We start from the raw sequence: 144,179 nt of genomic DNA, 5'->3' as shown, positions 1-144,179 counted from the left end.
AAGCACTCTTTTCTGCCCTCAAGCTGTGATGAGAATCTCTGTTCCCTTGTCGTGTGCTAGTACTTCTCCTTACCCTGGGACTGCCATCCAGAATTGTGGCCCAGATCAACATATGTGCAAAGCAACAGAACTATGCTTCAGCAGGAAAGAGACCCCTGTAATTTCCTTCTGACCAACTGTTTGACCCCCGTCTGGGGGCTGAGACCTCCAGAAGCAGCAACTGCCCTGCTTATTCAATGACTCTGAGAAACCAGTGCTCCTAGTTTACTGGTCTAGGTATACACTGGAGCCAGATCTACACTGTTGAGAACTGCACTGGACTTCTCTCCACTCGGATATATTTTTTTGCCCATCTTCTAAGTTTGCTTGGAAGATTTTTTTTTTTGCAAGGCAATGGGGTTAAGTGATTTGCCCAAGGCCCCACAGTTAGGCAATTATTAAGTGTCTGAGGTCGAATTTGAACTCAGGTACTCCTGACTCCAGGGCCGGTGCTCTGCACTGCGCCACCTAGCCGCCCCCTGGTTGAAAGATTATTTCATCCTGTCCTTTTTTGGGTTCTGTTGCTCCTGAATTTACTTTAGGGCATTATTTAAAGGTGTCCAGAAGAGTTCTGGGGAGAGCTCAGGGGAGTCCTTGCCTTTTCTTGTTCATCTTGGTTCTGTCTCTCAGATATTCACTTTTACTAACTGACCCTGGGCAAATCCCTTAACCTTTTGGCCTCACTTTCCTAATCTGCAAACTGATCTTCAAAAATATCATCTATTTCATGGTTTTTTTGTGAAGATCAAATGAGATCATATATTTAAGAGCGCTTTGCAAACCTTAAATATATTAACCTTGAAATTTTTTTTCTAGAAAGACTATAAATGTATGCTGTGGTGTTATTAATATGCTTAATTTGTTTTTCATATAGTCTTTTAACTATTACTTTATGACTATTAGGATAAAGTTTGGAAACTGAAAAAAAAAACCCTGAAAACAAATGACTGAGACATAAATAGTAAAATAGACAGCTATGAATATAATTTTAATTCTAAAGAAATGCAAAAATTAACTCTGATTTGAGTTTTCTAAAGAAAAGGACCCTGATGTATAGTATGCATTTCCCCAAATCTCAATAGTTCTAGTTTCAACATAATTTCAAAGTTAGGGAGAGAAAACAAGCTTTTAAGTACATAGTATGTGCCATGCATTTTTTATTTTAGGTTTTTGCAAGGCAAATGGGGTTAAGTGGGTTGCCCAAGGCCACACAGCTAGGCAATTATTAAGTGTCTGAGACCAGATTTGAACTCCTGACTCCAAGGCCGGTGCTTTATCCACTATGCCATCTAGCCGCCACTGTGCCATGCATTTTTTTTTTTTAGTTTCTTTTGCAGGGCAATGGGGTTAAGTGGCTTGCCCAAGGCCACACAGCTAGGTAATTATTAAGTGTCTGAGACCAGATTTGAACTCAGGTACTCCTGCCTCCAGGGCCGGTGCTCTATCCACTGTGCCACCTAGCTGCCCCTGTGCCATGCATTTTTATAAAAGTATTATTTCCTTTGATCCTTACAATAATCTTGGGAGGTTGGTATTCTTATTGTCTCTAGTTTTCAGATGAGGAAATTAAGGCAAGCTAAGGTTAAGTGACTGTTGATCTAGGAAATATCTAAGACTGAATTTGAATTCATCTTTCTGACTAATGTACTTCCTAGCTGCTAAAAGGCATTGGCAAACAAAATGTACTGAATTTCAATATTTATCCCCAAAGCCTCTATAGTATTCAACCATGTCTCTCAATTGCTGTGGTTTCTTAGATTCCATAGTTTTCTGGTTTTTTTCTACTTACCATAAAAGTCCCCCCTGCCCCGTCTATTTTTGAGTTTATTATTTTCTTCCTGACTCCTTAAGGTGGATGATACCCAAGGCCATCTCATTTACTTATAGCTTCAGCTATCAATTCTAGGTTAATGACTCCTGAATTCTAGCCCCTAATCACTCTTCTGAGTTTCAGAATTATATCTTTGAATAAATTTAATTCAATTCAAGAAATACTTACTAAATATATACTATATGTAAAACTATGCTAGTTACTAGAGATAGAAAACCAAGATTATTTTCTTTTCCTTCTAAACCTTTTCTCCCTTTCTGTCATGACTTTTTCTATTAGCAGCATGAACAATCATCTAAACTACTACTGTGCTTAAAACCCTCTATAATTGTTGCTCCTTATAACTCTGTTGATTTTACATGAGCTCTGGACAGTAGGTTTTCCTCATAGAGTATGAATTCCTTTTGGGCATAACATTAGACTTGACTGGAAGTTTAATTTGGACAAAATGAGGTAAATTAGGTAAAAAGAAGTAGTTTATTCATTGAGTGTAGAGAAGTAGAAAAGATGAAAAAAGTAGGATTGTGATTAGATGCTTAATTCTTAATTGTATTATAAATTTTCTAAAGGACATTTTTACCTTGCCGTCACATTAGCACTTAAAGTTGAACTTGTTCACAACCAATTTTATTCTCCTTTCCTCCCCTAAACTATTCCTTCTCCAATAGTTCTATCAGTCACAAGGCAGTTAGATAGTGAAGTGGACAAAACATAAGCCCTGTAGTTGGGAGGACTTTAGTTCAAATCTGTTTACAAACACTTGTCACTTACTAGCTATGTGACTGGACAAGTTACTTAACCTTGACTACCTTATATTCAGGGCCATTTCTAGTCATTCTGATTCATATCTGCTTCACTGGACCCAGATGGCTCTGGAGGAAAAAGTGAGGTTGATGACTTAGCATGACACACCCTCACTCAAATCCAATTCATGTGCTTGTCATGGCATCATTGCCCTGATGTCATGGTTTTCTTTGAGAATAAAGGACAAACATCATCATCATCATCATCATCATCATCATCATCATCATCATCATCATCAGTGACAATGTCATTTATTAACTTTGTTATGATCACAAATTTGAGATTGCTTGCCATAATGGTGAGGGAAATATAAAGAGACAGAATTAAGATAATAGAAAAATAAAAAAAAATTATAAAGTTGATTAACAAGTGAATTCTATTAATCATTTAAAGAACTATAATTGGGAATTTTTAATTTTTGATTTCCTTTGATTCTTCTCACAACTTTTGATAACTGAAAGCCTGTTTTCTGTTACTATAAACCTCATCTGACTAAAATCTGTACCATAAGATGTGTAAATTTACTTAAACCTGTAAACATTTTAGATAAGAAGTCAGAGGAAAAATTTCAACTGTTCCTGACTCCTCAGTGACATGTAAATCTTTCCCCTCAATCAGCCTATTTGTGAACTCTAAATGTAGTTTACTCTGTAACCTAACTTAGTTTACCTATAGAGTATAACTAGATTTGCTAATGTAAGTAAATTAGAAGAGCAAGGAAAAGTTATCATTCAGACCTACTGATAAGAAAAGAGTTCCTAACTAACCAAGTGATAGAAAGGATTAGAAAAGCTAAAAAGGATAATTTTGCTAATAAAAAATTCTAAGTTTATGCACAAATCTAAGCATTTAAAATTAGAAAGGAAATTGATGATGGGGAATTTTTATTTTAGGTTTTTGCAAGGCAAATGGGTTTAAATGGCTTGCCCAAGGCCACACAGCTAGGTAATTATTAAGTGTCCAAAACCGGATTTGAACCCAGGTACTTCTGACTCCAAGGCCAGTGCTTTATCCACTATGCCACCTAGCCACCCCATGATGGGGAATTTCTTTTGCAGCAAATTTCTATTCATAAATATGTCCAAGCTAGGATATTTAAGGAACAGATTCAAATTTATAAAAATGCCATTTCCCAATAATCAGGCAAAGGACATGATGGTTTTCAAGGGAATAAATCTAAACTATTAAAAACCACATGGGAAAAAGACTCTAAATCACAAAATTAGAGAAACATTTTAATGTAACATTGAGAGTCTTCCTTATATCCATCAGACAGACAAATATGGTAAATGAAGATAATGATAAATGTTGAAGATGTTATAGGAAAACAGATGCCTAAGTGTATTCCAGAAACTGACTTTCTGGAAAATAACTTGCAACTATGGTCCCAAAGTTACTAAATACTTTATACCCTTTGACCCACTGATATGTCAACAAGGTTTAAAACCCAAAGAGATAAAACAAGGGAAAAAAAGGAGCTATGAATACAAAATTATTTATAACATGTTTTTGTAATAGCCAAACCTGGAAACTAAGAATGAGCCTTCTTTTGAGAAATGACTAAAGAAATTTTGGTATACAAATGTAATGAAAAGTTATTGTGCCACGAGAAATGATGAAATGGTCAGTTTCAAAGGAAAATGGAAAGAATTCTATGATGCACAGAGGAATAACTAGAAACACGAGATCATGTCTCTGTTTTGAGGATCAGACTAGTTAAATATAAAGATCACTATGCTGGCCAGAAGTAAGAGAATAATTTATATAATGACAGCATCATTGTAGAGAAAAGCATCTTTAAAAGATTTTAGAACTTTGATCCATGTAGAAATCCAGAAAAGTGAAGATGCAAAGCACTCATTCCCAGGGAAAGACATATCATTTTGGGAATGTAAGAATTTTTTATTCTGGATGATGCATATTTATGATGAGGGTTTTATTTTTTCTTGTTAATTTTATTTTTTTTTTCATTTAAAATTTCAGGATAGGGAAGTCCTAAAAGAAACAGAATAGACTTACAAACATAAATGAAGCATTTAAAATATTTTAATGATTAGATCTAATTGGATAAATGAATTTTTGTTTGTGGTTTGAATTTTTTTGCTTCAGTGTTCTTGTATAAATCTTGAATTTGTGTTTACTGTTTGCTAAAGAAATTTAACTTCACCATGCTTTACAGACCTCCAGAGGAGCCTTGTGACTAGGGAAGCAGAAGGAGATTAATGCATTAATGAAGTTCAATGGCTAAAAAAAACCCTTAGAATGTTTAGAACTTAATTGATAATTGAATTTCTGTCTATAGATTGGTTTCTGTTTCCTTCTATTTGCATTAGACCATAAGTAGAATGTGTTGACTGTCAAATGCTTTTAACTCACACCTGGCAAATAGGCAAAGATGACAAAAGGATGGAGAAAAAAATCAATGCTGATCAGATCTTGGAAAGATAATGCATTGTTGGTAGATCTATGAACTGACCAAAGTACTTTGGAAAGAAATTTGGAATTATGAGAAGAGAATAATTAAAATGTCAATGCTCTTTGATATGTAGATACCAATACTTGGCATATGCCCCAGGAACAAAAAAGAAAGGCTCTATTTACACCAAAATATTTATAGTTGCAATGAATTAAAAATAAAAAGTAGAAGCTTACTGTTGGGATTGGCTAAACAAAATGAAGTACTTGAATATAATGCAATATTACTGTGTTTTAAGAAATAAATATGATGAATACAGTGAAGCATGGTAATTCCTAGAGGAACTGATATAAAAGCAGAACTAGGAAAACAATATGCCCAATGACAATAATAAGAGAAATGTAAAAAAATAACAAAGCAATAGAAACTGAATAAATTACCAAGCATGGCTCCAAAGAAAAAATAGGAGAGACATCTCTCTCTGCTTCTTTGGAGAGATGAAGGTCCATGTGTTAGAACATTGTATGTGACAATGGACTTTTTTGAAATGTTGGTTAGTTTTCTGAACTCTTTCTTTTTTTAAGCATTATTTATTTGTTTTTATAAGTGATGATTCCTTGGGACAAGGTGGAGGAAAGGATACAATGGAAAATTTAAGTGATATAAAAAGCAAATTTTATCCATAAAATTTTGTTTTAAAAACAGGCAATGTTTTTTTCTCCTCCGGGTCAGGTCATACAGCCAGACAATTTAATTTCACTTTTGACAGGTCTACATGACTGACAATTCAAGAAAATATCATAGACATTGCATACCTACCTTTCAGCAAAATTTTAAAATGCATATCTTCTGTTATCTTTTCCATATAGAATAGAGAAATATAAAATAAACAAGACCACAACTAGGTAACTCAGAAATGATTGAATAATGAAACACAAAGAGTATGTTAATGTCAACCCAGAAATAGGCCTTTAAAAACCCTTTGTTGTTCATCGTTTTTTATCAATTGTATAAAAACTTTAAAAGTGCACCTGTCATATTTACAAGATGATATGAAGCTTGGAGGATTGGCTAATATACTGGATGACAGTGTCCAAAATATATATTGACAGTCTAGAATGATGGGTTGAAGTAAGATATTATTTACATAGGGATTTGTATAAAACTTCCTTCAAAGTTCTAATTCTGAGTCAAAAATCATGGTTTGGAGATGATTCTGGGTTCTTAAAGGTTATTCCAGTGGAGAGTAAATTTTGCCATTCTATGAAGTCACAAGGAAGGCTTTAAGCACAGAATTGCATATCTTTTTCTTGGGACCAGTCCAGATGGTGAGCTGACTTATGCTATATTAAGAAAAACTTGAAGCTCTAAACAAAGAGGATTGTTCCACTGAATTGAACTCAACAGACCATGTTAAGAATATTATCTTATGGTCTGGGAATCACATTTTAGGTAATTTATGAAGAGACTGGAGACCATCTAAAAGAGAGGATGATTAGGAAAGAGACAATCTTAAAGAATAAGTCATGCCCTTCCATTTCAAAGAAATTGTGAATATTTACCTTGCATTAGAGATGATTTTATGAGTGATGGGAGAAAGAATTGAATTCCCTCTGTTGTGTCCTTAGATCACAGTCAACAGCAAGGGGGTAAACATTGCAGAGAGGCTTGATATAGAAAAATAGTCTTTATAATTGGAAATGTTTGAAAGACAAATGAGTCACCTTAGAATATAGCTTGTTTCTTTCAGAAATAGTATTTGCCCAACAGTAGGGGTCATTTCAGTCAGGTATGGTTTTTGCTGTAGGTCCTTTGTAGTTCCTTTCAATAATTACATTCTATTCTTCGATTATATAATATGTTATGTTTTATTGTTTCTCTTTCATTTTCAAAGAGAACTGATGACATCACAGTGTGATGTCTTGAATGGAGAGTGAATTGGATTTAAGAAAGACAGAATTGGGAAGACTCATCTCTCTTCCAAGTCTTCAAAGTTCAATGGCAAGACAAAAATCATGGAGACTGGGGATGGCCTGGGATGATGCAGTGGCTGATCTTGGTGTCTTCAATAGCTGACCAAGCTTTAGCTGCTCCACAGTATTTGCTTTTAGTTGTGTTCGTGGCCATTAAAACAAATTATTCTCATCCACCAATTCTTCTAGAAGTTAACAAATGGTGTGATAATCATTCTTTCCGCTTGAGCAGCTGCAGCTTTAGTCCTTCCCTTTTCTGGGAAGTCAGGGAAACCTACTGACCCTTTAAAAAGCTATCCCTTCTCTCCTTGGTGAAGGGTGAATGGTTGGGTATCTAGTGACATCAGCAACAGTTGGCCAACAGCTGTGCCAATGGGTCAGTGGCTTGGGATGGGCCAAGTTTCCTGAATGCAGGGAGGGGAGGTTCTCTGGCATTGGGCTGTGTTCCAGTGATTCTCACAGATATTCTTTCTGTCTAGCTGCATCCCCGGGCTCATTTAATTCCTCTGCCACTGGTCAAGGTGTGCGCTAGTGGGTGGGATAGTCACTGAGGAAATACAGTACTTTATGCTTATCCTGTCACTCAAAGCTACACACAATTTGATATATACCACTCAATATTCCAATCTTTTGGTATCTTGGAGATAGAGTTATGGTCTTAGAGTCAAGAAGATCAGAGACTAAATCTAACTTCAGACACTTACTAGTTGTCTGAGTCAGTCACTTAACTTCTTTCTGTCTCAGTGTTCTTCTCCAAAAAATAAGGATAGGAATAGTACCCATTTCCCAGGGTTTTTGTGAGGATCAAATGAGATAGCATTTACAAAGTACTTTGCAAACCTTAAAGTTCTAAATAATATATAATAATAATAAATATTAAATTAATATAAATGCTAACTGTTGCTGCTGCTGCTTCTACTACTACTAACATGACTACTAGTTCTCATACCACCACCAATACCACTGCCAGAACTCCCATCACCACTGCCACAATCACTACTACTATACCACTAACACCACTACAACTACTATTAGTACTTCTATTACTATTACCATCACCACCACTGCAACTATATATTTATTTGCAAGGCAATGGGGGTTAAGTAGCTTGCCAAGGCCACACAGCTAGGTAATTATTAAGTGTCTGAGACCAGATTTGAATTCAGATACAGCCAGTGCTCTATCCACTGTGCCACCTAGCTACCCCTACAATTACTACTACTATTTCTCCTACTGCCACCCCCCCCACTATTATTACCAATACTACTACTAATACCACCACCACTATAGCTATAATTACTACTACAATACTTCTACTACTTTACTAATACTTCTACCACCATCACTTTTCTACCACACTAACTAGTACTATCACTTCTTTACCACCACCACCACTACTTCCACTTCTACTATTACTATTACTAGTTGTAGTCTTTTTTTTTTAAGGTTTTGGCAAGGCAAACAGGGTTAAGTGGCTTGCCCAAGGCCACACAGCTAGGTAATTATCAAGTGTCTGAGACCAGATGTGAACCCAGGTACTCCTGACTCCAGGGCCAGTGCTTTATCCATTACGCCAACTAGATGCCCCTAGTTGTGGTCTTATTACTACTACATGCCACATAATTTATAGTTGAGCTAAAGCAGACTATTTGCAATACACCAAATTCACCCCTATTTTCCCTATATTCTTTTGTCTTGTTTCCTAAGTCTAGGATGCCTTCCCTTTCTCCATTCTTCTGTTCCACCCCATAATGTATTTCAGAAATCTAATTGTGACATTAGAATGGGAAGAAATTGTATGGTTCTTTGATGCCATCTTTCAGGTCACTTCTGCTGAGTTGTCTCTCATTTGTAATTTGGTGACTTGCTTTTGTCCACCATAGCTTCTCCATTTCTTTTTAAATGATGCTCAACTTGAATTATTTTAAGAATTTAGTTTCCAGTGCTCATAACTACACATCTCACCCAAAGAATATTGGTGTTTTTTTAAAATGGAACTTTGCTTCAGAGAGAGGTTTGGGGTCATTTAAAAAATGCTGCAATTTCCTGAAGGCAATCCATCTTGTCATCTTCCTCCTCTTCAATTCTGGGCCCAGCTTATTATTTATTTTCAGCATCAGTCCAGGATATAGTTTCTGATGGACAAACTGTATTGGTTGTCCATCCTCCTGCACAGCTGAGTTTAGACAATAGGAATTCTTCTTCCTCTTAATTATTGTCTAAATTTTGTATCCCCCCTCCACCTCTAGCACAGATACCAAAAAAAAAGAATTTGTCGTACTGAATTTCCCCCCCAAAATGTCCTGGACTCAAAAATGTGCCCCCAAATATTGGCTTAAGTGAGTAAAGAGGAAAATGAAAATTGTTGTGAAACATCTAGTAAGATTAACCATCATTTCTCATTTTGTCCTTAATTTAAAACAACATATTGATAGCAAGTAATCATACCCATCTCAGTAAATAATCTGTTCATAATATTGTTAGTTTCAGAATAAAATTGATCTGAACATATGACAAAAAAGAGGCAGTATTGTTCTTTGATGCCATTATTCCCAAGTCCTCAAAAATAATTTTTAAAGAATTTGCTGAAAGGGTATTTTTGTTTTTGTTTTTAATGGAAGCTGTGAATAGAAAGGGCACTGATAGTGAAGGTGTTGTTTAGTTAATTAGTTGAGGGGTTTTCTTGGCAAAAATAGGGGAGTGGTTTAGCTGTTTCCTTCTCCAGCTCATTCTATAAATGAAGAACTGAGGCAAACAGGGTTAAATGACTTGCCTAGCATAGTAAGTATTTGAGATCAGATTTAAACGCAGGTCCTTCTGACTCCAGGGCTAGTGGCTGAACTAGGAGCATTAAGATATAATGGAAAGAAAAGTGAATCTGGAGGTAGAGAATCTGGGTTCAAATGATATCTCTCATACTTACTATGTGATCTTGAGCAAACTACCTATGTTCTCTGTGTTCAGATTCTTTGTGTGAAAAATGAATGGGTTGGAGGCCCTCTGAGGCCCTTTCCAGCTCTGAATCTTTGATCCTATTTAAATTCCTGCAGTTACCTCTTAACAGATTATAAATTTAAGGAAATCACTTAATTTTTCTTCTAGTCTCAGTTTCAACATAACCACATGGTTGACATTTAATAAATGCTTGTTGGTTGACTGATAGATTTTTCCCTCGCAAGTGGAAATATTTACATTTCCTATCATCTCACAGGCTTTTTATGAGGAAGCTGCTTTGTCAGCTCTAAAAGTGCTTTAGATAGAGGCTGTCACATGCAGCCCATAATCCTCCCTACTGAGATTCAAAATAGATTATAATCTAATTGGGAAAAATTTAAAAAAATAAATAAAAATACAATGAAACCCAGATCAGTGGACAGAAAGCTAGATCTGGAGTCAGGAAGACCTGAGTTCAAATTGGAGGCACTCAATAACTGTGTGATCCTGGACAAGTCACTTAATCTCTATGCCTCAATTCACTGGAAAAGGGAAGGGCAAACTACTCTAGTATCTGTGACAAAAAAAGTCTGATGAACAGTATGGTCCTTTGGGTCATGAAGAGTTGGACAGAACTGATCAACAATCAGTAAACAGCTATTTTTGTAGGCAGTGATGAGGCTCTGGAAGCTTTTGACCCCTTGACTGATATGGTTAGACTTTAATTTTTTGTTTTTTAGTATTTTTGCAAGGCAAATGGGGTTAAGTAGATTTCCCACCTAGTCACCCCCAGCTAGACTTTAATTTAATGAGATAGGAAGCTAAAGGTAAGAAACCTAGATGGAAGACTTTTGCAAAAAGTTCTGTCAAGAAAGAACAAGGTGGGGGGGCAGCTAGGTTGCACAGTGGATAGAGCACCGGCCCTGGAGTCAGGAGTACCTGAGTTCAAATCCGACCTCAGACACTTAATAATTACCTAGCTGTGTGGCCTTGGGCAAGCCACTTAACCCCATTGTCTTGAAAAAAAAAACCTAAAAAAAAAAGAAAGAACAAGGGTCAGATTTGTAGAAGTGATAAAGAAATGGTTAAGTTCTTTGCTTCCTTTCTTGGAGAGATTGGATTATGAAATATCATGGTTGGATGGATAGGGTGGCAGTGTCATTTAGCTTTGCTTGGGAGTTTTTTGTTGTTGTTGTTGTTTTGTTTTGATACAGGGAAAGTTCACTGGGTGGGGGGTAGAATATAGATAAAAATTACTGTGATGTATAAACAAAAGGTGACAATAAAACTTTCAAAACAAAATTAGGAGAAGAGAAAAGGATAGCAACAGATATCAGAGGAAAGAACTGTGAGGCATTGAGACTCCTCACTGAGTCTGCTTTATAATTTTTTAAATTTTTATTTGAGGCAATGGGTTAAGTAACTTGCCCAAAGGTCATACAACTAGGTAATTAAGTGCCTGAGGTCAAATTTGAACTCAGTTCCTCCTGACTCCAGGGCCAGTGCTCTCTTCACTAGGCCACCTAGCTATCCCAAGTCTTCTTTATATGAAGCAGAAATGCAACTTCCACCTCAGTCCACTCTGCATCTGCTGCTCTGCCTTGTTACAGCTCCAGGGAACAAAGTGTCCCTCCTGGGATTATCTCATCCCTTCTAATCTCACCAGTTATTCAGTGAAAAGTCTTCTTGGTGACCCCTTGAAGGGTTTTCTTGGCAGAGATACTATAGTATCCCCTATCCAGCTCATTTTACAGAAGAGGAAACTGAGGCAAACAGGTTTAAGTGACTTGCCCAGGGTCATAAAACTAGTAAGTGGTCTAAAGACAAGTTTGAACTCAAGAAGATTCTAGAACTCTATCCACTGCACCATCCACTTGCCTAATCTCACCACCATGCTGCTATTACAAGTCTTGATGATTTCACCTCCCTTAGCCTCTTCTTTCCTCTATTTGAAGGGATAGAAGGGAGAGCACCAAACACCTCCTAAAGCCTTCCTTTATAGAGGATAAAAACTGAACTTTCAGCTCACCATATTTTGCATCTTGGCATCAAGGACCCTGTCATGTTTCATCTCTTCCCCCTTTCTTGCCTCCTTTTGTGTGTCTCCACCCATTAGATTGTAAACTCCTTGAGAGCAGAGACTATCTTATTTTTTTCCTTTTTTTATATCTCCTCATACTAGGCACTTAATGAATGTTTATCAAATTGAATTGTAAAAATATCATCTATAACACATCTCTATCCATATGCAAAGAGACCCGTTAAGCAAACATTGAGATAATGTTTGCAAGCCACTTTTCCATCTCTCTAAACAGTGAGTCAAAGCTCTTGAAGCCTAATAGTTTTAGATCACGAGAAAAAGTGTAAACATGGTATTTAGACTTGAGGAGAGTCCCAGAGGAGACAAAGGCAATTCTAGTCACCAAATCAGTTACTTAACTCCTCAGCAACCTAAGCATTTTGAGCTCCTAAAGCAGGGAAACAATGGAAACTAAAGGAGAATGTTGCTGCCACTTCCAGGTAACCCATGGAGGGGCTGGAGGTCACTAGCATTGTTTTTGCCAAGAGTTTCTCTTTTCTTTATATGGGAACAGAAATCATGTAATCCTAAATATCACTCTTGAAGGGACTTTAGAGGTGATCATGTCCAACATCTCCATGTTACATATGAAGAAATAGGCCTAGAGTGATGAGGTGACCTTTCCAAAATCTCATAGGCAGTAAAAACCAGAGTTAGACTTTGAATCCCCTAGTACACTGACTCTTATTTCACGTGCTTTATACTATACTCCTCTGAAGAGATGGACCAAAATCTAGCTTCCTGAGTCTTCATCCTCTTTACATTATACCATGGTGGTTTCTTTCCTTTTTAAATAAATAATTTATTTTATTTTAATTCCAATTACATGTAAAGTTAATTATCAGCATTCAGTTTTTGCAAGATTTTGAGTTCCATATTTTTTTACCTCTCTCCCTTCCCTCTCCCATTTCCCAGGATAGCTAAGTAATCTGATATGTGCAAACATGTCAAACATATTTCATATTAGTCATCTTAAGAAGGAAGAATCAGAACAAAAGGGGGAAAAAAACCTTCAAAATAAAAAAGCCACATTTAAAAAAGTGAAAATAGTATGCTCCAAGTTTTCCCTCTGGATGCAGATGTCCATCACAAGTCTTTAAGAATTGTCTTTGATCATTGAACTCCTGAGAGCAAATCTATTATAGTTACCCTGTGGCCTTTAGTGCTGTAACTAGGGTAGAGAAATGTGGCCTTGACTGAAGGTACCTGACATGTATGGGGAAGAACTTTTTCCTTTCACAGTGGTCCTTGAGTTGACCACAAATCCATATGGTGGATCCCCACTGAATCTGTGGCATGATTGCTTGACTTTCTCTCACCTCTGGGTTACCACTTCACAAAGTCAAAATTATACCATTCTTCCAAAGTCCAGTAATTGGCTGCAATGCAGCAACACAAAGTTGAGGAAGAAGATTCTTGATGAATCCCTTCATTTCCCCTTCCTCCACATGTAATATGCTGCCTTTCCCCCTTCCCTTTTGTTCCTTCTAGGGTTTGGAAGATCTGAGACTCCACAAGATTCATTGTTAGGGCATGAGACTGTTTAAATGCCAATGCAACCATCTGGGAGCATATTGAATTTTTAACCTCCACCATAATGGATAGGGAGGCTGCTATATCCAATGCCATTCCTTCCTTCTCCAAAGGGGAGCTCCTCCTAGTCCTGTTGCCATCCTGCCACCCTCTCCTATTGCTTTCTCAGTTCTGACTTGGAGGGTTATGGAATATTTGACTCCTTAAAGTTAGAGGTGTCTTAGATTCTCTTAATCATTAGGACCTTGTGTCTCCAGAGACAGGGTTCCTCTCCAAGGTCTCCTCATTCGCTTTGCTCCAGGCACTAGAATTTCTGATTATAGCTCTGCCATCATGATAGTGTTACAATGGCTGGTGGTGGACTTATATTTAAAGCCTTTCTCAAAGCTAAAAGAACTAAGCAAATACAACCATGACTATCGGGCATTACAGGAGAGAGGCTATCCTAAAAGAATTATGAACGATCTGGAGAGGTTTGCTTGCCAATACTAATTGTAGTTTACTAAGCTGAAAACCTAGCTTTATATCCCTTAGCTATGGAAGAAAATTACAGTAAATAGATTATCTCTTGCAAGACTCTAGGGAAGGTTCTGTTTGTAGATCTATCAACCTTTTTTTAGGTTTTTATAAGGCAAATGGGGTTAAGTGGCTTGCCCAAGGCCACACAGCTAGGTAATTATTAAATATCTGAGACTGGATTTGAACCCAGGTACTCCTGACTTCAAGGCTGGTGCTTTATCCACTACGTCACCTAGCTGCCCCTAGATCTATCAAATCTTAATTGGGAAATGATTCAATATCAAATAGAATTAGATACCAATAAGGTTGGTGGGTTCAAATTTTGCCTCTGATATGTATCAGCTGTGTAACCATCATTGAGACATAACTCTTAGTATCTTAGGAATCTTTTTTAAAATGATGAATTATAGAGCTGTTGAAGAATGGATAGAAGAACTTTACCAATTCTTAACAATAATGTAAAGTGTTTGGAGACTTGATAGGAGAGGGAATGAAGGCAATAAATATAAGGAGTATATCTGATAAAAGGAGAAGAAATTTAGGATGGTGCTTAGTGGGGATGGTAGGATCTATTTAGTGTTATTTAAGGAGGAGAGAAAATGAGGTGCATTTGTAGACAGCAGTGGAGAAACCAATAGAGAGAGAAAGAATGGGTTAAGATTAGAGAGAGACAGGGCAGGTAGGTTGTGCATTGGAGAAAGCACTGGGTTTTAAATCAGGAAGAATTATCTTCCTGAGTTCATATCTGGCCTCAAACACTTATAAGCTATGTGACCCTGGGCAAGTCACTTAATTATGGCTATATCAGTTTTCTCATCTTAATACCAATTGGAAAAGACAATGACAAACCACTTCAGTATTCTTTCCATGAAGAGTCAGACTTGACTGAAGTGACTGAACAGCAAAAGATAATAATTGGAATGGATCAAAGGTACATGTAGTAGGGTTGATCTTGAAGAGAAGATCCACCTCTCTCTCAGTCTCCAGAGACATCTGATGAAGGATGGTGATGCTATCAATGGGATTGTGAGAGAGGAGAATAGGAGAACTCATAGTGTGAATAATCTCTTTTTTCTTTTGAAAATGTAAGTGTCAAGGTCCTTGATTGAGAGGGAGGGGAGAGAGTGGTTTAGGAGGCTTGCAAACAAAGGAGAAGAGAAGGTTTGGAACAGTTAGTACAAGACTATGCTACTGCAACATAGGACCAGTTGAGATAAAGCAATCCATTTAGAGTGGACTCAGCACAGATACATCTCCTCCCAAAGTTCTGTTGAGTGGCACAGGAATGTAAGAGGTAGATTGCACAAGTAATTCAAGGTTTTATTAAGATGTGACCAATGATAGATCAAAGAACAAGGGTGATCATTCCCTATGTCAAGATTTCCTAGTCTACAGTTTCTCCACAGCTTCTGTACCAGCATCTGAAGACTGCCTCTGCTGTCCAGTATTAAGTTTTCAATTGTGTTATGTTACACTCCTTTGCCTGCTCCACAGAAGACTGAACTATGCATATCTTTGAACACTTAGATTCAAGGCAGTTCCTATATTTGAGACCTCTATACTCTAGGAGAGTGGCAGGCACATAGTCACTTGGGATATAACTTTATAATATATTATATTCTAGCTATTTTCACTATTTAGTGGTTGATTCCATGTGAAAATTGAAACCAACTCTATATATGTATCTAAGCATGTTTTCTTCTCTGAGGAGCTGAGTTCATTACCCTAGGATTATGTGATTAAAGCTCGCTGAAATATGGCAAATATTAAGGAATAGTGAGGGTCTGGCTTGTGATAGATGGAGGATCAGAACTTATTTCTGAGTAAATTCACAAAACCTTAATAATGAGCTAAATGCTGTTCTGTAGGGAGAGGCCAAGATGAAGGACAGGGCATTGCCGATATTCTGAGAACTTAAAGGCTCCAGTTAACTTCTTATTACAGGAGATCCAGACGAAGGGCAAAGTTGAGCGGAGATGCCTCAGTACCCTGTCCTTTTTGATGAACAGGATTGGTGCATGATTATCAGTGCCACTTTATAGTTGAATTAGTACTAAAGACTATAGTGCAAATGTTGGAAAAGTTTGCTCTGTTGTTACAACACAAAGACATGACCCCCCTTTCTTGAACAAAGAATTGAATGCAGAGAGGATTTTCACATACCTCCTTTATTTCTTAGTGCTACTTAAATCAGTATGATAAAAATATATAACCATCTCTTTTATCATGGTTTAAAATCAGAAGAGATCTTTATTTTTTTTCTAAACAAAACAACCAAATTTAAAATTGAACAAGGAACACAAAAACACTTATGAAGGAAAATACATTCTTTTGTTTCATTGTGTATGAAAGGACCCAGTCTTTAAGGATGACTGCAGGTCTATGTTATTTCCCATGCTTGTGCCTGAGGGTTTGCTAATTGTAAACAAAAGAACATGGGACCCAGAGGTGTTAGTTGGCATTAGCCAGCTGGTAGGTAAGGGTTTTTCAATCTGTTTTCAGAGTGTGTAAATTCAAATCCTATTGAAGTCAATTCCCATCCTTGTAGCAGAGCAAGCTGCCCTCATTTACCCTGATCAGCTGTTGGGCTAGAGGTTAGATAAATTGTCTGCAGGACTGAAGTTTCATTCATCTGTTTGTTCATTCAGTAAACATTTTGACAGGCAGATTTTGAAACATAAAATGTTTAAAGGTCTGTCCCCTGTACATCTTTCCCCAATGATCCCTTTTTATGAGAGAGGTCATAAGAGCAGGCAACTGATATAAAATATTTGAGATAAGTATCCTAGCCAAGAGGTCTTTTGGTAAGAAAGTATTATTCTAGTGCTGACTGTAGAGATGGTGGATGTGAGAGTGAGGAAAAGGAAGATGATACCAAGTAAACATGGGAGAGTCTAATTGCATTTCATGAATGTATGCTATGTGCATGTATGTGCCTGTGTGTAATTGCACACAAAAAAAGGTGAGTTGACTCTGGTTTGGTAGATATCTGTGAGTGGCTGTGGGATAAGGAAAGAACAATTAAATGAAAAAAATTATTTTTTAAAATTAAAGATTTTATTTATTTTGTTTTTCAATTTCCCCCAATCTTACTCCCCCCCCAGAAAGCATTTTGTCAGTCTTTGCATTATTTCCATGTTGTACATTGATCCAAATTGATTGTAATGAGAGAGAAATCATATTGTTAAGGAAGAAACATAAAGTATAAGAGATAACAAGATCAGACAATAAGATATCAGTTTTTTCCTAAATTAAAGGTAATAGTCCTTGGTCTTTATTCAAACTCCACAGTTCTTTTTCTGGATACGGATGGTATTCTCCATTGCAGACAGCCCCAAATTGTCCCTGATTGTTGCACTGATGGAACGAGCAAGTCCATCAAGGTTGATCATCGATCGCCCCATGTTGCTGTTAGGGTGTTCAGTGCTTTTCTGGTTCTGCTCATCTCACTCAGCATCAGTTCATGCAAATCCCTCCAGGCTTCCCTGAATTCCCATCCCTCCTGGTTTCTAATAGAACAATAATGTTCCATGACATACATATACCAGAATTTGCTAAGCCATTCCCCAATTGAAGGACATTTACTTGATTTTCAATTCTTTGCCACCACAAACAGGGCTGCTATGAATATTTTTTGTACAAGTGATGTTTTTACCCTTTTTCATCATCTCTTCGGGGTATATACCCAGTAGTGGCATTGCTGGATCAAATGGTATGTACATTTTTGTTGCCTTTTGGGCGTAATTCCAAATTTTTCTCCAGAAAGGTTGGTTGAGTTCACAACTCCACTCAACAATGTATTAGTGTTCCAGATTTCCCACAACCCTTCTAACAATGATCATTATCCTCTCTGATCATATTGGTCAGTCTGAGAGGTGTGAGGTGGTACCTCAGAGAAGGTTTAATTTGCATTTCTCTAATAAGTAATGATTCAGAGCAATTTTTCATATGACTATGGATTGCTTTGATCATCTCATCTGTAAATTGTCTTTGCATATCCTTTGACCATTTGTCAACTGAGGAATGGCTTTTTTTTAATATGACTCAGTTCTTTGTTATATTTTAGAAATGAGTCCTTTGTCAGAAACATTAGTTGTAAAGATTGTTTCCCAGTTTACTACATTTCTTTTGATCTTGGTTGCAGTGGTTTTGTCTGTGCAAAAGCTTTTTAATTTAATGTAATCGAAATCATCTAGTTTGTTTTTGGTGATGTTCTCCATCCCTTCCTTAGTCATAAACTGCTCCCCTTTCCATAGATCTGACAGGTAAACTAGTCCTTGATTTGCTTATAGTATTGTTTTTTATGTCTCAATCCTGTATCCATTTGGATCTTATCTTGGAATAGGGTGTGAGGTGTTGGTATAATCTAAGTTTCTTCCATGCTAACTTCCAATTTTCCCAGCAGTTTTTTATCAAAGAGAGAGTTTTTATCCAAATAGCTGAACTCTTTGGGTTTATCAAACAGCAAATTACTATGATCACTTCCTGTTATTGCACCTAGGCTATTCTCCTGATCCACCACTCTATTTCTTAGCCAATTCCAGACAGTTTTGATGACTGATGCTTTATAATATTTAGATTGGGTAGGGCTTAGCCTCTTTCTTTTGCACTTTGAAAAAAATTATCTTGGTGAAGAGATAATGTAGTGAAAGAGGATTGAACTTGGATTCAAGGAGATCTGGGTTTAAATTCTGCTTCTCTTGCTTTCTTTGAAATTCACCTGGAGCAAGTTACTTTTATATTTCTCATGTGATCACCTAGGACTTACAGGAGTAAGTAAGAAGTAAGAAAGTTATCAGTTGACATCAGGAGTACTGGATACCTTGGGAATTACCAGTATTGGCAAAATCAAAGAGTATTCACTTATGTTGGAATGTATATTATTTAAACTATCTCCTCTATATATATTTAATTTTCATGACTTTTTAGACTCTAAAAATTAGAGTATGGCTTTCCAAGTACACAGGGTAAATTCTCCATAAAAGATTCCTGGAGGCCCTGAATCAACATTTTGTAGGATGCTAAATGAAAAAAATGAATGAAAAATTATTAAATTAAATTAAAGATTTAATTATTAAATTAAAGATTTTTAAATTAATTTTTAATTTAATTTAATTTTTATTTTTAAATATTTATTTTTAAATATTTATTTATTTAAATTAAATTTAAATTAATTTAAATTAATTAATTAATTAATTAATTAAATTTTGAATTAAAGTTATGGATAGATTTTTTTCTACCTAACTGGGCAGGGTGCTGCTAGAGATAAAATCGCAGATATGTTGATGTATCAGAATATATGTCTAGGTGTATGTATATATAACTTTATGCACATATATACATATATGTGCATAAACTTTATATGTATGCACATATAACTTTAAAAAGGGCTCTATATGAATGTGATACAACTGAAAAGATCTAAATTATATATCACAACAACTTTTTAAAAATCCACTGTAATTAGTAACTGCATTATTAGGCCTTCAGCAAAAATGATTAAAAAAAAAACACATTTATTCTTTTTGGCCCTGTTCTGCTCTTTGACTTTTTCTGCAGCAGCTCTGGGATCATTGAAGAGCTAGAGCAGTTTGAAGGGCAAAGGCTGATGTTTAGGTCACTTCGATAATTAACAAAATCCTAGTTCACATGGGCTCACATTTATCTGCCTCTCTCCTGAGTCAGAAACCAGCAAGGATGTCCCTTTGAAAGGGTGGAACTTACCCAGAGACAAATTAACCAGTCAAATTTAAGGGGCGGGGTGGGTGAGGAGTAGAGAAAGACTGCTTGTGCTATTTGTTGGTTCTAGTAAAAATAAAAAGAATAAAAAAATTAAACACCTCAAACTGCTGTGTAAAGTCTATCACAGTCTGGATCTAGCATTATATCATATTTCTCCCCTTCATATTCTATATTACAGCACAAAGGTCTATTCTCTGATCTCTTGTAATTTGTATGAGCCATAACCTGGGTGGCATAGCTAGATGCCTGGCCTGGAGTCAGGTTGACTCAATCTTCCTCAGTTCAAATCCAGCCTCAGATACTTACATGTTGTGTGACCTGGATAAGTCATATAACCATTTTGCCTCAGTTTCCTCATACGTAAAATGAGTTAGAGAAAGAAATGGCACTCCACTCTAGTATCTTTGCCAAGAAAACCCTAAATGGGGTCATGAAAATTCATACATGTCTGAAAAATGACTAAACAACAATAAGTAAATATATGTGTTGTTGTCAGGGTAAAGAAAACTCACAGCTCTAAAATCAAAGACTATAGGTTCGGTTCAAATCCTCTCTGACCCTTACTACTTATACGACTTTGGACAAATCACTGGGCCTTTACAAATGGGTTGCATCATCTGTAAACTTGGGGGGGTTGGTCTAGATGCACATTAATGTAGTACTGATATAGTTTCTTCACATTCTATTCTAAATAATCCTTATCTTCCCTCAAGACTCACCTCAGATGTCCCTCATGTATGAACCTTTCTTTGACATCCTAATACACACCCTCCCCCCCACCCCAGATTTCCTTGCTCTCTCCCTCCTCAAATTACTTATCTGGATGCATGTTGCAGTACCTCATATAGTACAAGGTCCTGGAAGAAAGGAATTATTCATTTTATCTTGTGCTTAGCACAGAATTTTGCACCAGTATGTCATTAATAAGTGATTGTTGAATTGAATTCCACATGACCTAGCATTAACTTCCTATCTGTCTGCTATTTTTGATTGTCTCCATTCTAATTTCTAGGTATGTCCCAATGTGCTATTTTGCCTAAGAGATTTCCTGTTCTATTTCTTTGATTCTGGAAAGAATTCTGAATTAGAAGATTTGTTTTCTTGTTCTTGCTGGGGCTCTTTGGTAAGTCATTTCATCTGTTTTGATCTCAATTCCTTCTATTAAATAAGGGGCCTAGATTAGAGGTGGCACAGTGAATGGAGTGACCCAGGAGTCAAGAAGACATGAGTTCAAATTTGACTTAGCTGGTGACACTGGGCAAGTTGTTTAACTTCTGTCTCAGTTTCCTAAAATGGGAATAATAATAGTATCTATTTCCATAGGTTCTTGTAAGGAACAAATAAGGTATTTGTAAAATATCTTTGATAAAATAGCTATATATATATATATATATATATATATATATATATATATGTATATATACACTTGTTTCCCTTTCATTTCCCTTTTCCCCTCCCCTATAATAGTTTGACAAATAAAGTAAGTCTGTGTGTGTGTGTGTGTGTGTGTGTGCGCGCTCCTTTGGGCATAGAGTTGTGGAGGGATGGAAGAATCTACTGTTTAAGGATGGCACAGTGGATAGAGGTCTGGACCTGGAGTCAAGAAGACCTGAATTCAAATCAGGTCCCAGAACCTGACTATCTGTGTCACTCTTGGAAAGTCACTGCACCCTGTTTGCCTTAGTCTTCTCAGCTGGAGAAGAAAATGGCAAACACTCCAGTATCTTTGTCAAGAAAATCCCAAATGGGATCAAGAAGAGTCAGAGAACATGGAACAATCAAAATTTTCAACTCTTCCTTATGAGATAGTTGGTTCCTTGGTAGAATTTGACCGTTGTTTCCAGAGACATTGAAAACATCTTACTTTTTTAAAAGAAGACTTCAGCCTTGTCTTGTAGCAATGTTTAAATGAATGCAATTCCTTCTTATACCGTTTTTTCTCTGACCAAAAGGCTTCTTAAAATGCTGTTTAGAAAGAAGAACTGGCTCTAGTTCTAATCCTTGATTACAACTAGATTCAATTATTTCTTTTTTAGAGAGTGTTTTAATTCCTCTAGGATTTTCTACAAATGTCAGAGGCAGCCTTCTTAGAACAAATTTAAAATGACATCATATCTATCTATCTATCTATCTATCTATCTATCTATCTATCTATCTATCTATATGTGCTACAATAGTATCTTGTCCCAGTGTATTGAATAATAGAAATTTCAATTCAGTTGTGACTGAGAAAAACAGATAACCTTCCATTTAAGTTACAATGATTCTGTCTCTTTGTGTTGCTATAATACATATCATCTATTTCCTTTTCACCATTTCTTCTGATTTTTAGAGTTGTTCAGATACCTATATAAATGTAGTCTTCAGAAAGACACAAATAACTTGACTCCCTTGTGGCCATGACTCCTCAGATAGAGGTTCCAGGAAAATGGCTATTTAGTTAATTTTTATTCTTTTTATTGACAAGATATTACTTTATGTGTCTCATATGGCAGGATATATGTTCCAAATATTATTTGGAACAGTCTATTTGTTTCCTGATTTTGTTTCAATTTAATTCTAATCTGCTCTCAATTTTATCCATTGTATGTTAATTAGAAGAGATAGAGGAGAAAGACAATACTGCAAACAGATTTAACCAAAGGAAAATGAAACAAAATTAGCATTAACTAAAGCAATAATCAGGATCAAGAAAGAGTCTGGCAGGAAAACCAAATAATTCAAAACAAGGAACTTTAAATGAGGATCATTTTCCTTAAATGTAGAATATATATGGCATCTAAGATCCTTTCTAGTTCTAAGTCTATGTTTCTTCAGTATTTTTTTAACAGTAATATTGTGCGAACTTTAGCAGTATATATAATGATATTATATAAATAATAGGTCTAAGATTCAAAGAGCTACTTGAGGAAAATATTGACAGGAAATAAGAAAAAAAGTTATTTAAACCAGGAATAATGCATTGTCCTAAGATTCATTTTTTGGTAAGATTTTGAGTTCCATATTTTTCTACCTCCCTCCCTTCTTCCTGACAGCAAGTAATCTGATATAGGTTCACAACATGAGCAATCATGTTTAACATATTTCCATATTAGTCATGTTGTGAAAGAAGAATCAAAACAAAAGAAAAAACATGATAAAGAAAAAAGCATAAAACAAATTTTAATAAGTGAAAACAGTATGCTTCAGTCTGCATTCAGACTCCATAGTTCTCTTTCTGGAAGTGAATGGCATTTTCCATCACAAATCCCTTAGAATTGTTTTTGCTCATTGAACTGCTGAGAAGAGCTAAGTCTATCATAATTGATCATCACACAATGCTCCTATTCATGTGTACAAGGTTCTCCTGGTTCCATTCAATTCACTAAGCATTAGTTCATGTATATCCTTTTAGTTTTTCTGAAATCCACCTGCTCTTGATTTCTTACAGAACAATAGTATTCCATCACATCTGTATGCCACAATTTATTCAGTTGTTAACCCATCCCCTCAATTTCCAGTTCTTTGCCACTACAAAAAGATCTGCTAGAAATATTTTTGTACATGTGGGTTCTCCCTTTTTTATGATCTCTTTGGAATACAGACCTAGTAGCGGTATTGTTGGATCAAAGGGTATGTACTATTTTATTTTTCTTTGAGCATAGTTCCAAATTGTTCTCCAGAATGGTTAAATCAGTTCTCAATTCCTCAAATGATATCTTAGTCACACTGTCTGCAACATTTATCATTTTTTTCTATCATGTTAAGTCAATCTGATAGGTATGACGTGGTACCTAGATTATGCCATGCTCCCTTCTTCCTCCTAGTTTGATGAGGAAAATTCTGATTCATACCACAGAACAAGGTTGTTCCACAATACAGAAGAGGGCCAGGTGTTGTACTGGCACTATGTCTCTCAAAATAAAAAAATTCAGGAAACAAACATTTCAACATAGAAAACAACAAAAGAATCAAAGGAAGTTTATATAAATCTGTGAGCTTCCATTTTGTACAATTTATTTTTTCTTCTTAGTACATATATAGCTATTTGTTTTTTATATAGCAAATTTTACTCAGGAATTTTAGTACTGTCCTACCTATCTGTATCCTCTTCTAAACTCCCTTCTATTCTCTTGTTTAATTTTTGTTATGATTTATTGACATTCTTATCTTCACGGTTTTTTTTGACCATCATTATTGCTCCCAAATTCTCCCATATAGAAAAAGAGAGAAATAAAAGTGTTCCATTGGAACAAATAAATATAGTCACACAAAACAAATCCATAGATTAGTTGATTCTGAAAAAAATATATCTTCTTCCGTAATTCTAGTTCATTACCTCTTTGCTAGGAGATGGAATGCATGAATCATTGTTAATACTTTGGAGTCATAATTAAACATTATGTTGATTGTGGTTCTTCCTTATGAGTACTACCATCAATATTTTTGTACATATTAGTCCTTGACTTCTTTTTCTGATCTTTTTGGAGAACAAGTTTACTAGTAGTATTGCAGAATCAAGGGATATCCTCAGCGTTAGTGATATTTTGGGTTTAGTTCCAAATTATTTTCCAGAATGGTTGGATTACTTCAAACTCTTCCCATAGCAGTCTAATGTGCGTATTCTCTCAATAATCATCATTTCCCCTTTTTTACCATCTTTGCCAATATGGAATACCATGTCAAAGTTCTTTTAATTAATATTTGTATTATTATAACAAGTGATTTGGATAATTTTTACGTTGTTGAAAACAACTTTCTTATTTTGAAAACTGTTAGTTTTCAAACTAGCTTTCATTAGTTCACATTTTTGGCTATTTATTAAGGAAGGGCTCTTATTTTTATATTTTTGTATTAATTATCTATGTGTATTAGATATCAGATCTTTTCAAAGAAATCTGCAAAGATATTCCCTTCCACTTAATTTTCTAATTTTATTTTTGAGTTCTTTCTAATTCTATCTGCATTAGTTTTATTTTTTGCAAGATCATTTCAGAGTTATGTTGATATAGTCTGGCTTCTACATAAGCCTGATGCATTTTTCATGTCAGTATGTATATGCCAATGGAGTGATTCCTGTTTGAAGAATAGAAATTTGAGTAGGACACTATCCTGAAATAGAGGCAAACAGTTAAGCAACTTGCCTAGGGTCACAAAGCTAGCATGTCTGAGATTAGATTTGAATTCAGGTTTTCCTGATTCCAGGGCCAACACTTTATCCACTGTGGTACTTAGCTGACATTAGACTGTAAATATCTTAATGTGTTTTTTTATCCAATTGCTTAAATCAGTTCTCCTCTTTTAGTTTTCTTTTGATCCCGGTATTGTATTTCAATCTGAGTTCCTACTCTGTTCTCTTCTTTCCAACAGCAATGCTTTTAAAATTCTAGTCTATGAAAAGTTATTTTTCCTTCATATATTAGACTCAATTTTCCAAGGTAAGTTATTTATTGTGGTAAGCTTTTAACTTTTGCTTTTTGGAGTATTGTATTTTAAGATTTTCTCTCCTTTTAAATATTTGTACTATAGACTTGTATGTCCTGGTCTTTTTTTCTTTTGGGCTAGAACTTATTTTTCAGGATCATTGTGGTATTTTTCTTTGACTTTGAATCTCTGGAGTCATAGTATTTCTGGGTGTTTTCAGCTTGGGGTTTCTTTCAAGAGATGACCGATAGATATTTTTTTCTATTTTCATTTCCCCATCATTCTAATAGCTATGGGAAGTTTTCTTTGTATGATGTCTTAAAATAGAGTCCAAGTTTTTTGATTGATTGTGATTTCCAGGGAATCTTATGATTCTTAAAATATCTTTCCTATTTCCTTGACCTATTTTCCATGTCAGTTGTTTTTGATATTCAACACCCTATACTTTCTTCTTTTTTTAAAAAAATAATTTTTTATTAATGGAGTTTGATTACAAATTAATGAATACTTTATTTTTCTTGAATTTTCTTTTAAAACCCGACATATGGAAATATGTTTCTCATGACTACACATATATAACCTATATAAAAGTCCTTGCCCTTTCAATGAGGAGGGTGGGGAAGAAAGGAGAAAAATTGGAAATCAAAATTTTAAAAATGATTTAACATGTTAATTGGGAAACATAGAATACTAAATAAATATTATTCAAAAGAAATTTTTTATTTCATTTTTCTTTTTTTTTGTTTGATAGAAACACTGACTTCTGTTTTGTCGGTTCTCATTTTCAGGCAGTTGACTTCAGGAAAGATTGTTTCCCATTGTTTAGCCTAAGCTATTTATCTTCCTTCCAATTCTTTCCTCAAATGCTTTAATTTAATTTATAATTTAATTTTAAAAATCTGTTCCATCATTTTCCCAACCATTCTTGGAGTCCTTATGGCTAAATCATTTTTTTGAGACCCTGCTTATGTTTGTTGTAAGTCTTTTATCTTATCTTTACCTCTGGGGTATACCTTCTGGGGTAACAGTATTCCTTTATGTTCAGTATTTTCTTGTTTTCTTTTTTTATATACCTTCTTGTTTAGTTTCTAATTTGGGACTTTGTGTCAGGTTTTCATTCCATTCTTTTCCTTCACTCTTAGGTGGAGGTGTTTAAGCTTAGGTTCAGTCCTATCACTGATGTCTCTAGGTTATCCTCCAGACTTCTCTCTCCTTTGACCTATTTCTACTCACAGTGCTTGTGCATTGATCAGAGCACTGCCATCTTCTGATTTCCTTGGATACTACCCAGTCTGTGTATTATATTTTCAGCCTTCATTGGTCAATGTGCTGTTGTGGGCTTCAAGTCTTTTACTTAAGGTAATGTTGTCTTCTCTGAGGATATCCAGAATAATGACTTCTGATTCTTGTATTTGGGTGAGTGTGTGGGGTGGGGGGAGGGGTGTGCAGACCTGGGTTGGATGAAAGAGCTATTGTTGTCTCCAGATTTTTTTGATCACTAATCAATCTAGTGCCCCTTTCTGTTCTTTGCTGGACTGTATGGCGGAAAGCTGGAATCTTTTGGCAATATTCCATTGCCATCTTAACCACACCTCTCCAATATCTGGCATTTCTGATTGCTTTCTCACCTCTGATGTCAAAGCCAGGGAGACTCTAATTAGCTCCAATATATGTGGTGTAAAGGTTTCTAAGGGTGTAAGATTGCAGGTATAAAATATTCCAGAAAAGTGAAAGGAGGCAGGTGTTGTCAGGCTGGGGGAAGGGTGTTCAGTCTGGAGCAGACACAGTCTGTGACAAGAAAAACTAATTCTAAAACATTTAGTTCTTTGGACTTTCACACTTTCCAATCAGAGAAAGAGCCTATGAACTTAAGTAGACTTAATTTACCAAGAATAGAAAGAACAATAATTATAATTCATCAAGGCAGTTAAGTTGGGGATTCATAAATTTGTCTTAAAATATTTTGATAATTGCTTTTTAATATCATTTTATTTTGTAATCCTGTTTATTTTATGTATTTAAAAACAAAGGGGTCTAGAAACTTTACCCCACTGCCAAAGAAATTCAGACATTAAAAAGGTGAAGATATCATGTGTTAAGGTTTTATTGTGCCAAGTTAGGGGCAGAATTAGGAGTAAAACAGCTCATGTTCTCTATTGGTATCTTGGTATCAAAAGAAAGTAAGAAAATTCCTTCTACCTCTCCCAAGTTATTGGGTAGAACCTTAATAAAACTATGGAAGAATAGGAGTAAATTTTTCTCAGGTTTCCCTGTAAACATCCCTTTCATAATTTCTAATGATTCAATAGTATTGTACTGTAGGATGGGCAAGTATGAATGGGTTGCAATTTGCCTCTTTTGAGGCAAATATTATATCAATGAGGTCATAAATTCATTCTGATTATTTGAGTTGAGGACTTAACTTAGTCTCCATCCTGCCTTGTTCTGTGCATGAGAAGCAGGAACAATTTTTTTGTTATCTTGACAAAGAGAAACTGATTATAGATGATAGGCTTACTGGGCAGCCAGGGTGCCCAGAGGATAAAGTGCAGGCCTTCAAGTCAAGAAAACTCTTCTTCCTGAGTTCAAATCGGGTCTGTTTTTCGCAGTTTCCTCATCTGTAAAATGAGATGGAGAAGGAACAGGCAAACCATTTCCAAACGAGGTAACAAAGAGCCAGACAAGATTGAAAAAACAACTAAACAACTATACTATCAGAACAAATTATTTTTGAAAAAGTCCTAAGAACATATTTACAGATTCTGTTTCTTGATGCTAAAACAGGCACCATATTTTCCATCAAAATATCACCAAATATGCTTTAGTTTAATAGTATCAGAACTGCCTTATCATTTCCCCAAAGGGCTATTAATAGACAATCATTGCAGTAATAAATTATGCAAAATAATTTTTCATGATATATATCTATAAACAATAGCATAGAGGTGAGGAAAAGATAAAGGAAAATAGTTTACTCATACATACATAAGGAATATATAGTTCAACTTACTAGATGAATTTAAATATTTTGTTATATTAATTTAGTTTGACAAAGTAAAAAAAACAAACTTGTACAGTAAAGATTTTTTCCAAGCTTAGTTGCAGTATTAATGCTTTTCAATTAATTTTGCATAGGAATTATGATGAAATATGTACAGGGTATCCTCCAAAGATAGAATTCTTAAGAAAGTATCATCATCTGAGTAATTTTCTTCTATTATTAACCATGTAATAGAGGGTAGGGAGTCAACTTCTCCTTCCAAGTTTATCTTGGGGTCCATCATCTTTTTATTTCTCCTCTCAGTGGTATCCCTACACCTTAGGGCCCTCTTTCCTGTAATTTATATAGATCTCTATTTAAAATTTAAAAAACTTTCCCAAGATTTCAGTATTTAAACTAAAAAAGTCGACAGTAAATTACAAGCTATGACATGATGGGCTTGAGTTAATACTTCATACCTGCCTTCTTTGAAACTCCTTGTAATTCTAGTTAACATCCATTTTCTTTGGCTTATTTTGAACTGTGAAGAAGGAGCAGTTGGAGTTTTTTTTTCCCTTTTGTTTGAGTTCTCCCAGCCTTATGCTCTTCTCTTTAGACCAGTCTGAACTCTAGTCATTTTATAATAATAAAGGTCACAGGAATCTCCAGGAGCCAGTCTATTTCTTTCCTCAATTCTCAGTCTAGGAAAAAAATCCAAGAGAGGCTTCTCTGCCTATAAGACTCCTTCAACTCTCTGCTTAATCATTCCTAACCTTTCATCAAATCTCAGAGCGATTCCATTTAACTACAGAGTTTCAAGTATAACCTCCTCAAGCTCTTTACACTCAGTTTAGATAAAAAGTTATCTCTTTTCTACTTTTTTTTCACTCTGATCAGTCAAGTCAAATATTCAAAAGGTAATTTTTAACTTTCATTGTATGCAAAACATCACATGAAATATTGAAGGGAAATCCAGGGCAAACAAGTTAAGGTTTCTGCTCTCAAATAATGTACAACTTAATAAAGCAGTTATGGATAGAGAATAGGGACTGGACTGGATTTGTTCATAGGCATTCATTCATTTATCTTCCTTCTCTCACTCCCTTTTCCGTTCCTCAGCTCTTCCTGACCTAATTTGGGGTTTTCTTGGTAAAGATACTGGAGTGTTTTACCATTTCCTTTTCTAACTTATTTTACAAATGAGGAAACTGAAGTAAGCAGGGTTAAGTGATTAGTTCAGCATCACAACAGCTAAGTAATTATCTGAGGCCACATTTGAACTCAGAAGAGGAATCTTCTTGCCTCCTGGTCTGGCCCTCTATCCCCTCTGCTATCTCTGCTGCCCTGTCACACTTATAGGGAACTAATGAATGTGGAAATATCCTCTCCTGATGCAGATCAGCACCTTCTTATAGGTTTGATTAGAACACTGAAATGTTAAATGATTTTCTCAAGGCCACAAAATTAGTATGGGTCATCGACTTGAATTCAGGTCTTGCTGATTCTGAGACTAGCTATCTAACATGTCTAACATGTCACATAACCAATTAGCCATTCAACAAGGCACTAGTGATTAATACGGTGCTAGCTGCCTCTGAGAATATAGAAGCTATTGGAAACATCATCCCAATCTCTAAGAAATTTATATAATAAAGCTAGGGAGAGAAGACTAAAGCACATGAATGATAATAAAAAATAGAAGACTATGTAGTACTAAATTATTTGGAACAGATCATAAACTCTTTGGGCATCCATTAGAAAGGAATGTGGAAGAGGGTAGGAGTAAACAAAGAAGGCTTCATGTGGGAAGTAGAGTTTGAGCTGCACCATGAAGGATAGATACATTTGGATATACAGAAGGTGGATAAGAGAACAACCAGGCCAGACAAACAATACAAACAAGCTGAAGAATGTAGAAATAACCTTGACTGTTGCCAGTTCTTGCTTCTTGCTCCCATATCTTACATGACTACTTTCTACCCATCTACATCCACTTTTACTCCTCTGCAAAGCTATCCTGAACAATTACAATTCCCATGCATCTTCCTTCTCTCACTCCCTTTTCCTTTCTTCAACTCCTTCTTGATTGATTAAAATGGTTTTCTATCCCTAACTGCTGACAAAATTATAAAGTCTCTCAAACCTCAACGCTGACATTAGTTATAAATGTTATCCTAGTGAGATGCCATTCTTATTTATAGAATGGATGAGATCTAATTCTGAATTTTATTTAGCTATTGGCCTGAGGCATAAATATATAAACAAGGCAAAAATCACTATACATTTGAAGAACAACTCATTCAGTTCAAGTCAAAAGAAATGACTTGCTTTATGTTTCAACTTACTTTTTTGATTCATAAAAAATGTGATAGTAGAGTGACTTTCCACTCATCTGGTGTATAGTTGCAAATGCTTTCCTATGTTTAAAGGTTAAAACACTTTTTATTAGAAAAATATCAATGTGTTCTAAAAAGGTGAGTATATATGGAGGTAAATAGCTACATATCTGTATAATAAATATACATATATGTGCACTACACATACATGTGTATACATACATACAGATAAATATATGTAGATAGGTAGGTAGTGCTTGAGTCATTTCAGTTGTGTCTGACTCTTTGTGACATTTGGGATGGTTTTGACAAAAGAACTGAAAATAGTTTGTTATTTCCTTCTCCAGCTCATTTTACAGATGAAGAAACTGAGGCAAGCTGGATTAGGTGTCTTGCTCAGATTCACACAGCTCAGGGTCTGAGGCCAGATTTGAACACAGGAAGGTGAGTCTTCCTGACTCCAGGTCTAAAGCTCTATCCACTATACCATCTAGATTCCCAAATTGTGTGTGTGTGTGTGTGTGTGTGTGTGTGTGCATAAATTCTCATAAATTTCACATGACAAGATATTCCTCACTGGGAACTCCCTATAATGATGTTCTTCAAAAGAATATGCACAATTTCTTCCAGATTTTTAGCTGCAGAAATGGAGAGGCAGAGTTGCAGAGTGTCTTAATGTTTTGATACTGACTCTGGTGACTAATTTGACAAAGTCACAACATCTCTTGACCTCAGTTTCCTAATTTGTAGATTGAAGGACTTGTACTAGACCCCCTAAAGTCTTTTCCATCTCTAAGATTCAAACAATTTATTGTCAACAGGCTTCTTTTTCAGAGCAATTGAATATTCAGGAATTGTGAATGGTTCCCAGGGGCAGAGAATAAAGAGTTCTCTTTTGTACTAGGTCTCCTTGACATCACTTGCACATGTTGATTTAGCCACTAGGTGGCAAAAAATTCACATCACCTGATTAACAAAACAAACAAACACTAGCTTTATAATTCAATTATCTTTTCATTTATTTAGGAATTACTTAAATATTAGCAGGTACTGAACATATATAAAGTACATGACAATGTCTAGATGTTATACTGCTTTTTTATACAGTCAAACCATTTGTGTGGACCAGCTTCTTAGTTTCTTAGTTTGTGTCAGGACCTTTGGAAAAATTTATTTCTTAATTTCTTTTCTATAAAGGATAATGCTGCTGCTGCTGCTGCTGCTATCTCTCTCTCTCTCTCTCTCTCTCTCTCTCTCTCTATATATATATATATATATATATATATATATATATATAATATATTTATGAAAGGGAAGGCTTTTGAGTATTTAACACACCCTTCTTCAGATATTGTCATTTCCCATTTGTATTAAACCTGTATGTATATATATATATATATACATTATCAGAATCTACAAGTTACTGCTTTGTTGAAATTGAGGTGACTTGGACTAGCTTTTGTCTGGTAGATAGAGCCTTTACAACTCTTCCCTTTAAAAGGGCCTTACAATTAGGGATACATTCTCATGACAGCATACCCCTTAAGTACAGGAGGCTGCTGTTCAAACTTTTTAGGAAAGTCAATTGTTAAATTTTCAGTGTGAGCATTTATTCCAAATCATTGGCTTCATTTATTATTTTATTGATGTCTAGGTTCACGAAAGTGATAGACAAAATGCTAGCAATGCAGATTAAATTTAAAAGTATATTGTGTATATATGTATATATTTGTGTATATATGTGTATGTATGTATGGCTGATATATACATATAAGGTACACAGTGCATACATATACAAACACACATTTGTTTATATATATATCTAGATACATATATGTATTTTTGCACACATACATATATTTCTCTCTATATAGATCTCTCTCTCTCTCTCTCTCTCTCTCTCTCTATATATATATATATATATATACATACACACACACATATACACATATAAAATTTTCTCCCCCAAAAGGTGGGGAAGTAGGTTAAGTACTTACCAGAATACCTACTGTTTTCCACCCTGGCATACTAACCTTCTTCCCAGCTATATGAGGCCATATGTTGCCTGTGTATACACATGGACTCATACTCTTAGATTTCTTTCTGTGATTATGTGTGTCCTAGGTTATTTTTATAATTAAACTCCCTCTTAGACTTTGATTGCAGGTATATTTGGCTCAATCTACCTTATTAATTACATCCCAGACCCCTTGCTTTTCTCTGGTCCTTTAGACCTTGACTGTCTGGTGGCTTGTTTGTCTTTTTTGATGTCTGTTTTGATTGTGCTCATCCTTGGCCTCTGCTTTAAAACAGACTTCTAGCAACCAGAAAGTACCAACAGTTGACTTGTCTGCCTCAAGCCATAATAACTCATTGACATTCCAGAAATGGCATCAACTCTTTTATCTTTGTTGTTGTCCTTGCTCCAGTTTCATACTACATCAATCTGACCTATGAGAGAGAGAGGGTCATGGCTAGAGTAGACTTGCTTTCTTAAGGGAATCAAAAAGTTTCTTAAGAAATTTTACTAGTTGTTAGCCACACAATTGACTAGATAATGAATTCATTTCTATCCCAATTCTCTTTTCCCCTGTGATACTCTATAGCACAGTCTTTCTAATTCTATAGCTGAAAATTGAGGAAGTAAAATATACAATCTTTTTTTGGACTTGACACATGATTTTATCAGGCTAAGAGGTTTAGTCAAACTTTATGAAAAGTTGCCTGACTAAAGTCAGTAACATCCTCCTCTTCTCCCATAACAATCTGTCAACACAGTTAATCAGGAAAATAACACTTTTTGGAAGTACATTTGATTATCAAAAGCTTGTGCAGGGTCTGAATTTTCACTCCATCATGCCATGTGGGCACATCCATACAGTGATACTCTTTACATTTAGTAGATGGATATTTGTCCTTTAGTCTTTTTTTTTTTTAGTTTTTTTTTTTTTTGCAAGGCAAATGGGGTTAAGTGGCTTGCCCAAGGCCACACGGCTAGGTAATTATTAAATGTCTGAGACTGGATTTGAACCCAGGTACTCCTGACTCCAGGGCCGGTGCTTTATCCACTGTGCCACTTAGCTGCCCCTGTCCTTTAGTCTTGAAGAAGACCATGACATCAGGATGACGATAAACACATAAACTGAAGTTTAGTGAGGGGATGCCTCACTTTCTCCTCCAGAGCTATCTGAATCCAGTGGCCAGGTATGAATCAGAATGACTGGAGATGACCCTGGATACATGGAAATCAAGGTTAAGTGACTTGCCCAAGGTCACACAGCTAGTAAGAGGCAGTTCTGAGTTGGAATTCAAACTCCTATCCTCTTGATTCCAAGGTCAGTGTTCCATCCATTGTGCCATCTACCTATCATATTGCATTTATTACAACATTTTACCATAAGGGCCCTTTGGTGCTTCTACTTAAATGAGAAAGTCATCCTTAGAAATTCTTGAGCAAATCAAAATTTCAAATCAGGTTAGTGTGTGCTGTATATCATGAAAAAGTCAGATTCTTAAAATAGCTCCCATAGCTTCATATTAAAGCTATCGTAATGAACTCATTGCAATGTTTCAAGAAGTATTGCTTTCAAAAAGAGAAGTGAAAAGTTGCAAAAAAAAATCTGTTGAGAATAATGGCTTACAATAAGCTATCAGACCACTGATGATAACATTATTAAGAAGGTTTCCCCTCTAACCCTTGCTGCTCAGGTGTCAGAAGCACTTATTCTCTACTATGACTTTCAGTATTATCTTTCATCATTCTTTTGCATTAAAAATGAAAAGTCCAATAAAATATCCACAATCTGATTTTCTCAATTGCCTAATGTATTTTCACTTCTAACACCATGTAATGTAAATACTCAATTAATTATGTCAAGGTTAATTCTACTTTTAATGAGTGAATTGGTCAAGTATTTGGTTAAAGTGATTTATGTTACCATCTTATTCAATATTTCAAGGAATTTATTATTTTTTGATAATTTAAACTTGATGAATCAACATAGTTCATATCACCTTTATGTCTATGTGGAGAGGAAAGTGCATGATGAATGGGTATTTTAATTTGATTTGTGTCCATTTGAATGAGGAAAGCTATGGGAAGAAAAAATGTGAATCCCAAATATTTATGGGTTACAAGAAAACAAATTAACAAGCATAGATCTTGGTGACTATCTAGTCCAACCTCATTTTACAGTTGAAGAAAATGAAGTTCAAGGAAGTTAAATAATTTGTCTAAGTTTGTACAGGTGGTTCTGTATCAGAGACAGGCTCTGAATATTGGCCATTTGAATTCAGAATCAATGTTTTTTCCTTTTGAATAACATTGTTATCCAGATAGATGGTAGTTTGGGGCGGTTTTTTTTGGTATGACAGGATGAGAATATTGAATTTGTCTCACAAAAGAAGATCTTGGTGAGCAGAAGATGAAGAGAAGGCCAATATGGTATTATTAGGGGAAAGAAGGGTGTATATGTGAAAAATTGTGTTTTGGGCACCACATATTTGCTTCTTATTATGACATTTGGTATCTAGAAATCACTCTTGTGAAATCTGGAGTCTGGAAATTAGTCCCCTCTCTTATCCTGCTCTCCTGTGGAGGGGCATGAATCATGACCAAGCAGCCTGAAGCAAAAAGGCAAGAAGAGCCAAGCAGAGGTCTTAGGTCCTTGTAATCTCTACCTTATCAAGAAACAAGGGAATAAGGTCTTCTGGGAACATGAATGCAATAGGAAAATAACCAGTGGGTACAGGTTTTGTACAGAAAGAGTTCAATCTAGAAGGCAACACCCTTTGGAAAAAAGTATTTGATAGTTGAGGTCCTGAGGAGGGAATAATGATAATCTAGATCATGTGATCCCAGGCTGTTTAGTTTCAAGAGAAGAAGAGGCCCAGAAATTTTCATAGAACAATGAAGTGACAAAACTATTTTCATAAATAATGGCTGTGTCAATCAATACAAAGGATTAGAATAAAATAATAATTACTAAGAATTGTACAGTGTTTTAAGATTTTCTTTTTAAAAGATTTTATTGTATTTTTTGTTTTGTTTTTACAATATCTTTATTTCCCTCTAGTGCATCCCCTTTCCCTCTCCCAGAAAGTTATTCTTTATTTCAAAGATTTTCTTTAAAGAAGAAAAGTTTAAGAAAATTGACAAAACTGTTCAACACATCAAAAAAAATCTGACAGTATATGTAGTACAGTACTCCATTTCCATGACTCTTGTAAAGGAGGTGGAAGATGTGTCTTCTTTCTCTTCTTTGGGGCCAAGCTTGCTTTTTAGGAATAATTTTTGGAACATTTATAATTTTTATTATTTAAAATCAACAGTAGAACATTTAGAAATAATTTGAAGCATTGGATCAATTTTGATTGCTTTGTGATTGGTTGTTCTTTCTCTTTATATTGTTGTAGTCATTGTTTATATTTTCCTAGTTCCACTAGTTCCATTTTGTATCATTTTATAAAAGTCTTTACAGACTTCTCTGAATTTATCATCCACAAATCACAGCATTCCATTATTTTTTATGGCACAATTTATTTATCCTTCTTGACTAAAAGGCATTTGTTCCCAGTTTTTTGATTCATCAGAAAAAATATGTAATCTTTCTTTTTTTGTCAGTGACCTCTTTGGAATATATGCCTAGCAGTAGAATATCTAGGTCAAAGGGTCCCTTCATTTTAGCCACATCATCTGGATCATGTTAGTTTGCTTTTCAGAATGGTTGTACCAATTCATAGCTCCATTAACAAGGCTTCAGTGCTCCTATATTCCCTCTCCAATGTTCGCTGATCCAGTCTTTTATCAATTTGCTAGGGGTCAGGTGGAATCTCAGGCTTGCTTTGATTTGCAATTATCTTATTGATGATTTTCAAATGATGATTGCAATTATCCTATTGATGTTGTTAATAGTTTCCACTTCTCATTTTAAGAATTGTTTATATACTTTAATGACTAATCTAAAGGAGGATGATTTTGATTTTATATATTTCTGTTAGCTATCTATAGAGCTTGTATATCATGCCCTTATCAGAGATTTTTGGTAACAAAATATTTTTCCTTCCAGTTAACTACTTTCCTTATCTTAGAAATGTAAATTCTGTTTATGTGAAAGCTTTTTAATTTCATGAATCAAAATTATCTCTTTTATCTTTTATAATTGCCTCTGTGCATTGCTCAGTTAAGAATTCATCCCCTAGCAATAATTATGAAAGTTTCCTTGGTCTTATTATTTCCGGACTTTAAAAAATTATTTAATTTTTTCATTTGACAAATATTTATTTTCTCTCCCTTTCTCCTGCTTCCATATTGAAAAAAAAAAGAAAAGGAAAACTCTTATAACAAATGTGATATAATATTTCTGTTTTGAACTCAATGAGGAATATGGAGTAAAATCTTTGTGTAAGGTTAATTTCTGCCAGACTTCTTCCCAGTTTTCCTAGCATTTCTTATCAAATAAGATATATTTTAGATTTTATTGACTCATTAGATTATAAAGTTTATTTTTTATTTTCCTTTTTTAATTTGTTCCATTGAGCTACTTTCTTATATTTAACCAGTACCAAATGATTTTTATCATTGTTGCTTTATAATATAGTTTCATCTCCACAAAGCTTTTAAATAAGCAAGGTGTTTTCCTTACAACAACCATGTAAAGTACATCAATGAGATATATTACATTAATATTTTGATGAATAGCACACCTAATCTATTATTGGTATAGCAGGGTTTGAATCTCATAGAATATGCATCGAAAGGCTATAAGGAGCATTCTGTGGAATGTAATTTCAACTGCTCTGGCCAAATCTAGGAAAATATGCTTACCTCTGAAATGCTTGCTTTTTGAGATGATTATGCTAGGATTGGGCTCCAATAGTTCTGACACTGTTTGCAGATCACTTCTTTTTACAGACCCATTGAGTTAGTGACTCTTCCTGTTTGGTGACCAACAAAGACATTGCTTTGTCATTTCAAAGATCAAATTACTCCAAGATAAAGAAATTTTTTTCTAGAAGTGATCAAGTCAGCACAGTTAAGGCATGGGATGGTCCAAGCAGCCTTAGTCCTTGACAACATCCCTGTTACTAAGTGTACAAAGCTTCTTTAGCATGGTTAAACCTATCAGAGCTTTCAAACCTTGGAGAATCCAAGATAACCTCTATATCCTGATAAAACAGGAGAGCAAGACTTTGTGTAAAGTGCAAGTTTTTGATGCTCATTTTAGAAAAGAGGAAACTGAAGTTCTTAATGCTTAAGTGACTTATTCAGTCCGAAAGCTATGATAGATGTGAATCAAGTTTGAAAACTCAGATCTCTTGACTTCAAATTTAACATTCTTTGCACTACTTCATTCCCCCTCTTCAAATCTATCAGGAAAGAATGGAATGGTCAGAGGAACTTCCAAGGCTAGATGTATCCTCTAGACCTCTAAGAAATTACCCTGTAGGAAAGAATCTCAAAGTCATTGGTCCATAAATAGTTCAATAATAGCCCCTAAAACATAACTGATGAAGAGCCATCTAGACTTTGCTTATTCATCTAAAGAAGAAAGGAAGGTCATTAGTACATTACTTTCTAAGGTTAGAAGTTGTGGGGAGAAATACTGGAGAAGCCCAGCTAGGAAAAGTTCTTTTATCTAGGGATTTAGATTCCCTTCTTTGTCTTGTGATCAGAAAGGAGAGAAAAAGTCATCTTGGGGAGCCATGGAAAAGGAATGTTGGTCAGGACTTGGAGATTCTCTGGTTAGAAATAAAGTTAAGAGAAATGAATTCTAGGAGGCTATGATACCCCTAGACTTTGCTCAAATGAATCCACTGGCTACATAACAAGAATGGGCCTGTAGACTGCAGATTGAAAGTAAGGATAAGATCAGAGGCAGGTCAATCAGACAAAGGGAAAAGGAATTTTGAAAGAATGTGGTTTAAGTTTTCTGGAAGTGCAGGCAGAAGAACAAGACTGACTGAAAAGAGCTTATAGTTTGGCTTCATGCTTATATGCTCTGAAATCCTATGGCACTGTTTTAGAGTGACAACTATGTCATGAATGATCTGAGTTGTGTTACACCATTTCTAGTAATGCCAAAGACTTATACATGTGATAATAAAAGTATATGACATGAAACAATAGGAAAAATGGAATGTTGAAGTAGTAGTGGTGGTAGTGGTAATAGTAATGATAGTTGTGATGGTGGTAGTAATAGTAGTAGTAGTAGTAGTAGTAGTAGTAGTAGTAGTAGTAGTAGTAATAGTAGTAATAGTGGTAATAGTAACAGTGGTGTGGTAGTAGTAGTAGTAGTAGTAATAGTAGTAGTAGTAGTAGTAGTAGTAGTAATAGTAATGGCAGTGGTGATGGTAGTAGTAGTAATAGTAATGATAGTAGTGATGATGGTGGTAGCAGTAGTAGTAGTAGTAGTGATATGGTAGTAATAATAGTGATGGTGGTGGCAGTGATAGTGGTAGTAGTAGTAGTAATAGTAATGGCAGTGGTAATGGTAGTAGTAGTAATAGTAATGGTAGTAGTGGTGATGGTAATAATAGTAATAGAAGTGGTGTGGTTGATGAGGAGAAGGAGGATGGCAAGGATAAGAACAGCTAATTTTATGTAGGGCTCTAAGGTTTTTAAAGTGACTCACACCAACCCTGAAGTCAGGAGAACTTAAGTTCAAATTCAGCCTCAGACACTTTGATACTTAACTAGCTATGTGACCTTGGGCAAGTCAACCCTGATTGCTTCCCGTCTGGGGCCATCTCCAGTAGTCCTGATTCATATATGACCACTAGACCCAGATGACTCTGGAGTAGAAAATGAGGCTGATAATTTAGCACAATCCCCCCTCACTCAAATTCAATTCATGTGCTTTTCATGGCAGGATCTCCCTGATTTCATGGTCTTCTTTGAGAATGAAGGACTAACAAACAACAACAAAAAAGTGCCTTACAAATATTATATTATTTTTATTTTTGTAAATAATCCTAGGGACAAAGTCACACACTTGCCAAGGTTTACACACTCTGATTTGAACTTAGTCTTATTAATTCCAAATCCAGTTCTCTATCCATATATGGCCATACACAAAGACACACAAATCTCCTTTAAACTTCAGGAGAGTTATAATCTAACTCCTCTTTAAGATCCTTGACTTTCAGGCATAGCCATTGAGAACAGTTAGTTTGTAGCTTATAGTCTGAATGGTGGTGATCGTGTTATTGGCAGCTTCTTAAAGTCCATCAGGACACTCTAGAGAAGAACACTCTCATCTTAGTTCTACAGAAGCCATCTTGGCTCAGATGGGAGATCAGGGATTAGAATTCCATAGAATTCCATAGAATTCCATAACCACAACTCCATATGTTTCTTTTTTTCTCTTTTTACTCCAACTGCTACTCTGCATCTTAGCACTCCCATATACTTACTTCCATAACTTTATCCCATCTATTTCCATTGAATTTTAAAATCTCATTGCTTTCTAAATCTTCTTTATCTATTAGAATCCTTGCCTTGTGATGTCCTGTGTTGCATTTCATACAACTCTCAGTATGATGAAGAATTAAGCCCTATGGAGAATTTTCTTTTGTAAATTTTCCCATTGATTGTTATTGTAATAAATTCACACATTGTCCTATAATACTTAATTGTAAGACCTCTTAACTATAAGAAATTCTCTTTAGGAAGCATGGAGAAGGGTCTATTTCTTTTCTCAAAGGACAATCTTGATGTGAGAACTCAGCTCAGAAAAGAGCTGGATGGTAGCAGCTAGCAATCAGTAGGGGCCACTTGTGAACCAATTGTTGGGGTTTAGTTGTGGGAGGGAAAAAATATTGTCTCGGTAAAGAAGTGGATCCACATCATCATACTCACATTTGTCTTTGCTGTTAGTCAAGCAGGGACAGCAGAACAATTGAGTGGCAGAGGTAGAAATGGGGTAGCTTTGTCCCCTGGGTCTGAGGAATGCATAAATCCTTCCAACCAGTACTTTTAGGCAAAGATAAACAAGACCCCTGCTACTAGTACAGCTGAGATGAAGGGCCTGGTGTCAAAGAGTGAGAAAAGTGAATAGACCCAATAGCACTGATGGGGCAGAAGAGCACTCTTTTTTTCTATATTGTGTTTGAAGCTTTGTGTGTGCCTGGCCAACCTACAGTAGCTGAGCTCTGGGTGTGCGGTACACCACTGAGGACTGATCTGTGATGAGTTCTGGATGTAAGGTTGTATTCCCCAAGGCACACTTAACATCACTTCTCCCCATTCTTTAACACTGGTGTGAGAAAGCTTGATAGCCTGGTATTTAGGTGGTAAGGAGAAGAGGTTCTTTGTCTTTTTTTTTTTACAAAGTTTATCTCATCTATCAATAGAATGATGTATCCTTGAGTTTTCTACTAGTGATATATTGTGACTACTACTTATATGTGATTTCAAAGTTTAGAAAGTTTTCCCATACATGATTTCATCTGAACTTCATGCTATCTTTGTGAAGTGAATAACATGCAAGGGGGCATGCTAGGAAATGTTTAACAACTGACTCTCTTTGGGGGAGGAGGGTTTAATCTGCATTACTGACATTTTTTTTTCTTGCTGTCTTAAGTCTAGATCAAGAGGAGTTTGACCTTTTAGCTCTTCAGGGCCTCATCAAAAACGCCTCAAGGGTAGCATGCAGAATTCAGTACCCATTCATGAATATAACAGTTACTTTAGCCTGCTGTCTGTAGTTGGACACACCAGTCCAATAAAACAAAAAAATCAAGCCCCAATATACAACATGTGAAGATTTCTGAGGTATCAACGTTCACAGTAAAAGTTTAATATTTGACTCTTGTAAGTTAGTTAAGGTTTGGCTTCAGCATATTCTTGGCATAGGTATCATTCTTATACCTATTTTATATAAGGAGAAATTGAGGCTCTCTTGAAAGTTTAACTTTTCCCTGGCGTGTCTATTTTATTGCCTTCAAATATACTCAAGTCTCTTTTCTCTCCTAAAAAATCCTTCACTAGATCCTACTATGCCCTCAAACTATCATTCTCAGATTGCTTGAAAATGCCCTCTGCATTTCTTGTCTCTACTTCCTCTTTTCTCACTTCTCAGATCTTTGCAAAATGGTTTCCTGACCTCATCCCTCAAATGAAACTAAAACTTCCTACAGAAGAACTTCATCATCCCAAGTTTGGTTCACCCATCTCTAAAAGTACCTAATTATTGCTGTTGTTGTTATTTGGATTGATCGGTAAAAGGAAAAGTCAATTTACCTGTCCAGGGTCATCCAGTCAATATTGTCAATGTTTAGATTTGAACTTAGATCCTCTTGCTCAACTCTACCATGGCTACTTAACTTATTAGCTAGAGTCAATAAAAAGAGATGCTTCAATAAGGGTCACTGTCAGTTGTTAGAATTAGTTGTCTTCTGGCTGTTTCTTCAGAAGAAAATCAGGGCAGTGATCCAGGGAGTTTCCTGGTCTTCCTACTAAGTTCTCTCTCTATTCCTCCCCTTTGCCAAGTAGACACTCCAAGTGTTCTGATCATGGGCACTCAAAGACATCATGTTTCCACTCCCTGGCCTGGGATCACATCTTTAAAAGTCAGTCTCCTTAAAAACTAGGGCGTTTCCCACTTGATTTGGGAAGGGGAGCAGGTCATTGTTCACTTTTCTTCTTCTGGGCTCCAATGCATTTCCTCCATGCTGCTCCTTAAACATATTGTGCATCCTTCACAACTGCTTACTTAGTTTTTAAAATATCAAGCTTTCCTCATACATTTTCCTTTTTAAAGCTTCTGATTTCTGTAACACCTCATTATATGTTAATCCTTCCACTCCAATAGTGTATCATTTACTGACCTAAGTGACACAGTTTCACATACCAGTAGTTAAATTAAGAGGGCCATTTAAGAGATTGTATTGAGTGCTTCATTCTTCAATTCCTGCCTTGCTTGGGCTAACAATGACATAATTGACTCTAGTTTTGGAATTAAGATTATATTTAAGGGGGTGGGATGCCCTAGAAAAGAGAATTAATTCTGTTATTTCCATTTTTTTTCCCCCTGGTGCTTGATGATGGGAGGATTTGCATATGAATGAATTAATTTTTTATTACTCATAGACTTTTTAAAGCATGAGAGTTTAATAAGCAGTGACTTGGATATATGTGCTGAACTTGGATTGAGGAAGATCTAGGTTTGAATCTCATATTAATTTCTTTTTCTTTTTTAAATTGATATTTTATTGTATTTTTCCAATTACAAGTTATAGAAGTTTTTTAAACATTTATCCACTTGCATATTTATAAGCTACACATTTTTCTATCACCCTCCTTTCCCACCCCCTTTCCTTGGTGACTAGCAGTCTTGTAAAAGTTGTATGTATACTTTTGTGTTTAACATATTTACATATTAGATATTTTGTGTATGAGGAATTAGGCCTAAGGGAAAAGAGAAAACCATGGGATAGAAAGGAAAAACATAAGAGAAGTTTTTAAAAAGTGAGTAGAGTATCCATTCAGACTCTGTTTTTTTCTCTGAATGTGGCTGGCATTGTTCCCAACAGGTCTTCCAGGGTTGTCCTAGATCTCTGAACTGCTGAGAGGAGTTGCATCCATCATAGTTGATCAACTAACAAGGTTGTTGTTAATGTGTACAGTGTTCTCTTGATTCTGCTGCTCTTGCTCAGTATTGGTTCATGTATTTTGTTCCATGCTTCTCTAGAGTTCGACCGTGTTTTCTTATAGAACAGTAGTACTCCATAACATTCATAAACCATAACTTGTTCAGTCATTCCCCAATTGATGAGTGTCCCTTCAATTTTATTTCTTTACCACTACAAAAAAGAACTGCTATAAATATTCTTGAACATGTGGGACCTTCACCATTTTTATGATTTCTTTTGAATATAATCTTAGTATGAGCAGTTTTATTGTTCTTTGCGCTCAGTTCCAGATTGCTCTCCAGAATGGCTGGATTAGTTCACAACCCTACCAATAGTGCATTAATGTCCCAATCTTCCACAGCTTCTCCAGCATTGACCAATTTTCCTTTTTGTCATCTTAGTCAATCTGAAAGGTATGAGATGGTAACTCATAGTTGTTTGAATTTGCATTTCTCTGATCAATAACGATTTGGAATATTTTTTCATATGATTATATATAGCTTTAATTTCTCCATTTGAAAACTGGCTGTTCATATCCTTTGACCATTTATCAATTGGGGAATGACTTGTAATCTTATAAATTTGATTCAGTTCTTTATATATTTTAGAATGAGACCTTAATCATATCCACTAGCTATGAAAATTGTTTCCCAGCTTTCTGTTTCCCTTCTAATCTTGGTTGTATTGGTTTTATTAAGGCAAAAACTTTTAAATTTAATGTAGTCAAAATAAACCAATTCACAATTTATAGTATACTCTATTTCTTGTTTTGTCATAAATTTCTCACCTTTCCATAGATCTGACAGAGGATTTCTTGATTTCTTAATTGGTCAGTGGTAATACCTTTTATGTCTAAATCCTGTACCCATTTTGACATTATTTTGTTATAGGGTGTGAGATGTGAGTCTATGCCTAATTTTTGCCATACTGTTTTCCAGTTTTCCCAGTAGTATTTGTCCATTAGTGAATGCTTATCCCAGGAGCTAATGTCTTTAATAGAATCCTTTAGTCATTTACTACTGTTTCTTTTGTACCTATCTTAATCCACTGATCCATTAACCTATTTTTTAAACAGTTCTAGGCAGTTTTGATCACTGTCACTTTATAGTATAGTTTTTAGCTCTTTTAGAGCAAAGGCCACCTTCATTTGCATTTTTTCATCAATTTCTTTGATATTTTTCATCTTGGTTACTCCATATGAATTTTTTTATTATTCTAGTAAATAACTCTACAAAATAGTATTTTGGTAGTTTGATTGGTTTCGCACTGAATAAATAATTTAATTTGGGTAGAATTGTCAACTTTATTATATTAGCTTAGCCTAACCATGAGCATGTGACATTTTTTTCTAATTGTTTAGATCTGACTTTATTTGTATGAAAAGTATTTTGTAATTTTGTTCATATAGTTGCTGGGTTAGTTTTGGGAAATAGATTCCCACATATTTTATGTTGTCTACAGTTACTCTAAATATAATTTTTCTTTCTATCTCTTGTCCTTAGGTTTAGCTGTTCAGATATAGAAAAGTTGATAATTTATGTGGGTTTATTTTATATCCTGCTACTTTGCTGAATTTGTTAATTATTTCAAGTAGTTTTTTATTTAATTTTCTAGGGTTCTCTAAGTATATCAACAAATCATTTTCAAAGAATGAAAGCTTTGCTTCCTCATTGCCAATTCTAATTCCTTCAATTTCTTTTTTCCTTTTATTGTTAAAGCTAGCATTCCCAATATTGAATAATAGTGGTGATAATTCTTGTTTCACCCTTGATCTTATTGGAAATGCTCCTACTTTATTCCCATTACACTAATGTTTGTTGATAGTTTTATATAGACACTGCTTATTACTTTAAAGGAGAAACTTCACTTGTTCTTTTATTCTCTAGTGTTTTTTTTTTTAGGTTTTTTTTTTTTTTTTTTTTGCAAGGCAAATGGGGCTAAGTGGCTTGCCCAAGGCCACACAGCTAGGTAATTATTAAGTGTCTGAGACTGGATTTGAACCCAGGTACTCCTGACTCCAAGGCAGGTGCTTTATCCACTACGCCACCTAGCCACCCCTTCTCTAGTGTTTTTAATAGGAATGGGTATTGTATTTTGTCAAAGGTTTTTTCAGCATCTATTGAGATAATCATATGATTTCTGTTGGTTTTGCTACTGATATATTCAATTATGTTGGTTGTTTTCCTAAGATAGAACCATCCTTGCCTACCTGGTATAAACCCTACCTGATCATGGTGTATTATCATAGTATTAACTTATTGTAATTGCTTTGCTAAAATTTTATTTAAGATTTTTACGTCAATGTTCATTAGGAAGATTGGTCCATAATTTTCTTTGTCTGCATTGGCTCTATCTGGTTTAGGTGTCAGAAATATATTGGTGTCATAAAAGGAATTGGGCAGAACTCATTTTTTTCCTATTTTTAAAAATAGTTTATGTAGAATTGGTATTAGTTTCTCCTTAAATGTCTGGTGGAATTCATTTGTAAATCCATCTGGGTCTGAAGATTTTTCCTTGGGGAGGTTTATTGATTTTTTTAAATTTCTTTTTTCTAAATAGAGTTATTTAAGTATTTTATTTCCTCTTCTGTTAATATTGGTAGCTTGTATTTTATATTCATTTCACTCAAGTTGTCAAATTTACTGGCACACAGTTGGGCAAAATAAATCTCGTTGATTTCCTCTTTAATGGTGGTGTTTAGCTCTTCATTTTTGATACTGGACATTTGAAATTCTTTTTTTTAAATTAGATCAATCAAAGATTTATTTATTTTATTGGTTTTTTCATAAAACCAACTATTAGTTTTATTTATTGGATCAATGGTTTTCTTCCTTTCAATTTTATGAATTTCTCCTTAGACTTTCAGATTTTCTAATTTGATATTTAAGTGGGGATTTTTAATTTGTTCTTTCTCTAGCTTTTTAGTTACATGCCTAATTTTTTGATCTCCTCCTTTATAGACCCTTTTGTGGTTTTCTAGGCAAAGATATTGGGGTGGTTTTCCATTTCCTCCTCCAGATCATTTTAGAGAAGAGGAAACTGAGGTAGACAGGGTAAAATGACTTGCTTAAGGTCACATGGCTAGTAAGCATCTGAGGCTGACTTTGAACTAATGACTCCCTGACTCCAGGTCTGGTAGTCTCTCCATATGCCACCTAGTTACCCTATGTCCTCTCCTGAGCTCAGATTTAGATTTAGAATTAGACATTAGGAACCTGTGAGACCAAATCTGTCACTTTACAGATAAGGAAATTGAGACTAAAAGAATTTAAGTGACTTAATCTGTAATACAGTTTAGTAAGTTTCTGAGGCAGAATTTAAAATCAGGTCTTCCTGGATCTAATTTTTTTTTCTGTTGTCTCTTGGCCTTGACAGGAGATATAAATAAAATTGAAAATATAACAATTTAAGTGTTATCATCTGTGAAATGAGGGATTAGATTAAATTAATTTATTACCCCTTTTTGGGGGTGATAGTGGTGATAGTAGTAGGAAGTTCCCAGACCTGTGATTTTATCAGATTTGTAGAAATGCTCAGGATAGGGCAATTAGTGGATAAAGCACAGGACCTGAAATCAGAAGGACCTGAGTTCAAATTTGACCTCAGACACTTAATAATTACCTGTGTGACCTTGGTCAAGTCACTTAACCTCAATGCCTTACCAAAAAGAAGAAGAGTCTTAGGGATCTGCCTGAGGCACTAAAATATTAAGTGACTGGTCTATCATCACACAGTATAGATCATAGGCAGGAGGTGAACCCAGGTGGCCCTGGACCTGGTCTCTTGTGCACTTTGCTCCCTCTCTTACGTTCTGTGATTTTATAATCCTGAAACTAGCTGAGACATAAAGTCATATCTACCCAGCCTAAATGAAACCACATCTGACTTTAAGTTAGAATTCTATCAGTTCAGTGGACTGAGTATCATGTTAATAAAACTGTCTTTGTGACTCCAGTGTCTAATATAGAGTCTGATACATAGGAGGTCCTTAATAGATGCTGGTTGAATGAGTGAATGAAGTAGAACTGGTGCTTTTGAGGTACCCACTTGAATGAAACAGAGATGAATCAGGGAAATGGACCAATTGCATTTTTCATTTTGTTCTATATGAGTACCTCAAAGCAAATAGACCCTTTTGTGGTTTTCTAGGCTTTGTCATTTAGATGTATCTAGTATTAGGAATACAATACAAAAGCTGTTTTGTTTGATTTTAATCACCAAAAAAGCTTAAAACTATGGTTTCCTCTGAATTTCCACCTAGGATAATGTGAAGAGACTGATCTTTTAAAAAAATACACCATGATTCATTGATATCTGAACATTGTAATCATTAGCAGAAGTATCATAAATGATTTTTTTTCTGGTGCCATTTTATTTTTCGTTGTATTTATGTTGTTTTTTGGACCTATGATTTCTATCACTGGTGTCATCATTTCTATCAGTGATATCATCAGAGAGAACTTCTATAAAGGAAACTCCCTGTATAAATGTAGATTGCCAACAGTTTTGCAAAAAGTCTGAGAGAACTGCCTGGTAACACTCAGAGCACAAGTGACTTGTTCATGATCAGACAGCTTGTTGTTTACATCAGAGATGAGACTTGAACCCAGATCTTCCTGACCCATGCAACTGGTTCTTTATTCAATATTTTATGTTGCCTCTCATTTTGTTGCTATAGATGGAAAGAATACAGTCCCTTTAAATGGATGGCAGGCTTAGTATTTACCTGGAAAGGAAAATCATCACACTTTCCAAGAATTTGAATTCCAAGAATTCAAATTCTGATTGTCCTAAATGTCATTAGTAAAAAGAATTTTTAAATGAGTGGGCAGAAGAATATTTTTGCATATTTTTTTCAGAAGTAGAGATACTTTTCAAGAAAATATGCATTTTTCTAAATATCATCTATCTTAGCTACCTAATTTAAATTTATATTTCTTGTGTAAATAGATTTTTATTTAAAATGTGTTTCATATTTTAGATAATGAACAGATTAAGAAGATACATGGTATTTGGAGTGAAGAAGGAAAAAGAAGGAAAAAAAGGAGGCAAGGCTGAAAAAAAAAGGGAGAGCCAGACAAAGCCAGACGAGAGTGTCAAGAGAAGCCGCTTTGTCCTTGCTGCTGAGATCCCGTAGCGGGGTTAATTGGCCTAGGGTGCTGTCCAGGGTCAGGAACGCCAAACACCCTGCCAAGGGAAAGAAGCAATTAGGAGGTTGGATCAGTCATTAAGCCGGGTTTGGAAACCGAAATCAGAGCGGCTGGGGCTGGTGGAAGGGGGAGACGACGGAGGAAGAGGCCGCTGGGGTAGATACAAGAAGAAATGAGATCAGAGGCATTGGAGTTCCGAGTCGGCCGCCAAGTCCAAGGTAAGGAGCGCCAGATGTCGGGCTCGGGAGCCGGAGGGAGCCTCGCAAGGCTCAGGCTGCCCCGGGCAGGGGCAGAGAGTCGGGGGAGTCTCTGCTGGCACCTGCCAGGCTGTCAGCTCAGCTCAGGAAGGCTGACTGGGCAGCGGGCAAGGAGAGACGGGGAGACAGACAGACCCAGGCGGGGAAAGGGGGCGTCGGCAAGGCAGGTCGGGAAGACAGAGGCAAGAAGGATGCAGAGACACGTCTGGAAAGGGGGAGCATCGAGGGAAAGTTTGGAGCCTGTCTCCTCGCGTGGAAAAATGAAGACCACCAGAGACACAAATAGAAGAGAGTCTCTGAAAGACGAGGCGATTATCTCTCCAAATTTAACTTAGACTAAATCATCCCTTTCTTACCTTCTTTACTGAGGCTACAAGCTTCAGAGTAAGTTATCACCAGTCTTCTAAAAGCTCACAAATGGATTAACGACTATTTACAGTTTTTCAGCTGTTTTTAAACCTTTGAGTTTTTTTAAATCCTTTTTAAAATATCATGGACCCCTTTCTTAGAAAAATTAATAATGATTAGAATTTCAAAGGAAGTCATATTGAAATTATACATATGTATACACACATACACATTTATACATACACACATATATAAATGCATACACACATACATAAATACAAACACACACACATATATAATATATAAAATTAAGTACACAGGCCTCAAGGTGAAAATCCTTGCAAAAGATTTCTCTTCTCCAAATGTGGTATTTACAGCAAATGTGGAGGTGTAGGAGAACGATTTTCCAGGTTACAGGAGCAGTGACCAGAATTCTATCATCTTTGAAGGTTTTTTAATAAAATCATGAGAAAAACTGAAGCCTTCCCCCACCTGTTCTCTGTGGTATTAATATAATTGCCTCATCATCTCAAAGCAAAAGAGTTCTTCAGTACTAGGACACACCTGGATGAAAGAAAGCAACCAGGAGTTTCATTTTCTCATTCATTTTAGCATCACTTTATTCATAAAGCGATCATGAACACAATACATTTTTAATGGGAGGATAGAATTTGGCACAGGAGAAGGGAAAATTGACACTTTTTTTTAAAGTCTTGGGCATCTAAGAAATTCTGTTTTGGGTACTGTTACTTCCTAACTGTGAAGCCTTAAACAAAGCACCTAACTCGTCTGAACTTCTATTTTGTCAATTATAAAGTATCTATCTTCAACCACATGGTTGTTGAAAGTAAAAATGGGATGTGCAAATGGAAGTGCTTTAAAAAATTAACATGCCGTAGTTCTCCTTTATGAAGTCTTTTACAATTTTCAAAATGCTCTCCTCTCAACAACCCTCTAATGTATATTGGTTGTGACATGACTGTTCCCATTTTACTGAAGAAGAAATAGGCTTGAGAAATAATAGGTCTTATTTTTCATATTTGCTTTTGAGAGGAAAGAGAGAGAGACATAGTGACACAGAGAGAGAGAGAGACAGACAGAGACAGAGAGACAGAGAGAACAGAGACTGAGAGACAGACAGGCACACACACACACACACAGACAGACAGACAGATGGCAGAAAGAGACAAAGAGAGACAGAAAGAGAAAGTTCCTACCTTTACAGAAGCAATATTCTAAAAGGGAAAGAAAATGCATAGATGGGGATCTGGAAAGGAGTGACGAAAAAGAAAGAGTGCAGGTGCTAGAAATGGTGAAGCATAGCAGCAGCTATCCTTCCTATAATGGTGATAGTTGATGGTGAAGAGTGGCCAACAATGAAGAGGTCTCCAGGATAGGAACAAAGGAGAGTTAAATTGTTGTTAAACTAAAACTCTGAAGAAATAAAAATCAATTATCTAATGTTCATTTAGTTTAAACTGCTCATCTTTATAAACAAAGAAACTAAGGTCTGGAGATGACAAACATTTTGCCTAAGACAATAATCCCCATTCCCAGAATTCAATCTTTTCAGCTCTTTCTCCCTGGAAGCTCCAGTTTTCATTAAAGTTCAGTTCAAATATTATCTTATACAAGAAGATTTTCCTGATCTTCATCCCTTCAGCAGTAAAAATTGGGACACAAATGTACATGCATATGTCATATGTATATATTTATATACAGCAGATAGTATACACATAAATGGCATATATATTTATATATACATAAATCACACACATGCACACACATATGTCACAGAGAATCCGCTTAATATATGCCTGTTGATAAATTCACTGATGAAAGTCATCCAGGAAAAACCATGTCTCCTAGCCTGGTCTTCTTCCTATTATTCCACAATGCTTCTTTACTAGTCCATAACCCAAGTGCTTTGTGGGAATGCTGTAAGATGAAAAGGAGTAACTACTCAGATTGTGGCACTGCATTAAGCAGTTCTTTCACAGGACTAGGTTAAATCTTGTTAACTTTCTAGGATGTTAAGTGATTTCTAATGACCTGAAAGTTACCTAACCCCTCTTACAGGATTAAATCCACTGCTTCTCTTGGCCAAGCCTCTGAGTAATAAATTTCAACACTAACTTCTAATGGGTAATTTCATTAAATGAGCTCTGTTACTATTTTGGTTATAAATTATAATAACATATCCAAGTAACCTATGAGTTTCTCCTGAGTAGGAGATTAGGTTGCTATGAACACAGTATTATTAATACCACCATAACACTACCAATAATGTTACTGAGGGCTATAATCTAATTAAAGTTAATAACTAAATAATTACTAATATGGTTGTTATTTAGTTGTTTTTCAGTCACATCTGACTTCACTAATCCTTTTGGGATTTTCTGGGCAAAAATTCTGAAGGGTTTTGCCATTTTTTTTCCAGCTCATTTTAGAGACTTAACTTAACTGGGCAAGTTCAATAGAGTGAAGTGACTTGCCCAGGATCAAGCAGCTAGTAAGTGTCTGAGGTCACATTTGAACTCAGATCTCCCTGACTCCAGGTCCTGTGCTTTATCCACTGTTGCATCAATTAGTACTGTTATATTTGACCAATATGAGTTGATTGTGGTCTAAATGAGAATAGTGCACACATTTCAGTTTCCTGAAAAATGAAAGATGTTTTACAATCACTACAGCATATCAACTTGGAAGAACATTGGTTTCAAAAGAATGAATAGATGGAGGCTACTAGGTGATAGAGCATAGGGCCATCTTACAGAACTAACAGATTCCCCCTAAAATATGACCCATGGGCTGCATGCTGCCCACACTGAGATTTTATGTGGCCCACCTGTGGGTTTTAATTTTCATAAGTGAAAAAATAAATTAATAATTTACATGGAATGCATATTAGATTTCTCAATTCCATCACTAATAAATAATCCCATTGATTTTAATTTTCTTTTGTGTTTTAAGCAGCATTATAGGCAGAACATATCACATGGAATTTTCAATAGATCTGTGGGATCTGTGCAGACTAGTCAGTCTACTTTTATTCTGTTGTGTTGTTTTATTGTTTTGTTTTTGCTTTTGCTTGGGTGTATTGATGGCATGTTCCCCCACTATTTTTTTAGGGTTTTTTTTTGCAAGACAATGGGGTTAAGTGTCTTGCCCAAGGCCACACAACTAGGTAATTATTAAGTATCTGAGACCAGATTTGAACTCAGGTACTCCTGACTCCAGGGCTGGTGCTCTATCCACTGTGCTAGGTCCCTGTTCTCCCACTTTCTAAGAAGTTAAAATACCATGACCTTTCATAGTGCTTGATGAACCTATTATATTAGTGTACTGTATTTTTAATCCTGGGTGCAACCCTCAAATAATTATTTTACTTTTATATGGTCCAAAGATAACCTAAGGTTTGACAGTCCTGTCTTAAACATTTGGAATAGAGGATTCTACAGATTTAAGGCCCAAGCAATGATTCCCCATAGCCTGAAGCAAGAACTCTAGAGATAGAGTTCAATCTGACCTCATATACTTAATACTTACTATCTGTGTGACCCTGGGCAAGTCACTTAACCCTGATTGCCTCCCAAAATAGTTCTCTGTATCAATGAAATCACAAGTCTAATTCCTCTCTCTTTTCTTTCTATCCATTTATTCTTTGAAAGCAATGTTATCCAAGCTGATATCCTATAGTGGATATGACACATCTTATGATTTCTAGAACATGGAAGGGGGAAAAAAGAAACCTTTTTATGATACTGCTAACCTGTTGCCTCCCATCTCATCCCATGAAAGAAGAGAATAAGGAGACAGAGTAAAACAAATTATACCAAGTATCTAGATTGTACAGTGAGTGAAGTGCTAGACTACCCCAACTAGTCACCATGTCTAAAACCCTTGTTTCAGGCCAAGGGAGTCACCACTTGGGGCTTTAATCTGTGGAATCTTCTCTCTCCTATTCCAAATGTTTAAGCCTTATCAGTACTTAGGCAAGCCTTATCAGTACATAGGCAGCCACTTATTTGCTATGAGCCTTTATATCGCCTTCTGTAAAATCAAGTTGTTTTGAGGTTTCAAATGAAATTTAAGTAATATATTTTAAAATTTTCAAAGATTAAAGTCAGTTTTTATTTAATATTTTATTATTTACTGCAAGGAAAGAAAGAATAGATTTTTTGGGGAGGGAAGTTTATCTTAAATTTTTATATTGTTATTACTCTAATCATGCTGTTTTCTAAAAGACTATGAACTGGAAATCAGAGAAGTAGATTCTAGTACTACACTAACATTAGTTAGCTGTATGACTATGATAAGCCATTACCTTTCTGGGCTCCATATCTGTAAAATGAAGGACCTGAATTAGATGATCTCTAAGGTCTTAAACCCTTATATCCTATGAGTCTCTATCATCATAACATCCTATGATAGAATTCTAGATACATTTTTCCAAAGGAAACACCATGAAAAATGGAATTTAGATTCAATTGTTCTATCTGTACCTGGGTATATGATGGAGTTATTAGAGACTTGTGGCCTGGAATGGAAATCTAACTTTCATTTAGAACATAGTTTCTGTGGAAAAGTACATTTCTAGGTCCAAACATCTAAATAAAAAATGAACTTTTGGAACATAACTTGTTGCTCGGTCAAAAGAATATAGAAATAAAAATGCCTTTTGAAGACTAAAGAAAATCATTTTGAAAGTTAGCAAAGGCTTTTTCTACATAGCATTTTGAAATTAGATTCCATAATAAATTAATATTATACATTTAAAATTTCCTTTGTTCATTCTTCATTTGCCATGCCCTCTAATTGTGGATCTCCCCCAAGGCTCTATCCTGGGCTCCCTTTTAATTTTTTTTTTTAATTTTTAACATGCATTTAAAATTTTTTCCTTTCATTGTTCCCCTCCCATTGAACAATAACAACAAAACAAAAACAAAACAAACCCCCCAAATGAAACCCTCATCATAAACATGTGTAGTCCAGCAAAACAGATTTTCAGAATGTATGTCTCTGGCAGGAGGTAGGTGTCATGTTTCATCTTCAATGTTCTGGCCTCATGATTTATCGTTACATTGATCAGAATTCTAAAATCTTTCCAAGTTCTTTTTTTCTATAATATTATTGTCACTGTAGAAATGAGCCTCCTATTCACTTTGCTCTGCATTAGATCATAAAAAATTTCCCAGTTTCCTCTGAAACTATCCATTTTGTCATTTCTTATGGCACTATAACATTGCACTATACTCATATAGTGTATTTTGTTTAACCATTCCCCAATAGAATAGCTTCTTCATTTCTAATTTTGGTCTGCTATGAAAAGAGTTGCTAGAAGTATTTTTGTACATATAGAGCTTTTTTCCCCTTTTCACTGATCTCTAGTGGTATAACTGGTTCAAAGCATATGCAAAATTGAGCCACTTGGGTATCATGGTTCCAATCTGTGTTCCAGAATGGTTGGAACCAATTAATTCACAGCTCTACCCACAACACACCACTGGGCTGGGCAATCTTCTCCTTTCACTCCATACCATCTTACAAGGTGATCTCATTACCTCCCACGGATAAAGTTATCTTCTCAATACTGAGGAGTCTCAGATTTTTATATCTAGCCTTAGTCTCTCTCTAGAGCATGTCATATATCTTTAAATATCTTTTGGATATCTTGAACTGGATGTCCCATAGGTAGCACAAACAACACAAAAGAATTAATTGTATCTTCTTAAACCCTTTTCCAACCTTTCCCATTACTATGGAGGAAGTATCCTTCCACTTACTCAGGTTTGTAACTTCATTATCATCCACAGCTCCTCCCATTCATCCAATATAAAACAAATATTGCTGAATCTTCATTTCTACTTTTTCATCTCTCTCATATACATTCCAGTTCTTTACTCATACTTACAATCATTCTAATACAAGTCTGCTTGCCTTTGTCCTGAACTATTGCAATCTTTGTTTAGAGGAAGAAATAATAAATAAATGTATAGAATAATTTTACACACACACACACACACACACACACACAGACACACACGCAGAACCCTATTTTTGTCTAATGGCAGCCATCTCTAGGGTGGGGAGGAAGGGAGGAAAGAAAAAGAAAAAAAAAGAAATTTACATGATCATTTTGTTGTATATTTGAAGGGAATAGCAAGCTGTACATGTTAGACTTGCAGTTTCCTATATAATCATCTTTTTATGGAAATACTTGTTTTGTTTTGTGAATTGAAAATAAAATAGATTTTTAAAAATAACCTTCTAATTGATCTCTCTGGCTTCTAGTCTCTCCCTAGTCCAAACCATTTTTTTACTGAACTACTAAAATTAGTCTTAAACTGTAGGTCTGACTCTGTCATCTCCCCACTCAATGAACGCTAGCAAGTCACTATTTCCTCCTGGAAAATATCAAGTCCTCTGTTTGACATTTCAAGTCCATCACAACATGGCTCCTTCCTACCTCCTCAGTCTTCTGACACCTCATGATTCAATTTCATTGGCTTATTTGCTGTGCATGGAAACTCCCTCTCCTAACTCTGTCTTTGCATTGATTGTCCCCTGTGCTTCAAATGCTCCTAGAATATTCTTAGAAATGCTAAAAGTTTGTTTTTTTAAAATTACTGATATGTATATGTATATATATATATATATATATATATATATATATATATATATATATATACTTATTCCCTAAGGTCATAGGATCTGAGAATTAAAGCTGGATGTGGTCTTTGAGGCCATTTATTCCATCTCCCTCATTTCTGAGTTGAGCAATTGATAAAGTTTGGTATATGGTATATGATATATGGTATCATAGGTGGGGAGACAGAAGGAAATCACTTTAAAGGTAATTGAATCCAAACCATTCCTTTTACAGATGGAGAGACTTGTTCAGGGCTAGTATGTGTCTGATGCAGATCTAACATAGTGTTTGGCCTTTTAACCTCAAAATTAATCACTAAACTAAAATAAAAAAGGAAGTTTTGATATTGGAGTTGAGTCAGATACTATTGCTAGGTAAGAGAACGGAAGATATTCTTACAAGGGAAATGCTTCCAAATGCTTCCAGTATTACTCATCCTTCAACTTAGTTTCCTTACTTCCACCCCCGACCATGTTTCTTCTTTATCCTGTCTGCTGATAAAAGGATGGAGAAAAGCTATTGGAGAGGAGAGACTTAAATTGACTAAATCTAGAAAGACAGTTTATTGTTCAGACCTGTAGTAGAGTTAAATTGCAGCCTTATCTTTATCACAGAAGCTTTAAATGAATGTCAGATGGTCTGAGAAACTGTTGGATAGTTTGTAGTTTTTTTGTTTTTTTTTAATCTGGCATTTTTTCCATCATTTTTATATGGCTCATTAATAGATAATACCAAGGACATTTTGATTATGCTAGAGACTTGGCTAGAAAGGGCATTATTTTCAGGCAAACATTTATTGAAACATTTTATAGTATAACTATAACATATAGCTTTGCCACATAGGAAAATGAATCTCATTGTGCATAGTTATACTGTAATATTTTATGGTTTTATTAAAATATTTTAGTCTGGCCAAGATGATGGAGAGAAGACAGGCACTGTGTGTTAAGTACTCTTCTTTCCCCTCAGAAACAACATGAAAGAAACCTCTTAACAGAAATTCGATTGACAATAGCAGCTGGGGGGAACCAGAGGACCAGCTTCAACCTTAGAGACTTTGGCGAGTGGCAGGACTTTAGCTACAGAATCTTTGGTGGCTGGTGGGAGGGGGAGGAGGAGCTACAGGAGAATGAGTTCCAGCACCAATTTCAGAGCAGGCCTAGAGAACTACCAGTTCCATAATTTCAGTGGAGTCCTATGCCCAGAACAAACAACAAACAATCCCCCACCCCCTCAGGCTAAGGCATGGTCAACTCCCTCCACCAGGGCCCAGCCCAGTGTTCAAGGTCAACTCAGACCCTGCTGCTGAGGACCTCAAACACTCCAGAGAAAGCAACCAGCGCCCCCTACCGGCCGGCCCTTGGAATTACTAAGACAAGTGAAAAGAACCTCTAGGATCTTCGAAAGCAAACCTCGGAGAGACAGCCCCTCCCAGCACAAGATCCTAGAAAGATTAAAAAGGCCAGCAAAAAAGGGGGGCCCATGGAGAAATACTTAGAAGAAATAGATTCTAACCCAGAGAGATCTAGAACTACTGAGGAGAATATGAATTGGTCTCCAGCCCAGAAAGACTTTCTTGAAGACATCAGGAAGGATTTTAAAAATCAATTGGACAGGAGTACCTGGGTTCAAATCTGGTCTCAGACACTTAATAATTACCTAGCTGTGTGGCCTTGGGCAAGCCACTTAACCCCATTTGCCTTGCCAAAACCTAAAAAAAAAATCAATTGGAAAAATTGGGAAAAGAAACTCAAGAGAAAATTAACATGTTGCAAGAGAAAATTAATATCTAGCAACAAGAAAATGAATCTTTGGAAAATACAATTGGACAAATACAAAATGAGAATAATTCTCTTAGATTTTCAATTGGGCAAATGCAAAAAGAAAATGATTCTCTCAAAACTATATTGGGCAAATGGAAACTCCTTCAAAAATAGAATTGACCAACTGGAAAAGGAATTGCAAAAGATAAATGAAGAAAAATTTTCTTCTCTTAAAAAAAAAGAATGGGATTGGCAGAAACTAATGACTTCATGAGACAACAAGATTGAGTTAACAAAACCAAAAGATTGAAAAAATTGAAGAAAATGTAAAATACTTCATCAGCAAAACTGCTGACCTCGAGAACAGATCAAGAAGGGAGAACCTGAGAACTATAGGCCTTGAAAACACTGAAGAGAAAAAAAAAAGCCTGGACTTAATATTACAGGATCTAGTGATGGAAAATTGCCCAATATAATGGAACCAGAAGGCAAAATAGTTATTGAAAGAATATAGCGATCCCCTCTGGAAAGAGAGATCCAAAATGTAAACACCAAGGAATGTTGTGGCCAAATTCCAGAACTATTGTATTAAAGAAAAAATCCTGCAAGCAGCCAGAAAGAAAAAATTTAAATACCAAGGATTCTCAGTAAGGATTACACAGGACCTGGCCGCAGCAACATTAAAGGATTGAAGGGCCTGGAAGGAGATATTTCGAAGAGTAAGGGAGCTTGGAATGCAACCAAGAATCAACTACCAGGCAAAGCTGAGCCTTCTTTTCCAGGGGAAAAGATGGACATTTAATGAAATAGGAGACTTCCAACTCTTCCTGATGAAAAGACCAGAGCTAAATAGAAAATTTGGACATCAAACGGGGTCTCAAGAGACACATGGAAAGGTAAAAAAAAAAGGGGGGGATAAAGAAAAAACTGCTAAGATGAAACTGGCTATATACCTATTTGGGAGAAAGGGTCTCATAACTCTTGAGAATTATAATTTTATTGGAGAGAATGTACTTAGCCAGAAGTGATGGACACTCATAACTTTTCTGTGACTCAGATAGAATGATTTAAAAACAATACCTCCTTAAAAAGAGGGGCAGTAAGGAGATAGGAGAAGGGAGGAAACTGAATGGGGTAAATCTCATTACAACAAGAAGTACAAAAGACCTATTGTAATGGAGTGGAAGAAGGGAGGAGAAGAGAGCCACCTGAATCTTCATCTCATCTGACTTGGCTTAAAGTTAACTTAGACACACTCAGTTGAGAAACTTATCTTACCTTTCAAGTATTACAAAGGGAAAAGGGGAGGGGGGACAGGGAGCTGGAGGAAAATGGGAACTAACAGAAGGAAGGGAAGAAGGAGGAAAGGGAAAGGGGAAAGAAAGGGGAGAAGGATTGATATAGGAGGGCAAACACACTGAAGGTGGTGGTATTCAGAAACAAAACACAGGGGAATCTAATCATAAAATAAATAAGAAGGAAGTTATGGAGGTCAATAGATTGTTAGAAAACCTAGATATGATAAACCTATGGAGGAAACTGAATGGGGATAGAAAGGAATATATTTTCTTTTTCTGCAGTATATGGCATTGACCAAAAAACTGACTATGTATAGGGCATAAAACCCTAATGATCAATTTCAGAAAGGCAGAAATAGTGAATACATCTTTCTCAGATCATAATGCAATAAAAATCATATGCAATATAGGGCCAAGGATATATAGACCCAGAACTAATTGGAAACTAAATAACCTCATTTTTAGGGTGCTTTTTTTTTTTTACAAAGTAATGGGGTTAAGTGGCTTGCCCAAAGCCACACAACTGGGAAATTATTAAATGTCTGAGGCCAGATTTGAACTCAGGTACTGACTCCAGGGGCAGTGCACTATCCACTGTGCCACCTAATCACCCCTCTTTATAACCTCATTTTAAAGAATGAGTGGATCAGGCAACAAATTATAGAAATAATTATTTCATCCTAAATAATGAGACAACATACCAAAACATATGGGATACACTCAAGGTGGCTGTCAGGGGATATATTATATCTTTAAATGCTTACATGAATAAATTAGAGAAAGAACAAATTAAAACCCCCAAATTAAATATCAAATTAGAATTTCTAAAAATTAAAGGAGAAATTAATAAAATCAAAAGCAAGAAAACTATTGAACTAATAAATAAAACCAAGAGCTGGTTTTATGAAAAAAACCCAATAAAATTGATAAACCTCTGGTCAATTTGATTAAAAAAAAGAAAGAAGAAAACCAAATTGCTAGTAGCATAAATGAAAAAGGTGAACTCACCACCAACGAGGAGGAAATTAAAGTAACAATTCAGAATTATTTTGCCCAACTTTATGCCAATAAATTTGACAATCTAAGTGAAATGGATGAATATTTATAAAAATATTAATTGCCCAGATTAAATGAAGAGGAAATTAAAAACCTAAATAACCCTATCTCAGAAAAAAGAAATTCAACAAGACATTATTGAATTCCCTAAGAAAAAATCTCCAGGGCCAGATGGATTCACAAGTGAATTCTTTCAAACATTTAAGGAACAATTGGTTCCAATTCTACATAAACTCTTTGGAAAAATTGGTGAAGACAGAACTCTGCCTAATTCTTTCTATGACACCAATATGGTGATAGTACCTAAACCAGGAAGAGTTAAAACAGAGAAAGAAAATTATAGATCTATCTCCCTGATGCAAAAATCTTAAATAAAATTTTAGCAAAATGATTACAACAAGTTATCACTAGGATCGTACATTATGATCAAGTAGGATTTATCCCAGGAATGCAGGGTTGGTTCAATAATAGGAAAACTGTTAGTATAATTAATTATATCAATAACAAACCTATCACAAATTATATGATTATATCAATAAATGCTGAAAAAACTTTTGACAAAATATAGCACCTATTCCTACTAAAAACACTAGAGAGTGTAGGAATAAATGGATTGTTCCCCAGAATAATGAGCAGTATTTATCTGAAACCAACAACAAGCATTACATGCAATGGGGATAGGCTAGAGGCATTCCCAATAAGATCAGGAGTGAAACAAGGATGCCCATTATCACCATTACTATTCAATATTGTATTAGAAATATTAGCTTTAGCAATAACAGAAGAAAAAGAAATTTGAGGCATTAGAATCGGGAAGGGAGAGACAAAACTCTCACTCTTTGCAGATGACATGATAGTATACCTAGAGAATCCCAAAAAATCATCTAAAAAAACTAGTAGCAATAATTAACAACTTTAGCAAAGTAGTAGGATATAAAATAAACCCTCATAAATCCTCAACATTTCTCTCTCTCTCTCTCTCTCTATATATATATATATATATGTATGTATATACACATACATATACATATATATATATGTGTATATATATATATATGACTAGCAAGTTAGAGCAGAAAGAGCTAGAAAGAGAAATCCCATTCAAAGTAACCTCAGACAATATAAAATACCTGGGAGTCTACCTGACAAGGGTGACTCAAAGACTTTTTGAAAAAATTACAAAACACTTCTCATGCACATAAAATCAATTAAATAACTGGGCTAACATCAACTGTTCATGCGTAAGTCGAGCTAATATAATAAAAATTACAATTCTACCAAAATTAAACTACTTGTTTAGTGCCCTACCAATCAAAATTCCAAAAAATTACTTTAATGAGTTAGAAAAAGTTGTAAGTAAATTTATATGGAGAAATAAAGTCAAGAATTTCCAGGGATTCAATGAAAAAAAGTGCAAAAGAAGGTGGCCTAGCCTTACCAGATCTAAAATTATAATATAAAGCATCAGTCATCAAAACTGTCTGGTATTGGCTAAGAAATAGAGTGGTGGATCAGGGGAATAGACTAGGTGCAATAACAGGAAATGATTATAATAATCTGCTATTTGATAAACCCAAAGAGTCCAGCTATTGGGTTAAAAACTCTCTCTTCAATAAAAACTGTTGGGAAAATTGGAAGTTAGTATGGAAGAAACTTAGATTAGACCAACACCTCACACTCTATATCGAGAAAAGATCAAAATGGATACAGGACTTAGATATAAAAAGCAATATTATAAGCAAACTAGAAGATCAAGGCATAGTTTACCTGTCAGATCTATGGAAAGGGAAGCAGTTTATGACCAAGGAAGATATGTAGAACATAATTAAAAACAAGCTAGATAATTTTGATTACATTAAATTAAAAAGCTTTTGCACAGACAAAACCAATGTAACCTAGATCAAAGAAAATGTGGTAAACTGGGAAACAGTTTTTGCTATTAGTATTTCTGACAGAGGACTCATTTCTAAAATATACAGAGAACTGAGTCAAATTTTCAAAAAATCAAGCCATTTCCCAATTGACAAATTGTCAAAGGATATGCAATGACAATTTACAGCTGAGGAAATCAAAGCAATCCATAGTCCTTTGAAAAATTGCTCTAAATCATTACTTATTAGAGAAATGCAAATTAAAGCATTTCTGAGTTACCACCTCACACCTCTCAGACTGGCCAATATGACCAGAAAGGACAATGATCAGTGTTGGAAGGGATGTGGGAAATCTGGAACACTAATACATTGTTGATAGAACTGTGAAATCATCCATCCTTTCTGGAGAGCAATCTGGAATTATGCCCAAAGGGCAACAAAAATGTGCGGTCTCTTTGATCCAGCAATACCACTACTGGGTCTATACCCTGAAGAGATTATGAAAAAGGGTAAAAACATCACTTGTACAAAAATATTCATAGCAGCCCTGTTTGTGGTGGCAAAGAATTGGAAATCAAGTGAATATTCTTCAATTGGGGAATGACTGAACAAACTGTGGCATATGTATGTGATGGAACACTATTATTCTATTTGAAACCAGGAGGGATGGGAATTCAGGGAAGACTCGAAGGATTTTCATGAACTAATGCTGAGTGAGATGAGCAGAACCAGAAAAACACTGTACACCCTAACAGCAACATGAAGGTGATGATCAATCTTGATGGACTTGTTCATTCCATCAGTGCAACAACCAGGGATAATTTTGGGCTGTCTGCAATGGAGAATACCATCTGTATACAGAAAAAGAATTGTGAAGTTGAACAAAGACCAGACTATTACCTTCAAATTATTAAAAAAAAACCCTGTTATCTTTTTATGTAATTTTGCTCTCTCATACTTTATTTTTATTCCTTAAGGATAGGATTTTTCTCTCTCATCCCATTCAACTGAGATTAATGTATACCAAGAAAACAATGCAAAAACTAACAGAATGCCTTCTGTGGGGGGTGGGGGGAGGCCAAGCAAGAATGGGGGAAAATTGTAAAAACTCAAAATAAATAAAATCTTTCTTAAAAAAAGTTTTATTATTTTATCCACAAGATTGAGATTCACCTTATCCCCCACCTATATATACCAGATTATTTAGTCTCTTTCTACAGTTCCACACAGCAAACATTTGTCACAAAATATGTAATCTTGGAGTTAGAAACTATCTCAGAGTTCATCATGTCTTATTTGAAAAGGAATTCTTTCCACAACATTCCTTTTTTTTGTTTGTTTTTTTCTTAGGTTTTTGCAAGGCAAACAGGGCTAAGTGGCTTGCCCAAGGCCACACAGCTAGGCAATTATTAAGTGTCTAAGACTGGACCTGAACCCAGGTACTCCTGACTCCAGGGCCGGTGCTCTATCCACTACGCCACCTAGCCACCCCCACAACATTCCTAACAAGTTGTCAATCTGCCTTTCCTAGAAGAGCTTTTGCGATCTGCAGAAATTGCTTATTTCATTTATGTGCAACTTGAATTTTAAGGAAGTTTTTCTTGAATTTAACATCAAATTTGAGCATTTGCAAAATTCATCCTTGGCTTCCAATTCTGACCTCTGGGACCAAGCTGAAATGTCTTATCTTTCCATATGGTAGATAATAAAAATACTTAGAAATAGCTCTCACAGGAACCAAGACCAAATAGTTTGGGTTATCTAGTCTGGTGTTTGTCTTTAGTTATATGCATGGGGCAAGGAAGAGATAGAAAATGTAGATAGGATAGTTTTTGCCCTAATGCAGTTGATGGTCCAGCAAAGAACCATAGATAATATTGTGGTTCCTATAATACATTGCAAGTTTCCTTAGAGAATTCCAAAACAAAGTGATATTTGAGGTCCATGAGAGGTCTTTCCCTGTTGGGAAGAGATCAAGAAAGGCTTATGAACATAGTGGTCTTTTAACTTCAATTTAAAAGGACTAGAATTCAACCAATGAGGAATGAAAGGGAGGTACCTCAGCCACAGGGAACAGCATAAAAAATGACACTGAGAATGTAAAGCATGATAAGGATCCTAAGGAACAATATGAGTGTAGGACAATGAATGGATGCAAAAATATCATAGGGGAAGATTCAATTGGACTCTTTGTCGAAAATGTGCCAAGCTAGAATTATTTATCTCCTTAAAAATTGATAGTTTCAGCTCTATAAGTTCAGTGGCCTCTTGTATGAAATTTATCTCTTCTGTATTGTAAAGAGGTTTACAGAATCTTCTTTGGGAGGATGTGGTACCTGCAACATATCATGTTGTATTTTCACCAGATTTAAATTGCTCTCAAGGGAAACCTTGAACCAGGAGGAATTGAAGATCCATAAATTCATTATTTAACTAATTTTAATTAATTAATAAGTATTTACCAAGCACCTATTATATGCCAGGCATTGTTGTGCCAAGGTACAACTGTGCTACGTATTGGAGATTCAAAGATAAGGTGAAATGATTCTTGACATCATATTTGCTTATGCCCTATGGAAGAGGCAACATGTGGACATATAAGTACATCTTACATATAAGACTGAGAATTGTTTTCCTTGCTATAAGGAACTTCCAGATAAAAAAGCAACTCTCTCTCTCCCCACCCCTTTCTTTCTTCCTTTTTTCCTTTTCTCTTTCTCTTTCTTTCTCCTTCCCACTTCTTTCTCCTTTTCCTTTTCCTTTTCCTGCTCCTGCTCCTATTCCTCCTCCTCCTTTCTTCTTATTTCTTCTTCTTCTTCTTCTTCTTCTTCTTCTTCTTCTTCTTCTTCTTCTTCTTCTTCTCTCTCTCTCTCTCTCTCTCTCTCTCTCTCTCTCTCTTTCTCTCTCTCTCTCTCTTTCAATTTGGATCACACTTTTACTGCAATTTATATTTTTGGAGAGTAACAGAGAGCTCAGAGAGGTTATGTGATTTACCTAAGGCTACACAATTAGGATATGAAACCCAATATACAGAACATAAGTATAAGGTAATTGAAGGAGGGAGAGCCAGAAAACATTTGTGTCTGGAAAGATCAGAAAAGACATCATGTATAAGGTGATCTTTGTGGTAAATAAAACCAGCACCAGGTTTTCAAACATAGAGGATTGGGTGAATGAGTGATGTCACCTGTATAAATAGTGAAGACAGAAAAAGCAGCTTTGGAGGAAAAGATTCAGTACAGCAAATCTTTGTCAAGGGCCTATTATGTGCAAGGGGTAGTTAGATGCTATAGTGTCTAGAATGACAGGCATGAAATCAAAAAACTCATCATCCTGAGTTCAAATCTGACCTCAAACACTTACTAGCTAATGTGACTCTGGGTCATTCATTTAACTCTGTTTGTTCAGTTTCTTTACATGTAAAATGAACAGGAGAAGGAAATGGCAAACCACTTCAACATCTCTGCCAAGAAAATCCCAGGTGGGGTCAAGAAGAGTCATGCACAACTGAAAAATGACTGAACATCTATATTTAAGGCACAGTACTAGAAATTGTCTCTGTGAGTTATTTTAATTCTGTTACTATTATAGAAGTAGCATATAGTCTAGAATCTAGATTTTTCTAGAGCATAGGAAGCATAGCAGTAACTCTTCTAGAATCTCCTCTACCCACCTGTCTCCCAAGTGATTTTTTTGCTTCCTTCCAAGAGGGGAACAGTACATTGGGGCCAGAATTTGGCCATTTCCCTTTCTTCATAGAAAGGTACCAAGTTAGAATTATATATCTCCTTAAATATTGATAGTTTTGGTCCTATAAGTTCAGTGGACTCTGGTATGAAATCTGCCTCTTTTATGTTGTGTAGATAAACTAAGTTTACAGAATTATATTTGGTTATATTTGGAAAGGTGTGAGACCTGGGACAAATCATGTTTTACTTTCATCAGATTTAAATTGATTAAATTATATATATATATATATACATATGTGTGTATATATACATATGTGTGTATATATATATATATATATACACATATATGAAATCTTGAAGATGTCACAAAAGAGTTGAGGGTTGAAGTGAATGAATATCAAGAGCAGCTGGGGCATGATGGTGGTGGAGCCATGGTGAGGTAAAGAAGGTGGAAGAGGGGATCTCTGTTATTTTTCCATGGTGACAATGGTGTTAAATTCTTTTTTTTTGTATGTGAGTCTTCTATCCTTTTTAGTACCAGTTGAATAACCCCTGGTTCCCAAGAAGACTGACTCTCTGAGCTATTGCCTGGGCAACAAGTCTGTGGTTGCTATGTTAGCATAGACACTGATATATACTCATCAGATTAGAAAAAAATGACAAGAAATGGAAAATGGCAATTATTGAGGTTATATTGGAGATCAGACAATGTAACCTCCTTTGTGGTGCTGTGAAATGATCTAAATGTATAAGAAAGTAATTTGAAACTATAACCATAAAGCCACTTTACTATATTTAGTCCACTGATCCTGTGATCTTGCTTACTGGGCATATATCTTCAAGAAGTCAAAGACTGAGGGAAAAGTAAATTTATTTGTAAACAGTAGGGTGTATTGTCCATGTAAATTATATGAGTACATATTGGTTTCTCTCGATGTGGCTTGCATGGAGCTATGAATAGTTATCTTTAGAGTTTCTTTTCTCCAAAGGGAGTCTTTGATTCTAGCCATGAAGGGAACAAGAAGTTGGGGCCAGAGGCTGACTATTATCCTGAGAGAAAGGGAACTAGGCTGGAATTACATCTATCTGACTCATTAAATATTGATAGTTTGGAGGAAACAAATTTTAAGTTCAAACAATTTCTGATCACTATCCATTAAAAAAGGAAGGAGTGCTTCAAGCTATACACCTTAGGCTTGACTCACTTCTTACTAAATGCAAGTTCCACAATGATCACACAAAACAAATAAACCTATTTATCCAAAATGAGAGTTAACAGCAGAGAAGTATGCAGATAAGAATATATACCATGCAATACAAGGAATAAATGAGCTCTTTCATTGGGAATGAGATGTCTCAGTTTAATCCCAGATCTTATCTGACAGAAAATTCCCTAAAGTCCTGAATGTGGTAGGCTGGACACAAGGACATGAGTGGAGGACTGACTCCTCTACATGTCAGCTTCTTCCTAAAGAAGCTGTTCTCTTTGTTCAGGGACTTGAGAATCTAGAATCACATGTCTTCTCTCTCAAGCTCTTTCCAAATTTGCCTCTCACACAGGCACTAGGCATTTCCACTAATAAAAAGAATCAAATATAAATGGGAGTTGAGTCACAAATTAAGTATTTATAATAAAAGTTTTCATTATAGCAAAGAAATGGAAACATAGTATATGCCCATAAATTGTGGAATGACTGCACTAACTATGGTTTGCAAACATAAAGGAATATGATGGATTCAGATAAACCTGAATTCATTCCTTTATGGGAATACTTTTATGAACTGAAATGATGTAAAATAAGCAGAATCAGAACAGTTTACATGAGTACAATAATGTAAAGAAAAACAATTTTGAAAGATTACAGGACTTTGACAATGCACTGACCAATTATAACTTTTAAGGGACTAATGATGGAGCCCATTTCTTGGTAGAGAGGTGATGTATGAGAGGTACAAAAGGAGTTATACAAGACTAATGTATCAAATTATTTTCCCTCCCTGTTTTGGTGAGCAAAGTGAGTTAATGTTTAGTCAGAGAGATATTAAAAGAAAAAAAAAGCTTCAATAAAACATTCAAAACATTTCTAAAAGGAATTTCAGAACATGTTACAAATTAGAATGTGAACTTAAAAAGCAAATTATGAAACACAAGTTCATGATTCCATATGAGTCTTCTTTGTAAAGTGAAATGTTTATATTTGTTGATGATTATGAAATTAATCCTTAAAAATGAAATTAAAGAAAGAAGTACGATTAGAAAGAGTGTCCCTACCTTAAGGGAGATGACAATCTAGCAAGGGGCTAAAATACACTCAGAGAGGATTGAATAGAAAGTGTGATTTGAATTCTGGTGCTATTGTTTAACATTTGTGTAACCTTGGTCAAATCATTTAACATATCTGGACCTTAGTTTCCGCAACTGTAAAAATAGGAGATTGGATCAAAGGGATCTAATGCAACTTTTAGCTTGAAATCTATGCTCCTATGAAATCACCTCACAGTCTGTGAATTGAATCTGTTAAAGATTCCCCTAGGGGAAAAAAGAAAATGAAAATCACATTAGATTTTCCTTTAAGACAGAAGTTAGCCAGTAGTCACAAGAATTTTCTGAGTGACCTACCATGGTGACAAACCACATCATTTCTCTATTGAGCCTCCATATTGTCTTTAAACTCCTCTGTTAGGCATTTAAAGATCTTTATACACTTTCCATCTATTTTTCCTGGATAATTAAATCTTACACCTCTTCATGCTGAAATTTCAGCAAGACTGCTTAGTGTTTTGTAACTAATTTCCTATTGCTTCTGTGATTTTGCATAATGTGCCTCTCATTTCTGAAAAGTTCAACCTCTTTACTTCAGTTTCTTGGAAAACTCTTGCTCCCTTCAAGTTTCAATCCAAAGTACTACTTCTTTTAAGACACCAATTCCTTATTTCTCTGAATTTTTAGTCTCGCCTTTCCTCATATGGCTTTATATTCATATTTATTTTTTAGGTTTTTGCAAGGCAATGGGGTTAAGTGGCTTGCCCGAGGCTACACAGCTAGGCAATTATTAAGTGGCTGAGGCCAGATTTGAACTCAGGTACTCCTGACTCCAGGGCTGGTGCTCTATCCACTTCACCACCTAGCTGCTCCAGCTTTATATTCAAATTGTATATCTTGTATCCTACTACTATTACTTAATTTAATTTAATATTGTGATTTTCCAGTAAAATATAGGTTCCTTGAGGTCAAGTTCTGTTTCATTTTTACTTTTTTGTCACTAAAGCTTAATACACTTCCTGACACATGAAATTTGCTCAATAGCATGTAAAAGAAAGAAAACAACAGAGAGGGCAGAGCCCAAATGATGGAGAAAAAGAAGTGACTTGCCTGAACTCTCCCTAAAACCCTTTCAAAACTTTTAAATAATGGCATAAAACAATTCCTGGAGTGACAGAACCACAAAAGAGGGGTAAAATAATTTTTCTAGGCAAAAGAAACTTAAGAGGTTGGTAGGAAAGGTCTGTTGCACTAGAGTGAGAGTGGAGCACAGTTCAATGCAGGTTGGGTCAGTATAGACTAGTCTCCAGAAAACCACAATAGACTTTGGGAGCCTTTGAACTGCAGCAACAGTGACTGCTTCCACAGCTCTCAGTCATAGATGGTAAGTGGGTCAAACAACTGATCAGAAGGAGGTTACAGGGTCTCTTTGCAGGCATTGGGAGGCAGGACTTTGTTGTTTTTGACCATACTCATATTTAGATCACAAACCTACATGGCAATCCTAGGGTATGGAAAAGCACTGGAACACCAGAACTTGAGACAGCCACAGACTCTCATCATAATACCAGGGCAGAAAAGAGTGCTTGTGGTCCCTCAGATACTAGGCAAGTAGTAAACACATCTCTCCTTAGATCACACCACCTTGGGAGAACTGAAACAGGAATAGTTTAGTTAAATTCTCCCAGGTCAAGGAGAAAGTATTGCTAGCAGCAAGAAACAAACAATTCTAGTATCATGGAGCCACAGTCAAGATAACACAAGATTTAGTGGCTTCTGCATTAAAGGACTGGAGGACTTGGAATGATATTCTGGATGTCAAAGGAGCTAGAATTACAACCAAAAATCACCTACCTAGCAAAACTAAGTATAATCCTTTAGGGGAAAAAATTCATATTCAATGAAATAGAGGACTTTCAAATACTCTTGATGAAAAGACCAGTGCTGAAAAGAAAATCTGACTTTCAAATTCAAGAGAAGCATAAAAAGGTAAACCAGAAAGGGAAATCAGTAGGGACTTAATAAGGTTAAACTGTTTACATTCCCACAAGGGAAGATGATACTTGTAACTCATAAGAACTTTCTCATTATTAGGGCAGCTAGAGTTTATATAAAGATAGAGGGCACAGCTGTGAGTTGAATATGAAAAGATGATATCTAAAAAATAAAATTTAGCAGTGAGAAAGACAGATGGACTGGGAGAAAGGGAAAGAGAGAGAAGTTGAATAGAGGTAAATTATCTCCCATAAAAGGGTCAAGAAAAATCTTTTAGAGAGGAAGATGAGGGAGGTGAGGAGAAATGAGTGAATCTTACTGTCATCAGAATTAGCTCAAAGAAAGAATAACATGCATACTCATATGGAAATCTATCTTACCATATAAGAAAATAGGAGGGGAAGGAGATAAGAGAAGGAAGGGGGTAGAATGGAGGAAGTAGTAGTCAGAAGCAAAATACCTTTGAGGAAGGGACGGGGTAAAAGGAGAGGGGGGAAAAATAGAATAAATGAGGTAAGAAGGAAATGAGAATTGAGTGAATTTTATAAAAATAAGAGCCATTCTCAGTTGATAAATGATCAAAAATATATGAAAAATTTTCAAATAAAAGCAAAGTTGTCTATAACCATATTAAAAGTGCTCTAAATCACTATTGATTAAGAAATGCAAATTAAAACAATTCTGAGGTACTAACTCATACTTTATTAGATACACTAATAGCATAGAAAGGGAGAATGACCAATATTGGAGGAGATATGGAAAAATAAGAGTTGTGAGCTGATTCAACCATTCTACAGAGCAACTTGGAACTGAAGGGCTACAAAACAGTACATACTTTTTGACCTACAAATAACACTACTATGTATGTATCCAAAAAGAGACTACAAGAACAAAATGGTGAAAGACCTATATGTACAACAATAAAACAGTTATTTTCTGATAGCAAAGAATTGGAAATTGAGGAAATACTCATTAATTGGGGAATGGCCAAACAAATTATGCTGAGACTGTTACAGATTATTATTATGCTGTAACAAATGATGAGCAGGATGTTCTCAGAAAAACCTTGAAAGACATTTGGTGATGCAAAGTGTAATGTATTGTGTATAAAGTAATAGCAACATTGTAAGACGTTTACTGTAAATGATTTAGTTATTTTCAGTATTACAGTGAGCCTATACAACTCAGATGCACTAATGAAAAATGCTATCCATTCCCAGAAAAAGAACTGATGGTGTTTGAATACAGATTGAAGCATATGTTTTTATGCTATTTTGAAGGTTTTTTGTCCATACTTCTTTCACAATATGACTAATATTGAAATATGTTTACATGACTACACATTTATAACCAAATCAAATTGATTGCCTTCTCAATAAGGGTGTTAGGGAGGGAGGAAAAGAGAGAATTTGGAACTCAAAGTTTTAAAAATAAATGTTAAAAATTGTTTTTATATGTAATTGGAGAAAAATAAAGTACTAAATAAGTTAAAAATAAAAAGCAACATGGAAACTAGGCAATAACTGTGATTTGATGTATTTGATGATTATTTAGTATTTATATTACAATATTAAGGTTTGCAAATATCAAGCCATTTGATCCTCACAACTATGCTGAGAGGTAGGCACTATTGTTATGTCCACAGAGTGCTGGGACATCTCCAGACCTTAGTAATGTAATCTGGATGAAGAACTAGCAAAGAAAATTGAGGTAAAGGTCCAGTTTTTTTCTTTTAAAAAAATAGTAGCAAAATGGGAAAGATCTTAAAAATTCTATTAAGGTAGTATGACCTTGGTATCACAAATTTAATTTTTAAAAAGTATCAAGAAAAGAGTAGGAATTTTGTTCCTCCCAAGGTTCTGTGCTCAACTCTTGTCTTTTCTCCCTCTATGGCATCTCATCAGCTATCATGGTTGAATTATCATCTTTATGCATCTGAAGTCATATCTATATATCCACCCTTAGTCTCTCTCCCTCTCCAAGTTATTAATTGATTTTTCAAAGTCTCAACTTAGATGTCCTATAGTCAATTCAAACTCAAAATGACAGAAAGTGTTTATCTTTTCCCTCAAATCCTCCCCTCATTCTTAACTTTCCTATTACTATCCATGGCATCACAGTCCTCCTAGTAGTCCAGGTTTACAACCTCAGTGTCATTATCCTTGATTATTCTCTCAGACTTACTCTATACAAACAATTAATTGTCAAAACCTGATATTTCTACCTTTATTGTATTTTCCACCTATATCTTTCCACTTAGTCACCAACTTGGGGCAGACTCTTTTCACTTTATGTCTGAACCACTGCAAAAGATTTCTGGGTGGTCTTCTTGCCTCAAATCGCACCCTACTCCAATACATCCTATTTTTCCTGAGGAGCATGTCTGTAAATGTCACCCCCCTTCTCAGTAATTTCACTGGCTCTATTATCACCAGGGTTAAATATAAAAAACTCTCTTTGACCTTTAAAATCCTTCACAATTTGACCCCCTTTCTATCACTCCAGTCTCCTTATACCTTATTCAAGTTCTGATAATTTATGATCTAGCAAATATCTGCTACCTACATTCTGGCAGCTTCTCGTATGAAATACCCTCCATTTCCTCAAAGCTTTGCTTTTTTCTCCATCTCTTATGCTTGGAATATTCTCCTCTATCACTTCCACCTATAACTTTTTTGGCTGCTTTCTAGACTCAGAACAAATCTTAATTTCTGCAAGACTTTTCCAGTCTTCCCTTTCCTTCTCTCTACAACTTTCTAGTGCCTTCCCTCAGTGATATATTCTAACCAGTCTGTTTTTGTACATAGGTGTTCAATTGTTGTCTCTCTCATTAGAATGTTAACTCCTTGAAAGTGAAAGACTATGTTTTTACTTTTCTTTTTATCTCTAGTAATAGAAGAGTGCCTGGAACATAGCAAATATTTACCAAAATGCTTTACTAGCTTGTTATTACACTGGTATTAGGAACCCCATGATGAGAAAACTCCTTTTACCAATATAGGTTAGCAATTTATAACATTAAAGGGATACTTAGAATATTGAGATGTTAAGTGACTTTTGCAAGGTCATATAACTAGTAGGTGTTAGAGGCTAAATTGGAACTCAAGTCTTCTAGCTCTGAGACATTCTTTTTAACGACTCTATTCCTCTCTTGGATTAGAAGTGAGTCATGGGGAAGTAACTAGAGTGAGGTGAATAGAATTTCACCATGGGCACTGACATTTAAGGGACATTGTCAACCCACTCCTTCAACAGTATAGAAACTGAACTTAGGACTTAGCAAGAATAATCAAAATAAGAAAATAATTGGTTTGTATGATTCTCTCCTTCTACCCCACCTCCTTCCAATCCTAAAGCCAGGCTTTAGGTCTCTTTGTCTGAATCCTGGTCTGTTCCCCTTCCCTTAGGCAACAACATCTCCCATTATGGTGGTGGTATGCCCAGATCTTGCCCCCCCCCCCCCACGGGGCCATATGTCCTAGGCTTTCTTCTTCTTTGTGGATGGAATTTTTCCTTAAATATTAATTTGGAAACTCTTTCCTGCTGTTTGTTCTGAGTGCATTTTTTGAAACTTTCCTGGAGCACAGAAATTGCTAGTTCTGGATCTGGCAAATCCCCATGAAATGTCGCTACCAGCATCACTGGGAAATGGATCATGACAGAACAGTTGGAGCCCAGGCCTGAACTTTCTGCTCTTATTCAAAACTTAACAGAGCCCTGATTCAAAAAAAGGAACATTTCACAAAGAAGGTCCCTGCTGCCAAATAGACAAGTGAATACCTGGGGCAACCAGGATACATTTATTTCAAGTCAGTCAAATCATGAGATAATAGACTCTCTAAAACACTCTACATTTTAGTTACTTGTTCTTTCACAGAATGAAAAAAAGAAGCAGAGGTAATTGAAAGCAGATAGACATAGAGTAGTCAGGCATGTGAAAGGCCCAGCAAATGGATAATGTTTTTGAGCTATGAGCTGGGACTTTCCAAGGAAGCTGGCTGGTCTAGTAAGGACCCATTGGATGAATTCTTCCAATTTGGTCACACTGAGAAAACATTTCCACTTTCCACCCTGGACAAAAGTGATCCATGTACTAAAGTCTGGATAAACAAAGATATTTGAATTTGCTTTTTTAAGTTCTTCACCGAGTTTTCTTGACTATTATCCTTCAAGGTTTGCATCATCTGGGAGACAGTTTTTTTTCATCTTGGCAGAGTTTGGATCCTGATGTACCATGGACTTTCTTTAATTCAGCTGTGGCCACCAGTGACTTTTGTTGTATTGTAGATCCCATGACATTGTGAATAAGTTCCACTATTGCTCTGCTCTGCTCTCCATCAGGAATCTTCACACAGTGTACAGTGGAACATGCTATATGAGTTTGAGATCTGTGGCTGTCTTCTTCAAAACAGTGACATCTTTTATTAAGAGGAGATCATTAGCCATTTTGGACTGCCTGTCTTCATGAACACTCACCCTGGTTTCTATCATTTCCATCTGCTTCTGATAAGTGTCAATTTTTTTTCCTGGATTATGGACACAGCAGTAGTAATGTAAGTCAACTGGCTCAGAAGGACATCCTGTGAAGTTTTAATGTCTTGAAACATTACAGTTAAAGGTACATTCATTTTCTCATCTCTACTAAAGGCATGTATGGGACAATCAGCCTTACCGAGTACTTTTACTGTAGTCTGGGGCTGTACGTTTCAATTCTGAACGTTATTTTAAAAATATCTTGTGGTTCACATATGCCCAATTGCAGTTGTTGCCCTTTTGGTCAAAAGTTGATGCATTTTTCATGGTAATATCAGGTGGAAGTGGTTGAAGAGCAGTGGGGGGGGGGTTGTGGGGGGAAATTAGGGGAAGGGAAATCAAAAACATGGGGGAAAACAGTTCTGAACAAAGTAGATTTTTCCCCTTACTATTTCTTGGATGCTTCCATGTATGTCAGCTAGAAGGTCTTAGTATGAAAAACACCACAGGGAATGTTCAAGAATGGTGGGTGGCTCCCTTCTCTTGATGCTTCCATGTATGTCAGCTAGAAGGCCTTAGTATGAAAAACACCCCAGGAAATGTTCAAGAATGGTGGGTGCCGGTCGTTCTGGCCAAGATGGCGGAGAGAAGACAGGCACAGTTCTAAAGTCTCCTGATCTCTTCCCCATCTATCACATGAAACAAACCTCTTAAAAGAAATCCAAACCAGGAAACCCAGAAAGAAAAGCCAGGAGAGGAAAATCTACCTCAGGATTTGTCTCCCGCAGCAGCCTTAGCTGAATACTGGCAGGTGAGTCTGAGCTCCCAGGGAAGATCAGCCAGATCAACAGCTGAATTGGAACTGGGAGTCTGAGGGCCCGAGAGCCAGACCTGCTGGATCAGCGGTGGGGCTGGACGAAGGGGGCTTGGGTCCGCGGGGAAGCAGAGGAGCCGGTGTTGGTGCTGTTCCCTTGGAGCTTGGGGAAGGGGCTGCGGGGAGAGTTCTGGTGCAGGAGAGCTGTGGACACCATCCCTGGGCTCCTCAGGTCTGAGAAACTCTGAGTCCACGCCTCCATTGCACTGAGGTCTCCTCCCAAACAAATGCAAATTACTTCTGCCTCAGGCCCAGGTGTGTCAGCAAAAGAACCAGCCCAGCTGAGGAATCACCTCAGGCCAGGGTAAAGCCCACCATTGATTGAAGGCAAAAGAATTCAATAGCTCCAATTCCCTCCGTCAAGCAAAGGGAGAAGGCCTCGCAACCAAGGTCACAGACACCCCAGAGAGGGCAACCAGCACCTCCTACTGGCCAGCCAGAGAAACTGCACTCAGTAAAGCCTTTAGAGATCCCAAGCCCAGGTGAACCAGCCCCACCCAACTCAAGGTCTTAGCATAATGAACAAGGGTCAGCAGAAAGGTGGATCCATAGAAAAATTCCTGGAAGGGAAAGACCCCAACCCAGAGAGACCTGGAACATCTGAGGAGAATACAATTTGGTCTCCAGCACAGAAAGACTTCCTTGAAGAAATAAGGAAGGAGTTTAAAAATCAATTGGAAAGTTTGGGGGGGACAATTAATACCTTGCAACAAGAAAACAAAACCTTAGAAAGTAGAATTGGACAAACACAAAAGGAGAATAAATCTCTCAGATCATCAATTGGACTATTACAAAATGAGAATAATTCTCTCAGATCCTCAAATGAGCAAATGCAAAAAGAAATTAATTCTCTGAAAACCTCAATTGGTCAAATGGAAAGCTCTTTCAAAAGTAGAATTGACCAATTTGAAAAGGTTAATGAAGAAAACTCCTCCCCCCAAAAAATAATGGAGTCTACAGAAACTAATGACTCCACGAGACAGCAAGAGTTAGTTAAACAAAATAAAAAAATAGAAAAAATAGAAGCAAATGTGAAATACCTCATCAACAAAACCACTGACCTCGAGAATAGATCGAGGAGGGGAAACCTGAAAATTATAGGACTTCCTGAAAACATTGAAGAGAAAAAAAGCCTGGACTTAATATTACAGGATCTAGTGATGGAAAACTGCCCTGACATCATCGAATTGGAGGGCAGAGTAGTTATTGAAAGAGTACAGCGATCCCCACCAGAAAAAGATCCTAAAATGAAAACACCAAGGAATGTTGTGGCCAAACTCCAGAACTATCAGATAAAAGAGAAAATCCTGCAAGCAGCCAGAAAGAAACAATTTAAATATCAAGGAGCCACAGTAAGGATCACACAGGACCTGGCTGCATCAACTTTAAGGGATCAAAGAGCACGGGAGCTTGGAATGCAGCCAAGAATCTACTTTCCTGCAAAGCTGAGCCTTCTCTTCCAGGGAAAAGATGGACATTTAATGAAATGGAAGAATTCCAAAAATTTCTGATGAAAAGACCAGAGCTAAACAGAAAATTTGGATATCAAACAGGAGGTTCAAGAGACACATGAAAAGATAAAAAAAAGGGGGGGGCAGTAAAAGGAAAAAAATGCAATCCAGCCAAGTTGAAACTGACTATATCCCAGCATGGGGGGGGGGGGAGAGACTCTCATAAATCCTGAGAAATGTAACTCTAACAGAGAGAATATACCGAGCCAGAAATGATGGACATCCATGACCTATCCATGAGACTGCTATCTAATGGGATGTAACTGGCTTTAACTCCACTGGGGAGAAAGACTCTAATAACTCTCAGGAATTTGGACTCTATTCAACAGAATATACTGAACTAGAAGGGTCAGACACTCAGAATTTTCTATGACTTAGATAGAATGATCTAAAAAAAAATACACTACCTCCCTAAAAAGGGGGACAGGAAAGAGACGGGAGGAGGAAGGGGATTGAATGGGACAAATCTCATTACACTAAGAGGTACAAAAAACCTATGGTAATAGAGGGGAAGAAGGGAGTAGAGGAGAAACACCTGAATCTTCTTTTCATCAGACTTGGCTTAAAGTCAACCTACACATACTCAGTTAACTTATAAAACATCTAACCTTTCAAGAATTAAAAGGGGAAAAGGGGAGGGGGAGTGGAGGAAATAAGGGGAAATAACAAAAGGGAACAGGGAAAGGGGAAAGAAAGGGGAGGGAGTGATATAGGAGGGCAAACACACTGAAGGGGGTGGTATTCCAAAACAAAATACTGGGGAATATGGATAAAAGGGGGAGGAAAGTGGGAAAAATACAGAGGGAAGATAGCACAGAGGGCAATAAAGAATTAGTAATCATAACCTTGAATGTGAATGGGATGAACTCTCCTTTAAAACGTAAGCAAATAGCAGAGTGGATTAAAAACCAGAATCCTACAATATGCTGCTTACAAGAAACTCATTTGAAGCAGAGAGATACATATAGAGTAAAGGTAAAAGGTTGGAGCAAAATATATTTTGCTTCAGCTGAAGTAAAAAAAGCAGGGGTAGCAATCCTTATCTCAGACAAAGCAGCAGCAAAAATAGATAGCGTTAAAAGAGATAAGGAAGGAAACTTTATCCTCCTAAAAGGTACCATAGACAATAGTCATTTCAATATTGAATATATATGCACCCAGTGGGACAGCACCCAAATTCTTAGAGGAGAAGCTGAAAGAATTACAGGAAGACATAGACAGCAAAACTCTACTAGTAGGAGACCTCAACCTCCCGCTATCAGATCTAGATTAATCAAATCATAAAACAAACAAGAAAGAAATTAGATCCATTAGATATGGTAGACTTATGGAGGAAACTGAATGGGGGATAGGAAGGAATATGCCTTTTTCTCTGCAGTACATGGAACCTATACAAAAATTGACCATGTACTAGGACATAAAAACCTAATGATCAACTGCAGAAAGGCAGAAATAGTGAATACATCTTTCTCAGATCACAATGCAATAAAAGTCATATGCAACACTGGGCCAAGGAGATATAGACCCAGAGCAAATTGGAAACTGAATAACCTCATCTTAAAAAATGAGTGGAACAAAAAACAAATTATAATATATAAAGAATGGTGGGTGCCTCCCTTCTCTTAGGACCACCCAACTAGACTTCTTTGGAATATCAACAAACTCCAAAGACTCATTTATGGGTTGGCCAGGTGACCAGATTGTGATATCACAATGTCTCTTGCCATGGAAGTAGTTCAAGTTTAAAGCTATAGTATAGCTTCTCCTAGATACTGTTTTTTAAAGATCATCTTCTGAAAAACCTGTCCTTAGAAAAAGGGAACAGTTGGCTCATTTCAGCATATTTGGAGTTTGTTGTTATTGAGTCATTTCAATTGTCTCCAGTTCTTTGATTCCAGTTGGGTTTTCTTGGCAGCGATACTGGAGTGATTTGCTATTTCTAGCTCCATCTTATTTTATAGATGGGGAAACTGAGACAATCAGGGTTAAGTGACTTGTCCAGCATCACTTAACTAACTGTCTGAGGTCACATTTGAACTCAGATTTTAACCTGGTGTGTTATCCTCTATGCCATCTGGGGGTCTATTATGTGTTATCTTTAAATTTTATTCCTTGAACATTTGTCTGATTTCTAATAATAATATCTTTGAATATCTTGACTAAATGACTAAATATAGTATGACTATTTATCTAGGGATCTAAAATTTATTTCTTAGATTTATCTCACTCATTTCACCCTATTCATGATTGATTATCTGCTAATTTTAATATATCCAGGACTGTGATTTTGTCAGCATAGATATCCCCTCCACCCATGCAGTTCACAATAACTTAGAGAACTACCTAGAGCACTGAGAGATTATTAAACATCAAGGTTTGATGTGGTCCAAGAAATCATTAACTGGTGACCAACTCCCTTATAATGAGCATCTTTAAACTTAAATAATTCTGTCCTTTGATGACAGGTGGTCTTTTGCTAGGATTGTCCTCAAAGTCTTTCTATCTTGGAAGCACCTACCAGAGGTTGTGATCTGCTAGATAAAGGGTAATCCTCACATTAGGATGATGTATCAGATCAGATACAAAACCAAAACTCAACCTTTGACATGATGTTTCTTTATATTAATAGAGGTCATTGTCTAGAATGATGATGCCAATAGTTCTATGTTGTTCTGATCAGATCTATCTGGAGTGTTATACTCAATTCGGAATTTTAGAAAAGATATTGACAATTCTAAACAAGGGCAAGCAGGATGGTAAGATGATCAGAGACTATGTCATATAAAGACATTTGGGGAACTGGAAAAGAGAACTGAGTGAAGGAAATGATAGGTCTTTTCAAGTATTTGAAGGGTTATATGAAAGAAGGGGTTGCATTTATTTTGCATGTCCCCAGAGGTGAAGTAGCTTAGTTTAGTTCAATATAAAGAAAAATTTTCTAACTTTGAAGAGTCTGCCTTGGAAAGTAATTGGTTCTTTGTTCTGAGATCTTCCAGTAAAGAATGAATCTGTACAGTTCATCATTTTTATCAGTGGCTTAGATAAAGACACAAATGACAAATACTGGTTGGAAAGTAGTAAGGCAAGCTAGGTGGTACAGTGGGTAGAACACTGACTTTGGAGTCAGGAGAATTGGAGTTCGAATCTAGCCTTAGACAATTGTCATTTGCTAGCTGTGTGACCTTGGCCCAAGTCCCTTAACCCTGAGTGCCTCGCATCCAGGGTCATCTCCCATCATCCTGATTCATATCTGGCCCTGAACTCAGATGGCTTTGGAGGAGAAAGTGAGACTGGTGAGTTAGCTCAGCACCCTTTCACTGAAATACAATTCATGTGCTTGTCATGGTCTTCTTCAAGAAGGACACATCATCATTGGTAGAGATAGAAGCACTGTGCTGAAGCCAGTGCTTCCCTTCTTGAGAGAGATGATGGTTGAATTTTCAGAACAAGCATTTGTCTGGGCAATCAACAAGTGATACAAATCTGACTTAATTTTGATTTCATAGATTTAAAATGATAGAGAAAATGTTAATAATACAGATTAAACTTAAAAGTGTGTCTTGTGTACATTTCTCCCCTAAGAGCCGGTTCTTAAACATCTATTAACAAATGACTGAATAGAGGGAATTCTTTTTCAGGTACATATGGAAAAGATTCAGGGTTTTTAAAGAGTAAAATTCATGAATTGAAAAAAAAAATATATATATACATATTTTCTATATAGTTTCCTTTGTTCCTATGTGTTTTATTTTCTATGTAAAAATCACCATTCTGTTGAGTCCGTAGTCCTCACTTTGGAAGTCAGGAAATAGATTAAGAATGTAGACTGGGAGAGCTTTGACCTCCTTTCTAGGTTGAATATTTTGTTGAACAGCATTATGACATCTGCATCTATAATGATCTGCACATAACTAGATAGGTTTTTTTGTCATTCTTACCATAACACTGTCATTAATTTTTTCATATATTGTTATTTTCTATTTAATTCTTTGGTATTCATGTGTTGCCTCTTCAATAAAATTTAGAATGACAGCATGTAAAAATATGGTACTTCCTGTTAATTCCTAACCCAGGGTTACATAGAGAATCATTCAACAAATGTCTGTTGAATTTAACTGAATTTTAATTATGTGATCATAAGGAATCATTATCTAAAGAATAATCTTTTTTTTTTTAGTTTTTTTTTTTGCAAGGCAAATGGGGTTTAAGTGGCTTGGCCAAGGCCACACAGCTAGGTAATTATTAAGTGTCTGAGACCGGATTTGAACCCAGGTACTCCTGACTCCAGGGCCGGTGCTTTATCCACTACGCTACCTAGCCGCCCCCAAGAATAATCTTATGAAAGGGTTTCCTCCTACCTCTGCCTATCAACAGTCTTGGGTGCTGAAAGTGCCAGAAGATTTTTTTTCTTTGGTCCTGTTACCAAGTACCACTGAATCTTCTTTTTCACCCCTCGGGTGTTTGATATACATTACCTACCAAAGCAAAGCCTATCCAATGATCATCTGTAATGACACACCCAAATAAAAATATCACTCAAAAGGAACAAGTAGGTAAAGATAGCATCTATGAGCTATCTTCCTCTGCCCTTTGGTAAGTTCATAACCCTTTTCACATTCAACAAAATATTCAATTTTGTTAATAAACTTTGTTAATATTTAGGAAATATAGTGAATAGAATATTGTTGAATAAACAAATATTTAAGTATTGACTATGAGCAGAACACTGTAGGAACAATTCTTGTGAATAAAGCTTGGTTCTCCAATTAGCTCAGTTTGTTTAGTCAAGTGATTGAAACCCCTAGCTTCCATTTTTCAACCCATTGGTGTGGCTAGGTGGCGCAGTGATTAAAGCACCGGCCCTGGAGTCAGGAGTACCTGGGTTCAAATCTGGTCTCACACACTTAATAATTACCTAGTTGTGTGGCCTTGGGCAAGTCACTTAACCCCATTTGCCTTGCAAAAACCATTTTTCAACCCATAAGATGGCTGTCAGAATAACTGACTAATGGGATTATTATATGAACTAAACTATAAACAAATGGAATTTCAATGCTATGGAGTACTCCCAGATAAAATTCTCTCTACCAATGCATATTCAAACTCTCTCTCTCTCTCTCTCTCTCTCTCTCTCTCTCTGTCTCTCTGCAAGAAGATAGAGAGTGGCTCAGGGTATTGATAGCTAAATGATTTATTTACCCAGGATCTCATAGCCAGAATGTGTCAGAGATAGGATTTGAACTCAGTTCTTCATTTTAAGGCCTGTTTCTATTCACCTTGTCCCAATGATTTTATCAAACTATATAATATCTGTAACGTTCTTTTATCCTTTATAAATGCTATTTGTTATAATTATTATGACTTTTATTAGAGAGAGGTCTGACATTGGATCTATTATTCCTAGGATACGCAGATCGAAATTATGATTTCAACCAGCCTCAAATCACATTAATGTTTGTGACTGCTGTCATATTTTTGTTTCATATTGAGCTTAAATAACTTCCAAGTCATTTTTTTTCTCTTGAGCACAGCTGATTTTTCAAATGTAGTACCACAGTATGTATACAGTGACTATAGGGGAAGATCCCTAAAACATAAGATGGACAACCTTGGGAGGATGTGTGGATGAACATGGCAACAGTACATAGCATGATCAAACACAAGACTCAAGAGAAACATATAAAAGCAAACATGGGTGAGAAATAAGGAACATCGCAAGATTAAAAGGGTTTAGGAAAAGGAAATTGGGTGATGAGGGAGAAAAGATTGAGGGAGACAAGGATCAGGAGCACAAAAACATTGAAGGAGAGAACAATAAATAGAAGAAAATAGGATAGAGGGAAATACACGGTAAACAGTCATAATTGTGAATGTAAATGTGATAAACTCACCCATAAAAAAGAAGATAACAGATAACACAGCTAGAGTAAAGAGAACCTGGAATAGAATTTATTATGCTGCAGCTGAAGTAGGAAAAAAAGTTAAAATAATAATTAAATTATAATATCAATTAAATTAATTTATTTAATACAAAAATTACATTTAGAATTAGGAAAAATAGCAAAATTAATTCAGAGGATCAAAAGGTCAGGAATATCAAGGACCTCAGTGGTAAAAAATGTGAGGGAAAGCTGTATAGTACATTACATTTCAAGTAGTGGTTATCAAAACAATTTGGTACTGGATAAGAAATAAAGTGTTTGATTAATGGAATAGATTAGGTTCATAATATACTAAAGCAAATGAATACAGGGACTTAATGAGAATGATTTGATAAACCCCACATTCCTAGCTATTGGGGCAAGAAGTCCATGAAGTCAGAAGTCAGAATTACAATCTAGTATTGGTGTTCCTTGTGATTTTGCAATTGTGAGGAAGCAATTGGGAGTGGAGGTGGGGCAGAGCTTCTCTGGAAGAGAATGCTAGATTTTCTATTAAGGTGTTTTGCCTGTTATTTTCTGAACACTGTTATTGTCTGAACACTGTTATTGTCCAATGGCTCAGGACTAAATCTCTCTCTCTCTCTCTCTCTCTCTCTCTCTCTCTCTCTCTCTCTCTCTCTCCATCTCCATCTTCATCTCTCTGTCTCTGTCTCTGTCTGTCTCTGTCTCTATCTCTATCTCTATCTCTGTCTCTTTCCATATCCATATCCATATCCATATCCATATCCATATCCATATCCATATCCATATCCATATCCATATCCATATCCATATTCATATCCATATCCATTTCCATTTCCATATCCATATCCATCTCTATATACACACACACACACACACACACACACACACACACACACACACAAATCTATCTAGATAATGAATCTGGTCTAGGGTGAATGCAACAGATAAGCAGCCCACTCATCATACCACACTATTGCTACTTTATGAACATAAAATAGGAAGGAAAACAACAAAAAGAGGGTAAATAGAAAGATCCCTCAAGAGTTCTATAATGCACTTTCTTTTTTCTCCAAAGGCAGTAGAAACACCACACTTGGACTTTAATATCATGGTGCCTGGGTGTAAGTAAAAATATAGCTAAAGAAAACAGAGATAAGAGCAGAAACTAGATCATACCAAGAAAGCATAAACCTTCTGGACAGGGTTTTTGATGATTTTGAGGAATCCATTCTCAAGATTTCTAAAAGAGATCAAGACTTTGAACTTAGAACTTATCATAGATTTTATGAAAAAATTCTTTAAATCACTACTGATTTTTGTTGTTATTCAGCTGTTTCAGTCATGTACAATTCTTTGAAATCCCATTTGGAGTTTTCTTGGCAAAGATATTCCAGTGGTTTGTCATTCTTTCTCAAGTATGAGAAAACTAAGGCAAACAGGGCTAAGTGGCTTGGTTCAGGATCAGAAAGACAATAAATATCTGAAATTACATTTGAATTCAGATCTTCCTGACTCCAGGTTTGGTATTCCATCCAATGCACCACCTAACTACCCCATCACTGATTCGAGAAATGCAAATTAAAAACAACTCTGAGGTAACACTTCACACATATCAGATTGGTTAAAATGATAGAAAAGTAAAATGATTATGTTGAAGGGAATGTAGAAAAATTGAGACACTAATACACTGTTGATAGAGTTGAGAACTGGTCTAAATTCTGGAGAGCAACTTGAAACGTTGCCCAAAGAGCTAGAAAACTGTATCTAACCAGAAATGCCACTATTAGATTTCTGTACCAAAGAGATCAAAGAAAAGGGAAAAGAGCCTATTTGTATAAATATATAAATATATATATATATATATATATATATATATATATATATGATCTTTTTATATTGACAAAAATATTGCAAATAGAGGGGATATGTAGCAATCAGGGAATGGTGAAGAAGTTGTGACATATGATTGTGAGGGAATATTATTGTGCTGTAAGAAATGACAAGCAGAATGATTTCTGAAAAATCTGGGAAGACTTACATGAATTGGTACAAAGCGAAATGAGCAGAACCAGAAGAACATTGTACATAGAAAAAGTAATATTTTAATGATGATCAATTGTGAAAGACATAGCTATTCTAATAAATATGATTCAAGACAACTTCAAAGGACTCATGATGAAAAATGCTATCCACTTCTAGAAAGAGACTAGTGAGGATTGAGTGAAGATAGAAGTATAATTTTTTCATTTTTTAACATGGCTATTATGGAAATAGGGTTTGTATAATTTCACATGTATAATTGATATCATATTGTTTGCCTTCTCAATGGGTGGGAGAAGGGCTGGAGGAAGGGAGAGAATTTAGAAATAAAAAATTGAATGACTTCTAAAAATAAATAATTTTATTTTAAGGAACAAAAATAAAAATAAATAAAATCTCACAGATTATGGAGGACTCAAACAAAAAAGAATTTATCATGGATCTTATTTACTGAAAGTATGTGATGGAGAAAATAGTAGGCCTGTAATATGTACCTTGAAATCTGCAAGGCTTGATCCTATTAGAAGCGACTTGGGAAGAAATTGCTCGTCTTGTAAAAGATAATTATGGTAACTTTTCTAGTCTCCTGGGGGGTCATTTAATAATTCTTATGCAGTGATTTTACAAAACATATCCCCATTGGCCTAAAAGAATTCCCTGCCCCGATGGGTAAATTGGAGATAACCTAGAATGACTTCAAACATAAATTTGGAATTAGGCCCACATAGAAGAGTGAATAAGGAATTTATATCCCAATAAATTTAAGTACCAGGGCAAGTGATGAATTCATATAGAGGAAGTAAGCTGAGACCTGCAGAAGAGTGGGATGTACAATGGATGGTCCACCTTTGGAGTTATAGTAACTCTTGTATGTCTCTAGGGGACTATACCCAAGTAATTGGTGTTTTCCCTTGGGGCACATGAGTTGCTGGTAATAAACTACTTATCTCCTTAGTTATATTATTACCTAGTTATAATATTATTTAGTTATTTAGTTATATTATTTGGACCTAATTCCAAATTTACAATAAGTTTAAATTTCATTATCTGACATCCTATTTCCTTTCATTTCTCTGGAGACTTTTATTCTATGACCTTGAGTAACTCATAGAACCTTTGATTCTTCTTTCCTCTTCTGCAAAATGAGATGGTTGAGGTAGAAGGAAATCAAAAGTCCATTCTAACCCTAAGTCTCTGTGAATCTATGGTTCTAATCTCTACTCCCTATACCTTCATTCTTTTCCAGGTATCTGGACTGTCCTCTGGTTATGTTACTCATTTATAGTATAGTAATAGCTTCTATAATACTTAAGATATCACCTTCAGGCTTTCCCTTTAAAATCTTTTTTTCCCTAAATCCTCTAGAGGTTCCATTTACTTTATGATTGATATTTTTTATAAAATCTTTATAAGACTTAATGGAAACAATGTTGTATCTATAAAAGTCAATTACTGGAAAGAGAGAAGTGTTTTTGTTTAGCCTTTCATCTATTGCTTTTCATGAAAATGTCGAATTGATTCTATTTGTTAGTCTTATTTTTATTGTGTTGATACCATTCAGGCTCTTTTTTTAGAAACCATTTAATACTAACTTTTCAAATGGGAAATGGGATAATATATTTTTAGAATTGTTCACATTACTAAATAAGGAACTATGGAAATTAAAATCAAATCTTTGGAATATGGTAATCAGATTTTAAATAAACACAGAAGTAAAAATCAATAAAAGTTAACTATTAATAGCTTGGGTCACTGTGCAGTAAATGCTAAAAACTAATCACTTAGTCCTATCTTTGAAGAGTAATATTCAACACCTAAGGGCATTCTTGGAGAACCAACAATATTTCTCTAGGTCTCAGAAAGCTGGTTGTCACTCTCCTCTTAGTTTTTCCACTTTGGGTATGGTGTCATTTGACTCATGAGTTTAAAAGAGTATTATGTATTATTCAATTGGATTATAGTTCTAAGAAAAACCATCCTCTTTAACTTGATCTCTGCAAAATTTTTTAATTACTCAAGGCTCTGTGAAAAATTAATAAATGTCTTATCAAAATAGATAACCACAAGAATCCAAGATAGCATAAATTCTCATTCACCAAACTCCATAATTTATTCTACCAATATAATTTACTTTACCTTGTCATAGGGATTTTACTTATAAGTCCAATTGCCATTCTCCTCCAAATGACTTCCAATCCTGCTCCAATCATTGCCATAGCTGCTGATCGTTGTCTCCTATCCTGGCCTACTCTTTTTTAAATATATAGTATTTTATACCCCCCAAAACATGTCAAATAGTTTACATCAATTTAGATAAGATTCTGGGTTCCAAATTTTCTCCTTCCTCTCTTCTCTTCCCCAAGACAGCAAACAGTCTGATATATGTTGTACATATACAATCATGTTAAACATATATCCACAGTAGTTATGTAGAGAAAGAAGAATCAAAACAAAAGGGAGGAACTATGAGAAAGGAAAAAAAAAACCCAAAAAGTGAAAATAGTATACTTAAATTTACATTCAGACTCCATCATTCTTTCTCTGAATGTAGTTAGCATTTTTCATTATGAGTCTTTTGGAATTGTTCTGGAGTATTGTATTGCTGAGAAGAGATAGATCTATCATTGATCATCACACAATATTGCTGCTACTGTGTACAATGTTATCCTGATTCTGCTTTACTCTGCATCAGTTCCTGTAAATCTAGGCTTTTCTGAAATCTATCTGTTCATCATTTCTTATACAGCAAAAGTATCCCATTTCATTCATATATCACATCTTGTTCAGATATTCCATGATTGGTACCAATCCTCTCAGTTTCCAATTCTTTGCCACCACAAATAGAGTTGCTATAAATATTTTTGTACATGTGAGTCCTTTTCCCTTTTTTTATGATCTTTGGGATGCAAACCAAGTAGATGACCTGTCCTACAGTTTCACTAGCTCAGTGCATGAATCTGGCTCTTGTGACCAACGTCTCAATATTAGTTACTTAGTACAGGGATATGACTTGAGGCTATTGAAGGTCTACATTTTTTTGGTCACTGCCTTCTTTCATCTCTATATTAGCCTTTAAAAGTCTTTGAGGTCCCTTGATATTTCATCTTCTCTTTCTCAACTTTGGTCCACCAAAAGGTATAAACTAGGCAAATGAAGCTGATGTCAACTCATGTAGGGCTGTTAAATAAGACCTGCAGCTTCTGGTTGGTCAGTCAGTCGGTCAGTTGGTTGAATGTTGTCCTTTGTTCTCAAAGGGTAACAAAATGACATCATTATGTTTTAGTCAAATTACAGTATATATGACTGTGGCTGACCAGAACACAGATCAGGTACAAATGGTCCATGTGAACATTTGGTATGAGTTCTCTAAATTTACCCATCTCACATTTCTTTTGAGTCACTTCAATTTTGCTTTGCTCATAGAGCACAGCACCCTTTCTGATAAGGACATGCCAAACTGGGTGGTCCTGTGCCAGTGTCTTCCATGTTGTACAATCAATTCCCAAGTTCTTAAGACAGACCTTGAGAGTGTCCTGATATTGCTTTTTCTGACCATCATATAAGTGCTTGCCCTCTGTGAGTTTTCCATAAAATAGTCTTTTTGGCAAGTGCAATTTTAGCATTCAAACAAATCCTACCTACATAATTATGCTCACCTTAATATTTTAGCAATTCTAGGATAGCCTAAGCCTTAAATATGTGGTGTGTGTGTGTGTGTGTATGTGTGTGTGTGTGTGTGTGTGTGTGTGTGTGTGTGTGTTGCATATATATATATCTTTGTAGCCTTGGAGTTTTTGAATTTTTCGGTCTCAATGTAGCTTTTACAATATCTGTTGGTTTCTTAATGAAAGTTTGAGAAAACTATAAAATATTCAAATGAAAATCCTGCATTGAATTTCTCTAAGAATGATTATCTTAAATGATATATTAATTATTATTGCTGTTATTATTAGGATCTTTGCATTTCCAAGTAAATTTTCACCAGATAGAGTCCCTGTCAGTTAAATATATATTATTATTCACTTGGATGTATTTTTATATTTATAAGTGACCAACCCATCAGAGTTGAACTCTCTGTGTAGTTTGATTGTTTGGCAGTTTAATTTGAGAAAGATGAGGCATAAATATGAATACATATCTGAGTCTGAATTTGAACCCAGTCATCCTCATTTTGAAAATAGTTATTTTCTCCCAACTAAATTATAATCCTACAATGAGAGAAAGTTGATTCTATATTTTAATTTTTGTTATTTTAATTTCTAAGATATTTTGTTTGATTGATATCTTTTGTTTTAACATGACAATCATTTCAGTATCACAGAATTTGAAAGTAGAAAATAAACTGTTGGGGTGGCTAGGTGGAGCAGTGGATAGAGCACCGGCCCTGGAATCAGGAGTACCTGAGTTCAAATCTGACCTCAGACACTTAATAATTATCTAGACTTGTGACCTTAGGCAAACTACTTAATCCCGTCTGCCTTGCAAAAACCTAAAAAAAAAAAAAAAAAAAAAGAAAAAGAAAATAAACTGTTTAATTACCTAACCTAACCAATATTCAAAAGATATTTCCCACTGCAATAAACCACACAAATGATCATCTAGACCCTGATCAAAGGCTTTCAAAGAATAGAAACCCACTACCTCAAAAGGCAGGTAATTTCATTTTTAGACAAATCTAAATTTTCAGTTGACTTTTTTTTGTTTTGTTTTTTCTCTGTTCTTCACCCCATCCCCCATCAAACCTTAATTGGATTGTTAAGATTCCACTGATTGCTTCTTCTTCTGTCCTCTGAAAGCAAAGAAAACAAGTAAAATCCCTCCTCCTTAGGACAGACTTTCAACTTGAACATAAACACTCATATCCCTTTAAGTCTTCTTTTCTCTAAATTAAATATTCCCATTTCATTTAATCAGTTCTCATATTACATGAACTTAAAATTCTGTAAGTATTCTGATCGCCCTCCTCTGGGCACTGTCCAGTTTATCAATATAAATATGATATAAAATCAATATAAAAATATTGTATGTTAATCCAACCTATATAATTATGCTCACCTAAGTATTTTAGTATTTCTTAGATAGCCTTAGCTTTAAGTGTATGTGTGTGTGTGTGTGTGTGTGTGTGTGTGTGTGTGTATGTATATGTGTATGTGTGTGTGTGTATACATATCTACGTAGCCTTGGAGTTTGAATTTTTCAATCATAGTATTGCTTTATAATAAGTTGTTATCTGTTGTTTTCTTGATGAAAACTGCAGAAAACTGTATTCAGATGAAAATCTTGCATTAAATTTCTCTAAGAATGATTATTTTGAGTGACATATTAATTATTATTGTTATTATTAGAATCTTTACATTACATCAGATAGAGTCCTTGCCAGGTAAATATGTATTATTCACTTGATTGTATTTTTACATTTACTTCTGTCTTTCCTAGAGAATGTCTCTTCCTTTCCACTCTCTCTCTCTATAGAATGAAGTCTGCCCCATTGGCTCCATGGTATTACACGCTTGAAAGAATAGCCAAAGGGTTAATGTGAATGCCTGTTCATAGAAATTCATAGAGGACCACTCACTGAAGAATTTTAAACTAGTATTATTTTATACTGTTTCCTCAGTGCCTGTTCTTTGATTTTAGAATCATTTCATTTTTCTGCTTAAAGCCCACTGTGAGCTTCATTTCTCCTGTAAGGGTTTAGATTACAAAGATCTCATTTAACTTTCCAAATATATTCCTTCTCTCCACATATTTTGCATATATACAAAAAAAGAAAATGCCAAGAGGCAACTTTTTAAAATGAGCTTTTCTCTCTACCTAGGCTTTGAGAGTTATGAACTAAAAAATCCAAAATACTTATTCATTGTTTTAAATATTTTACACTAAGGCTCATTTTAAAAAAATATAACTGCTACAGGTGTTTTTAGTTTGCAGAACACTATGGAAGGAATATCTGAATAAGTATTTGGGAATGTTTAATTGTCAATCTAGTCTGCCTGTTTGTGGGTAGTCTATGTGTATGTATGTATTTTATATATATATATATATGTATAGCTATGTGTATGTTTATATATGTATGTGTGTGTTGTTCAGTCATTAACAGTTGTGTTCTTGTGACCTCTTTTGAAGTTTTCTTGTCAAAGGTACTGGAATGGTTTCCCATTTCTCTAGCTCATTTTACAGATGAGGAAACTGAGGCAAACAGAGATTAAATGTCTTGCCCAGGGTCACACAGCTAGTGGCCAAGGTCAGATTTGAATTTAGGAAGAGGAGTATTCCTAATTCCAGGCCTGATAAACTTTATCCACTGTGCCATATAACTGTTCTTGAATATACAATGTATGCAAATATGCATATTTGTGTGTGTGTATATATTTGTATATATACATATATATATATATATATATATACATAACTTTTATACTTCTAATCTCTTTCTTTGCTTTATGGAAGGAAGCTCACTGTTTCATGTTGGTGATTACAAAATAATATAAGACAAATTAAAGAAAATCAGTATACAAGGGAACCTGTTGAAATATCATGTCTCAAATTTTTTATATTTAACTTTTAGGCATGGAGAGATGTGATCCATGGAAACATTCATAGATCTCATGGAAATTTGTGAGAATCAATTACATTTGTTTATTTTAAATGCCCAGGGTCATATTTCTTGTAGGGTTATATACTGGTATATCTCACCTCTAGTATTCTTATTTGTATGTATACCCAAACTGATTTGACAGCTTTTAGGCTAGTTGTAAAAAATAAATAAATAAAGTTAACACACAACACTTTAAAGTTTAGAAAGAGTTTTATATACATTTTCTTATTTGAGTTTTCCAATAACTCTGATGTAGATATTACTATTCCCATTTTACAGCTGAGGAAACTCAAACTCAGAGAGATTAATAATGTTTATGCAAAACCACAGTTTGTAAATATTAGGGATAGGATTTGAACCCAAGTTTCCTAATTCTAACTGAAATACTCTAGACATATATCTCCTTATGTATAAAATAAAATATATTTTCTTTAAAAAGTAACAAACCAAAACCCAAAACAAAACAGTAATTTGTATTTTTAGTAATGAAATTTTGTTAAAATTATTAATATATTGGTATTAATCTGGAGATAAATCTCATGGAGCACCACAGGAATCTATCATTGACCTCATTCACCTTTTTTTTAATCAATAGAGATTATGATTTTCAGATAAGTGACTAACCAGGAAGTAGTGACTTGCTCAGCTCCTTTTTCTCCATCTTCCTTGGCTTTCTACATGTTCCAGCTAAAATCCCACCTGTACAAGAAATCTTTCCTAAACCCTGTTAATGCTAGTTCTTTCTGTCTATTATTCATTTCACATTTATCCTGCACAAGTTTATTTGCATGTTGTTTCCGCTTTAGATTGTGAGCTTCATGAGAGTAGGACTGTGTTTTTTATTTCTTTCTTTGTTTTGTTTTTCTATGGTATTTTCAGCTAGCACATTCTACAATTACACAGCAGGTAGTTTGTTAGTGCCTGGAAGGGAGAGCCAACATGATGGATGACACAATCAGTATGGCAGCCTACCCAGCCCTGTCTCAATTGACTAGAAAAAAAGAAAATCTAATGAAAAGAAGTTTGATAGGGATAAATATAAAAATTTGATACTTCATTAATTAGACATTTAATTGGGTCTATGATCTCATCAATATGATCAATTTTGCTACAGTAGAGATTGTAACCAATTCATGTCTTCTCAAGTTATGTACTTTTTAAAAATTTTGAACTGAGTTTTTTCCAACATTCATCTGCATGCATATGTATATATTTAAGTTAAACATTTCCTTAACTTCCCTCCTCCCCTCAGCAATGAACTGTCAGGTTAATATTGTACATATATATTTTTGAAAAATGTTTACAGATTAATCATTTTGGGTAGGAAGAATTAAGATTAAGGGAAAGAGATACTTAGATAATTTTTATAAAGTGTTCATCAGATTCTGAAGGGTTTTTTTTTGTTTTGTTTTGTTTTGTTTTTCTTCTTCTGGATGGGGATAGCATTGTCCGTAGCCAGTCTAATATGGTTGTCCTAGCTCTCTGAACTGCTGAGAGGAGCTGCTTTCATCAAGGTTGTTCATCTCACAATATTGGTGTTAATGGGTACATTGTTCTCTTGGTTCTGCTCCCTTAGCTCAGCATCAGATCCTGTAACTCATTCCATGCTTCTCTAGAGTCTGACCATTCATGATTTCTTATAGAACAATAATATTTCATAGTATTCATGTACCATAATGTTTTTAACTGCTCCCCAATTGATGGGCATCCCCTCAGTTTCCAGTTCTTTGCCACTTCAAAAAAAGAACTGCTATGAATATTTTGGAACATGTGGGACCTTTCCCATTTCTTCTGATTTCTTCTGGATATAGACCTAGAATTGGAATTGCTGGGTCAAAGTGAATGAACATTTTTATTACTCTTTGAACTCTTTATTACTCTTCCATATTGCTTTCCTGAATGGTTGGATCTGTTCACAATTCCACCAGCATTGCATCAATGTCTCAAGTACCCCACAACCTCTCCAATACTGATCATCTTCCTTTTTTCTCATCTTAGCCAATCTAAAAGGTGTGAGGTGATACCTCGGAGTTGTTTTAATTTGCATTTCTCTAATCAATAATGATTTGGCATTTTCATGTGATTATATATATATATATATACATATATATATATATATATATATATATGTATGTATTTAATTTCTTCATTTGGAAACTATATATCCAGATCCTTTGACGATTTGTCAATTGGAGAATGAATTGTAAACTTGTAAATTTAATGCAATTCTTTATGCACTTTAGAAATGAAGCCTTTATCAGAACTTCTAGTTGTGAAAATTATTTCCCAGTTTTCTACTTTCCTTCTAATTTTGGCAGCATTGATTTTATTAGTGAAAAAGCCTTTTAATTTAATATATTCAAAATCATTTATTTTGAAATTTATAATGTATTCTATTTCTTGTTTGGTCATAAATTTGTCCTCTTTCCATAGATCTGATAGAGCATTTCTTGGTCTATTAATTTATCTATGGCATTACACTTTATGTCTAAATCCTGTACCCATTTTGACCTTATTTTGGTATAGGGTATGAAATATGGGTCTAGTTTTTGCTATACTATTTTCCAGTTTTCCCTAAAATTTTTGTCAAATAGTGAGTTCTTATGCCAGAATCTGATATCTTTGTGTTTGTCAAAGAGTAGATTACTGTAAATATTTACTACTGTTTCTTTTGAACCTATCTTAATCCATTGATCCATTACTGTATTTCTTTTTTTTTTTGGCAAGGCAATGGGTTTAAGTGACTTGCCCAAGGTCACACAGTTAGGTAGTTATTAAGTGTCTGAGTCTAGATTTGAACTCAGGTCCTCCTGACTCCAGGGCCGGTGCTCTATCTACTGTGCCACCTAGGTGCCACATTACTGTATTCTTTAACCTGTACCAGGCAGTTTTGATGACTTCTGCTTTATAGTATAGTTTTAGATCGGTTAGAGCTACATTTCTTTCATTTTTTTTGCTATTCTTGACAATTTGATGCTCCAGATGAATTTTGTTACAATTTTTTCTAGTTCAGTAAAATATTTATTTGGTAGTTTAATTGGTATTGTACAGAATAAGTAATTTAATTTGAATAGAATTGTCATTTTTATCATATTAGCTTGATCTAACTATGAGTGATTGACATTTTTCCAATTATCTAGATCTGACTTCATTTGGGTGAAAAGTGCTTTATAACTGTATTCATAAAGTTTCTGGTTTTGTCTTGAGAGGTAGATTCCCAAGTATTTAATATTATCTATGGTTACTTTAAATGTAATTTCTCATTCTATCTCTTTCTCTTGGGTTTTGTTGTTCATGTATAGATATGCTGATGGTTTAGGTGGATTTATTTTATATCCTGCTACTTTGCTGAATTTGTTGTTTCAAGGAATTTTTAGAAGATTTTCTCAGGTTCTCTAAATATACCATCATATATCATGATCAAAGAGTGAAAGCTTTGTTGCTTATTGCAAATTCCAATTCCTTCAACTTCTTTTTCTTTTCTTATTGTTAAACCCAGGATTTCTAATACTATATTGAATAGTAATGGTGATAATGGGAATCCTTGTTTCACCCCTGATTTTATTGGAAATGCTCTGAGTTTATTCCCATTACATGTAGTATTTGTTGATGGTTTTAGATAGATACTATTTATTGTTTTAAGGAAAACTATTTGTTCCTAAACTTTCTGGTGGTTTTTAATAGGAATGGATGTTGTATTTTATGAGAAGCTTTTTTCAGCATCTATTGAGATAATCATATGATTTCTGTTGACTTTGAAATTGATGTGAATCTGATAGTGTTTCCTTTGTATTTGAATTATTTTCTTTTTGCTGCTTGCAGTATTCTCTCCTTTATTTAAGAGATCTGGAATTTGGCTATAACATATAATTGGGCTTTTTATCCTGGAGTCTCTTTCTGGAGGGGTTCTATGTATTCTTTCCATGGTTATATTGTTTTCTAGTTCTAGCAGATTTGGACAGTTTTCCCTAATAATTTCCTGGATGATGTTTTCCAGGTTCTTTTTTTTTATCTATGTTGAGTGTTTTCCTAATATTAAACCATCCCTGTCTTCCTGGTATAAATCCTGCCTGATTATGGTGTATTATCCTAGTAATGACATGTAATAACAATAACACAATTTTATTTTAGATTTTTGCATCAATATTTATTAGGGAGATTGGTCTATAATTTTCTTCGTCTGTTTTGGTTCTTCCTGGTTTTGGTATCAGCATCATGTTGGTGTCATTAAAGGAATTTGGCAGAATTCCTTCTTCTACTATTTTTAAAAATAGTTTATGTAGAATAGGAATTAATTGTTCATTAAATGTTTGGTAGAATTCACTTGTAAATCCATCTGGACCAGGAGACATTTTTAAGGGAGTTTATTGATGGTTTCTTCAATTTCTTTTTCTGAAGTATGAAGTATTTTATTTCCTCTTGTTAATCTAGCAGTTTGTATTTTTGTAAATAGTCATCCATTTCACTCAGGTTATTAAATTTATTGGCATACAGTTGGGCAAGTAGCTCTGAATTATCTCTTTAATTTCCTTCTCATTGGTGATTAGTTCACCCTTTTTGTTTTTGATATTGATAATTTGGTTATCTTCTTTCTTCTTAATCAGATTGATTAAAGATTTGTCTATTTTATTGGCTATTTCATAAAATCGACTCAACTTTATTTATGAAATCAATGGTTTTCTTGCTTTCAATTTTATTAAAGTCTTCCTTGATTTTCGGAGTTTCTAATTTGGTATTTAACTGGGGATCTTTAATTTGTTCTTTTTCTAGTTTTTTTTTAGTGCATCCTCAATTCATTGATCTCTTTTTTCTCTATTTGATTCATATAGGCATTTAGAGATATAAATTTTTCCCTCAAAACTGCCTTGGCTGCATCCCATAAATTTTGGTATTATGTCTCATTAGTATCATTTTTGTGGATAGAATTATTGATTATTTCTATTATCTGCTGTGGGATTCACTCATTATTTAAGATTAAGTTATTTAGTTTCCAATTAGTTTTTGGTTTCTATTTCCATTACCCTTTAGTACATGTAATTTTTATTGCATCATGGTCTGAGAAGTATGCATTTATAATTTCTGCCATTTTGCCTTTGATTATAAAGTTTTTGTATCTTAGTACATGGTCAATTTTGGTATAGGTGCCATGTCCTGCTGAGAAAAAGATATGTTTTTTCCTATCCCCATTAAGTTTTCTCCAGGGGTCTATCAAATCTAAGTTTTCTAAGAAATGATAGTCTTGACCAACTTTTTTTGTTTTATTTTGTTTTTTCCTTCCCCCTTTCATTTACCTTTTCAATGCAACTCCTGAGTTGCAATGTATTTGGTGGTTGAATTCTCTGTTCAGTTATGGTCTTTGTGTCAGGAAATTCTGGAAGTCCTTTATTTTGTTGAACATCCATCTTTTCCCCTGACAGTATATGCTAAACTTTGTAGGATAGTAAATTCTGGGTTGTAATCCCTGGTCCTTTGCCCTCTGATATATAGTATTCCACGTCTTCTTGTCATTCAGTGTCAAGGCTGATAGGTCCTATGTGAATCTGATAGTGTTTGTATTTGGATCATTTTATTTTTGCTGCTTGCAGGAGTATTCTCTCCTTCATTTGAGAGTTCTGGAATTTGACTATTACAGCCCTTGGACTTTTTTTCCTGGAGTCTCTTTCTGGAGGGGTTCTGTGTATTCTTTCCATGGTTATATTGTTTTCTAGTTCTAACAGATTTGTACAGCTTTCCCTAATAATTTCCTGAATGATGTTTTCCAGGTTCTTTTTTTTTTTAATCTAGGCTTTCTGGTAGTCTGATGATTCATAGAATGTCTTTCCTGGACCTATTTTCCAGGTCATTTGTTTTCCCTTAAAGGTACTTTATGTTTTCTTCAATTGTTTTCAGCCTTTTTATTTTGCTTGATGGAATCTTGTAGACTGGTAGATTCATTGGTTTCTATTTGTTCTAATTTTTAGGGTTTTATTTTTTTTCAATTACCTTTTGTGTTTCCTTTTTAAAGATCTTGAATTCTCTGGTCAATTTTTCATAATTTTCCTGTATGACTCTCATTTTTTCCCCATTTTTCTTCTTCCTCTCTTTTTAGTTTTTTGAATTATTTGTCAAGCTCTTCAATGAGTTTTTGGATTTGAATCCAATTCATAGACTATTTTAAGACTTCCCCATGAGTGATTTTTCACTGATTTCTTCTTCAGACATGGCATTGTTATCATCTTTGTCTGTAAAGTGATTTTCTATAATGAGTGCTCTTTTAGCTTTTTTGCTCATTTTTGTTTTTTTAAGTCTGCTCCTGGGGTATAGGAAGTATAGATCCAAGCTTTTTTTTTTTGCTGGGTCTGGGGTCTGGTCCCAGGCTTGTCATTGGCCAAACTGTTGCCTATGCAATAAGGCCATGCCTTCAAAGAGGTTTGTTTTCTCCTTTATGTCCAGGTTCTGACTTAGCAGTGGTTTGTTCCTGACCCAGTCCTGACTTTAATACAATGTTCTCAGGGTTCAGAATTTGTTTTGAGTCGGAACCCTTCCTGCTAGCTTGCTCTCTAGCTGCTGAGACCTCTGCTATTGTCAAGCTGCTTGGATCTGGATTTCAACGAGACTAAAATCTCCCACTGGCTTTCCCACTCTCTTGCCTCCTGAGCTTTACTTCACCTTTTCCCCCAAAGGGACAGACCTTCACTGAACATTCTCCATGATGTCTACTGCTTAAAGTTTCTTTAAATCTTCTATTTTTCTTTTTTAAAATTTATTTATTTATTTTGAATTTTTACAACTTTCCCCTCTAATCTTACTTCCTTTCCCCCACACCCCACAGAAGGCAGTCTGTTACTCTTTACATTGTTTCCATGGTATATACATTAATCTAAGTTGGATGTGGTGAGAGAGATAACATATCCTTAGGGGGGAAAAAGTATAAGAGATAGCAAAATTACATAGTAAGATAATGTTTTTTTTTAAAATTAAAGGAAATAGACTTTGGTCTTCGTTTAAACTCTATAATTCTTTCTATGGATACAGATGGTATTCTCCATCACAGATACTCAAAATTGTGACTGGTTGTTGCACTGATGGAATGAGCAATTCCATTAGGGTTGATCATTTCCAGGGATTTAATGTTGCTGTTAGGGGTGTACAATATTCTTCTGGTTCTGCTTATCTTGCTCAGCATCAGTTCATGCAAATCCTTCCAGACTTCCTTGAATTACAATCCCTCCTGGTTTCTAATAGATCAGTAGTGTTCCATCACATACATGTGCCACAGTTTATTAAGCTGTTCCCCAATTGATGGACATTCACTCAATTTCCAATTCTTTGCCACCACAAACAGGGCTGCTATGAATATTTCTGTACAAGTGATGTTTTTACTCTTTTTCATAATCTCTCCAGGGTATAGACCCAGTAGTGGTATTGCTGGATCAAAGGGTATATTCAATTGCCCTTTGGGTGGAATTCCAAATTGCTCTCCAGAAAGGTTGGATGAGTTCACAGCTCCACCAACAATGTATGTGTCCTAGATTTCCCACAACCCTTCCAACCTTGATCATTGTCCTTTCTGGTCATATTGGCCAGTCTGAGAGGTGTGAAGTGGTACCTCAGAGATGCTTTAATTTGCATTTCTCTAATAAGCAGTTATTTAAAGCAATTTTCATATGACTATGGCTCACTTTGATTTCCTCATCTGTAAATTGCCTTTGCATATCCTTTGCCCATTTGTCAATTGGGGAATGGCTTGTCTTTTTAAAAATTTGACTCAGTTCTCTGTATATTTTAGAGATGAGTCCTTTGTCAGAAATACTAGTTGTAAGAATTCTTTCCCAATTAACTACATTTCTTTTGATCTTGGTTACAGTGGTTTTGTCTGTGCAAAACTTTTTTAATTTAATGTAATTGAAATTATCTAGTTTATTTTTAATGATGTTCTCCATCTCTTCACCTTCATAAACTGCTTCTCTTTCCATACATCTGACGGGTAAACTATTCCTTGATCTCCTAGTTTGCTTATAATATTGTCTTTTATGTCTAAATCCCTATATCCATTTTGATCTTATCTTGGTATAGGGAGTGAGGTGTTGGTTTAATCCAAGTTTCTGCCATACTATCTTCCTATTTTCCCAACAATTTTTATCAAAGAGAGAGTTTTTATCCCAAAAGTTGGACTCTTCAAGCAGTAGATTACTATAATCATTTCCTGCTATTACACCTAGTCTATTCCACTGATCCACCACTCTATTTCTTAGTCAATACCAGGCAGTTTTGATGACTAATGCTTTATAATATAATTTTAGCTCTTGTAGGGCTAAGCCACCTTCTTTTGCACTTTTTTTTTCATTAAATCCCTGGAAATTCTCAACTTTTTATTTCTCCATATGAATTTACTTACTATTTTTTTCTAACTCATTAAAATAATTTTTTGGAATTTTGATTGGTAGGGCATTAAATAAGTAGTTTAATTTAGGTAGAATTGTTGTTTTTATTATATTAACTTGGCCTATCCATGAGCAGTTGATATTTACCTAGTTATTTAAATCTTATTTTATTTGTGTGAGAAGTTTTCAAAAAGTTTCTGAGTCTGCCTTGGCAGGTATTTTATTTTATTTTATTTATTTTATTCCCAAGTATTTTACATTGTCTGAAGTTACCCATTAAGTATATGAAATATGTAATGTGGAAATCCACATTAATCACAATGTGGGGGGGAATAGAAAAAATGTGCTCAAATCTTCACCCAGAGTTTATCAGTTCTCTTTCTGATGGGGGGATATCAATTTTTATCACAAGTTCTTTGGAGTCAGACTCTAGAGAAACATGGATGGAATTACAGAATCTGATGCTGAGTGAAGGGAGTAGAACCAAAAGATCAATACACACACATTAACAACATTGTGAGATGGTCAACACTGTTGGATACAGCTGTTCTGAGCAGTTCAGAGAACTAGGACAACCATATTAGACCACCTATGGATAATGCTATCCCCATCCGGAGGAAAAACAAAACAAAACAAAACAAAATCCTTCAAAATCTAATGAACAGCACATTCACCTTTAAAAACCCCATCTATTATATATTTTTCACTTAATCCATATTCCTCATACCAAAAATGGCTAACATGTAAACATGCTTAACACAAAGGTGCAAATACAATATTAATCTGACTGTTCACTGCTGAGAGGAGGGTGGGTGGGAAAGGAGAGTGGAAGGATATTTTGTAACTTAGAAATCCTCATAGGCATATGGAGGAATGTTAAAAAAAACTTTCATAACTTGTATTTGGAAAAATAAAACATTAATAAAAAATTTTAAAAAACAAAATAAAACAAATCCTTTGTAATTCTCTTGGATCATTGTATTGATCTGAGTAGCTAACTTTTTAACAATTGATTATCATTATAGTATTGCTTTTACAATATACAATGTTCTCCTAGTTTTGCTTACTTCACTTTGCATTAGTTTATAAGAATCTTCTCAGGTTTTTCTGAAAATACTTCGTTCATCATTTCTTATAGCACAATAATATTCCATCACAATAATATAGCAAAACTTGTTCAGACATTCCCCACCTGATAAGCATCTTCTCAGTTTCCAATTATTTGCTACCATAAAACAGCTGCTATATATTATTGGTCCTATGAGTTCTTGTCTGTATAATTTTATCTCTTTGGACTATATTCCTAATAGTGGTGCTGCTGGATACTGCTGGGTATGCATAGTTTAATAGACCTTTGGGTTGTTCACCAGAATGGCTAGACTAGTTCATAACTTGACCAGTGGTGCATCAGTGTACCTAAATTCTCACATCCCTCTAGCATATATGATTTTAATTTTTCTGTAATCTTAGCAAATCATATTGTTATGAAGTTGTGTCTCAGAGTTATTTTAACTTGCATTTCTTTCATTATTAGTAATTTTGACAATTTTTATTTGAGTCTTAATATCTTTTATTGCTTCTGAAAACTGACTATTCATATACTTTGACTATTAGGGAATGGTTTTTTTTTAAAAAAAACTAGCTCAGATAGCAATATATTTGAGAAATGAGACTCAGTGAAATTTTTTTTAGTTGAATTAAGCCCTTTATTTAATGTTACAAAAAATATTTAGTCAAACAGACCAAAACCCATGTCATCATCAGACTCCTCGGATTCTTTTTTTTGCTTCTTCTTTCTTCTCCTCAGCTGGGGCAGCTGCACTAGCAGGAGCAGCACCTCCAGCAGGGGCATCACCACCATCTGCTGGGGCAGGTCCACCAACTCCTACATTGCAGATGAGACTTCCAATACTGACATTAGACAGAGCTTTTGCAAATAATCCAGGCCAGAATAGTTCAACATTCACACCTGCTGCTTTAATGAGGGCGTTAATTTTATCTTCCGTGACTGTAACTTCGTCATCGTGAAGGATGAGGGCGGAGTAGATGCAGGCGAGCTCGGAGATGGCCATTTCGGGGGATGGAGGAGACTTGTTTGTAGTGGCGCTAGCTGCCAGCTGAAGTGGAGTCACCTCAACATGGCCTTAGCTTCTGAAGAAGAACCGAGCACCTTACAGACAACTGAGGAGAGGGAGCGACTCAGTGAAATTTTGCTGTAAAATTTTCTCCAGCTACTTTTGGCTGTGGAGGTTTCATTTATGCAAAATTAAAATTTTAATTTAAGGTAATCAAAATTGTTTATTTTATATCCTGTAAATTTGTCTCTTTATCTCCAAGAATCTGACAGGAACTTTTTCCATGCTCCCCTAATTTGATTATGATATCATCCTTGATGTCTAAATCATGTTTCCATTTTGAACTTAAGGTATATAGTATATAGTATATAGTATATAGTATATAGTATATAGTATATAGTATATGGTATATGGTATATGGTATATGGTGTATGGTGTATGGTATATATGGTATATGGTATATGGTATATGGTGTATGGTGTATGGTATATATGGTATATGGTATATGGTATATGGTATATAGTATATAGTATATAGTATATAGTATATGGTATATGGTATATGGTATATAGCATAGTATATATATTTGGGATGTAGTTTAAGACCTAGTACTACTAGACCTCCTTCCTTCACCTTTTTTCCCTTAGTACTTTCTATTATATCCTTGACCATTTGTTCCTCCAGATGAATTTTGTTATTATTTCCCCCTAACTCAATATATTAGTTCTTTGGTAGTTTGATTGCTTTGACACTAAATAAATTAATTTAGTTAGTGTCATTATTTTTATCATGCACATAAAAGACTCAGCCTACCCATGACTAATGAATATTTTTCCAGTTATTTGGATCTATTTTTATTTGGGTGAAGAATATTTTGTAATTGTGCCCATAAATGTCCTGACTGTATCTTGGCCAATAGAAAACTAAATATTTTATCCTGTCTATTATTTTAAATGTAATTTCTCTTTCTATCCCTTTCTGCTGGGTTTTATTGGTAATGCAGAGCAGTATTGATGATTTATGTAGGTTTATTTTGTATATTGTGACTGCTAAAGTTGGAAATTGTCTTCATTAATTGCTTGTCACTAGCATTCTTTAAGTATTTCTTCATATCATCTGGAAAAATGATAAAAAAATTTTCTTCATTGCCTATACTTATTCCTTCCATTTTTTTTATTTGTTGCTATAAGTAGCATTTCTTGTAGAATAAATAATGGTGATAATGTACATCCTTGCTTCATCCCTGACCTTATTGGTAAGGCTTCTAGTTTATCCCTATTATAGGTAATACTTGCTTTTAGTGTTAGATAAATATTAATAATAATTTAAAGAGCTCTTAGATGCTTTCTAATATTTTAATATTATGTAAATCTACTAATATTTCAATAAATTTTGTCAAAAGCTTTTTCTACAACTTTTGACATCATCCTATAATTTTTATTATTTTGTTATTAATGTGATCAATTATTTTCCTTCTTTTTCTAATATTGAGCCATTCTTGAATTTTTGGCATAAATCCAGCCTGGCCAAAATGTATGCTCTTTGTGATAAATTGTCATAATTTCCTTGCTAGTATTTTATTTAAAATTTTTCCATTAGTGTATATTAGAGAAATTTGTCTCTAATTTCTTTCCTCTATTTTTGCTATTACTTGTTTAGATATCAAAATACACTTTTTGCCATAGAAGAAATTTGTTAGTATTCCTTCTTCATCTAATTTTTCAGATAGTTTATATGACAATGGAATTAATTGCCCATTAAATGTCTGAAAGAATTTACTAATTAATTAATATGATACTGGACTTTCTTTTGTAGAAGTTCATTTACATTTTGTTCAATTTCTTTTTCTATGGTAGTTATTTAAGTATTCTGAATTACTTTAGTATTCTATTTTGTCTTCTATTAATATGAGTAAATTGTATTTTTATAAATATCCACTAATTTCCTTTAGATGGTGAATTTTATTGATGTATAGTTAGGCAAAATAACTCCAAATAACTGTTTAAATGTAATCTTCATTGACTGTTAATTATCCCTTTCACTTTTTATCTGTGTAATTTGATTTTCTTTTTTCTTTTTTTTAAAGTCAAATTAGTCAATGATTTATCGGTTTTATTATTTTTTAAAGTTAGACCAGCTTCTTTTCTTAAATTAATTTAATTTTTTAATTTTTTTTAGCTTTTTTTTTTCAAGGCAAGTGGGGTTAAGTGGCTTGCCCAAGGCCACACAGCTAGGTCATTATTAAGTGTCTGAGACCAGATTTGAACCCAGGTACTCCTGACTCCATAGCTGGTGCTTTATCCACTGCGTCACCTAGCTGCCCCTAGCTTCTTTTTTTTAAAAATTTTTATTAAAGATATTATTTGAGTTTTACAGTTTTCCCCCAATCTTGCTTTCCTCCCCCCACCCCCACCCCACAGATAGCACTCCGTCAGTCTTTACTTTGTTTCCATGTTGTACCTTGATTCAAATTGGGTGTGATGAGAGAGAAATCATATCCTTAAAGAGAACAGAATTCTCAGAGGTAACCAGATCAAACCATAAGACATCTGGGTTTTTTTTTTTTCCGAATTAAAGGGAATAGTCTTTGTACGTTGTTCAAACTCCACAGCTCTTTTATCTGGATACAGATGGTACTCTCCTTTGCAGACAGCCAAAAATTGTTCCCAATTGTTGAGCTGATGGAATGAGCAAGTCCTTCAAGTTTGGACATCACTCCCATGTTGCTGTTAGGATGTACAGTGTTTTTCTGGTTCTGCTCATCTCACTCAGCATCAGTTCATGCAAATCCCTCCAGGTTTCCCTGAAATCCTGTCCCTCCTGATTTCTAATAGAACAATAGTATTCCATGACATACATATACCTCAGTTTGCTAAACCATTCCCCAATTGAAGGACATTTACTGGATTTCCAATTCTTTGCCACCACAAACAAGGCTGCTATAAATATTTTTGTACAAGTAATGTTTTTACCCTTTTCCCTCATCTCTTCAGGGTATAGACCCAGTAGTGGTATTGCTGGGTCAAAGGGTATGCACATTTTTGTTGCCCTTTGGGCATAGTTCCAAATAGCTCTCCAGAAGGGTTGGATGAGTTCATAGCTCCACCAACAGTGTAATAGTGTCCCAGATTTCCCACATCCCTTCCAACAATGATCATTATCCTTCCTGGTCATACTGGCCAATCTGAGAGGTGTGAGGTGGCACCTCAACGAAGCTTTAATTTGCATTTCTCTAATAATTAATGATTTAGAGCATTTTTTCATATGGCTATGGATTGCTTTGATCTCCTCATCTGTAAATTGCCTTTGCATATCCTTTGACCATTTGTCAATTGGGGAATGGCTTTTTGTTTTAAAAATATGACTCAGTTCTCTGTATATTTTAGAAATGAGTCCTTTGTCAGAATCATTAGTTGTAAAAATTGTTTCCCAATTTACTACTTTTCTTTTGATTTTGATTACATTGGTTTTACCTGTGCAAAAACTTTTTAATTTAATGTAATCGAAATCATCTAATTGGTTTTTAGTGATGTTCTCCAACTCTTCCTTAGTCATAAACTGTTCCCCTTTCCATAGATCTGACAGGTAGACTAGTCCTTGATCTTCTAATTTGCTTATAGTATTGTTTTTTATGTCTATGTCCTGTAACCATTTGGATCTTATCTTGGTAAAGGGTGTGAGGTGTTGGTCTAATCTAAGTTTCTTCCATACTAACTTCCAATTATCCCAGCAGTTTTTATCAAAGAGGGAGTTTTTATCAAAGAGGAAGTTTTATGGCCTGACTCTTTGGGTTTATCAAACAGCAGATTACTATAATCCTCTCCTGCTTTTACACCTAGTCTATTCCACTGGTCCACCACTCTATTTCTTAGCCAGTACCAAACAGTTTTGATGACTGATGCTTTATAATATAATTTTAGATCTGGTAGTGCTAAGCCACCTTCGTTTGCATTTTTTTCATTAAGCTCCTGGCAATTCTTGACTTTTTCTTTCTCCATATGAATTTACTTACATTTTTTTCTAGCTCATTAAAGTAATTTTTTGGAATTTTGATTGGTAGGGCACTAAACAGATAGTTTAGTTTTGGTAGAATTGTCATTTTTATTATATTAGCTCTCCCTATCCATGAGCAGTTGATATTTGCCCAGTTATTTAAATCTGATTTAATTTGTGTGAGAAATGTTTTATAAATGTTTTCAAAAAGATTCTGAGTCTGTCTTGGCAAATAGACTCCCAAGTATTTTACACTATCTGAGGTTACTTTGAATGGAATTTCTCTTTCTAGCTCTTCCTGCTGTTTCTTGCTAGTCATATATAGGAAAGTTGAGGATTTATGGGGGTTTATTTTATAATCTGCAACTTTGCTAAAATTCCTATTTTTTTACAGTAGTTTTTTAGATGATTTCTTGGGATTCTCTAGGTAGACCATCATGTCATCTGTGAATAGTGAGAGTTTTGTCTCTCCTTCCCAATTCTAATTCCTTTAATTTCTTTTTCTTCTCTAATTGCTGATGCTAACATTTCTAATACAATATTGAATAGTAGTGGTGATAATGGGCACCCTTGTTTAACCCCTGATCTTATTGGGAATGCCTCTAGCCTCTCCCCATTGAGTATAATGCTTGTTGATGGTTTCAGATAGATATTGCTCATTATTTTAAGGAACAGTCCATTTATTCCTACACTCTCTAGTGTTTTTAATAGGAATGGATGCTGTATTTTGTTAAAAGCTTTTTCAGCATCTATTGATATGATCATATGGTTTCTGATAGGTTTGTTATTGATATAATTGAGTATACTAACAGTTTTCCTAATATTGAACCAACCCTGCATTCCTGGAATAAATCCTACTTGATCATAATGTATTATCCTAGTGATGACTTGTTGTAGTCGTTTTGCTAAGATTTTATTTAGGATTTTTGCATCTATATTCATCATGAGGGAAATAGGTCTTTAATTTTCTTTCTCTGTTTTAACTCTTCCTGGTTTAGGTAACAGTACCTTATTGGTTTCATAGAAAGAGTTAGGCAGAGTTCCATCTTTCCCTATTTTTCCAAAGAGTTTATATAGGATTGGAACCAATTGTTCCTTAAATGTTTGGTAGAATTCACTTGTGAATCCATCAGGCCCTGGAGATTTTTTTTTTTAGGGAGTTCAATAATGGCTTGTTGAATTTCTTTTTCTGAGATAGGGTTGTTCAGGTATTTAATCTCATCTTCATTTAACCTGGGCAACTTATATTTTTGTAAATATTCATCCATTTCACTTAGATTATCAAATTTATTGGCATAAAGTTGGGCAAAATAATTTTGAATTATTACTTTAATTTCCTCCTCATTGATGGTGAGTTCACCTTTTTCATTTATAATACTAGCAATTTGGTTTTCTTCTTTCTTTTTTTAATCAAATTGACCAGAGGTTTATCAATTTTATTGTTTTTTTTCATAATACCAACTTTTGGTTTTATTTATTAATTCAATAGTTTTTTTGCTTTCAATTTTATTAATTTCTCCTCTGGTTTTTAAAATTTCTAATTTGGCATTTGATTGGGGGATTTTTGATTTGTTCTTTCTCTAATTTTTTTAGTTGCTTGTTTAGTTCATTGATTTCCTCTTTCTCCAATTTATTCATATAAGCATTTAGAGCTATAATATATCCCCTGAGAGTTGCTTTGAATGAATCCCATAGGTTTTAGTATGTTGTTTCATTATTATCATTATCTAGGATAAAATGGTTAATTCTTTCTATATAGCTTCTTTTTTTAAATTAGTTTAATGATTATTTGTTTTTTACTTTCAATGTTATAAATCTCCTTTGATTTTTGGGTTTTTCATTTTGTTGGTTGATTGGGGATTTTTAATTTGTTGGGGTTTTTTAAGTAACATTTCCAATTTATTGATCTGTTTTTTATTTTACTGATTTATTTGTGATTTATTATGTATATATACATTTTCCTTAAGTACTTCCTTGGCTCCATCCCACTAATTTTGGTATTTTGTCTCATTGTGGTCATTATGTTTAATGAAATTATTGATTATTTCTAGGATCTGTTCTTTGACTCTTTCTTTAGAATTACACTATTGAAGAATTTGGTTGCTATGCCCTTTAGTGCATTTATGTTCATTATTGAAATCAAAGCAGTGTTTTACAATACCTTTTAGCAAAATGTAATTTCCCTGATTATCTCTTTTAATTAGGTCTGTTTTTTCTTTTGTTTTGCCTGAGATTATAATTACTACCTCTATCTTTTTTACTTCAATTGAAACATAATAGATTCTGCTCTTACTCCTTATTTTAACTCTGTGTATGTTTTTTTTAATAAATAACATATTGTTGAATATTGTTTCTCATTCATTTTGATATTCTTTCTCTTTTATGTGAGTTTTCCTCTTCACATTTAAAGTTACGATTGCTATCTGTGCATTTCCCTCCATCTCATTCTCCTCTATTAAGTCTCTTTTTCACCTTGTTCCTCCCATAAAAGTCTATTTTGTTTTTTACTATAGCCTCACTTAATCTACTCTCCCTTTTGTCACCTCTACCCCCTTTCACTTAGCCCCTTCTGCTCCTACTTCTCTAATTAGTAAGATGAATTTCTGTACCAACTGTATATGTGATCATGCATGCATAAATGTATGAATGAATAAATGTATATTTGCTCCTTTTTGAATTAGTTCAGATGAGAGTTTTCTGCACAACTCCTTCATACCTTTATCCTCCATTGTAAAAACTCTTCCTTACATGCATCTTTTATGTGAGATAATTTTCCATATTTTCCTCTCTTCCCTCTTCCCAGTGTATCTCTTTTCCATTTTACTTTTGAGATCTTCCTTAAATAATCAATTGATTCCTATGACCTTTGTGTAAATAGACTTTTTCTAACTGCCCTAATGTTACGTGTTATTACTTTCCCATATAGGAATATAAATAGTTCAAAGGTTCTTTTGAAATAATAATGTCCTGTGATTCATAATCATTTAGCATTACTAGGAAAATAATGGAAGGAAGCAAAAAACAGTGATTGATCACCCTCTTTGAATCAGGAACATGACATATTTTATCTCATTTGATCTTTACAATAACCCTCAGAGATAGAAGCTATTATTATCACCTTTTTACAGCTGAGGAAACTGAAGCAGGCAGTGTTTGTGATTTGTATAGGATCATACAACTAGTAAATATCTGAATTCAGATTTGAATTCAGATATTCTGAATTCAGGACTCATCACTATCTACTGTATCATCTTACTGTCTTATATTTATATAAAAGATAAAAGCTTAGTTTTTATAAATGTAAGCAATCTAGAATCAGTGAAAATACTACAATTTCCCAAAAGCCTATTATGAAATTTCCTTTTATCATATCAATATGATGTCAATATTTATCATATCAATATTTATCAATCATAACATCAATTTCCTTTTAGTTCCCCAAATGACTCTGAGATTCCTTACTCTTTCTCAAGTTTGGAGTTCTATTTGGATCATCAATTCCAACCCCTGCCCCATTTTCCAGTGATTCTTTTTTTCTAGATCAAATGATATTATTTGTTCAAAGCAAAATATATTTAATTTAACAAAATATCAAGGTAAATAACAAGAAAACCTCCAAGAGTTAAAAGAACCATTTGCTCTTCCATAGGTTCCCATGCTGTCAGTGAGAGAGGAAACACTCCCCAATCAACTTAGTGTTATATTCAGACTAGGGTGCCTCTCACTGCATCACGGTACTTCACTGATGCCCTACTCCACCTCCACTACTAGTTGGGTTGGGTCAAGCTGCCCCTGGTTGATTCTCTGCAAAAATTCTACTACCATCTATTGCTGGGCTTTTCTGCTGAATTCCCGCCATCTGCAAAAGATATCTTCAATGACTATTCTCAATGGTAGTGTTATTGCTCTTTTGTGCAAAGTCAGAACTTGCTTCAGACTGTAACCCGATCCCTAAAGTCTATTGGAATAGTACTCTCCTTATTGTTGAGGATGAATCCCCTGTGCTAACCTGAGATGCAGGGCAGAGGTGGTTAGAAGGGGAGATGTTTTACTCTCTTCAGTTCTCTTCTATTTGGGGGGTTCTATTGCCCCCCCTCAATGAATGAACCAGTGATAAAAAGTTATATTGAATCTGAAACACTATATCCTCTAGATTAGTAATATTTAAGGGAGCAAATAAATATAATTATAGCAAAAAGAGACCAGAGTGATCAAGTGATCTTTCTTTCCTGGCAGGAATAACAATCTCCATTGGAAAAGGGTGGGGGGGAAGGTCATAGGTGTCTATTCTGTCTCCCTATGAGCCATATAGTGATACCCTGTGCTACTCTCCATATTTCCTCCTCTTTTGTTAGTCTGGAGTTTAGCCACATCTAGAATGCACAACAAGCGAACCCTTGAGATTGAAACCATTCTTTTTGAGGATCTTGTATCTCCTCAGAAGAAATTTATTCAGGATCACTTGATATTTAATTTAGAGTGATTATATTCTTTCAGCATGGCCCATAATATGATTTCATGTAAAGCTAGTGTAATGAAACCTTGAGTTCAAGACCTATCTCAGCCGCAAAATGGCTTTATGGCAGTGCTACCCCAGACAAATCCCCAACTCTAAAGAATAGTTGTTTATCTTTCTTGGTAGAAAATAATAGTGGCATTTATATGCCACTTTATATCAATATCTATATGTTTATCTCTCTCTCTCTCTCTATATATATATATATACATATATGTATATATATAATGTATATATATATATATATATATAAAATTTTATTCTCACAATAGTCCTACAAGGTAGATTCTATTATTATTCCCATTTTACATAATAAGAAACTGAGATCAAGAGTGATTAAGTGATTTGTCTATCATTAGAGAACTAGTAAATCTCTGAGGCAGAATATAAACACAGAATTTTCTAGCATCATGACTAAAATTTTATCTACTGCACCAGCTAGCTGCTGTCAGGGAGTTCTTTGCACCAATCAAATCTTAGATTTGAAACCCCAAACTCCCAAGCTGTTCAAATTCGATCATACCCTCAGCAGTTAGTGCCAAGGCTAAACTTACTAAATTCTAGAGCTTCACTTAATAACATTGAAGGGACCAGATGGATCTGACAATCTTTTTCCTGCATTTCTGCAACTATACCCAGATCCCATTAGCACTGGACAGATTTAGAAAGACCTAGAGTTTGAATCCAGTATCAAATATTTAGTTATTGTATGATCCTGGTCAAATTCCTTAACCTCTCTCAGCCCTAATTTCTTTATTTGTAAAATGGGGAAACCATGTGAAGGTACACAAAATGGGAATACAGGACTCATTATAAAAGAAACTGATGTGGGGAGATATTGAAGGAAAAAACAAAAGGGGACAGAAGAGAGCGAGATGGTTAGATAGTCATAGCAGCAATGAATATGATCCATAGGACAGACTTTGGGAAATAGTGGAGGATGGAAAATCCTGATATGACATGGTCCACAGAATCACAAACTGAACAACATGCTTGAACAATAGAAAACAACATATAAAACTGAGGTAGGCACTGCAAATGGACCAACAGTTCATTCCAAAATTGAATGGGAAGAGGGGAACAGACTAGATTGCATTTGGAAAAATTTCAGTGTTTTGGACTCTTTCAAGATGTTCCTTATGTAAAAACCTTCCTTTTAATATAAATGTTTTTTCTAATTATTTTGTATGGTTGTGAATCTTAGAATACTATATAGTCTCTCAAGGAATCAAAGTTGCAAGTGTTCTGAGAGATAGTGGGAAAATGTGGTAGACCAGTCATTTGGTAAGAGAAAGAAATAACAGATAGATAATCCATTTATTTAAAGTTACCCATGAAATATTAAAAACAATCATAGAGGAATATTACATACATGAGACAACATGGATGCAAATTATACATCATAGGAAAACAGGGATGAGTTGTGCTTTTCATTGATGGAATAACAGGAGTACTGAAAAATAAACATTTATTATAAAATCACAGAGTTAAAAGTTCATTTCATACCTTCTACAACATACTTGACAAATGTGCCATCTAGACTTTTATACAAATCATTGATTTAAAAAAAGTTAAATAACACAAAGTCAAGCACAGGTTCCCTGGGGCATTCCACTGGAGACCTGCTTTCAAATTGACGGGGATTCAGTAATGACTACTTTTTGAAATCAGATATTCAACCAGTTCCAAGGTCATTTAACTGTTCCTATGGTACAAAGACCATCTTGTATACGAGAATAACATGAAGGATTTGCTAAAAATGATTTGCTAAAATTTAGATAAATGTGATCTATAGCATTGTTCCAACCTATTAATCTAGTAACTTTATCAAAAAAAGGAAATGCAATAACTCTGAATAGGGCCTGTTTTGATGAAGAATGGTGGTTTTTTGTGATCATTGTTTTCTTGTCTACAGTCATTAATTATCCTTATAATAATTTATTGTAGAAGATTTATAGAAATCAAAGTTAAGATTCCTGGCCTATACTTCACAGACAATTATCTTCCTTTTTTTGAAGACTGACACATTTGTTCATCTACATTACTCTGGTAACTTTCCTATTATTCTCAATCTTTTGTCATATTTTTTTTATTAATCTCTTTTTTGGGGGTAGAGGAATGTGACTACTTTGATTGTCTAAGAGGAAAGCAAGACTACATATCTATAGTGTCTCCTCCTCCTGTTCCACTACTTTTCTAAGGGAAACTTTAATTACTTTAGAAGGGGAAATTTGGGCCAAAGACTGCTTTCCTCAGAGAGAGCAGTATACTAGACTAGAATTATATATGGTCTCTTAAAGATTCTTGGTCTTGGGGAATACTATTTTAAGTTTTAAACTGCTGTTTGTTATTTCTTTTAAAAAATATTTTATTTTCCCCAATTACATGTTAAAACAATTTTTAAAAATTAAAAAAAATGTTTCAAATTCTATCGCTCCTTCCCCTCCCTGAGTTGATAAACAATCTGAAGTTTTATATATATATATGCAACCATATAAAATAATTCTTTATTAGCCATGTTGTACAAAGACTCAAACAGGAAAGAGAAAGAAAGAAAGAAAGAAAGAAAGAAAAACTATGTTTCATTCCATTTTTATACATTAGTTCTTTCACTGGAGACAAATAGCGTGTTTCATCATGAAAAGAGTGTATATATATATATATATATATATATATATATTTGTGAATATAGAATATATACCTTGCAATGTAAATTGAAGGAAGCCTCCATTGGTAGTGAGGTAACTCAGGTCAACCAAGAGAGTTTAAAATCTCATTCAAGGGGAGCTTTCCAGAATTTTCTATAGTAGCAAGATGTGGATATGAACATGCTAGAGATTAACAGCTCCTCTCCCACTTGTTTCTTCTTCAAGTCCTTCAACCCCAGCATTTCAGATCCCCTTTCTCAAAGTTGGAAACTAGAAGAACTGAAGAAACTAAAGAACCTGGATCTCTCCTCTTTCTTTCTAGTCAGTTCTGTCTGGCCTCTCACAATACTAATGAGATTAGAGTCTCTGGTGGACTTCTGGGGGCTTGGATTATGGTTTCAACAAAAATCTACCTTTATTCCCTTTTATACCCACCCTCACTCTCAACTGAGAAAGACAAAACATTTGAGAAAAAATAAAATAAATTTCCACATTGGCCATGTTTAAAAAAAAATTCATTTTGCATTCTGAGTTCTTCATCTATCAGGAGGTGGGTAGCATGTCTCATGTAGTTTGTTTTCATGCTGATCAGAGTTCCCAAGTCTTTCAAATTTGTTTGACTCTACAATATTGTTATCTTTGTATAGGTTGTTCTTTGGTTCTTACATGACTTCTCAGATTTCTCTGAATCGCTCCCCTTCATCATTTCTTACAGCACAATATTTTTGTGCCTTTCCTTGGAATACCACTCCTGGCCATCCTCCTCAGTCTTCCCTGTATCAGTCACCCTGAACTGGATATTTATCAACAAAGCTGACTGTTGGCACCTGTGTGCCTTGGTCCTCTTTTAGTCTGTAAGCTCTACAATGCTTACATCCAGAATATATCCCCAGTGTCCACAGATGTCTCTGTCTCTTAACATTAAACTGGGTTAGAAAAATGACTTACTGTGGCATTAAAAAAATTCTGATAAAACCCTCCCTAAGATTTTTCTAGATTTTCCTTTTGTATTTTCTGAATTTCTTTAGTAATTTTGTGAGTATCTTGCCACACTCTTCCTGACACTACACCATCTTGACTCCACCTTCTTGTCAGTCTTTAAAAAATTATTGACAGAGTTTCCAATTCTATCTGTCAGTTTTCTTTTCTTTTCTTATGTTCTTAATGACTATATTTTAGTGACATGAACTGGGTTCAGTGACATGAACTCATCATAGGTAAGTACTTTTTTATTTATTCCCAACATATTTGTATATCAATTTCCTATTCTCTCCCCATCCCTCAACTTTTTTTTTGGTTTCCTATGGTACAAAGACCATTCTTGGCAGAAAAAAGACAAAATCAAACAAGAGGTGAATTAAATTTCCCCAGGGTTGCATAATAGAAAGATTATCTAGCATCATTCTATTTTTACCAGTGAAGTCATTATTTCAGATTAAAAACAAAAAAGGGAAAAGAATAATTAGAATGGATGCTTATTGTAGAAGTGTGGGTAGAGGGCAACTAGGCAATGCAATGGATAGAATACTGGGCCTGGAGTCAGGAAAAACCAGGTTCAAATTTGACCTCAGACTTTTACTAGTTGTGTGACCTTGGATAAGTCACTTAACTTTGCCTCAGTTTCCTCACTGATAAATTGAGCTGAAGAAGGAAATGACAAACCACTACAGCTGAAGTAAAGGAAATTACAAACAACTCCAGTAGTTTTGTCAAGAAACCCCAAGTGGGGTTACAAAGAGTTGAATTTGATGGAAAAACAATTATTGTAGAAGAGTTCAACCAATCAGCTAATATTTAATATGTACCTACTATATTCCAGGCACCATAGTAAGTGTTCAGGATACATAGTCAAAATTAAACAGAACCTTCCTTCAGGGATTTATATTTTAATTGAATGATAGAGAGAACTCAGAGATACTCTGTTTACTTCTGTTTTTCTCAAACAAGGAGAATGTCCTTGGGTTGGACTATATAGGAGAAATTATGAGGGGGAGGGTTGGGAGAGAAATGAGTTGAGGGGAGAAATTTTTGAGAGTTTCTTAAGATAGTGTATAAGAAGATGTAATGAGGGCCTGAAAGAGGGTGCTCTTATGTAGAAATGTGTGTATGCATGGAGGTATGAATGTATGTGTTGTCTAAGTAGGCTATGCACTTCCCCATAGATCTGTCAAGATGTGTCTTGAAGGAAGACACGTATAGACATCTCTAGTCTCCTCTGCCCATCTTCCTCCAAAGAAGACTTTGATTTTTTCCAGGAATGGGAAGCAGGAAACGGGCAGTAGAAACTAATTATTCTGTTCTCCTTAGAGAATTGGAGTACTTGGCAAGATCTGTATCTGTCTGCCATCCAATTCTATTAATTTAGGGGGAATAAATTTTAGGTTCAAGCTGAGCTCCTGATCATTATTTTCATTATCCCTTAACAGGGAAGGAGTGCCCCAAACTATATATCCAAGACTTGTTACCCTTTCCAAAAAATGCCATTTCCACAAAAAGTACATGTAATGAGTAGCAAATAAACCTATTTGTCCAAGATGTCCAAACAAGTCAGAAAAGGAAGACCAATGAAAATATACCAGGCATCATGCAGAATGAATGAACTTCCCCACTGAAATCAAGCCATCTTACTTAATGAGGAAAAGGATTATTAAATCTCATCTAAGGGAGAAATCCTCCAAAATATCTAGTAAAATATACTGGAAATAGGGACAGGACTGAGGTCCTCTACAAGGGCCTCTGCCTAAAAAGAATCTAGAACCACTTATTTTATCTCCTGCAATTATTACAAGAAGACCAGAGTCTTTCTTCTCTGAAGCTCTCCACAGTTCTGATCCTTATGAAACATAGGAAGAGCCTTATGTAAAGTGACTTGGATCTAGAACTTATAGTTGCTTGGTTGTTTGTTTGTTTGGTTACTTCTTGTTCTTTGCTACTGAAGAAGACCAAAATGATCACTATGTTAAAGGCGAGTTACAATGTGGGCAATTGGCTCATCAGACCAATACGAGTCTGGAATGTTCTGCCATATGTTGGGCACAAATAGTCCATGTGAACCCCTGGGTGGGTACTCTAAATTTATGCATTTCATATTTCCTTTAAGATGCTTCCATTGCTCATAGATCAGTATTAGGAATAGAAAGGAAGAGCCAGGTATGATAGATATTCAAGGCATAGAATCTATTGAAAGGGGTTACAAGTCATCTGGCAGGGGTAGCTTTCAAATATTTTTGACTGGAGGAAAAGCAAAACTTAATTGAAACACAAAATATAGGAAAAAGGTGCAGAGTAGTGAAGAAGATAATGTTTTGTTTGGACATATTGAATTTGAGATAATGATGAAATAGACATCATTATGGTTAGGGAAGAGGCAGGAGAAAGTTTTGCTACAGAAAACCTAGAACAGTTTTATGACTGTACTGAGGTAATCCTCATTAATTGGCACATCAAAATTGAGTTTGCTGTGGAAACCACCATGAGATGCCTCAGAAACTATGCCATCACCCCAGTCATCTGTTGGAATCAATGAAGCTAGAAACCTGTATTGACCTACATGGCATGGGCTGGAAATAGGAAGCTTCCAATAGCATGAGGAAATACCATTATTAAGTCCCCTATTTTCCCCATCATTCTTTTTATTGTTCTTACTACCAGTCCTCCTAATAGCCCAACCCCTATAGTCACCCTATTGCCCAGCCAGTCCCTTCTACTCTTATCTCCAGTTCTTTGGGCCTTTCTCTCCCTTCATACCCAGCCTTTTAACAAAGGCTGTGCTACCTCACAGCCTCTCCAGATAAGGACAACTTCTTTACCTACCCCGACTTTATTCCAACCCCTTCTCTATTGGTGAATACTGTCATAAAAATCTCCCGAAATGGAATCATTAGTGTCATTTTTGCCCTGACCTGAATAACCTTCCCCATTATTTATCCCCTGCTACCTCATGATTCATAAAGTTAAGAAATAATATTTATCACTTCAATAACACCAGAGCCCTGGCAGCAGCAGTTTATGAAGTAGCACCTACTAACCTCCAGAATCCATGTTTATTTTGATTCTATTTGGGCAAATTCCTTACTGTGTCTCTCCCCCTCATATTCACTAGCATAGCCATGATCACCATGACTTCAGAGAACATTCCATGAATAAGACTCTCATTTCCCTCCTGTCTAGTTCCTCATGCACCTATATGTCTCTTGTTGTTGTTGACTCTTCATTTTTTTTGAAGAGTACCAATGACATAACAGGATGATGTCTTGACTTGTGTGTGAATTGGATTTAAGTAAGATAGAGCTTCACAAAATCATCAGCTTCACTCTCTCTTCCAGAGTCATCAAAGTCCAATGGGAGGAGAAAAATCAAGATGACTGTTGATGTCCCGGGATGCAGTGGATGACCTTAACATCTTAGATATCTGACCAAACTCCATAGCACAAGTTCCATGGCTACTTTCATGGCTGTTGGAACAAAATATTCTAATCTGCACATTCTATGGGAAGAAGTCATCATATGCTTGGTGTAGATATCCCTCTTACTTACTAATGGGTAAGCCTATCAATAACTTCAAACTAGTCTAGCTTATCTACTGAGGTAGTTTACAGGTATGACTAAAAAAACTATGCGTGTTTTGGCTTCTTAGAGTCACAGGGGAGAGTTGGGTCAAGGTGGACACCAAATATGGGTGAACAGCCCTAAAAAAGACTCAGAAAACCCTCACAAAAAAGATGCTAGTTCTTTTTTTATTAGAAAGATTTTATTTATTTATTTTGTGTTTTACAATTTTCCCCCCATTCTTGCTTCCCTCCCCCCCACAGAAGGAATTCTGTTAGTCTTTACATTGCTTCCATGTTATACATTGATCTCAGTTGAATGTGATGACAGAGAAATCATATCCTTAAGGAAGAAAAATAAAGTATGAGATACTAAATTACATAATAAGATAATGGTTTTCTTTCTAATTTGAAGGTAATAATCTTTGGTCTTTGTTCAAAGTCCATAATTCTTTTTCTGGATGCAGATGGTTTTCTCCATTGCAGATAGTCCAGGATTGTCCCTAGTTGTTGGACTGATGGAATGAGCAAGTCCATCAAGGTTGATCATCACCCCCATGTTGCTGTTAGGGTGTACAATGTTCTTCTGGTTCTGCTCATCTCTCTCAGCATCAGTTCATGCAAATCCTTCCAGGCTTCCCTGAATTCCCATCCCTCCTGGTTTCCAATAGAACAAAAATGTTCCATGACATACATATACCAGAGTTTGCTAAGCCATTCCCCAACTGAAGGACATTCACTTAATTTCCAATTTTTTGCCGCCACAAACAGGGCTGCTATGAATATTTTTGTATAAGTGATGTTGCCCTTTTTCATAATCTCTTCAGGGTATAGACCCAGTAGTAGTATTGCTGGATCAAAGGGTATGCTCATTTTTATTGCTCTTTGGGCAGAATTCCAAATTGCTCTCCAGAAAGGTTGGATGAGTTCACAGCTCTACCAATGATGTATTGGTGTCCCAGATTTCCTGCATCCCTTCCAACACTGATCATTGTCCTTTCTGGTCAGACGCTAGTTCTTCTTGACAATCCCATATACCACATGTTTCTTTGAAAGACCCTGAAAGATGAGGAAGATCTATGTAACCAGTTCAAAATTCCCAAGTCACCCTCTCAGAGCAAGACCAACAGTAATGGTCCAAAGTTCCTCTCCCACTGGCAGGAAATGTGAAAATTAACTGGTTACCAATTTCTTGTTTCCCAAATCATCATTTACCATTTTCTTCTCTAGTTTACAGTATAGGTGAGGAAACTAAGGCAAATAGGAATAAGTGACTGGTCCAGGGTCACACAGCTAGTAATTTTCTGAAGTCACATTTGAACTCAGCTGTTCTGACTACAGGCCCTCTGCTCTATCTACTCTGGCATTTAGCACCAGTCCCAAAATTCCAGGTTCCTTGTACCTTCTTCAAAATCTCTGATATTGCTTGATTCAGATAAGAACCCTATAAAAATGTATGAGACATTACTGAGTAGGGAGGATACTCTGTCCCCTCCTGGGATCAAGTATGGGTTACTTAATTCCAGTGGGTTCTGTTTCTCCATGTTACCTGATTGCCTTTCATATTTTATTTGTATCTCTTCAATAAAACTGACTTTCTTTATTGTCTTGTTGTGCTCCATGTTTTCCTTACTGGATTATTATTATTTTGAATTTACCTAAGTCTGTGTTACCAATAGTTGGAGGTGAAAGTCTTGAATTCTATGTGGTTTGGTTCTAGAAATGCTGATATTTGAGTTGATGAAAGAAACATGAGAAGATGGTCAAGCAATTTGTTGATGTGTTTTGCTTAACTATATTAGTAGCAAAAGTGGATTTACACTTGGTGGTAGTATAGTAGTGAGTTGCAGGGTAATAAGAGTGAAACAAAGAAGAAGGAAGAAGAGGAAAAGGAGAAAAGAAGAAGAAGAAGAAGAAGAGGAGGAGGAGGAGGAGGAGGAAGAGGAGGAGGATGAGAAAAAAGAAGATGAAGAAGAGAAGAAGAAAAAGAAGAAAAAAGAAGAAAAAGTAGAAGAGAAAGGAGAAGAGAAGGAAGAAGAAAAAGAAGAAAAAAGGAAGAGAAAAAAAGAAAAAAGAAAAAGGAGGAGGAGGAAGAAGAAAACAAAGGAGAAGGAAGAAGGAAAGAAAGAGAAAGAAAGAAGAGGAAAAAAAGACATAAAAAACTTAACCAAATATTAAAAAAATGTATGTAATGTTAAACACAAATGAACATGTATAAGGTTTACTAGACTGCCACTGAGGGGAGGGAAGTGGGAAGGAAGGGTAGAAAAATGTGCAACATAAATATGCAAGTGGATGAATTTTGAAAAGCTTTCATAGCATGTAATTGGAAAAATAAAATATGTAACAGAATAGAACAAAATCAGAAAAGAACACAGAAAAGCAAGAGATCTGTGATAAATTAATAAAGTGTTAAGGAATGCAGACTGTGCCTGTGAGTTGGGAATTCCTGGATGAGGAACCATAAGCTATGTTAGCCATAAACTTACCATAAACTTTCACTGAAATCTCTTCATTTAGAGAGAAGGATAGAAATTACCAGTTATGGATTATTTATAAGAATATAAACTCTGGATTCTAATTCACCTGTGAGAGAATAAATGAATATAATATATTCCCTTGAAATTTTCCTATGATCAGTTAATTGATTTTTTTTTTTGAGGATAATGACAGACTTCACAAAAAGCTCTTTAATTTTGTTTCTATATACTAGTTCTCATTTTTTCTACATACTAGTTCTCAATTACATAGGGAAATATTTAATTTAATCTATTAATGACAAACATCAGATAGCAATCAAATGGACTATTTAAATGCTTGAGGCTTAATTATCATTTAACATAGTGTTTACACTGAGAACTTTGTGTATAACAGAATAATTAATATTTACTACAATTGGGAGTCTACTTTTGAAGTGCAGGTATCTAAGAATTAATGAGTCTAGGTTTGTGACTCATAAATCATAGAATCAACCTAATAAAAGCTGACTTCATTTAGCACTTTATGGTTTATAAAAATGCTTTACATATATTATCTCATTTGAATACATATCAGAACACATCTACCTACCAGGTAGGTAAGGTAGATATTATCATATCATTTTACAAATAAGAAAACTGAGATACAGGAAGGTTGAGAGACTTGACCAATGTCATATAATCATGCATATAATCAAGCCAAGAATGAAACCTCAAGTATTATGATGCCAAGTTCATTGTTGCTCCAATTTGTCTTTCCAGGTTGATCTTACAACAATCTCTTACACACACCCTTCCTCCTTTATTTCAACCATTCTGACCTTGTTGTTTTCATTGTTGATTTTTGGTTATTTTCATTGCTGTTTTTTTGGTTATTTTCATTGCAATGATATTCTATCTCCTTCCTCCACTATTGCATTGTTTTAAATTTACTATCACCTCACTTCTGCCTCTAGAATTCCATACCTTTTTTTAAGATTCAGGTCAAGTGTCTCTTCATACATGAAGCTTTTCCTACTTCCTCCTCACCCTTAGTTATTTTGGAGGCAATAGGGGATAAGTGCCTTGCTCAGGACCACATAGTGTTTGAGACTGAATTTGAACTCCTGACTCTAGGGCTGGTGCTCTATCCACTACACCACCTTGTGGCCCCTACCCTAAGTTGTTAGTAGAAAAAAGAATAAATATTTACATAGTACCTACTAATAGTCAAGCTTTGCGCTGTTTTTTAAAAGAAAAAGATCTCATTTTACAATTGAGAAAACAGAGACAAATAGATGATAAGTGACTTGCCCAGGATCATAATAATAATGTTGATGCTACTGCTGCTGATAGTAACTAATATTTATGCAGTATTTACTATGTCCTAGGTACAATGCTAAATGGTTTACAATTATCAATCATGTCATTGATCCTCACAGGAATCAGTGCTATTATTACTCCCATTTTATAGAGGAGACCAAGTTAATCAATGATTAAGTGACTTGCCCAAGATAACAAAGCTGAGAAGGGTCTGAGTTCAAATTTGACTTGTATCTTCCTGACTCCCAGACCCAGTGGCCTCTCCATTGCCACCAGTTGACCTTTCCTCCTGAAATTCCTGATTTTCCTCCTGAAATAAATTATATATTTTAAATATATATATATATATATATATATATTGTATCTATAGTTTCCATCAGTAGAATTTAAGTTACTTGAGAAGGATCTATTTAGTTTTTGTCTTTGCTTTTCCAGTGCCTGATATACAGCAAGTGCTTAATAAATGCACGATGAATGAATATTATGGTTCCATTAGACCACATGTTTTTGTAGTGGCTAAGTGGTATAATGGACAATGATGGAGTTCGAGTCTGGAAGGCCTCACTTCAAATCCTACTTGAAATACATACATGTATGAGCTGGGTAAGTTATTTAACACTTTTCAAACTCAGTTTGGATATCTGTAAAATAGTGTTAATCACACCCACAGAATATTTATAGCAGCTCTTTTTTGTGGTGTCTCAGATTTGAAAATTGAGGGAATGTTCATCAATTGAGGAACAGTTTAACCAGTTGTGGTGTTTGATTGTGATAGAATCATTGTTCAATTGGGCCTGACTCTTCATGACTCTCTTAGCGATTTCTTGGAAAAGACACTAGAATGGTTTGCCATTCCTTCTCCAGTCATTTTACTGATGAAAAAAACTGCAGCATAAAGGATCAAGTGACTTGCCCAAGGTCACACAGCTAGTAAATGTTTAAGCCCAGATTTTAATTCAGGAAGTTAGTCTTCCTGACTCCAGGCCCAGCAGTCTATCCACTAGGCCCCTAACTGCTCCATTTGTGATGAAATACTATTGAGTTATGAGAAATGAGCAGGATTCTTTCAGAAAAACATGGAAATACTCTTATGATCTGATACAAAGTGAAGTGAACAGAAACAGGAGAATATTGTACACAGTAACAGTAATATTGCTATGATGATCAACTATGAAGAAATTAACTACTCTCATCAATACAACAATTTGAAGAACTCATGATGAAAATTGCTATTCACCTCCAGAGAGAGAACTGATGAGTGAAGATTAAATGATACTCTTTCCCCACATTATCTATGTTTCTTGCTTTTTATTGCTAGGTTGTTGTTTTTTTTTGGGGTTTTTTTTTTTTTGTGCAACAGTGAGAAAATTTAATAGATATTTCAAACCTACATTCCTGGTTAACAAAAAAAGCTTGATTTCATTCTGTTGTAAGAAATGAAATGTTTATTTTTCCCATATGTTAATTATAAACTCTGGAAGAGAAATGACTAGGAAGTCTGAAAACTTGTCCTGCCCTCATACTTTACATTCAGAAAGAGATAATAATTCATCCTCATTTAGACCAGATAGCATTGTATAAGGATGATATTTTTTTTAGGTTTTTTTTTTTTCAAGGTAGATGGGGTTAAGTGGCTTGCCCAAGGCCACACAGCTAGGTAATTATTAGGTGTCTGAGGTTGGATTTATACTCCTGACTACAGGGCCGGTGCTCTATCCACTGCGCCACCTGTCTGCCCCTTCTATAATTTTATTTTAACCCTAAATTTTTAAGGTTTATAATAGCTAATATGGAAATGTTTTATATGCCTTTACATGTACAATTGATACATCATTTCCCTTCTTAAAAGGTGGGGCATAAGGCAGGAGGGAGAGAATTTGGAACTTTTAGAAAGTTTTAGAAATTTTAGAAAAAGAATAACAAAATAAATATATTTCCTAAAAATAATAACACCCATCTCATAAGTTTGCTGTGAGGCTCAGAATAATATATGTAAGATTTTTCAAATATTAAAGTCCTATGTGAACTCTACCTAATATAAACTATTGGAATTGAAAGGGACCTTAAAGTTTTTTTTTTTCCATTCCATTCTCTCTTTTTTACAGAGGAGGAAATCAAAGCAGGTGGGGCTTAAGTGGCTTATTGATACCACATAATTTTTATGGACTAGTTTCCTTGCCTCACACAGTGGTGTTCTACTTACACCATCCTACCTGAGACTGCTTTGCAGAGGAAAACGACACCTCTCCCAAAATGAATGAAGTGGTTCCTCTACATACCCAATCATAAGGTGAAGAAAGGCTGTGTGTAGCATACCACACTCAGCTCTTTATCCTAGAGCTCAGTGACAGGTTATAGACAGTGGAGGGTTGGAAGTAGCTTAAACAAGATTCTGTGAGCTCATTGCAAACTTTTTAGTATATTTAAACTTTGAAAATCTGCAAATACAAATCCGAGCTAGTTTTGTTGTTTTGTTAATTGTCAAGATTTGAAGTGATACAGATTAAACTTGACAGTAAGTTAATGAACATATTTTTTTCAGAGCTGTTAAATATTTATTAATACACTGTTGTTCATAAATATCCTTTGATCCTTTGCAGTACTGTATTCAGCAGTCACCCAAGAGAAGTATCAGACATCCCATATATACATATATATGTATATATTTGTGTGTCTTTGTGTGTGTGTATATATATACACATATACATATACATTTGTGTATTGTGCATATGTGTGTACATATAAATATACACATTGTTAATTACAAGAAAATGGAGGGATAGAAGAGTCTTGTTTTCCCTCCACAGTCAGAGGTAAGCCTCTGAGATTTACCTAAATTATTGTTCAAAACTTTTCTAGCTTGGTAAGATTTGTTAATCTTATTCATTTTGAACACCTCAGTGCTTCATGTGGATAAACAGAGAGCCCATTTATCTTGAACAAATCAGAATGTGTTATGGAGTGAAATGAATTTATCATCCAGGTCACATTCTGGTTTATCTACAACATACAGAAATGGATGAGAGTAGAAAATTTTACTACTTACTGGTATTATTACTCTAGTATGTGTATTTTCATACCAATACATATGAATAGGTATTTTGACACATAAATTGAATCTGTATTAAAGAGCATGAGCTGGATTGGAGGTAGAGAGAAAGAATGCCCTAGAATGACTCAGGATCTAATTACTAATCACTTACTCTTTGTGAAATAATAGGATGCCTTGTGCTGAGTCACTGTTCTCCAATGCTGATTCAATTAATTTCAACCAATGCAGCTAGGGAACATATCTGCATCCAGTAGATTGGAACTGAGGAGGGAATAAAAGATGAAGGAAAGATTGGGCTAGATGACTAACTTCTTGAATTAAAATTCTAATGAACTCAAATATAGAGGGAAACCAAAAGGATAATGATTAACTCATATCTTTTGTCTCCTTCCATCTGAACTAGGTAACTAGGTTCAGTCAGTGGATGGAAATGAGGAGGCAAGAGATGACTAATAAAATAAGAGATAATGTACTAACCTCTCCTCTCTCTCTCTCTGTCTCATCTTCCCATAATCTTATACCTCATAGGGGAGTTGAATCTGGAAAGTTAGTTTCTAGCATTAGCATTCTATTGCTAGAGTCTTTAAAAAATTCTATGATCTTGAGCAAGGTACTTCTCATAGTTTCTATGTTGATGCAATGCTTATAAATCATTTTGGTTTATTTTTAAAATGTTTTATTGATGTTCTTTGTATTTGCATAAACATTTACAGAGTATAACTACTGATGATAAGATTCTTATAATAAAGTAAAACACAAGTAAAACTAACAATATTGTGACTTTTTTCCTGACAGGCATTAAAGATGTGAAACTCCTTTATTCAAAAGAATCTTATTTTAATTAGCAGAAATTTATTTTTTCTCCTTTTCCATTGCAAAAAAAAAAGAAAAACAAATTCCTTGTAACAAATTTGTAAAATCAAGCAGATCCTTCAGTGATTGCATATAAACATAAACATACTCCAAAAAACATATTCACACAAATGTCTAGGTATATGTCTGTCTGTCTGTCTGTCTCTATCTTTTTGCACCTACATCTATTACTTCTTTGTCAGGAGGTAGTAGGTTTACTCATTGGTCTTCTGAAATCATGCAAGGATAGTCATTGCATAGAGCATAATCCTTAAAGCTTTCAAAGTTGTTTATCTTATAATATTATTATTATCTAAATTATTCTCTTGGTTCTGTTCATTTCATTCTTCATCATGAAAAGTCTTCCCAACTATTATTTTTTAATAATATTGATATCATAGTATAAATTATTTTTCTGTTTCTGCTCACTTCACTCTGTTAATTCATATAAATTTTCTCTCTCTTTCTCTCTCTCTCTCTCTCTCTCTCTCTCTCTCTCTCTCTCTCTCTCTCTCTCTCTCTCTCTTTGTAGGACAATGGGGTTAAGTAACTTTCCCAGGATCACATAGCTAAGTAAGTATTAAGTGTGTGAGGTGCAATTTGAACTCAGGTCCTCCTGACTCCAGGGCTGGTGCTCTATTCACTGCGCCACCTAGCTGCCCCCTCCATTTCTCTTTTAGATCATCTATGTATATAAAGATGCATGTTTATATGTATGGGTATATGTTTGGGTATATGTTTATGTGTTCATATATATTATATATATTTTGCATTTAAGATTTTTTTTCTATTTCTGTCATCCTTGGTGTGGGGGGTGTGGGGATGGTGTGTGTGTGTGTGTGTGTGTGTGTGTGTGTGTGTGTGTGTTGTTATGTATGAGTGTCTTTGTGTATGTGTGAGATGAGAATCACAGTAGTAAAACTGGATCAAAAAGCATGTATTTTTAAGTAACTGTACATAATTCCAAGTTGTTTTTTAGAATAATATCCATTTACAGGTTATCAGTGTACCTATTTTGCCACAATCTCTCCAACATTTATCATTTACCATTTTTGTCATTTTTACCAATCTGATGGATGTAAGGTTAAATCTCAGAATTGCTTTAATTTTCATTTCTTTAATTAATAATGATCTGAAATATTTTTAGAGTTATAAAATAACCTAGATTTCTTACCTTGAGAACCACCTGTCAGTATCCAAAGTCTATTTATTAATTGGGGAATGACCTATTATTTTTTGCTACATTCAGAATCAAATTGATCATATATAACTCTCCATATTTTTAGGATATGTAATCTTAGATATTTGAATTTTGTTTGGCTTTTACTGAGGTCTTTTGTTTTCACACTACAATTACTTTTTGATATACTCTCCTGGCAGCAGTCTGGGAAGAGACTGGAGGCTGGAGAAATCAAACCTCAGGAGACTAGTTAGGAAGTTATTACAATAGTCAAATGCTAAAAGTAATGAGGATCTAAAATATATATCCAACACCACTGAATCCTCTGTTGTGACAAAAAGAAAACAAAACTAAACAAAAAACTCACACAGTGACCTTGTCCGATAGTATATATTAGTGGTCACCATAGTGAGAGTATGTGCTCTTCAAGCAGAGTGCAAGCAGATCCATTAGATCATGGGAAGAAAACATGAGCACTTAATTTTAATGCAATAATATAGTTGCTGCTCTGGGGGTGACACTGGTGAGATGACCTGAAGAAATCTTTTCCAGTAAGGAGCCTTAGCTCCAGCAGGACCCTACCCTCTCAAAGAGGGATTAGGTCTCATTTTTCATTGTCCTTGGATTTTATATTATTGCCACCCTGGAGTCCAGGGAAATATCATTAAAAGTTTGGATTTGGTTCATGTCAAGGGTCTTCCCAAAAGAGATTAAAAAGATACATAGTGCATAATATAAAAGAGACTGGGACAATAATTTATGTCCAGGCTGTTGGGGAAGGCCTTGCTGATCTCACCTTGTCATTATCTCTCATATACTCCACCTTCTCTCCTCTTACTTACCACTGTAATGCAGGCCCTCATCACCTCTCATCTAGATTATTGTAGTATTGCCTGCCTCAAATCTCTCCCCACTTCAATCTATCTTCTCCATTCAAGCAACTAAAGTGATTTTCCTATAGCATTTTTCCAACTATATCACCTCCCCCTCTGCCCCTTGATAAACTTCATAGGATTCCAATCACCTCCTTGTCCTCCTCCTCATTTTCTCTTTGTGTTCACATGGAGAGTCATACCTTTATATGTGGGTTCTCTAAGGAAAGGAATTTAAATTTTAATCATCCATACTTCCCTAGGTATCTTGGGGTTTGGGGGCTAGATGGGTTTTTTCTTCCCCACTTATTTATTCTATAGCTTTTTTTCCAAATAAATTTGAAATTTAAATTACCTCTTTTGTCTTATATAGTTTTCATTTATGATTTCATGAAATATAGTTCTGAAAAACCAGACTTTGTTAAAATATCTTGGGATTCAAATGGAACTACTTGACTACACCTTTAAACACAAATCACTCTTGCTCTCACCGATTGGCCAATAATAGATCCCATCCTTACTATGACCTACATTGTTTGGGTTTTGATGATTCCTAGTGAGTGTAAATGGCATTTTTTTCACTCTTCTGGCCAGAAATTCTGATAGATTCTTTTGTGAAGGCAAAGTAAGCCATCTTTTGCTTCGATTCGTACCTAGCCTTTAATCACTGAATGGGAATTCTTTTAGACAAATTGAGATTTAGGAAAGACCTTAGCTTCAAAAAGTTAAAGTCTCCCATTGAGAGACTTGAAATGACTTGCTTGGCTAGTGACTGAGGTGGGATTTGAACATAACTTCCTGATTTCCAGTTCACACTAACCACTATTCCACATAACAACTATTTTCTTCAGGCAAGATCTTCTCAACAAGTTAAATTGGTACAACCTTCTTTTCTGTTCTTGGTTAAAACCAGGAAATTATCACTGTTCTGTCTGTTATAAACTGTAAGGAATTTGCCTATTCAGGTTTATGGTCATCCTGCAAAATAAGGTCTGACCTTCAGTCGTGGATCGGTCCCTTGAACTTAGAGGCAGCTAGATACCACAGTGAATGGAGTGTTGATCCTCAAGTCAGGAAGACCTGAGTTGAAATCTAGCCTCAGATACTTAGGCAAGTCATTTAACCTCCACTTCCTCAAATGTAAAATGGAGATTAAAAAAGCACCTACCTCCTAGAGTTATTGAGAGGCTCAAATGAGATCATATTTGTAAAGTGCCCGCCCCATAGTAGGTTCGAGCTATAATTAAGAGCAACTGGTTGACGTCAGGGAAGATGGAAATTTACTAGCTGCTATTTTCACAAAAGCTTATGCATAATTGATGGGTATTTTGGAGAGACTGGTTTGTATGAGATTGAAAAATAAGGGTCATGATTTATTAAGTGTAGCCATTGATGCACTTGTTCCATTTAGGTCTACGTGTTTCTAAGCATCATTTTCAGCTATGACAGCTATTAAAACCAAGTGTGGAAGCAAACAAAACTTAGAATCAGACCTTTGAATATTTGCATCAAAATGTGTTACATCCAGTTTGAGAAAACATATTAACTCATATTGATTTTACTAAGAAATATTATTATTAATATTTTGATGAGAGGAAAAAGATTTTATGCCATTCATAAAGAAACTATAGTTTTATTCATTTCATCTTTACATTTTTAATATCTATTTTGTATATGTTTATAATGTGCATAATAAATTAGTATAGTGATACATATACATAAAAATGAATGAATGAATAAACAAACACACATTAAAGGTTATAGGAAACAGGAAAATTGCAGGAGGTTTTACAGAAAGATAAGATGAGCAAATAGCCTCTTTTAGGTTTCTACTGTAGTATAAAACATTTCTTGACCTCAGGTAGTTAAACCTGGACATCCAGGTTGTGAATCTGATTTCTACAATTTCTTAGCAACTGAAACAAATGATTATTAATAATTAATATTACTAATGGAGAAAGGAAATAATTTAGGGTTTTTTCCCCCCTTTCTGTTTCCTCTTTCAAAGTTCAATCCTTATGAAGGACAGAGCTGACAATAAGCCATTCTTCTCAGTCTTTGACTGGAACCCACCCAGCTGGGAGATCTTATTTCTGATTAAAGGGTAAAGAGAATTTAATCTAGCTAGATGACTTCTGGACCATTGTGTTCTATTCAGGCAGAACTGGATGGAGAATAGATTATTTTGCCTAAATTGCCCAAGTAGAGGTGACAGAGTAGAGATGAGTCTCTTTATCCAACAGTGACATGATCAGTCCCTCATTAGAATAAATTCACTTTTCATTATAATATTCCCTCATTATTTATTAATCAATCAAAGTTGATTACCACTTGTTAGGGACAACATCTTTTCCAAGGGAGTTTAAAAATTCTGCAGCCTTGTTTTGTCTTTGGTTAAGAGAGAAAGGACTGACCTCAATTTATTGACCATCTAACTAGCCATAATTAATAAACTGATTACCAGAAACTATGTATCTCAGATTTTTCCATTTATCTCAAGACCTAAGTCAATCTCTAGGATGCATATCCAGGGATTGTAAAACCAAACTAATTAGGCTTTCAGAAGTCAGATCCCACCAGTGATGCTGGATGATTTTTCTGTAGGTTGCCTTAACAATGGAATTTTCCTCCTGTTACTAGGAATATGAGCTTTAAGACTAAAGACCACAGTGGAGACAGTCTGAGTGAGCAAACCAAAAAACTCGGAGATTATGGAAATATGCTACATTATACTCAGGATCCCCAATCTCTCTGCCAAGAGGAGGAAGTTATATTTGATCTTCACATCAGTCCTCTGAAATAGATGTTGTTATTACCCTCATTTTTCAGATGAGGAAATTGAGGCCCATAGAGATTAAACAATGTGCTCAAGGTCACCCAGTCAGTAAGTATCTTAGGCAAGATTTAAATCCAGTTTTCCCTAACTCTTAAATCCAGAGTTCTATTCACTGCCTTGAAGTTGCCACAGGAGAGATCTGAAAGCATGAGAGAAATACAGAGCAAAGACAATGAAATGAGACGTGTGAAGTAGGCCTGCATGGCTGATCCATGGACTATGTGGAAAGGAGAGGGGAAGTCATTGGAGTTAACTGAGTACAGGGTGACAAGGTCAAAACTGTTTTAGGAAAATTGTATATAAAAATAACATAATTTCAGTTTGGGAAATCAGAGTTTATTTAAATGCTTTACTCAAACTACATCCATTTTCTTTGCAACTTCCAGAGCCCCTTTGCAGTTCTGCTTACAGGGATGTGTTGTATGTAAATATTTTGTATTTGGTATTTTTATTAGGACTGAGGTAGACTTTTTCTAGTTTTTCCTTAAATTAATAGAATCAGAGAGGTCTATCCTTTAAGAGTTATTGGTTATTTTCTTGGATTGCTTTATCATTAATTCTTGGAGTTTGTGTGTTTGTGTGTGTGTGTGTGTGTGTGTGTGTGTGTGTGTGTGTGTGTGTATAATATATTATATATATATATATGTTTGTGTTGTTATATTGTTTTTGATCACAGTTCTGAAGACATTTAGTGATTATTTTACAAGATATTTTCAAAGAGAAGAAGATAACCATCTATTACTATTGCCTGGAATTAAATAGAAGAGGGTATCACCTGGGTTGAATTGGGAAATTTTACTTTACTTTCATTTCCATTCTCTCTCTTCTAAACCAGATTCTGATGCCAGTTATCACTCCTTGCTAAGGTCCTTACTCCTCGCTAAGGCCAATGCTACTTGAACTCTCAATTCAACCCCATTCCTTCCCGATTTTTCATAACCTCAAACTTTAATGAGAAAATAGACATCCCCCATTTTAAAAGAAATTTCTCTCTTCAAAGTAATTTCTCTTTACTGCCAAAACAAATGGACTTTTCTCAATCTTCATTTTCTTCAAACTCTCTGTAGCATTTGAGTTGATCAACCTTCCCTCCAGATTTTTCTCTTTTGTTGGGATTTTTGAGATACTGTTCTCTTGATTTTCCTCTTACCTGTGGGACCATTCCTTCTCAGTGTCCTTTTCTCTTCCTCTTCCAGTTTTCCATCTTATATTTCTTCCATTCTCTCTGGACATTCACTTTTTTTGTTTTATTTTTAGGGTTTTTTTTCGCAGGGCAAATGGGGTTAAGTGGCTTGCCCAAGGCCAAACAGGTAATTATTAGGTGTCTGAGGTTGGGTTTGAACTCAGGTACTCCTGACTCCAGGGCCGGTTCTCTATCCACTGTGCCACCTAAGTGCCCCTGGACATTCACTTTTGAGAACTTCATCAACTCATACAGGTTTAATGATCATCTCTATGCTGATTAATGAATAAAGTAAGAGCAATTATCAAGCACCATATGTCAAATATTTCATGACTTCTAAAATAGGAAGATCCTTGCCCAGAGAAGAGAAAAGGCATCAGATGGTTCAGTCAAAGTAACCACTATCACTAAGTTTTTTAATATAGAACCATCAGACCCCAGATATTTGGTATATTCTGTGCTAAAAGGAGGCAGTATGCTTTGGCAGAAAATGTGCTGAGTTTATGTTCCCAGGACCTGTGTCACACTTAATATCTATGACCTTGAGCAAGTCTAACTTCTCTCAATTTCAGGATCGCATCTATAAAATGAGGGTGTTGTCCCTTCCAGGTCTTATTCTATAATCCTGTGACTTTTAGCAACTTAATAGCACAACACGTTAAAAAAAATCCAAGAACACCTGAAAAGCTCCTCAGGTAATTAAGAGTCCCCATGTCTCTAGCATAATAATAATAATAATAATAATAATAATAATAATAATAATAATAATAATGATAATGATAATGATAGATAAATTACTAGAATGACAAATTATTCATCTCATGCTTAGTATGGATAGATTCTTGACTAGTAATAACTAGCCTCAGTTTCCTCATCTATAAAATGAGCAGGCTGGACTAAATGACCTCTGAAATCCCTTCTGCCTCCAAGATCTATGACCTAAATACAACCATCACAGGCAACTGAGCAATAGAAATCCCTTCCAGGAGATATAGCTCTTGTATTTCTATGTGTTACCTACAGGGATCTCAAAATAGGAAATAGGCTCATCTCCTCCCCCACACTGGAATGACTGGTAATGACTATTGTCTTGCCACTGCTTTTGCTGTTGTTGCTGCTGCTGCTGCTGCTGAAAATGGTGGACAGATTAACTGCTATTCTTTCTTGTGAGGTAGACAGCAGTGGAGAACCTAAGGAAGCATCTACAGAGAACCAACACAAATAATTAATGAGTGAGGCAGACAAAATTTACATTAAAAATATTTCTTCTGAGGAAAATAAGCAATATTTTTAATAAACATAAAAGTTATTTATTACCTCTCTTCAAGGTCCTGATTAAGTACTACCTTTTCCATGAAGTCTATTCAATACTCCCTGGGGCTGTACCCCTTTTCTCAATTCATATCCTTAACTGTCCATATTTACTTATCCATGTTATGAGATACTATAGGACACCTTGAATAATTATTGAATTTTAGTATTGCTTAGTTTTTCATGTGGTTTCCAATACTATCATGAATTTATGATTCCATTGATGTGTATCCAAATCATAATTCATATTGTTAATTCTTACCTGTGTCCACCCAATGTGTTGGGGGGGGGGTTGTCAGGGGGACTTCCTTTTCTTCTGGTAAGATTATATATCTATATGACAGCCCATAATTCCAGAGGACCAATAATGAAGCATAACACCAGCCTCCTGAATAAAACCCAAGGGACTCCTGGTGCAGAATGAGATATGTATTTTTGAACATGATTAATAAGGAAATTTATGTTGCATGGCTATGCATATTTATTGGAAGAATTATAGTGAAGAAGTAAAGACCAGCAATAAAGTTCCCTCTGTCCCCCCAAAAAAGAGAAATCAAAAGAAAAGAAAGAAAAAGAGAATTAGTGAGACATTTTTTAAAGAATGGAAGGAATGTTATAAGGAAACACAGACTAACAGGACAATTTTGAAAAGTTTGAAAATTCTGAAAGTTTCATGCTCATTGTTTCATGTATAGTCATCTTTTTTTGGTTTTATTTTGTGTGTGGAGATGCTCATTTTACTTGGTACCTGTTAAGTTCAGAAAGAAAAGAAGTAAATCTTCAAAATAAATAGAGATTTCATGGTTACCATTGTAGTGACTGGGTTGTTCATTGACTATTTTTTATTCTTCCTGAATGACCGCACCATCTTTATTTTTCCCAATCATACACTCCTTGGATTACATCCATAATAATGCTTCATGTATATTTATTCTCTAAACATGAGGGGCTTTATCTCCTTTTTTGTTTGAAATATATTGAATATATATATATACATAAAATCTCTCCAACTGTATTTTAAGTTTCCCAAGGTTCTAAATTTTGCTCTCAAATTTTTAAAACATTTTTTGCTCTTATATTTTTAATATCTATCATATTGTTTAGCACAGTGATGAACACAGAATAGGATGAACTCAATGAAAGTATGCTTAAAGGGTTTATTTGAATGAATTGTTTCAAGGATAATGAATGACAGATATATTTCATCTCACTTGAGCACTATCAAGGGCATTGACACTTAAAGGAATTTAGGTAAGAAATAAACAATGTCTTGATACGGAGCACTGTTGATCACAAAAAGGAGCTGACCAAATAGACAAATGCCCATTGGGCTGAATTGTGTAGCAAACCTGAATGTACACTCAAACCCAATGATCTTCAGATGTCCCTTATAATGTTCTTCCTCTCTGAACTTTTGAAAAGTTCATAATTTCTATCATGTTCTCACATTTCCCTTCTTTCTAGGTTTTTATTAAATTCAAGAAATAGTACCATTTTTTGATGACAAAATAAGCCTCTGACTTACATGAAAGCATGACAATCCTATTTCAATATTTGTCCCTAGGATGCAATTATCTAAGGAGAAGTAATTGGAACCCTTGGTCAGTCTGTGGGTCCTGTCAATCAGAGAGTTTTTGAGGAACCTCTGCCCTGTATTATTTCATACAGCACAACTTGAAGAAATTTTCATGATGTTGAAGTTCTTATCTTTGGAAGTTTAACTAATTCTGCTCTATTAATTTCTCTGAGACCTACTTTTCATGTTGTGCCTCCCTTCCCTCCCCATCTCATCCCCCAAAGCATTTAGTGGCTTCTTGGCAGTTTTTCTCATTTCCTTTCCAAAACTCATCACCTATTTCCTCTGGCATTACAAATTAATTTTTCAACCCCTATACTGTCAGGTTTAAAGTTGGGTATTTTTAAAAACAAATTTTGTAGTTGCTTTGCTAAAAATGCCATAGATGATTGTTTTATAAAAAAAAATTTATGTTGACTTTTCAGACTAGACTAAGTTGGTTAGCTTTGTTGTTAGGTTCTCCCATATAGTACCTGAGTACTGTTGCTGTATGGTATAGTGGAAAGAGTATTCCATTTGGAATTCAGATTCCTGGGCTAAATCCTATTTCTAACCCTCTGTGACCTTGGCTTAGTTACCTCATTTCTTTGTACTCTAGTTTTCCCATCTTTAAAATGAAGAGACTAGAAGATATAGTTTCCAAAGTCCTTTGCAGTTTTATGACCTCACTGCTGAGTTGCCAACCCCTCCCCCCACACACACAGGGTGAAGATAGTTCAACTTTTAAAGTTTTCTTTTGTCAAGCCAGAGAAGAAGACAGGGAGGAAGAGATGACTAATTTCACTTTTATGGCATGTAAATTCTTCTCCCTGATTAAAAACTGAAAGATAAGTAAGGGCTGGGAAAACAAGATCAGCTGAGACTTGAATAGATCGCTGAAGATTTTTTTAGGCTTGTTCTCTCTAGTTTCCTTCTAGCATAGTCCAATATTAGGGACATTTTTTCAAAGGGGAAAAAACCCAAACAAAGCAAAAAACTCACCAGTTTTCATTATAACTACATGGGGGTAGGGAAGTCATCCTTCTTCCTGGAACTTGAGTTTAATACACATGTTTTCACATCCACAATATAACATTGATGAGTCAATTGCCCAGGCAGCTCAGTTGATGAATAGGAGCACCAGGATGCCTATATTGTTGCCAACCTTTTTTTAAGAGTCCATGAGTCCCAGGTTACACTTCCAAACAAGTAGCTGTCTTTACCTCCTGGATTCCCTCTTGGCATATTTTAATGCTAGGCCCTGAAGCTTAGTAAACATGTCCTCTTTAGAGGTTTCTTTATCACCAAGAAAGCATCTAAAAACATTCTGGAATTCACTGAAGCAAGACTGGGGACAGTCTGTTTTTCTTACACAGTACATTTGAAAGAAGTGTGGTATGGTAGAAGGAATATTAGATTTGTAGTTAGATGAACTGGGCTCTATAGCAATTTCATTCAATTTATTCTGTATTTATGGGTTATTTATTATGTGTTAGGTATTGTGCAGGTCACTAAGTATAAAACAAATTTCATAAAGTCTGTCCTCAAGGAGCTTATCATTTACTGGGAGGAAAAAAAACACAATATGTATACAGTAAGTGTAGACCCTGAAATGTATTCTCCAAATCCAAATGTAATTTAAATGTGAATATATCTGGCATGATGTATGACTGACCCTCATATGGCATGGATGGATGAATGAATATTTGATCTAGGATCTGCACACCCCCATTTCCCATCTACAAAGGGAGACTATTATTTCTTATTTGTGGAGATTAGGACAAAGCAGGCAGAGTCTATTCTAACTATGACTAGGTGATCAACTCCTTTACTCTCATATTTTCAAAAGAGACACTAGACTAGAATTATGTTTATATGACATGCATCAAATATCTGTAGTCAAGGGATGACAAATGCTGGTTAGATAAATGTGTCCATTTTTCAGGTATGTACAACTCTTCATGTCCTCATTTGGGGTTTTCTTGGCAAAGATACTGAATTGGTTTGTGATTTCCTTCTCCAACTCATTTTATAGATTAGGAACTGAAGCTAACAAGGTTAAATGACTTGCCAAGGTCATGTATGTAAGGTCAATTTGAACTCAAGAAGATGAGTCTTCTTGACTCCAGACCCAATACTCCACCCACTGCACCACCACTACCTGACCTTCTTGGTTAGCAAAAAGATAATCATAGATTCCCGCTTAAGGGTTTCAAAAATAAGATTATATTTCCATAATATTCTCCAGTTTACAAAGTACATTCTTTACAACTCTAAGACATGAATAGTAGAAGTATTTTTATTCCCATTTTACAGATAAGGAAATTTATCTCAGAGTTAATCATAAATCATAATCATAAATAAATCCATTTTGTTGATAAAAATAAGCAGTCAGCCCAAATTGGAGGAGTTATACAGGCAAAGCTCTGGTTGACCTCTTAAAAATTTGTCTTCTCTCTTGAATTCCCTTTCTATTCTACTTTTCCCAGTGTATTCTTGAGTTCAAAAAAGTCTCTTTTCAAGCTATGCCAGTATTTTATATGCAGAAGTCTCTCAACCAATCAGGAGGTATCTCTTTGAGTACTCAGTGTGGCATCTGATGGCACAACGGGAAGTATTGGGTCTGGAGCTAGAAAGACCTGACTTCAAATCTGAACTCAGTTAACATACTAGCTGTGTGATCCTAGACAAATCACTCAACCCTATTTGCTTCAATTTATCTACAAAATGAACTGGAGAAAAAAATGGCAAACAATTCTAGTATCTTTGCCAAGAGAGCTTCAAAATGGACTCACGAAGATTCAGACATGACTAAACAAAAACAAATTCAATATAAAAGGGCAGTTCTGAGAAAAACTGTCTCAAGTTTAGGTTAAATTAAGTTTTATATATATATATATATATATATATATATATATATATATATAAAGCATAGATCAAATAAATAAAAAAAGGAATTTGTGAGGGAACATAAACAAATGGGAATATAAAGAAAAACTTTCGGGGCAGCTAGGTGGTGCAGTGGATAGAGCACTGGCCCTGGAGTCAGGAAGTCAGGAGTACCTGAGTTCAAATCCGACCTCAGGCACTTAATAATTACCTAGCTGTGTGGCTTTGGGCAAGCCACTTAAACCCCATTACCTTGCAAAAAAAAAAAACAAAACCTAAAAAAAAAGACTTTCTATTGGGAGGTTTCTGAATTGTGTTTTGAAGAAAGTTAGGATTCTACAGGGTAGAGCTGAGAAATAAAAGCATTCTGTCTATCCTGTCCATAGCTCTTGCTTGGAAGTCAGGAACTTTATAACTCACCCCTCCCTAGGGTTCTCTGATACCCTTAAAGGGATCTAGGGATGTTAGACTATTAGCCATTTGCTTTAGTCCACTCTAATGTGTTCCCTCAATTTTAAGGGGCAGGTGCCATGAACACAGTTCCATTTTCCAGTCCTAAATCTCCCTTGGACTTGAGAGTTAGGCACTCTGACTTCTTTCAACTTCCCTATTGGGCTGGCTTCCCTCCTGGAATCCTGGTTCTGAGGTTGCTATGACTTGACCTCCTGGTTCTCGTCAGTCTAGTGGGTACCTTCTAGGAACCTGAAAATGAGAAGGACAAACAAAACTGAGATAAACACCTCCAGATACATTTTTCAAAGTTGGAGTAAAAGAAAGGGGGAGGGGCAGAATGGGGGTAAGAAGTATCTCCCTGCTAGTTTAGTTCATGATTCTTACTATGAGAGTGAACTGTCATCTTCAACTTTTGGACACAGTGAAAAGAGAGAGATTCTTTCAGTGCAACTAGTTTAAAAGATACAGCATTTTCTAGTAATATAGCCAATAAAAGGAGGCTACACTCACTCCCAAAATAAGGGACATAAGGTTGCAGAGTGCCTCTATCTTAGATGATCTAGACACGCTCCAAAACTCTCATGATATATGCATATTTATATCTCTCTATAATTGTATGTACATACAAATTTTTTATAAACAATAAATATATATGTATATAATGTGTGCATGATTGTATACAAGTCAGAGATACTGCTCTAACTTCAAGTTCAATTTTTTTTTGCAAGGCAAATGGGATTTAAGTGGCTTGCCCAAGGCCACACAGCTAGGTAATTATTAAGTGTCTGAGACTGGATTTGAACCCAGGTCCTCCTGACTCCAAGGCTGGTGCTTTATCTACTACGCCACCTAGCCGCCCCTTCAAGTTCAATTTTGAGATGAAATAAAGCACTAGAAAGCCATTGAATATTTAAAGCAAAGAGATTTATTTTCTCTTAGCACAGTAAGACTATGTATAACCTCAAGGATTTAGTAACTTTTAGCTTCTCTCTATAGAGTCCCCCATACACTCTATATAAAAAGCCTCTGGTTAGCAGAATGGAGTAAGGTGACTCCTGTAGGCTTCAGAATCCTTCAAGTCTGAGATGCTTAGACATTTTTGTGCATGTGAATGTGTGTATAAATAACTATAAATATATATATATATATTTGCAATATATTGCTAATGCTAAGCTCTATTACACAAAATAGTTTTGTTAAAATCCATATTATAATGCTGTTCTTCGTAATTGCTTTAGTAACTGAGTCAGCTTAGATGTTACCATATTCATTTCTACAAATATTTATTATTTCTTATGTGTCTATCATTGGTGGCAATTAAGTAAAAGCAGTATAAGATATTGATTTTGATCTTAAATCTGTAGCTCTCAGGGATACAATCCCAGCTTAAGGGTTTCAAAAGCAAGATTATATTTCTATCATACTTTATGGTTTACAAAGTACCTTCTTTATAACTCTAAGACATGAATAGTGGAAGTGTTTTTATTCCCATTTTACAGATAAGGAATTTGACCTTAGAGTTTCAGTGATTCACCAATAGTTGTAAAGTACATGTGGGATTCAAACTGGTCACCCAACTTCAAGTCTAGCCCTCTGTCCACTACTCTATGCTGTCTCTCCAAAAAGGATATATTTAGCTTCCAGTTCCTGTTGGTAATTCATTGAGTCTGTGAATCAGTTAACAATACAACACAGACAAGTACCAAAATTTTTACTATAGATAATAAATAAAGGGCAAATTATGAATACAGTGATGGTCCCAAATCTACTTTACCTTGATATTTTGAATAATCCTATACCATGCCACCTACCAATGTCTAATTTCCCATTTCCTTAATAGTATTTATTTTTTCTCCAGTTACATGTCAAGACAATTTTTAGCATTCATTTTTACAAGATTTTGAGTTCCAAATTTTTTCTTTTCCTTCCCTTCTATTCCCTCTTCCTAAAATGTCAGGCAATTTAATATGTTATATATGTGCTATCATGTAAAACATTTCCATATTATTCACAGTAGTGAAAGAAGAAAGAGACCAATAAGAAAACATAAATTACATAAAAGAATAAAGTAAGTAAATGCTTCAACTTGCATTCAGAGTCCACCAGTTCTTTATCTGGATGTGGATAGTGTTTTCTTTTGTGAGTCCTTTATAGCTGACCTGGATTATTGTATTGAAGAGAAGAACTGAGTCATTCATAGTTGATCATCAGACAATGATGCTGATACTGTGAATAATGATTTCCTGATTCTATTCATTTCACATTTTATCAGTTTGTAGAAGTATTTTCAGGTTTTTCTGAAATCTGTCTGTTCATCATTTATTATTGCACAATAATATTCCATTACAATCATATACCATAACTGTGTTCAGTCATTGCCCAAGAGATGGTCATCCCCTCAATTTCTAATATTTTGCCAATATGAAAAGGAGTGCTATTAATTTTTTTGCACATGTAAGTCCTTTCCCCTTTCTAATAATCTATTTGGGATACCATAGTAGTAGTATTACTGGATCGAAGGGTGTGCTTTGGTTTGGTTGCCCTTTGCTCATGGTTCCAGATTGTTCTCCAAAATGGTTGGATCAGTTCATATTGCATTAGGGCACTAATGTTCCAATTCTCCCACTTCATCTCCAACATTTATCATTTTTGCTTTTTGTCAGATTAACCAATCTGATAAGTGTGAGGTTATTTTGATTTGTATTTATCCTAAAAGTGATTTGGAATATTTCTTCAAATACCTAATGACAACTTTGATTTCTTCATTTGAAAATTGCCTGTTCATATCCTTTGACCATTTATCAGTTGGGGTCTGACCTGTATTCTTCTTCTGACTGACTGACTTGTATTCAGTTCTCTATGTATTTTAATTTCCCATTTTCAGTCTCTCCTGAATCCAATATTTCATTCTAAAAATTTTTAATCTTTGAGATTGAAATAGTATTGATTTACATATTTGCATATGTAGATATATGATGGGGTTGGGATGGGGCATTCAGATCAGTCTAAGATAAAGTAGTAACTGAGGAGAGTTTATTTATGCTCTTATTTAACATAGAATAGAAGACCTACAATTCTACATTTGGACAGAACATTAAGGAGTTGTATTGACCATGAAAATTTATCTGATTCATGAGAATCAGAAGCATTTTGGATCAGCTACCCATCTTTATTTAGAAGCACTTTGAGAGGACCAATATCATGTACTCTAACCCCATGAATTAGGCTAGAATTTCGATAGAAGGAAACAAAGTCTGTAATTCATGGACATTGGGATGTATCCTCCTTAGACTTAAAGTCCTAGTAGCCTCTAGTTTTATTGATGTGACCTCCTTGTGACTTCCTTGTCACCTAAGAGCAAAAATTGACCCCACCCATATAGGTTTGTACCACTTAAACTTGGTGGATGTTTCTAAATCATTGGAGACACCTTGTTCTACAGACCAAATGGACTTCCATAAATAGTTAAGATGGACCACTCTCTTGTTTGCCTGAAATCTCATAAATGAGGGGGGAAAAATCATGATTATTGCTGAAGAGTTCTGATAATTCTTAGATGTGTTAATAACATTTTCCTATTTTTTTCATATATCTTTTGAAATGTTTTTCTTTTTTAGTTCCCTCCTTATAGCTTTTCTTTTCCTTCCTTTAAAACTAACCATGTTTCATTAATAAATTTCTCATGGTCATTTATCCTCTTAAGGGTCACTATTTCTCTCAGAAACTCTTTCTCATGCAATTCAAGATTCTTAATTGTTAAACATCCTTTACATGAACTTCAGGAAAGACTGAAAATGGGAAATTAAAATATATAGAGAACTGAATACAAGTCAGTCAGTCAGAACAAGAATACAGGTCAGACCTCAACTGATAAATGGTCAAAGGATATGAACAGACAATTTTCAAATGAAGAAATCAAAGCTATCATTAGGTATAAGAAGACACATTTGAATTCTCCTTCTTCCTCTTCCTTCATTAAAAAGATTTTTTAGCTTATTTCTGTTGAACTCCTTATAGCTTTTCTTTTCCTTCCTTTGAAACTAACCATGTTTCATTAATAAATTTCTTGTGGTCATTTATTCTCTTAAGGACCTCTATTTCTCTTAGAAACTCTTTCTCATGCAATTTAAGATTCTTAATTGTTAACCATCCTTTACATGAATTATACCAAGGTTCTCATTGTTCCAGTTTATTTCAATCCTTACCAGAACTCTACCAAGTCCCAGGATTCAGATTCAATTTTGAATCCTAGATTATACCAAAAAGGGGGAATTGTTGGCTAAAAACACTACTAAACTGTGTCTTTGAGTAAAAATGAACACATTTATGATAAACAAATAAATGGCAACAAAAAAACCTTCACGTGGTGTTATTAAGTGCTACTAAATTCTTACTGATATTCTTTCTTTGCTCTAAGTAAACAAACCTCACTTTATAAACTGTGCAATGACCTAGAAATGCCTCATTTCTTCCCAACATTGAACCTGGTATGAACCCATCAAACCAATCCCTAATAAGAACCTGGGCTATGCATGAATTTGATCATGTCTTATTCCTTCATGAGATAAAATAAGAATTGCAAATTTATTGAATCTTTTTGGACACCAATCTGACAGTGCCTAGTAAGCATTATAAATAATCATGCACTCTGACCTGATAATTCATTGTGGGGATATATCCTGGAAGTATTATAAGAAAATCAAAAACAAAAAAGCATAAAGAGCTACCCAAATATTTTTAAATCACTATGTAAGAAACATATTTTTTTAAAAAGAGCTGATGAATAGGAAGTATTCCCTTTATAGCCTATCTATTACCTCAGTTATAGCAAATGGAGTTTTTGAATAGCAGCGCCATGCCAGGAAACTGAATTTCTTCCATTTGGATTGCCTTAGAAAGATTCTGAGCATCACCTGGCAGCATAAGGTACCAGACACTGAGGTCCTTTCTCAGCTAAATTGCCAGGTTCTCAAACTCTACCATAGAGTATAGTGTTGATGGGCTGACCATGTTATTGGAATGTCAAATATGCATTTGTCTAAAAGACAGAGAACTCCAGCAAGGTAGATTCATACATGATAATCAGAAGAAGCAATACAAGGATATTCTCAAGGTTTCTTTGAAGAACTTTGGAATCAATTGTGTGACATGAGAGATTCTGACAGAGGACTGCCCAGTAAGGCATGCCCAAATCAAAGAAGGCACTATGCTTTGTGAGTGAAGTAGAATTATAGTAGCACAAAAGATATGCAAGATTCACAAATTTAGAGTCATCTCCACACTAAATATTCATATAGACTATTTGTGCCTGACCTGTGGTAGAGCATTCCAAGCTCATATTGATTTGATAAGCCACAATTGGACACATTGTACCCTGACTCCAATATAGTGATGTCATTTTGGTCCTCCTCTCTGATAATGAAGGACAAAAATCCATCATCTATCCATCCATCCATCCATCCATCCATCCATCCATCTATCTTATCTATTTATCTATCTATCTATCTATCTATCTATCTATCTATCTATCTATCTATCTATCTATCATTTATTATCTATCTATCAACTCTATTTAAAACAACCCAAATGACCCTTAATAGATCAGTGGTTAAATGAACTATAGTGCATTAATAAAATTGAATAGAATAATGCCATTAAGACCCACTTATATGAGAAATACATAGAAATCTGGAAAGCTCTTTAGTCAAAAATGCAAAAGGAAAAATGTAGAAACTGAAGAAAAGAGTATATCCTGACACAATATAAGAAGAAAAATGAATGTGACTCATTGGACAAAATATATTAATGGAGGACTGACAGCATTATAATATCATAGAATTTTTGCTAGAAGCAACTAAAATGTGGAACTAAAAAGACTCACCCCCTTAATGATAATAATAATAATTATAATACCTAACAATTATGTGATCTCACCTATATTCTAGGGATGGGGCTATGTACTTTACAATTGTTATCTCATTTGATCATTACAATAACCTAGATGAAGAAACCAAGGAAAACAGAAGTTAAGTGATTTACCCAGGGTCACAGAGGTAGTAAGCCTCTGAATTTAGATTTGAAATGATGCCACTCTTGGAGTTCTATCCATTATGCCACCTAGTTTTTTTACATGAGGAAATAGAGGCCCAGAGAAGTTGTGACTTAGTCAAGGTCACAGAGTAGTGAGAGAAAGATATTATTCAAAGCCCATTTCTCTGACTTCAAACCCAATATTCTTTCCACTATATCATAAAGACTAAACTATTAAGATATTGAGTGTGCTTAATTAAGATATAGAATATTAAAATAAATAAAATAAAAATTACAGATCCTGAGTATGTAAAAAATGAGTATACTTTGTAATCATGATGCACTATAAGAGTACCTCAACAAATACATCTGGAGGGTACCACATGTACTCTTGTCTTCTACCTGCCCTGGGAGCTTAACTACTTAGCTTTATGCATTCTTAGGCCAAATCTGAATATTCTTCAAATGAACCAAAATTCCACTAAGTTATGCTGATTTGTGCTAGGAAGAGGCATATCTGTATGAGGGTTGGTCCAGACAGGCAAGATTATTCTTATTCAAAGCTCGTGTATATAATTAAGCCTTTTAAATTACTTTTTGAGTTAAGATTATGTGACAGCCCATAATTATACCAGGTCAAAATCTCTGCCTGAAATATGGTTTCACCATGGACTGTGCCCAATTAGGTGAGACAAGTTTATACAATATTATACCTTAATAGTTTTAAAAACTTGAAGTTTGATAATCTACTTAACTTGATCTAATTTTTTAAATCCTAAAGTAACATTGAGAAGGCCTTGCTTTCTGTGCCTGTTGTTCAGATTCCTTCACTAACCTAAAAAAATGAACTTCATAGAGTTTACAAGAATTTTAGAACCATTAAAAAACAAAAAAACTCAAGAACTTTACTTTTCTGATTTGGAGTCAGTGCCCCAAACTTAAATATTTACTTTTGTAAATGGGATTATTTATATTTTAAAAATCATGGATATCATCAATAATCATCATCATCATCATCATCTTGCTAGTTTTAGACTATTTTGGTTGATTAGTTTAAGTGAAATAATTGAATTAAAAA

At 35.1% G+C, this 144,179-nt stretch overlaps 1 protein-coding gene, 1 long non-coding RNA gene and 1 pseudogene across 3 annotated transcripts; 1 reads left to right on the top strand and 2 right to left on the bottom strand.

The window, feature by feature from the left end:
* The first annotated feature begins 48,281 nt into the window (after positions 1-48,281).
* Positions 48,282-127,159, top strand: LOC141507077 (uncharacterized). 2 transcript variants are annotated; one of them, XR_012474065.1, is made up of 3 exons: positions 48,282-48,591; positions 116,888-117,104; positions 125,325-127,159. It is a non-coding gene; the product is annotated as an uncharacterized LOC141507077 (long non-coding RNA). The 2 variants fall into 2 exon arrangements; XR_012474066.1 differs by lacking the exon at positions 125,325-127,159 and adding an exon at positions 121,324-122,168.
* Positions 73,421-86,585, bottom strand: CCDC54 (coiled-coil domain containing 54). The gene is given in 6 exon segments (XM_074215559.1): positions 73,421-73,795; positions 73,797-73,948; positions 73,951-74,086; positions 74,089-74,262; positions 83,506-83,569; positions 86,506-86,585. Coding segments are annotated over 6 exon segments (981 nt in total).
* Positions 101,038-101,461, bottom strand: LOC141521303 (large ribosomal subunit protein P1 pseudogene; annotated as a pseudogene).
* Positions 127,160-144,179: the final 17,020 nt, after the last annotated feature.

Source organism: Macrotis lagotis, chromosome 1 (assembly GCF_037893015.1).
Source record: "Macrotis lagotis isolate mMagLag1 chromosome 1, bilby.v1.9.chrom.fasta, whole genome shotgun sequence".
NCBI classification, from domain to species: domain Eukaryota; kingdom Metazoa; phylum Chordata; class Mammalia; order Peramelemorphia; family Peramelidae; genus Macrotis; species Macrotis lagotis.
This window is presented reverse-complemented; position numbering and strand designations above follow the sequence as displayed.